At 46.4% G+C, this 121613-nt stretch overlaps 2 protein-coding genes across 5 annotated transcripts; one reads left to right on the forward strand and one right to left on the reverse strand.

The window, feature by feature from the left end:
• The first annotated feature begins 18252 nt into the window (after nt 1-18252).
• Nucleotides 18253-101425, forward strand: IL16 (interleukin 16). 3 transcript variants are annotated; one of them, XM_079914068.1, is made up of 18 exons: nt 18253-18579; nt 54748-54856; nt 60411-60553; nt 62889-62999; nt 66477-66591; nt 72180-72253; nt 73480-73696; nt 76612-76729; nt 78925-79057; nt 83078-83165; nt 83883-84343; nt 87800-87950; nt 90489-91587; nt 93137-93305; nt 95400-95501; nt 97792-98050; nt 98279-98404; nt 100789-101425. In XM_079914068.1, the coding sequence occupies exons 1-18, from the start codon at nt 18268-18270 to the stop codon at nt 100980-100982; spliced, it is 3981 nt and encodes a 1326-aa protein (XP_079770194.1). In that variant the 5' UTR covers nt 18253-18267; the 3' UTR covers nt 100983-101425. The 3 variants fall into 3 exon arrangements, with proteins under 3 accessions (XP_079770194.1, XP_079770192.1, XP_079770193.1); XM_079914066.1 differs by lacking the exon at nt 18253-18579 and adding an exon at nt 52586-53075; XM_079914067.1 differs by lacking the exon at nt 18253-18579 and adding an exon at nt 52586-53075 and having other exon boundaries at nt 83883-84205.
• Nucleotides 101426-104753: 3328 nt separating this feature from the next.
• On the reverse strand, nt 104754-116544 carry STARD5 (StAR related lipid transfer domain containing 5). 2 transcript variants are annotated; one of them, XM_079913509.1, is made up of 6 exons: nt 116100-116544; nt 115369-115418; nt 114883-115015; nt 111674-111791; nt 110728-110821; nt 104754-106119 (listed from the first exon to the last, which is right to left on the reverse strand). In XM_079913509.1, the coding sequence occupies exons 1-6, from the start codon at nt 116196-116198 to the stop codon at nt 105972-105974; spliced, it is 642 nt and encodes a 213-aa protein (XP_079769635.1). In that variant the 5' UTR covers nt 116199-116544; the 3' UTR covers nt 104754-105971. The 2 variants fall into 2 exon arrangements, with proteins under 2 accessions (XP_079769635.1, XP_079769636.1); XM_079913510.1 differs by having other exon boundaries at nt 114976-115015; nt 116100-116234.
• Between the last annotated feature and the right edge of the window lie 5069 nt (nt 116545-121613).

Genomic DNA, 121613 nt, shown 5'->3' on the forward strand with positions numbered 1-121613 from the left:
TACTAAGACACAAATCAGTGTGAATAGCAACATACTGTTATATGCAGGGAGAAAAATACCCCCCAAGGCAAAATAAACAAGCTAAGAGCTTGGACTTTGGCTAGGAGGACTTTGGCTAGGAAGGCAGCCTGAAATTAGGAATTTCCTTCAAGTTCTTCTCTTGGATCCCAATTTATATAAGGACAAATCTATGTCGGTCCTGTAAGCTAGGCAAGTTATGGCAGAAGGATTAAGGGGGTCTGCATGAAAGAATGCAGAGCAGGGTGCTGAGGAAGGCTTGTGGAGGAGCAGGTCCCTGGGTGGAAGGCAGAGCCCATTGAGAGCTGTTATGCTTTTGCACGCTTGGAGATGCTGCAAGAGAGTGTGTGCCTTTCGCGGGAGCAGCTCATGAGTCTGGCAGTGCCTCCGTGCAGTGCCCCAGATGCTGAGGACCACCCAGAGTGGGGATCTCCACTGGTCTTGCTTCTGGCTGAGACTTGGCTGCACATCTGGGCCAGAAATGTTTCTCAGGTAGACAGCTACAGCAGCTAGGACAGGGCTGCCCTACCTGGTCGACGGGAGGTGCACCCCCCCCCCACCTCCCACAAACGTGTTCTCCAAATGATCAGAAGCTCTCCTCCCTCCTGGGATGGCTGGCACTAGGGCTTCCTCCACAGCAGCTCTCATCTGGCAAGGGAAAGCTCCAGTCAACCTGAGCCCTTCCTCAGTCTTCCATCTGCATATGAAAGATTTGAGCAGAAAATTTCAGGGTCGATCCCACCTCTCAAATCTGGAGAAGCACAGGTCTCTGAGTAAGGATGAGCAAAGGCACCCAAATCACGTACACATGAAAAGATTCAGAGGCTCAGAAGGGACCTAAATGAGGAACCAAAGCAAATATCCTCAAATGAAAGTACTGTAGGAAATCAGAGAAAACTTTAGAGTAGTGGTTTTCAAACATGACCCATGAGTGGACTGAAAATCAATTTAGTGGGTTGAGAACAGCTTTTTTTTTTTTTTTTAAAGAAAAGGAATAGAGTTTATCAAAATGCATCAGGTTCTTGGAAAAATCATTTTAAAATAATGTTTATTGAAGATTAGTTGATTTATAATGTGTTAATTTCTGCTATACAGCAGTGTGACTCAGTTATTATTCTTTTTCATATTATTTTCCATTCTGGTTTATCACAGGATATAGTTCCCTGTGCTATATAGTAGGACCTTGCTGTTTATCCATCCTATATATAATAGTTTACATCTGCTAATCCCAACCTCCCAATCCATCCCTCCCCCACCCCCTCCTCCTTGGCAACCACAAGTCTGTTCTCTATGTCTGTGAGTCTGTTTCTTTTTCGTAGATATGTTCGTTTGTGTTGTATTTTAGATTCCACACATAAGTGGTATCATACTTGTCTTTTTCCTTCTGACCTACTTTGCTTAGTATGATAATCTCTAGGTCCATCCATGTTGCTGCAAATGGCACTATTTCATTCTTTTTTATGGCTGAGTAATATACCATTGCATATATGTACACACCTTCTTATCCATTCATCTGTCGATGGACATTTAGGTTGTTTCCATGACCTGGCTATAGTAAATAGTGCTGCTATGAACATTGGGGTGCATGTATCTTTTCGAATTATACTTTTGTCTGGGTATGTGTCCAGGAGTGGGATGGCTGGGTCATATGCCAACTCTATTTTTAGTTTTCTGAGGAACCTCCATACTGTTCTCCATAATGGCTGCACCAATTTAAGAAAAATCATTTTTATATCATCTTTGTCATGTTTTCACCTTATTATACCATAGTAAGTGTGTTGTTTCATAAACCTTTTGTTTTGACTCTTTGTATTTATTTATATATTTATAACTATTTATATACGTAGACATCTAATGTGTTTATGTGGTACATACTGTGATGTAAAATGTAAATTCTTACTGTAGGTGAATATTTACAAAGTTTCAAGAACAGTACTGTAGAAAGAACATTGGGTGGGATTTGGAAAGGCAGAGATGTGTTAGGAGAGCATTTTCAGCCCCAAGTATTCTTGATCTTCTCTTTCAACAAGATGGTCTTATCCCCGTCATCCAAGGCAGGGATTCCAGACCTAAGTCAGCTATGAGGTGATCTTTCACTTTTCCTATCCTCACCTGTCCTTAAATCGATTAGAGGGGTTTAAGCAAGGGAAAGAATTAGAAAAAGTGGGAGGCACTCTGGGCTCATGTGCCTTCCGTCTTCTCATCCTCCAAGGGTGTTCAGAGTCAATTCCAGCCACACTGCAGTGGTCTGAGCACCTGGGGCAGCTGCTGACGGAGGGAGGAGACCCATGGCCTTGACTAAGCAATGTCTGGGCACACACTTCCCCTGCACTGAGCTCTTTGTCAAAAGCAAACAGTAGGGCTTCCCTGGTGGTGCAGTGGTTGAGAGTCCGCCTGCCGATGCAGGGGACACAGGTTCGTGCCCCGGTCCGGGAAGATCCCACATGCCGCAGAGCGGCTGGGCCAGTGAGCCATGGCCGCTGAGCCTGTGCGTCCGGAGCCTGTGCTCCACAATGGGAGAGGCCACAACAGTGAGAGGCCCGCATCCCACCAAAAAAAAAAAAAAAAAAGCAAACATTATAAGTGTGTGTGTGTGTGCGTGCGTGTTGTGTGTTGAAAGAAATAGAAAATAATATTGAAAGAGATGATACATACCTCTTACCAAAACCGAAATCCCAAACAATCGTACACACACACACACACATACACACGTGTGTGTGCACACACACAATGGCAGCAGTTGGACCACAAAGTCCAACAGTTCTTTTAGGCCAAAGACTCTATGATGATTTGTAGCTGTTATTTTGTTTTTCTTTGAATCTCCTCTCAGTTCGCCTTAGAGATCATTGGGTATCAGTTTAATGCCCCTGCAGTTCCTTCCCCAGGAAGGGATTTTTTGTTGTTTATCCAGGAGTACGTCTTGAGCATCTTTCTCAAGGCAGGTCTTTTAGCAAGTAGGTCATATTTTCAGTTGGTCGGTTTTAAATTTTCTTTTTTTGTCTTGATCTTTTCTCTTTTCTAGATTGTAATTAAGTGATGTATACATATTTATTACCAATGGATGATATTGCCACTTTGCCCACAGAAGGGCACCTGGGACAGCCCTAGGTCTGGATAAGGGTGTGGTTTTAATTCAAAGAAGTGTTATCTAAAAATGGGATCTGAAGAGTGATGAAAATTTAGTGTCACCTAGGGTTATAGAGAGCAGGTGAGGCATCGGGAAGTGCCTGTGCCTCGGCCGGCAGGTTAGAGAAAGCCAGGGCTGCTCAGGAGGCTAAGAGCTTAGTTGTGCAGTGGACGGAGTTCAGGAAAGGAGCAGAGCGAGAGCTGAAGAGGGTGGTCGGGGCAGACCCTGCTGATGGAAGAGCAGATATTTGGGCCACAAAAGGAGGCTAACTCTAAGTTAAATCTCAATCATCGACGGTTCTCAACAGGATTTTGAAGTAAATGATAAAAATAATTTTGAAAGAGATAATATATAATGTCCTCCAAACAACCATTTGCTCTGAACTGAGAGGTTGGAATCAGGACGAAGTGAGAGGATTCCCAGCACCTGTAGGGAGAGGCATCAGGTACGGTGTCTTTCTTGGAATGGATGAAGAGAAAACAGCTACGCTCAAACATCACTTTCAAAAATTCTTTATGGAGCCATCCATAATATAAAAATAGAACGTGAAACCTCTAATTCATTAAGGACAAGAAGGAGTGAATGGCTTGCCTGGAAATCAAGAAAAGGAGGCAGTAAGAAGCTACATAGGGCTTCCCTGGTGGCGCAGTGGTTGAGAGTCCGCCTGCCGATGCAGGGGACACGGGCTCGTGCCCCGGTCCGGGAGGATCCCACATGCCGCGGAGCGGCTGGGCCCGTGAGCCATGGCCGCTGGGCCTGCGCGTCCGGAGCCTGTGCTCCGCAACGGGAGAGGCCACAACAGCGAGAGGCCCGCGTACCGCAAAAAAAAAAAAAAAAAAAGAAGCTACATAAAGGGAGCAAAACAAAGCATATCAGAAGGAAGACGTCTCAATTAAGATATGATATAAGGTTGTATATTAAATGTGTATAAGATATACAAAATATAGTATAAGATATAAGGTTGTATATTAAAATAAGAAGTCTCCCAGATACAGCTTAAAAAAGGGAAATTAAAAAACCCAAAGAAACAAACTCTCCCTCCCACTCCTATTATATCCCACTTGTAAGGGACACGTTTAAAACTAAATCACGTGAAGTTAAAAATAGTGATGGGCAAGAACCATGCAAATGCAGATTAAAAGAAAGTGGGGTAGCAATGTTAATTCTGTCAGACAAAATAAAAACTGAGGCAACTGTTAAATAGATCAAGAAGTACTTTTTACAAAATGATAAAAACACACAATGGAGGTATGAAAATCGGAGAACTTTATGCACCTAAGAAAGGCATTGAAATATGTAAAATAAAAATTTTTTGAAATATATTACAAATATGGCACCAGATTTCAATGCACATGACTCTAAGCTTTTTCAGATTAATTAGACAAAAATATAAATAGTTGATGACTTATAAGATTGAATATATACACATATTTTAATATCACATTTGAGTATATACATATTTGAAACTCCAAACAGAGGAAAATCATTCTTTTCAAATGTGCACTGAACATTTAAAACATTTAGTTACATCACATACTGGCTTACAAAATAAACCTCAATAAATTCCAACAAATAAAAAGTGTCCAGGGCACATCCTGTGGCCATGATGCAATTAAATTGGAATTTTCTAGTAAAAAAATTACAAGAACAACAAGGTTAAATCTTGGAAATTTAACCAAAAGAAATTAACAATAGCAATAGCAGTCTTCTAAAAAACTGAGTTTAAATTGGAAATCAAAGCTGCAATTACAGGCCATTTCTAAAATAACAACAATTAGAGCATCATGTTTCAAAATTCATGGGTTGTGGCCAAAGGGGTATTCAGAAGAAAATTTCTAGCTTTTTATAATAATGGTGATTATGACAATGGTGGCTATAATAACTAGCCAACAAACTGTGCTAAGGGATTTACATCCAGTATTTCAATTTATTATCTATCACAAAGTTGCTGTGAGGCGGCTCCTACAATCATCCCCATTTTGCAGATAACAAAACTTGAGTCACAGAAAAGTTAAGTAGATTTTCAAGTTCGGACACCTATTGGACTGGGATTTAAACTAAGACCTACTTGGGATCCATGCCAGACCAGGTAATCACTGCATGATATGCTGTTATTTCTAAAATAGAAAGAATGGATTTGGGGGAACTAAATATTAAACTCTAGAAGATGGAGAAAAGAATAAAACAAATATCAGAAAAACAGGAAGAAAAAAGGAATAAAACTTAAGCCGAAATAAATACGTTGGAAAGCAAACTGAAAAGAGTAGATGTTTTTACTAATTCTAAGAATGAGTCCTTTGAGAGGACCAATAGAATAGCTCTCTTCAATCAGGTAAATCAAAGCAGAGAGGAAGGAGGACCGGAGGACCAACTGAAATGTACAATACTGGCCATGAGAGACAAAGCATATGTATAGAATAGTTTCAGAGAAAAAAATTTAAATTGTGAATATGTAATGGACAGCTCTATACTAATAAATTTGAAAATCTTGATGAAAGGGTCATTTTGTGAACAAGGTAAGTGATCAAAATTGACAGAGGAAAAGATTTTTGAAAAATTGAATAGACCAATAACCAAGGAAACAATGGAAAGTTTCAAAAGTGGTGCCAGGACCAAAAGATTTTATGGAAAACTATTTCAAACTTTTACTGGATATATTTTAAATTAGTAAACTATTTCAGACCCGGGCCCTCGGCAGTGAAAACGCAGAGTCCTAACTGCTGGACCTCCAGGGAATTCCCCCAATTCCTTTTATAATAACCTAAGACAGCCCAAAGTGGGGTGATAGGCCATTTCTTTTTGTGAGCGTGGATACAGAGATCCTAAACTAGATGTTAGCAAACTAAACTCAGTTCTCTATGAAAAGAATTGCACACTAAGATCCGATAGGATCAAAATACTGGGGGCTCGGTCTTAATAATGCCAGTAATATGTTTCTTCACACTGAGAACTCAAAAGAACGATACACATCATGGCCAAGGAGCTGAAAAAGCATTTAATAAGCAACACCGTTCTTGGAGAAAATACTTCCCAAATTAAAACTCGTAGAATATTTCCTTAATATAATAAAAAATAATTTTATCTCAATATAGCCATCAATATTCTACTTAACTAGAGAATTTCCATTAATATCTAGAAAAAGACATGGAACTCCTCTATTGTAGCCATTATTTACTAAAATTCTGGAAACTTTAGTCAGTAGACTTAGAAAATAAAATGAAATAAGTGGTATAAATATTTTAAAATGAAGCGAGCTTATTAATATGCAGAGATCCCATGATTGGAAATGCAAGAGAAACTATTGAATAGTTTCTAGGTAAGAGAGATCTGTAAGGTTGCTGGTTATGAAATAAATATGCGAAAGCCATAACTTACATATAAGCAATAACCAATGAGAAAAAATACTTTACAAATGGTCCATTCAAAATAAAAACAAAAGTGCTGACAAATAAATGTTACTAGAGATATTTAAAGCGTATATGAAGAAGAATATAAAAGTGGATTGAAGGTCTGAAAAGAAAAGCTGAACAAATATAAAAACAAAACAACAGTTAAAAAAATGGTCCTGGATGGGAAGACTTTCTCCCCAAATTCATCTGTAAATATGAGGCAATCTCAATAAAAATTTCAACCAGATATTTTCAAATCTGAGAAAATTATTATAAAGTTAATCAGAACTACTAGTTAACAAAAATTAGCCATACATTTCAATTTTATTCTTTGGAACAGAAACCTTTATTTTTCTGGTTATAATTGTGATACATGATTGTTGTCCAAAGAAATCAGGAATAGGAAATTATTAAGTAGAAAGGAAAAGCTCCTTGTAAATTCCATCTCCCAACATCTTCCTTCACCTTCCAGAAAAAATTATTAACAGTTGGGTTTTTATTCATACGAGTACACTTTTATAACCCAAACTAGTCGGTACGTCTACTTTATGGTGTTTCTTACAATATACTGTGGACCTCTTTCCATTGCCGTATATTTTATTCTTGATATTGGTCACATAATGTTCCATTGTGTGAATGTTCCATGATATGTTTAATAAAATCTCTCATTGATGTACATTTAGATTGTTCCTACTATTTTACTTTTTTCTTTTTCTTTTTTAGTCCATCTGTGTGTCAGGCTCTCAGCTGAGTCCTTTTCAGAGCTACCTGCTTTCGTTCCCACAGTGGTTAGCATTGTCATTGCCAATTTATGGGCGATCAGCAAGTCATAAGAGAGTTCAACACTTGGCTTGAAGTTGCACAGGTAAGGGGCAGACCTGGCATACAAACTAAGGCCACCTCCAGAGTCTAAGCCCTTGGCCAGGACATTTGTGTACCTGCTTGTCACTCCTCCCAATTACAAGCATCCTTGGGGGAGCTCTGGGCAGCTGACTGCTTATTTCATGGTAACAACATTTGTTTTACCTTTTTTTGCAAACATTTTATTTATAGGTAGATAACATATGGTGGTTTTTTTAATTGAAGTAGAGTTGATTTCCAATGCTGTGCCAATCTGTGCTGTGCAGCAAAGTGACTCAGTTATACACATACAGACATTCTTTTTTATATTCTTTTCCATTATGGTTTATCCCAGGAGATTGAATATAGTTCCGTGTGCTGTAAATTAGGACCTTGCTGTTCATTCATTCTAAATGTAATAGCTTACATCTAGCAACCACAAACTCCCAGTCCATCCGTTTCCCTCACCCCCCACGTTGACAACCACAGGTCTGTTCTCTATGTCTGTGAGTCTGTTTCTGTTTTGTAGGTAGGTTCATTTGTGCCGTATTTTAGATTCCACATATAAGTGATATCATATGATATGTGTCTTTCTCTTTCTGACTTACTTCACTTAGTATGATAATCTCTAGTTGCATCCATGTTGCTGCAAATGGCATTATTTCATTCTTTTTATGGCTGAATAGTATTCCATTGTATATACGTACCACATCTTCTTTATCCATTCATCTGTTGATGGACATTTAGGTTGTTTCCATGTTTTGGCTATTGTGAACAGTGCTGCTATGAACATAGGGGTGCATGGACCTTTTTGAATTATAGTTTTGTCCTGGTATATTCCCAGGAGTGGGATTGCTGGATCATATGGTAATTCTATTTTTAGTTTTCTGAGGTACCGCCATAGTATTTTCCATAGTGGCTGCACCAACTTACATTCCCACCAACAGTGTAGGAGGGTAACATTTTCTCCACACCCTCTCCAGCATTTGTTATTTGTAGACTTTTTTAAAAACTTTTAATTAATTAATTTATTTTTGCTGTGTTGGGTCTTCGTTTCTGTACGAGGGCTTTCTCTAGTTGTGGCAAGCGGGGGCCACCCTTCATCGTGGTGCGCGGGCCTCTCACTATCGCGGCCTCTCTTGTTGCGGAGCACAGGCTCCAGACGCGCAGGCTCAGTAGTTGTGGCTCATGGGCCTAGTTGCTCCACGGCATGTGGGATCCTCCCAGACCAGGGCTCGAACCCCTGTCCCCTGCATTAGCAGGCAGATTCTCAACCACTGCGCCACCAGGGAGGCCCTATTTGTAGACTTTTTAATGATGGCCATTCTCACCAGTGTGAAGTGGTACCTCATTGTAGTTTTGATTTGCATTTCTCTAATAATTAGCGATGTTGAGCATCTTTTCATGTGCCTGTTGGCCATCTGTAGGCAACAACATTTATTGAGTGTCTCCTATATGTGAAGCCCTCTTCTGAGCACTGGGATTTAATGAAGAATCCATCTTAGCCAGTCCCTCCAGAACAGTGGTGGGTGGATGTGCCTTTCTTGAATTTGTCTAGGTTCTTTTTGAGGTTAATTCTATTTTCGGCCTTTTCCATCTTGGAGGGAATGCATGCTGAGGGGGCATAGTGCTGTCCATCTTCATCCTTTGTCTCAGAGGCCTGGGTGTTTGGGGGGCATCCTGGTGATCTGACTTGTGCCTGCACGCTGATGGATTTGATCACCTTTCAGGATGCTGAAAGTGCAGAGGCCCCTGTGAGGGCCTCCTCTTAGCATCTTACACATGCCTTTAGGATTTTCCCGAGGAGCAGATTCCAGAATGTCTTTCCAATGGCTCTGACTTGTCATCTACTCTCAGGTGCAACCCACTACAACTCCTTATCACTCTGATGTCAGTCGGTTACCTGGAATCCTTCCTTCTGTGGTACTAGAGGGGATGTTTTCCCTGGTGTTTCGTCATAGTTCTGCAGAGAAGTAGACCAATAGGAGGTAGATAGATACATGGATGGATAGATAGACCACAGATAGATGTAAGGAAGGAGATTTATTATGAGGGATTGGCTCATGTGCATACGTAGACTGAGAAGTCCTAAGATCTGCTCTCTGCAAGTTGGGGGCCCAGGAAAGTGGGTGGTGTGGTCCAGTCCAAACCCAAAGGCCTGAGAACAAAGGGAGCCAGTGGTGTAAGTCCTGGTCCGAGTCCGAAGGCCCAAGAACTTGGACCACTGATATCCAAGAGCAGGAAAAGATGGCTGTCCCAGTTCCAGCAGAGAGAGTGATTTTTCTCTTCCTGCATCTTCTTCTTCTTCTAGTCAGACCCTTAAAAGATTGGATGATGCCCACCCACTTGGATGTGGGCAGATCTTCTTTACTCAGTCTACCGGTTCAAATGTTAATCTCTCCTGGAGAACCCTGATAGACACAGCCAGTAATACTGAAAACCCTTAGCCCAGTGGAGTTGACATATAAACTTAACCATCACGCCTGGGATCATTTCACCTTATATTGGTGTGGGAAAGGTCAACTGAAGGCAAAGGAACTTTTGAGATGTTCATCCACCATTCCTCCCTTCCTCCTTTCCTTCCTTCCTTCCTTCCTTCCTTCACTGGACATGCAAATGCCCCTACTCTGTGCTAAGCCCTGTCAAAGGTCTGCAGACATAAAAATAGTGAGATATGGTCAATGCAGAGGAAGAAAGACCAAGGGTATAAGACTAACTTCAACACCACCTTCTCACTTTACCAGTTGGGAAAGAGGCTATGAGGTGCTGTGTCATTTGTCTTGTCCTGTGACCAATGTATACAGACATACACACCATCAGTCCCAGCGGCGTGTCCCACGGAATCCTATTAAAGATACTCTTTTAGAAAGAAAAGGAGCCATGAATTTCCTCCCTTCATTTCTTATCTCTGAGTCACTCTTTAGCTGAAGACAAAAATTATCCCCTGGGCAAGAGTGACCAAACTTTAAAAATTGCCTTTGATATAGAACACTGTTGGAGAATTCAGAAATTTGAAACATATTTTATCAACTAGTTCCCCTTTCTCCATATGGCTATTTACCGTCTCAGAGTTCTCCAGTCAAGTGAGTATATTCTAACCAGATGGAAGTACCTTTCCTCCAGTGGGTTAGCTTTGCTCAAAAGATAACAGGCACATAACAGTTTTTCTCAACAAGTGCTTTCCGAGGGAACAAAGGAAAACGAAGGAAGGAAAGAAGAAAAGAAAGAAGGAGAGAAGGAAGGACTTCACTGATCCTTCTCCTGCGCCCCCAGTCTGGAAGTTTCTCAAGCCCCTTGAAAGGAAGAACCATCCGTTTCTTTACACTTCGTCTTTATGCTTTTGGCTCTGCATTTTCTATACAGATGACAGCTAAGCCAAGGTGGGTCTTAACATACATTGGGAACTGTGATGGCGAATTGGTTCGTATCCCTTCTGGCCACACAATCTCATATGTGTGACGGGGAGACCCCTTCTGGCCTGAGCATTCTGTGGAAACTCTAACTAAAGAGAATGCTATCATGGTTTAGGGGGGAAAGCCCCTCCCAAGGAGCTGGTTCCTGGGTGAAGTGGATCCTTTGGATTTTTCTGCTGGGAAGGGGAAGCAGCTGGTCCTTTTAGCTTAGCCATGTTGGAAACCTCAGCTGTGTATCCCTGGGAAGTCTCTGGAAGAGACCCACAAGACAGTCTCATGGAGGACCCACGGGGGGCAGAACACATCTGACAAGAGTTTGGCAAATGTTCTTGAAGTCCAGGGTAAAATCAGAGAGAGCTCATTAGCTTTGACCTGTTGAAGATGGCTGGAATCAGGGAATGGCACGGGCTTGCCCCCCACTTGCTCTGCTGACATTTGGTTCCATTAGGGACCAAGAGCTGGTTCCAATGTCCTGAGAGCAATTACCAAAGCTAAGCTGAACACAGTGCTGTGTTTTCAATTATTGTCTCTCTCTCTCTCTCTCTCTCTCTCTCTCCTCTTTCTTTCTCCCTCTCTATGCCAGGCCTAGAGGCAACACAGTCTCCCACAGAAGTCCAATCCTGGCTTCTCCTCTACAATCCTTTTGCGATCATCCTCTTTCTTTTTTACATTTTCCATAATAACAAGGCTCATTTTGAAAACCCTCTTTGCTCTGGACCGAAGGGTTAACCCCTCATCGCCTGTGCCTTGCCCATCCCGCGGCTTCTGCCATCCCACACGACAGCCAAGGCCACAGAAGTTGCGGTTCTCTCTGGAACAGCTTATTTTAAGAAACTGACAGCTCTCATCAGACACTCGTGCAATGGTCCCCTGAGATTAGCCCAGTTTCCACCAAGGAATATTATCCCTCTGCTCTCCTAAATCCTACATGCAGCCAATTTTTCCACCACTGAGTGAAGCGCACAGCCTTGTACCTGGTCCAGAAAGCCCCCAAATGTCTGTGCCCTGGAAAATGGCCAGTGAGTGAGCTCGCCTTTGCTGGGACAGCTATTGTGGGTTAGGAGAGGACATGGGGGAGAAAGGGAATTGGGTTTGCAGTCTAAGAATCCATGCAGACGGTAGCAATGCTTGGTGAAAAAAGAAGGCAACAGGCCTTTATACCAGAGCCAGGAACTGAAGGGGAAAAGAAATGGGGCCTTCACTGGGGGTGACTGGCACCTCTCCTAGGCTTGGGATGGGATAAAAGACAGTTTCAAAAAGCCCCTTGGCCCTTGAATGTCACTGTTTTCTGTAACTTATGCCAGTGGCATCAGAGAGAAGAACAACTGTGCCAGCAGGAATTTTTTTTTTAACATCTTTATTGGAGTATAATGGCTTTACAATGGTGTGTTAGTTTCTGCTTTATAACAAAGTGAATCAGTTATACATATACATATATCCCCACATCTCCTCCCTCTTGCGTCTCCCTCCCTCCCACCCTCCCTATCCCACCCCTCTAGGTGGTCACAAAGCACCGAGCTGATCTCCCTGTGCCATGAGGCTGCTTCCTACTAGCTATCTATTTTACGTTTGCTAGTGTATATATGTCCATGCCACTCTCTCACTTTGTCACAGTTTACTCTTCCCCCTCCCCATATCCTCAAGTCCATTCTCTAGTAGGTCTGTGTCTTTATTCCCGTCTTACCCCTAGGTTCTTCATGACCTTTTTTTTTTCTTCCTTAGATTCCATATATATGTGTTAGCATGCGGTATTGTTTTTCTCTTTCTGACTTACTTCACTCTGTATGACAGACTCTAGGTCCAACCACCTCACTGCAAATAATTCAATTTCGTTTCTTTTTATGGCTGAGTAATATTCCATTGTATATATGTGCCACATCTTCTTTATCCATTCATCCGACGATGGACACTTAGGTTGCTTCCATGTCCTGGCTATTGTAAATAGAGCTGCAATGAACATTTTGATACACGACCCTTTTTGAATTATGGTTTTCTCAGGGTATATGCCCAGTAGTGGGATTGCTGGGTCATATGGTAGTTCTATTTGTAGTTTTTTAAGGAACCTCCATACTGTTTTCCATAGTGGCTGTATCAATTTACATTCCCACCAACAGTGCAAGAGGGCTCCCTTTTCTCCACACCCTCTCCAGCATTTATTGTTTCTAGATTTTATGATGATGGCCATTCTGACTGGTGTGAGATGATATCTCATTGTAGTTTTGATTTGCATTTCTCTAATGATTAATGAAGTTGAGCATTTTTTTCATGTGTTTGTTGGCAGTCTGTGTATCTTCTTTGGAGAAATATCTATTTAGGTCTTCTGCCCATTTTTGGATTGGGTTGTTTGTTTTTTTGTTATTAGCTGCATGAGCTGCTTGTATATTTTGGAGATTAATTCTTTGTCAGTTTCTTCATTTGCAAATATTTTCTCCCATTCTGAGGGTTGTCTTTTGGTCTTGTTTATGGTTTCCTTTGCTGTGCAAAAGCTTTTAAGTTTCATTAGGTCCCATTTGTTTATTTTTGTTTTTATTTCCATTTCTCTAGAAGGTGGGTCAAAAAGGATCTTGCTGTGATTTATGTCATAGAGTGTTCTGCCTACGTTTTCCTCTGAGAGTTTGATAGTTTCTGCCTTACATTTAGATCTTTAATCCATTTTGAGCTTATTTTTGTGTATGGTGTTAGGGAGTGTTCTAATCTCATACTTTTACATGTATCTGTCCAGTTTTCCCAGAACCACTTATTGAAGAGGCTGTCTTTTCTCCACTGTATATTCTTGCCTCCTTTATCAAAGATAAGGTGACCATATGTGTGTGGGTTTATCTCTGGGGTTTCGATCCTGTTCCATTGATCTATCTTTCTGTTTTTGTGCCAGTAGCATACTGTCTTGATTACTGTAGCTTTGTAGTATAGTCTGAAGTCAGGGAGCCTGATTCCTCCAGCTCCATTTTTCGTTCTCAAGATGGCTTTGGCTATTCGGGGTCTTTTGTGTTTCCATACAAATTGTGAAATTTTTTGTTCTAGTTCTGTGAAAAATGCCAGTGGTAGTTTGATACGGATTGCATTGAATCTGTAGATTGTTTTGGGTAGTAGAGTCATTTTCACAATGTTGATTTTTCCAATCCAAGAACATGGTATATCTCTCCATCAATTTGTATCATCTTTAATTTCTTTCATCAGTGTCTTATAATTTTCTGCATACAGGTCTTTTGTCTCCTTAGGCAGATTTATTCCTAGATATTTAATCTTTTTATTGCAATGGTAAATGGGAGTGTTTTCTTAATTTCATTTTCAGATTTTTCATCATTAGTGTATAGGAATGCCAGAGATTTCTGTGCATTAATTTTGTATCCTGCCGGTAGGATTTTTTAAGCAAAAAAGAAGTTTTATTCGTTTGTCTAAGTGAATAGTGTGGCTTCAGGCATGGCTGAATCTAGGTGTTCATATGGCATTTTCTAGGCTCGTCCTTCTCACTCTTTCTCTCTGTCCTCCTTCCTTTCTCTCTTTTTCTTCCCCTGTGGGTTCTGTACCTTCTGTGTTGGCTTCACTCGCAGGCAGCGCTGTCCATGTGGTGGCATCGGCAATTCTGGATTTATATCCCCTCTGTATAGCACCAGCAAAAGTCCAGAAGGATTTTAAACTTTGATTGTCTTTCAATATTTCAAATACCTAATGGACCAGTGCTGGCTGTGACCAACACACGCACACACACACACTTCCTTCTCCATGAGTCCTAGGTGAACTATGGGGAATCCTCATGAAGCTGAACGAAATGCAAAGAAGTTTGGATATATTAATCCCTATAGTGGTGCTGGTGTTGAGAGTTACAAATTCTGGGATGTTGCATTGGCAGCATGCAAAGGATCGCCGGTGCTGGGGAATGGTGGCAGGAAGGAGAAATTTACAATTTGGATTTGAAAGATGACATCCGGAAGTAAAGGCTAGTGATGAGAAGAAGGAAAAAAATTTTAAAAAGAACTACGGTAAAAGCTTGAATTCTCTGTATTCTTCAGCCAATAGATCTGAGCATTGATATTTAGGTGAATGAATCCTCTAGAAATGAAGCAGGTTTCGAGCAAGCAGACCATGCCCTCTGGACTTGGGTTCATGACTTCGGTAAAATGCAGAACTGATTTAAAAAAAAAAGAGTTTCAGTGGTTTTCGGGGAAGGAAGCAGACTCTGTGGGCTGTGGCTCAAAGAGGAGGTGAGCCTGAGAACAGAAAGTACAGAGTGTAAAACGTTTGTTCAAGAAGATAGGAAGGACAGAAGAATGGTCCATTGTCAACACTGTGCCTGTTGATAACAGCATTGGGCTGTACACTTAAAAATCTGTTAAGATGGTAGATCTCATGTTAAGTGTTCTTATCATAATAAAGAAAAAGGAAAAAAAATAGGAAGGGGATAAAAGAGAGGCAGGTAACAAGAGGAAGATAGGGATTCAACACATAGTTTTTAAAAGACAGACAATTTGAGTATGTTTACATGCTGATGATAAAACCCAGAACAGAGGGAGAGAATGAGGTGAAAGAAAGATGCTAATAAATGGCGGTGTGGAGCCATAGTAAAGATGCAGCCTCCAGAGTCAGACTGCTGTTTGAATTCCTGCTTTCACCGTGTTCTAGCTGTGTGATCTTGGGGAAGTGGCCTAACCTCTCTGTGCCTCAGTTATCTTTCTTTGTAAAATGAGGATATTGATGGAACCTACAGTAGATTTTGTGAGAACTAAATGGTAAAGCAATTAGAACAGTACATCATAAGCACTAAATAAGTGTTAGCAATTATCATTTTTATTGTTGTTATGTCTAAAGAACTGAGTGGTATCCCGAGAACGGATGGGTGGGTTGACCTCAATAGGAGGGCAAACGTTTCACTACGAAGGGTATGGACAGGTATGTATGGATGGCAAATGGATTTGTATATTCGATGGTGGAAATTTGGGAGGGATTGCTATCTGAAAACTTCTGTGTTTCTATGAAGCAGAAGGTGACATTACCTGTTTATGATGAGGAGAGAGGTAAATCTAGTTTTGAAGACAGTGAAGTCTTGAAATAGTCATTATTGAGAATGCATGATCAACCTAACCATGGAAACACAGTACAGTTGTTGGCCAGAATGTTTCATGAAACCAATCTGCTCAGGAGTGGGCATGTCCCCTGCAGGGCTCAGAAACCTGCAAGCAGCCATGGAACTTAGTGGAGGATTGCATTCATCTGTGCTTGGGGTTTTGCTATTACAGTAAGTCCCCTACAAACAAATGAGTTCCGTTCCGAGAATGCGGTCGTAAGTCCAATTTGTTCTTTAAGTCCAACAAAGTTAGCCTAGGTACCCAACTAACACAATCACCTATATAGTACTGTACTGGAATAGGTTTATCATACTTTTCCCACAAATAATACATAAAAAACAAACAAAAACAAAAATAAAGAAAACAGTTTTAATCTTACAGTACAGTACCCTGAAAAGTACAGTAGTACCAGCGACATCACCACTGCTTTTACACTTGCTTCCGGACATCCTGGGCTTGAGATAAAAATACTGTACTATATACAGTACTGTACAGTAAAGTACACAAAAGCACAACCACTTGTAGAGGATGCACGCACGTGACAGTGTATGCCAGACACGTGAACTCACTTATGTGATTGGACAGGCGAACACAGGTTCGCATCTTTGAAAGTTTGCAACTTGAAGGTTTGTATGTAGGGGACTTAGGGTGTTCGAGATGGAAGGACACAGAGTACAGGACTTTGGGATATTGGCCAGAGGGTGCTTGATGAAATGGACCAACATTGAGTTAATTTATACTAAAGCAACAAGAAGAGTGCCTGATGTATAGAGTAGGCTCTCAAATAGTTATCCATTCATTCATTTTAATTCATTGCTATTGGCTGCTATAGATGATTGGTGGATAAATTGATAAAATTCAAAGGCTAATACAGAAAGCAATAAAATGGTGCAACTGGGTATTGAGAAACACTGTCTTCTTTTAAAAGAAGTTCTCTTTGGGGGGATTATGTAATGTGAAAGGGCTCCTACTTGATGAAATGCTGGAAGGCCTCTGCTTTTTCTTATTCAATACTAGTTGTGCACGAACAGCAGTACCCGTGGGCCAAGAGCATCCCACATTTGTTATTCTGGCAACAGGCTTGTTTTGTGGCTTGGGCCTGAGTCAGAACTGCTTTGGATGCAGCATCAGGGCCCCTTTCACCACCTGCCTCACGGAGACTGAATCCGGGGCAGGCCCCTCAAGGTGAAGCGGAGCTGAGCTGGGCTGGGCTGAAAGTGATGCCGTTGACCTGATGGGTGAAGCCAGTCTTTGATCCATCAGCCTGTGAGAGTTTGATCCCATGGCAATAGGTGACAGAGCCGGAGACCCTCGGCCTGGCTGTGATACCGGCCAGGTGTGACCTTGGTCCCAGGAAAGGGCACACAGGTTTGCCAGACACCTGTTGTGTGCTAAGCCCTTTGGCACGAACTGTCCCTGATTCACCTTGTTTTACACTCAAAACAACACTGATGGGTCAGCGTTTGGTGAGACTCCCAACCCTTCTAGTTTGTAGGCTCTTCATCTGAGAATGCAGCGCATAGACGTCAGCGGTCTTCAGCCTGGGCTCTGTGAATTCTCAGGTTGCTGTGGAGAAGATACAGACGTTACCAGGGTTAGCAAGAAGGGACTGGCGGGGGCAGCTCAGTCTTCCCCTTTGCCCTGATCTGCTCCAGAGTCTGGAGTTCCCTATACGCTTTTTTTTTTTTTTTTTTTGCGGTATGCGGGCCTCTCACTGTTGTGGCCTCTCCCGTTGCGGAGCACAGGCTCCAGACGCGCAGGCTCAGCGGCCATGGCTCACGGGCCCAGCCGCTCTGCGGCATGTGGGATCTTCCCGGACCGGGGCACGAACCCGTGTCCCCTGCATCGGCAGGCGGACTCTCAACCACTGCGCCACCAGGGAAGCCCTCCCTGTACGCTTTTGACTGAAGAACGGCTTTTACATTTAAAAATCTCGCAGAGCACAGGTCTCTGTGATCTCTAAAATTCTTCCCGGGATCTGATCACTGCCTCTCCTGCAAATGCTCTTTGTGGCTTTGCATTTGAGCCTCCTTCTCTGTGCCTTGGTGTCCCTGCGTGCAGAAGGAGGGTTTGGATAAGAGAAGCTCTGGCCTCCGGGATCCTGGGAGTGGAGGGCGTGGTAAAAACACTTGGGCTCACTGAACCCCGTGTGGCCGGCACCCTGGAAGGGCCAGTGATACTGAAGGATGATCTCTCCATCTGTCCTGTCTCACGGGCACCGCACCCGGCACTCGCAGCTCAGTTCCAGGACTCAGGTCTCTCTCCACTTGTCCACATCAAGTCACATTGCCTCTTCCCATTTTCTCTTTCCTCCAGGGACCCATGAAGTGGTGGCTAAACCCGGTTTGGTCGCCACCCGTCCACCGAGGGCCAGAGATCAGGAAAGGAAGAAGGGCAGCTTTACTTCCTCCCTCAGGATGGAGCCACACAGCCATTCTGGAAAGAGCAGAAAATCCACAAAATTCTGGTCCATCTCCCGGTCCCTGATCCTGTGTAATGCCAAGACCAGTGACGATGGCTCAAGCCCCGATGAGAGATATCCTGATCCTTTTGAGATTTCCCTGGGCCACGGCAAGAAGGGACTTTTCCTCTCATCTGTGCAGCTGGCAGACACGTCAGAGGCCGGGCCCGACAGCGTTCCTGATCTCACGCTGTCCTCCGAGGCCGCTCCACTGCAGGCAGCTGGGAGTGATGGAGGCCAGAACTGTAGGAGGATGCTCTTCATGAAGGTACGCCCAGGATTTGTGGGGCTGGAGGAGCCTGCAGTTGCCTTCCGGTGCTGTGAATGAAAGTCTTCGCGTTTTTTTATTCCAAAGTCAGGAAGGCACAGAGTTCTCATTCTGAATGAGAGCAGGGAAGAAGTTGAGGCAGGGCCCACTGGAATGATGACAAGGAGCACGGCAGTGAATCAGGCTCAGTTGACCTTCCTGCTTGAGACATTCTTTGAGATACGGTGTCAGCCCCAGGTAAACTGAGCCTGGGTCCCTGCTGGAAAATGCCAGGTGCAATACACTGGGAAGGGCTCATCTCCAGACAGACAGTATCCAGCACATCACAGGCAGCTCAGATCGAATCCAGTAGAGAACCTGATAGAAGCTGACTTATAAGGCCCGGACTGAGCAGGAGCTGGAAGGTCGAGCAGGGCAAGGAGTATAGCCTGAGTGAGTTTGCACTTGAATGCTGACCGAGAACGTTCCCCAGGTGCCCCGTGCCAGTTCCAACACAGGTGTGAGTGAGGGCTGGCAGGCAGAGCCATCAAGGAAAGGGGAGAGGGAAAACTAAGTAGGGTTTGGAGACTTGCCAAGATACAGAATGTTTTCTCTTCTGTTAGACAGTATTTCAATTTTTGTTATTACAGCAAGGTGGAAATTGCAGGGTACTGTGAGATAGAGGCGATTAAAGGATTTCACTCTCGAATTAGTCTCTATAAGTCCTATGCCCTCAGCCTTCCATCAAAGGCAGGATTTCTCAAGGGTCCAAACAGCCCTGAACCTTGGAGCCAGTGCGGCTCGCTCAGGGATGGGCCAGCCCCGAGGGGCTTCTCCCACACCTTACTGCCAAGACCTGCGGGGCACAGTCACGTGACTGTCAACAGCAAATAGGGAAGGTGTTCCGGTACCTTTGGAGGAGACGCAGTGCTCTTGCATCTTTCCTTGAGGAAGAAAATCATTGCTTAACACATGAATAGTAAACACCATCATGTAACATTATATAACAGGTTAGCAGGTCCGGCCCAATAATCTCCACACACAAGCAGCTACCTCAAGAGACCCACCCAGCCTAGGGTGCTCCATCACCCACAAGGTGGCTTCTGTTGATGGGAGCTGAGCTCACCCGATAGGGTAGAAGGAGGGAACAGCAGCTCAGTGGGTTTGGGGGAGCCTGGCCAGGCTCCTGGTTTGCCACCAATGATATGACCAGTATACTATCCACCAACTGAGAGTCAAGTTTATTAATGACAATACCAATTTATCCAGGTCAGAGTTCACATAAATGAAATTTAAAAATCATTTGGAGATTCCAGCGGACTCCAGAACGAACTTTTCACTTGCTTCTATTTAACTGAACAAGCATTTCCTGAGCACCTGTTACGTGCCAGGCACAATAGGGATCCAGCCCCTGCCTTCAAGGAACTTGTCTCAAGTGGAGGAACAAAGAATACACTCCAACGGGGCTGTTGGAGGCTCAAAAGGAGGCGGCATATCTCTAGGGGTGGGTATCAGTACATTTAGTCCATGTTTACAGAGTACCGACCGGTGTCAGGCACTGTTCTAGGGAGTAAACCAGACTCAGTCCCTGCCCTTGGGCAGCTTTTCTTCTCGTGGGGGGATACAGGTGTTAACAACTCAGCATATGCTATAATATTAAAGAGTGAAGGGCTCTGAAGAAATATTAAGCAGGATAAAGGGATAGAGAGCAATGAGGAGGGGTCACTGCCCTTTTTGAAAAGGTGATCACGAAGGCTCCTCCAAAGAAGTGACATTTGAGCCATGACCTGAACGAATGAAGCAGAGAAGGGAGTCATATGAACAACAGGCGGGAAGAGCGTTCCGGGCGGAGGGAACAGCATGTGCGAAGACAGGAAGAGAAGAATGTGCTTGTGGAATGCTGGAGGAGAATAGGGTGCACGGGCGGTTCAGGGAAGGGGAGAGCAGGGGAGGATGGAGTCGGGGTGGTAGCCAGGCACCATACGTGGAGTTTTACTCTCAGAAGGATGGGGAAGCCTTGGAAGACGGAGCAGGGGAGTGACCCGATCCTTTTCAGGAGCACTCTGGCTGCTGAGCAGAGAATGGAGCGTAGGGAGGCCGGTTAGCGGAGCTACGACAATAACCGAGGCCGGAAGTGACGTGGCTGGATTGAAAGGGTCATGGGGAAGGCACTGAGGATGCTCAGGGTAGGCATTTATTTTCAAGACAAAGCCAACGGGATTTGTCGATGGAAGGATGGAGGGGGGCGAGAGGCAGCAAGTTCAACTGCAAGTTCTGACCTGACCTACCCCGGGGAAAGGAGGTGGCCTGTTCTAATATGGGAAATACTCAGGGCTGCAAAAATGATCGGGAAAAGGTGAGATGTTGCCAGAAGGACGCAGGATCTGACAAAGCAGGGGTGGGTGGAAGAGAATCCTAGGTGGAAGGAGCTGTGTGAGCAAAGATGAGGGCAGGAGGCACCGAGTGCTTATGCGTGGGCCACCGTGCACAGGAGAGTGTGTCTCGAGCTGCGTTTTGGGCGCCTGTCCAGTGACAGGAGGCTGGAGACCCGGGGAAGCTAGATGAACAGGCATAGGACAGGAAACTGGCAAGGGGTCAACGATAAACTCCACCTTTTCGTCTCTCTGTGATTCACATGTGCACCATAATTTGGTTTAAAAAATGTTTTCACAGCTCTATCTCATTGTCTCCTTCCTGGGAGGAAGGAAGTCACAGCGGCATTTGTATTTCCGAGGGCGAGGGTGGGCCGTATGGCACAGGGGCTGGCGGCGTGGGCTCATTAGTCTGACTGCTTGGCCTTGAGTCCAGCTTTCCCAGTTGTGTGATCCTGGACAATTCACTTTAACTTTTTATTTTATATTGGAGTATAGTCGATTAACAGTGCTGTGATATTGATAGTTTCAGGTGTACAGCAAAGTGATTCAGTTATACGTATACATGTGTCTATTCTTTTTCAAATTCTTTTCCCATTTAAGTTGTCATGTAATATTGAGCAGAGTTCCCTGTTCTATACAGTAGGTCCTTGTTGGTCACTTTACCTTTTTGTGTGCCCATTTTCTCATCTATGAAATGGAGAATGTTAATAATGATATATGAGTTTTCTTAGGATAAAGCTATAAGTATTTACATAAGAAAATCCACAGTGCAGTGCACATAGGAATTGCTTAATAAATACTATTATTATTATTTCTGTTTTAGGATGGGGATGCTGACTGTCACTGAGTAATTAAGTAATTAATGAATTCAATAGCATATATTAAATGTGCCAGGCCGTGGGCAAGACTTGTAGTTTTGCAATGCTCATAGGCTAATGAGGAAGACAGGGATGAAACAGATGATTCCTGTTTCGGGGTGCGGCTACAGATCTGTAAGGGAAATCGTGGGGGTGCTGAGGAGGAATGTGCTGTTCTATTTGGGGAAGGGCAACCCGGAGGGGGTGAAAGCAGGATCTCCAAGCAGACAAGTCCAGATCCTAGCAGTACGAACAGGCAGAGGGACAGGAAGAAGTCTCAGAGGCTGGAAAGTGGTTTGTTTGCTGAGATGGGGGGAGGAGTGGTGTGTATTTGCGTCAAGTTCGAGGCAGGGATGAACTGGGAAGGCAGACAGGGGTATTGGCCAGCTCTGAACCCAAGACTGTTTTTTTCTTTTTAAGGAGCACAGGTGATCTTTCACTATCCATGAATGAGTTCTGAGCAAGTAAATGTTTCAGTTGTCTGAGCAGGTCCTGTATCAACAGTGCCAGGGCAGAAAGGCAAAGGTGACAGCTTGTCCCAATTTCCTTTTCTGGAGGAGCCTCTGTGTACTCAGTAACACCCCCCTCCCTGTCCCTTCTCGCAGGGACACTCTAGCCCCCGCCTGGCTCCTGCCCTGCACCCAGGCATGACTCAGTTGGCCCAGATGGACTCCTCAGCTTCCAGCAATGCCATGGTTACACTGATTTCAAAACAACATCTGGAAAGAGGCCCTGTGACATCAGCCTCTTCTCTAGAAACGCCTAATACGAAAATTAAAAAAGAGGAAGTTAGATAAACAGCCAACTGAAAAAAAAAGCCTTATTGGATGTGTTGTCCTTGGCACAATTAGGACTAAGTAAATCATCACCCAGGGATGTGTCAAAGCTGGGCAGGGGTGTGCGGAATCTGGAGTAAGCATTGGGATCTGTGCTGTGCATTAAGGGACTGGCAGGGTCCTTTTTCAGGAGGAGCTTCCAGACCCCTGGGGAAGGATGTTCAAAGCCAGACTCCCCAACCTAATAAACAAAAACGCAATGTATCAGACCTAGACTTTTCAAAGGAGGGAATGCACAGACGCCAGACCCACTGTCTTTTTCCAAATGGCAAGAGTATTTTTTTTTTTTTTTACATCTTTATTGGAGTATAATTGCTTTACAATGGTGTGTTAGTTTCTGCTTTATAACGAAGTGAATCAGTTATACATATGCATATGTTCCCATATCTCTTCCCTCTTGCATCTCCCTCCCTCCCACCCTCCCTATCCCACCCCTCTAGGTGGTCACAAAGCACCGAGCTGATCTCCCTGTGCTATGCAGCTGCTTCCCACTAGCTATCTACCTTACGTTTGGTAGTGTATATATGTCCATGCCTCTCTCTCGCTTTGTCACAGCTTACCCTTCCCCTCCCCATATCCTCAAGTCCATTCTCTAGTAGGTCTGTGTCTTTATTCCCGTCTTACCCCTAGGTTCTTCATGACATTTTTTTCTCTTAAATTCCACATATATGTGTTAGCATATGGTATTTGTCTTTCTCTTTCTGACTTACTTCACTCTGTATGACGGACTCTAGGTCTATCCACCTCATTACAAATAGTTCAATTTCATTTCTTTTTATGGCTGAGTAATATTCCATTGTATATATGTGCCACATCTTCTTTATCCATTCATCTGATGATGGACACTTAGGTTGTTTCCATCTCCAGGCTATAGTAAATAGAGCTGCCATGAACATTTTGGTACATGACTCTTTCTGAATTATGGTTTTCTCAGGGTATATGCCCAGTAGTGGGATTGCTGGGTCATATGGTAGTTCTATTTGTAGTTTTTTAAGGAACCTCCATACTGTTCTCCGTAGTGGCTGTATCAATTTACATTCCCACCAACAGTGCAAGAGGGCTCCCTTTTCTCCACACCCTCTCCGGCATTTATTGTTTCTAGATTTTTTGATGATGGCCATTCTGACTGGTGTGAGATGATATCTCATTGTAGTTTTGATTTGCATTTCTCTAATGATTAATGAAGTTGAGCATTTTTTTCATGTGTTTGTTGGCAGTCTGTATATCTTCTTTGGAGAAATGTCTATTTAGGTCTTCTGCCCATTTTTGGATTGGGTTGTTTGTTTTTTTGTTATTGAGCTGCATGAGCTGCTTGTAAATTTTGGAGATTAATTCTTTGTCAGTTGCTTTATTTACAAATATTTCCTCCCATTCTGAGGGCTGTCTTTTGGTCTTGTTTATTGTTTCCTTTGCTGTGCAAAAGCTTTTAAGTTTCATTAGGTCCCATTTGTTTATTTTTGTTTTTATTTCCATTTCTCTAGAAGGTGGGTCAAAAAGGATCTTGCTGTGATTTCTGTCATGGACTATCCTGTCTATGTTTTCCTCTAAGAGTTTGATAGTTTCTGGCTTTACATTTAGGTCTTTAATCCATTTTGAGCTTATTTTTGTGTATAGTGTTAGGGAATGATCTTATCTCATACTTTTACATGTACCTGTCCAGTCTTCCCAGCACAACTTATTGAAGAGGCTGTCCTTTCTCCACTGTACATTCCTGCCTCCTTTATCAAAGATAAGGTGACCATATGTGCGTGGGTTTATCTCTGGAGTTTCTATCCTGTTCCATTGATCTATCTTTCTGTTTTTGTGCCAGTACCATACTGTCTTGATTACTGTAGCTTTGTAGTACAGTCTGAAGTCAGGGAGCCTGATTCCTCCAGCTCCGTTTTTTGTTCTCAAGATTGCTTTGGCTATTCAGGGTCTTTTGTGTTTCCATACAAATTGTGAAATTTCTTGTTCTAGTTCTGTGAAAAATGCCAGTGGTAGTTTGATAGGGATTGCAGTGAATATGTAGATTGCTTTGGGTAGTAGAGTCATTTTCACAATGTTGATTTTTCCAATCCAAGAACATGATATATCTCTCCATCTATTTGTATCATCTTTAATTTCCTTCCTCAGTGTCTTATTATTTTCTACATACAGGTCTTTTGTCTCCTTAGGTAGGTTTATTCCTAGATATTTTATTCTTTTTGTTGCAATGGTAAATGGGAGTGTTTTCTTGATTTCACTTTCAGATTTTTCATCATTAGTGTACAGGAATGCCAGAGATTTCTGTGCATTAATTTTGTACCCTGCTACTTTACCAAATTCATTGATTAGCTCTAATAGCTTTCTGGTAGCATCTTTAGGATTCTCTATGTATAGTATCATGACATCTGCAAACAGTGACAGTTTTACTTCTTCTTTTCCAATTTGGATTCCTTTTATTTCCTTTTCTTCTTTGATTGCTGTGGCTAAAACTTCCAAAACTATGTTGAATAAGAGTGGTGAGAGTGGGCAACCATGTCTTGTTCCTGATCTTAGTGGAAATGGTTTCAGTTTTTCACCATTGAGGACGATGTTGGCTGTGGGTTTGTCATATATGGCCTTTGTTATGTTGAGGAAAGTTCCCTCTATGCCTACTTTCTGCAGAGAATTTATCATAAATGGGTGTTGAATTTTGTCGAAAGCTTTCTCTGCATCTATTGAGATGATCATATGGTTTTTCTCCTTCAATTTGTTAATATGGTTTATCACATTGACTGACTTGCGTATATTGATGAATCCTTGCATTCCTGGAATAAACCCCACTTGATCATGGTGTATGATCCTTTTAATGTGCTGTTGGATTCTGTTTGCTAGTATTTTGTTGAGGATTTTTGCATCTATGTTTATCAGTGATATTGGCCGGTAGTTTTCTTTCTTTGTGACATCCTTGTCTGGTTTTGGTATCAAGGTGACGGTGGCCTCGTAGAATGAGTTTGGGAGTGTTCCCCCCTCTGCTATATTTTGGAAGAGTTTGAGAAGGACAGGTGTTAGCTCCTCTCTAAATATTTGATAGAATTCGCCTGTGAAGCCATCTGGTCCTGGGCTTTTGTTTGTTGGAAGATTTTTAATCACAGTTTCAATTTCAGTGCTTGTGATTGGTCTGTTCATATTTTCTATTTCTTCCTGATTCAGTCTTGGCAGGTTATGCATTTCTAAGAATTTGTCCATTTCTTCCAGGTTGTCCATTTTATTGGCATAGAGTTGCTTGTAGTAATCTCTCATGATCTTTTGTATTTCTGCAGTGTCAGTTGTTACTTCTCCTTTTTCATTTCTAATTCTATTGATTTGAGTCTTCTCCCTTTTTTTCTTGAGGAGTCTGGCTAATGGTTTATCAATTTTGTTTATCTTCTCAAAGAACCAGCTTTTAGTTTTATTGATCTTTGCTATCATTTCCTTCATTTCTTTTCCATTTATTTCTGATCTGATTTTTATTATTTCTTTTCTTCTGCTAACTTTGGGGGTTTTTTGTTCTTCTTTCTCTAATTGCTTTAGGTGCAAGGTTAGGTTGTTTATTCGAGATGTTTCCTGTTTCTTAAGGTAGGATTGTATTGCTATAAACTTCCCTCTTAGAATGGCTTTTGCTGCATCCCATAGATTTTGGGTTGTCGCGTCTCCATTGTCATTTGTTTCTACGTATTTTTTATTTCCTCTTTGATTTCTTCAGTGATCACTTCGTTATTAAGTAGTTTATTGTTTGGCCTCCATGTGTTTGTATTTTTTACAAATCTTTTCCTGTAATTGATATCTAGTCTCATAGTGTTGTGGTCAGAAAAGATACTTGAAACAATTTCAATTTTCTTAAATTTACCATGGCTTGACTTGTGACCCAAGATATGATCTATCCTGGAGAATGTTCCATGAGCACTTGAGAAAAATGTGTATTCTGTTGTTTTTGGATGGAATGTCCTATAAATATCAATTAAGTCCATCTTGTTTAACATATCATTTAAAGCTTGTGTTTCCTTATTTATTTTCATTTTGGATGATTTGTCCATTGGTGAAAGTGGGGTGTTAAAGTCCCCTACTATGAATGTGTTACTGTCGATTTCCCCTTTTATGGCTGTTAGTATTTGCCTTATGTATTGAGGTGCTCCTATGTTGGGTGCATAAATATTTACAATTGTTATATCTTCTTCTTGGATCGATCCCTTGATCATTGTGTAGTGTCCTTCTTTGTCTCTTCTAATAGTCTTTATTTTAAAGTCTATTTTGTCTGATATGAGAATTGCTACTCCAGCTTTCTTTTGGTTTCCATTTGCATGAAATATCTTTTTCCATCCCCTCACTTTCAGTCTGTATGTGTCTCTAGGTCTGAAGTGGGTCTCTTGTAGACAGCAAATATATGGGTCTTGTTTTTGTATCCATTCAGCCAATCTGTGTCTTTTGGTGGGAGCATTTAGTCCATTTACATTTAAGGTAATTATCGATATGTATGTTCCTATTCCCATTTTCTTAATTGTTTTGGGTTCGTTATTGTAGCTCTTTTCCTTCTCTTGTGCTTCTTGCCTAGAGAAGTTCCTTTAGCAGTTGTTGTAAAGCTGGTTTGGTGGTGCTGAACTCTCTCAGCTTTTGCTTCTTTGTAAAGGTTTTAATTTCTCCATCAAATCTGAATGAGATCCTTGCTGGGTAGAGTAATCTTGGTTGCAGTTTTTTCTCCTTCATCACTTTAAATATGTCCTGCCAGTGCCTTCTGGCTTGCAGAGATTCTGCTGAAAGATCAGCGGTTCACCTTATGGAGATTCCCTTGTGTGTTATTTGTTGTTTTTCCCTTGCTGCTTTTAGTATGTTTTCTTTGTATTTAATTTTTGACAGTTTGAGTAATATGTGTCTTGATGTATTTCTCCTTGGATTTATCCTGTATGGGACTCTCTGTGCTTCCTGGACTTGATTAACTATTTCCTTTCCCATATTAGGGAAGTTTTCAACTATAATCTCTTCAAATATCTTCTCAGTCCCTTTCTTTTTCTCTTCTTCTGGAACCCCTATAATTCGAATGTTGGTGCATTTAATGTTGTCCCAGAGGTCTCTGAGACTGTCCTCAGTTCTTTTCATTTCTTTTTCTTTATTCTGCTCTGCAGTAGTTATTTCCACTCTTTTATCTTCCAGGTCACTTATCCGTTCTTCTGCCTCAGTTATTCTGCTACTGATCCCATCTAGAGTATTTTTAATTTTATTTATTGTGTTGTTCATCCTTGTTTGTTTCATCTTTAGTTCTTCTAGGTCCTTGTTAAATGTTTCTTGCATTTTGTCCATTCTATTTCCAAGATTTGGGATCATTTTTACTATCATTATTCTGAAATCTTTTTCAGGTAGACTGCCTAATTCCTCTTCATTTGTTAGGTCTGGTGGGTTTTTATCTTGCTCCTTCATCTGCTGTGTGTTTTTTCTGTCTTCTCATTTTGCTTATCTTACTGTGTTTGGGGTCTCCTTTTTGCAGGCTGCAGGCTTGTAGTTCCCATTGTTTTTGGTGTCTGTTCCCAGTGGCTAAGGTTAGTTCAGAGGGTGGTGTAGGCTTCCTGGTGGAGGGGACTAGTGTGTTCTGGTGGATGAGGCTGGATCTTGTCTTTCTGGTGGGCAGGTCCACATCTGGTGGTGTGTTTTGGGGTGTCTGTGGACTTATTATGATTTTAGGCAGCCTCTCTGCTAATGGGTGGGGTTGTGTTCCTGTTTTGCTAGTTGTTTGGCATAGGATGTCCAGCACTGTAGCTTGCTGGTCGTTGAGTGAAGCTGGGTGCTGGTGTCGAGATGGAGATCTCTGGGAGATTTTCGCTGTTTGATATTATGTGGAGCTGAGAGGTCTCTTGTGGACCAGTGTCCTGAAGTTGGCTCTCCCACCTCAGAAGCACAGCACTGACTCCTGGCTGCAGCACCAAGAGCCTTTCATCCACACGGCTCAGAATAAAAGGGAGAAAAAGTAGAAAGAAAGAATTAGTAGAAGAAGAAAGAAAGAAAAAGAAAGAAAGAAAGGAGGGAGGGAGGGAGGGACGAGGAAGGAAGGAAGGAAGGAGGGAAGGAAGGAGAAAAAGAAAGAAAGAAAGAAGATAAAGTAAAATAAAATAAGATAAAATATAATAAAGTTATTAAAATAAAAAGAATTATTAAGAAAAAAATTAAAAAACAACAACAACAACAAAAAACGGATGGATAGAACCCTAGGACAAATGGTGGAAGCACAGCTATACAGCATAAATCTTGCTCTCAAAGTCCACCTCCTCAATTTGGGATGATCCGCTGTCTATTCATGTATTCCACAGACATCAAGTTGATTGTGGAGCTTTAATCCGCTGCTCCTGAGGCTGCTGGGAGAGATTTCCCTTTCTCTTCTTTGTTCTCACAGCCCCCAGGGGCTCAGCTTTGGATTTGGCCCCGCCTCTGCGTGTAGGTCGCCGGAGGGCGTCTGTTCTTCGCTCATACAGGAGGGGGTTAAAGGAGCCACTGATTCGGGAGCTCTGGCTCACTCAGGCCCGGGGGAGGGAGGGGCATGGAGTGCAGGGCGGGCCTGCGGCGGCAGAGGCCGGCGTGACGTTGCACCGGCCTGAGGCGCGCCGTGTGTTCTTCCGGGGTAGTTGTCCCTGGATCCCGGGACCCTGGCAGTGGCGGGCTGGACAGGCTCCCCGGAAGGGGGGTGTGGATAGTAACCTGTGCTCGCACACAGGCTTCTTGGTGGTGGCAGCAGCAGCCTTAGCATCTCCTGCCCGTCTCTGGGGTCTGCGCTGTTAGCCGCGGCTCGCGCCCGTCTCTGGAGCTCCTTTAAGCACCACTCTTAATCCCCTCTCCTCGCGCACTAGGAAACAAAGAGGGAAGAAAAAGCCTCTTGCCTCTTCGGCAGGTCCAGACTTTTCCCCGGACTCCCTCCCGGCTAGCCGTGGCGCACTAACGCCCTGCAGGCTGTGTTCATGCCGCCAACCCCATTCCTCTCCCGGCGCTCCGACCGAAGCCCAAGCCTCAACTCCCAGCCCCGCCCGCCCCGGCGGGTGAGCAGACAAGCTTCTCCGGCTGGTGAGTGCCGGTCGGCCCTGATCCTCTGTGTGGGAATCTCTCCGCTTTGCCCTCCGCACCCCTGTTGCTGTGCTCTCTTCCGCGGCACCGAAGCTTTCCCCTGCGCCACCCGCAGTCGCCGCCCGCAAAGGGGCTTCCTAGTGTGTGGAAAGCTTTCCTCCTTCACAGCTCCCTCCCACTGGTGCAGGTCCCGTCCCTATCCTTTTGTCTCTGTTTATTCTGTTTTCTTTTGCCCTACCCAGGTACGTGGGGGGGTTTCTTGCCTTTTGGGAGGTCTGAGGTCTTCTGCCAGCGTTCAGTAGGTGTTCTGTAGGAGTTGTTCCACGTGTAGATGTATTTCTGGTGTGTCTGTGGGCAGCAAGGTGATCTCCGCGTCTTACTCTTCCGCCATCTTCCCGGAAGCCCCTGGCAAGAGCATTTTTAAATGCCCTTTAAGTAGGATGTTGAGGCAAAGGGAAGGGAGCGCACTCAGGTGGGACTGAAGCTTACCTAAACCACCTTCTCTTTCCTCTTTCTTCTCCTTTCTCCTTCATCCCTTTCCTTCTGTTTCTCAAACATTGGCAAAGCACGTGCTACGAGCTCTCCTCTGGGGATTGAGAAACACATTTGATACTATTCCTTCCCTCAGATTGCTTGCAGGTGTGAACGTAATCAATCCTGTTCCTTGTCCCCTCCCCTAAGCTATGGCTCTGCTGGTTCCGTTTTCTTATGGAAAGGGTCCCAGGTAGGGGATGAGTAGTTGGGGAATTACATCCTCAAAGGAGCCTTCAAGGTTACCTTTCATTTTCCCAGAGCGTTCTACAGTCATAGGATTTATGTCCTTCATTATGGAACCTCCCTAGAGGCGAATGGGCCCAGGTCAATCACTATGACATCTAAGCAATCTCAAAACAAGAGAATGGCTTAGGTCAAGCTGACCTAAGGGACCTGCTTGTCCCTCCAGGAGGCTCAGCATGTGTGGACGAATGCTGTAGGTAGTGCTTCCTTGGAGGGAGCCAGAGTGGTGGGGTGTGCAGGTAGGATTGGGGTAAAAAATGCAGAGGGGGACAGTGGAGGGAGGGGAGAGAGAGGAGGTGGTGGGAATGGGAGAGAGATACCACTTCTGCATCCCACAAGTCAAGCTTGACTCCAGATTTACTAGGGGTCCTTTTAAAGAAATTTTTTGTCTATTGCAAGGTCATAAAGATATTCCCCCGTGATGCTTCTAGAGGCTTTGTTGTTTTATCTTTCACATTTAGATCTTTAATTCATATGAAGCCGATTTTTGTATACCTTGTGTACACATTAAATATTTTTTTTCCTATATGGATATCCAATTGATCTAGCACTATTTTTTTAAAAGCCCGTCCCTGCCCCACTGTACAACAATGTCATCTTTTTTATAAGTCAAGAACTATATCTATCTCTCTATTTCTGACCTCTCCATTCTAAGTATTTTTTCTTTTTCCTTTCACTGATATCACACAATTTTAATGATGATACTTTTAGAACAAGTTTTTTGATATCTGGTAGTACAAGTCCTCTAGCTTTGTTCTACAAACTAGAGTTGATAATTCTGGTGGGCTTTCTACTGGAATTGCAAACTAGAGTTGATGCTTCTGGTGGACTTTTTACCCTAATCCTCCTATAGATTTATTTGAAAAGAACTGACATTTTTACAATATTGAATTTTCCAATCTGCTGACATGATGTATTTCTTCAAAGTTTGGCTGCTTTTTTTTTTTTGGTTTTCAGCATACGCAATTCTTTTTTTTTTTTTTTTTTGCCATTTTTGAATAATCATAGCTCTATTTCTTCCTTCTAATTTTTTTTTTTTTTTTTTTTTTTTTGCGGTCCGTGGGCCTCTCACTGTTGTGGCCTCTCCCGTTGCAGAGCACAGGCTCTGGACGCGCAGGCTCAGTGGCCATGGCTCACGGGCCCAGCCGCTCCGCGGCATGTGGGATCTTCCCGGACCGGGGCACGAACCCGTGTACCCTGCATCGGCAGGCAGACTCTCAACCACTGCGCCACCAGGGAAGCCCTGCTTTATATATTTTGAAGTTATATTTTTACTGTGCATACACATTTAGCATTTAAAAGTATTTTCCTGGTGGATTAACACCTTTATAATTTTGGAATAGTCCTCTTTAGTCTATCAATTACTTTTGCAGAAAAATGATCTGATATTAGTATAGCTTAGCCTACTGTCTTTTGGTTAGTGTTTGCATTGCATATCTTTTTCCTCTTTTTATCTACAACCTGTGTTCACCTATATAAGGAATATTTCATGTAAGCAGCATGTAATTAGGTTATTTTTCTTCCATCTTACAATCTTTATCTTATAATAGGGAGTATTCATACCACTTACATTTAATGTCATTGCAGATGAGTTTGGGTCTATATCTACTCTCTTAATTTTTGGTTTCTAGCTGTCCTCAAAGTTTTACATTTGTTTTTTTTATTCATCTCTTCTTGCCCTCTTTTAGATTAATACATTTTTTTTTACTACTCCATTTGCCCTTCTTTTAGCTTCTTAGTTATACATTTTTTACTATTTTTTAACCATTAAAATATACAACCTATGTTCTTAATGATTTAGAGTCTCCTATAAATTTGTACTCTTACCAGTTCTCAGACAACACTTAGACCTTAGACACACAGCTCCATTTATATGTCCCACTTTTCTTTGGATATTATCGTCATGCATCTCAAGTCTACAAATATTTAAAACTCAAGACCTGATAATTGTTATTGTTCTGTAGAGTCAGTATTCATTTCCATTAATTCACATGTTTACCGCTTCCATCATTCTTCATTCATTCCTGCATGTCTTTGCCTCTCATTGCGATCACTTTCCTTCTGCTTGAAGCAGGCCTGCCTCTAACACGGGCAGGATCTGGGACAAGAGAACCAATGGAGATCTATATGCCAAATATCTCCATGTTTAAAAGTTATAAATCAAGGTAAAAATATGTTTAAAAATATATGTTCTGTCCTCCTCCCTTGACAAACATACCTTCATAAGTACTTGGACAGCCAAGTTCAAGTAAGTTCTTGGATTTCTCAGCATTTTGCACTGGAATGTGGTGGCACAGGGAGAGCCTTTTCTTGGCTCTCGGCCACCGTCCATGCTTCCCTTCTTCTACTACCCACAGCACAGTCCAGTACCACAAGAGGTCTTACCTGCAAGAATGTGGACACCTGCAATTCTCTAATCATCACCCCCCCCCCCAACTCCAGCAAACAGCCACCCTGGCACCCCTCCAGCCTAGGGCTGTACACGTGAGTGGTGTGATTTGCTCTTGATCAGATAGACCCAGGGGAGAGAGACAGGTTGCGGGCGCAAGGTCCTTTGATGCAATCTGACGCCTCCCACCTCATTTGTTTCTCCGTTTCTCTCTAGCTAAATATTAGCAGATCACCAAAAAGGCCTGAAGCCAGTATTTATCTGCCCTGGAGCTGGCCCTCTTTTTATGGCACCAGATGAGATTGGGTACTGACACATAGTAGTGGCTCTATAAATATTTGTGGGAAGAATGGTTGTTGCATAAATGAGTATAATGAGGCCACCCTTAAGGCCTAGAGTCTATTGACATAGCCTGAGCTGGCATTGGTGTTTTTGAGCCCACACATGGGTTTACATTGGACATTGCTTTGGGCATTCCCATTGGAGTCACTGGACACTCGATCTGGGGGTCTGGAGTCACTGGACACTCGATCTGGGAATAGGAGAGCAACAGATGAGGCCAGACGTGTGGGAGGGCCTCCCTCTGGGGCTGCCTTCCTAAAAGGATACAGAATGCTTTGATCCACATGGGAATGGCCTCTGTAGTGTGGAAAACCCTGCTTTTCTTTACAAATTCAAATTATCGGTTAGGCAAAGTCACCACTCACGCAGAGTGACTCAGGATATGATGAGGTCAGATCAACCGTCTGAATCTCTGGCATGTGCTGTTGTGGGGAGAGAGGGTGGTCGAGGCCCTCTGTGAGCAGACAAGTTTCTTCGTCTTGCTGCCTGCGAGCAGCTCAGCCTGTGGCTTTGAGGCCCAGCCTTCCTTGGCAAGTGGGAAACCCAATCCTTTGGCCGCTTGCCTCTTCCTGCCACAGAAGAGCAGCTTGTGGAGGCTGAGAGCAGCCCCTGGGAGGGAAGCTTGGGACTCCAGGACTCCCACGGAGTAGCCACATCCCCTGTGTGTGTGGGGAGGGAGCCTAGGGTGGTCCACGTGCAGGAAACTGGAGGGCCGGCCCACAGGTACGATTAAGGAGCACTTGCTGTCTTCCAGACATCACTTCACGTGATTTCTTTGCTCTTTCCATAGTCAAAGGCATTTGGAGCTATTTGCTTGGAAGCTGGTCTTCTGAACCTCATTGGTTCTGACAGGACACCATTTGGTTAGGGAAAGGGGGTCTGGTGGAGAGAAGCAGGAGGAGAAGGGAAATTGGGAAGAAGTAGTAAACCATCTACCTTTCCTACTCTTGTTTCTCAGTGTGGCCCTTCATATGTACATTACAGGCCACCTAAGGCTTCTCCCTATTCTTTGCATCCATCCCACTAGTTACTATCTCCAGGCTTCTGCCCTTGATGCCCCGGCTGCTTGGAATACCTCTGCTTGGAATACCTTCTTGACTCTTGTCTTCATGAATCCATGTCTTAGTCATCCATTAAGGCTCAGCATCAATAGAATATCGGTCACGAATCTTTTCCCGATCCTTCCTTTATTCTTTAGTTTCCACTCTCCCTACTTGAAACAACCTTCTCCCTCTGGATTTCTAGGCCATGCTGTGCCTCCTTATTTTACTACAGTAACTTATGACAGAAACACAAATGTATGTGTTCCCATTGAAGAATGAATTCTGGGTAGTAGTCACAGGAGAATGTCTGAAAAAATGTTAAAACCTGTGTGAGTTTCCATCACATGGATGTGTCATAATTTATTATTTTAGGATCTTAAAAATAGTTTGTCAAATACTGAGAATATAAAAATGAATTTATAAAATGTATATGCGCTCTAAAAAATAAAGTTGCCCTAAATACCTCTCTATCAATCATCATGTTGAAGGAACAAAACTTACCATGAACTTTGTGGTCCCTTGAGTGCCCCTACCTGTTGCCATCCCATTCCCACTCTTAAAGAGGTAACCACTATCCTTAATTGTGGGGCTCTCATTCCCCGGCTTTTCTTTAGAGTGTACCCTATCTGTTTATATTCCTGAATGATGTATTCTCTAGTTCTAGCTACTTTTTTTTTTTGTGTGTGTGTGTGTGTGCGGTATGCGGGCCTCTCACTGTTGTGGCCTCTCCCGTTGCGGAGCACAGGCTCCGGACGCACAGGCTCAGCGGCCATGGCTCACGGGCCCAGCCGCTCCGCGGCATGTGGGATCTTCCCGGACCGGGGCACGAACCCGCGTCCCCTGCATCGGCAGGCGGACTCTCAACCACAGCGCCACCAGGGAAGCCCATAGTTCTAGCTACTTTTGATTAATCTTTTCATATCTTTTTAAAATCCTTTTACTTTTGACCTTCCTATGTCATTATTTTCAAGTGGACAGCATATAGTTGGGTCATTTTAAACTTTTATCTACTCTGTCAATCTCTCTATTTTGGATGTATTTAGATTGTTTCCATTTAAAGAAAAATCAATGTGTTTAAATCATTTACATTTCAAGTAATGATTAATATGTTAAGGCTTAAGTCTGCCACCTTATTATTTGTTTTCTGTTTGTTTCCTCTATTTCTTGTTCCTTCGTTGCTTTTCTCTTGCCTTCCTGTGGATTACTGGAACATTTTTCAGAGTTCTGTTTGGATTTATTTACAATATTCTTGAGTATATCACTATTTATAATTTTCATAGAGGTTGCTATGTTATCGTATTGCTATGCATTGCCATATTGGTACAAGCGTTTTGCTATTTTGAGTGAAAACTGACTTCATTTAGGCCCCTTTACTCTCTTCATGTCTTAAATATTTCCTCTATATCCATTGAGTACCATATCGGATGACGTTACAACTTTTCCTTCAACCACAAATATGATTAAAGAAACTTATGAAGGGAAAAATAATCTATTATGTTTACTCCTGTTTTTACCAATTCTGCTGTTCTTTCCTTCCTGAAGTTTCCAGCTGTTTTATCATTTCCTTTTCATTTGGAGAGCTCCTTTGAGACGTTCTTTAAGGGTTGATCTAGCAACACATTCTTTTAGTTTTTCCTATATCTGAGAATATCTTTATTTCCTCTTCATTTCTGAAGGGTATTTTCGATGAATATGGGATTTATAGTTGGCATGAATTTTTCTTCACTTGAAAAATATTGTCTTCCTTCCTCCTGCCTTCCATGTTTTCAGTGAAATCTGTCTTTTGACTTGGTGTTTTTGGGGGGAGGTAATGTATCATTTCTCTCTGGTTGATTTTAAGAATTTTTTTCTCTGTCTGTAGGTTTCCAGAAGTTTAATTATGAGGTATCTTGGTGTTAATTTCTTCGGGTTTCTTGAATTCAGTTCTCTAATCTCCATTTGCTTCTTTTAAAAAACCTATTTCTTGGTGGACGTCTCTTAATTTTTCATTTGTATCAAGAGAATTTGTCAATGATTGTTGAAGCATTTCAGTGATGACTGCTTTCTAATCCTTGTCAGATAATTCTGACATCTGATTCATCTTCGTAGTGGCATCAGTGGTTGTCTTTTCTTATTCAAATCATGTATTCCTGGCTCTTGATGTTAGAAGTGACTTTTCATTGTATCTTGGACATTTGCATTATTATGTTGGAGTCTCTTGATCTGGTTTAAATCTGCCATTTTAGCAGGCAGCCACCTGCTTACGTTTAACATAGTTCTGGACTACTTTTGCGGGCTCTTGTAATGACATTTTTAAGAGCCCTTGCTATGCTATTCTAGTCTGCTTCATTTTTCTGGCATGGCTAGAGCTCTCGCTTAATCCCTGCAGTTCTGCCTGCTGGGATGGAGAGAGCTTCTCTGGCCTGCCGGTATCACTGGTGACCATCTGCCGCTCAGGGTGAGGATGGGCGGAAGCTTCTGGCGCTGGGTCTCCTTTGCCACTAGCTGGAGGGCAGGAATACTGATCCTGCCCACACAGGTGGATCGACCTCCTGCTTGTGCCCCTGTTATAGACTGGGGGCTGGGTCAGCCTGGGGCTTTGCTGCTGCTGCTGCTGCAGGTAGATTGGACCACCTGCCGGTGCTCTAGTTGTAGAACAGGGGCTGGGACGCCCGCCAGGGTTTGCTGCTGCCAAGACAGACATGTCACACCTCCTGTTGGTACCCTGGTTGTGGGGCAGGGGCTGGGGATCCCACTAGGTCTTTGTTGGTGTTTCCCATTTCCTGGTCTTGTGGCCAGGCCAGAGAGAGCATTGTTGTTTGTTTGCTTGTTTCTTGTCATTGCCTATTGGCAGTTCTGGGTCGCAGGCCTTTCCAGGGCTTGATTTGGGTGTATAGTTCTTTATAAGAAACACAAAGAATTCACCAGGCTGTCATTCATCAAATTCTGTGGTCGCTCGCCAATTAGCCTTCTCCTTGCTGGCATTCAGAATCTTTTTATTGTTATCTGTTGAATAATTTCCAGGGTATTTAGTTGTATTTAGCAGAGAGGAGGAAAGTGAGTCGACACCATCTTGTCCTAGAACCGGAAGTCTCAGTTCTACTTATTTTTGAAGATGATATGATCGCAATTGCATAGACTTACTTCTGTTACTCCGTGTTATGTTCCAGAAATTTATTCATGTTATTCCATTTTGCTGTGGTTCATTGATCTTCACTGCTTTATGGTATTCTATTTTGTGAACACACAATTAATTTATCCATCCTACTACAGACGGGCTTTGGGGATATTTCCCTTTACTTCTCTTCAGAGACTGTACTGCAACGGTCACTCTTGTACATTTCTCCATGTGCATGTCTGCAAGTTTCACTAGGGCATAAAAATAGATGAGGAAGCAGTGAGCCTTAGGGCACGAATATCTCCATTTGTACCAGATATGCCAAATTATTTTCTAAAGTGATTGTGGCATCTACCCTTCCATCAACAGGTGTAAGTTTCTGATTGCTCTGCACCTTCATCAGTTTTCTTTTTAAAGATTTATTTGATGGGGATCGTTTTTTAAAGCCTTTGTTGAATTTGTTTCAATATTGCTTCTGTTTTATGTTTTGGTTTTTTGGCCGTGAGCCTTGTGGGATCTTAGCTCCCTGACCAGGGATCAAACCCGCACTCCCTGCATTGGGAGGCGCAATCTTAACCACTGGACCACCAGGGAAGTCCCCATCAATTCTTGACATCATCAGGCTTTGAAACTTTCCAGTCTGGGGCCTGTTAAATTGTCTTTCATATTGATTGTAATTTGCATTTCCCTAATTACTAGTAAGGTTGCACATACTTCCACGTGTTTATGGAACTTTTGAATTTCCTCTTATGTGATAGGTCCTTCCAAGCTTTTTCTGTTTTTCTTTTGAGTTGTTGGTCTTTTTCTTTTCCTAATTTTTAGCGTGTCCTTTTACTCCTTTAGGTGATGAGCAGAAGTTCTTCATTTTAACGTGGGAGTTGTCAATCATGTCCTTTGTACTTTGTGCTTTTTGTATCTTATTGGAAAATTTCATCCTTTTCTAAAGTAAACACATTCTCCTACAATGTCTGTTCTCTTCTACTGTCTTCTGAGCATCATATAATTTTGTCGTTATGTTTTTAATCCACCTGGAATTGATATTTGTGAAGTGTAGGGGTACATTATCATTTTTTCCACATGGTTAATCTGTTTTCCCAGCAGGCCTATTGAAGTGCCCCTCTTTCCCCACAGATATGAGTATAGTATTAGTTCTCTCACAGATCAAGTTTCCTCATATGGACGTGAAGCTGTTTCTAGGCTCTCTGTCCTGTTCTATTGGTCAGTTTGCTACTGTTATGCCAAAACTCTACTGTCTTGATTATTATGTTTTTAATATAAGTATTGTTCTCTTGTATTGAAATTTCTCTCTCTTCGTGCTTTTTAAGGTCTGTGTCTTTCTTTGAGGCCCTTGGCTTCTTGATAAAAATTTAAAGATCAGTTTGTGATGTTCTAAAAAACACTTGAAATTTTGGTTAGTACTGCATTAAATTTGTAAATGAATTTGGGGGAGAACTTATATTTATAGAATAGTAAGCCTCCCATTTTCATGAACATAATGTACCTCTCCGTTATTCAGGCCTTAGTTAATGATTTTCAGTAAGCTTTGTAATTTTTCTCAGAAAGGGCTTACATATCTTTCATTGGATTAGTTCCTAGCATTCTTTATTTTCTGGTGCAATTGTAAATGTCAGCTTTTTAATAATCCTATTTTCTAACTGCTACTTCCTGGAATATAGAAATGCATCTTAAAATAGTTTTTGAAATTAAATTGTTTCCAGATTATTGTAGATTCATATGAAGATACGAGAAAATAATACAAAGAGTAAAATAATACAAATACAAAATAATACAAAGAGAAAATACAAATACAAAATAATACAAAGAGAAAATAATACAAATAATACAAATACAAATAATACATAGTTTCCCCCAATGGTAACATCTTGTAAAATTATAGTATACTGTCACAGTCAGACTCTTGGTATTGAAGTAGTCAGTATACAGAACAATTTCTGTTACTACAAGGATTCCTTATGTTGCTTTCTTATAGCCACATTCAGTTGTCTCCCACCTGTACCTCTGCCTTCACCTATGGCAACCATTTCTATATTTTTGTCGTTTGAAAGCTTTGTGTAAATGGTACCACACAGTATGTAACCTTTGGGGTCTGGCTTTTTTTCACTCGGCATAATTCTCTGGAGGTTCATCCAGGGTTTTGCATGCATCAGTAGTTAGTTCCTTTTTACTACTGAGTAGTAAGCATTGCATGGCAGGGGTGTGCAGTCATCCCTCGGCATCTGCAGGTTCTGCCTCCACGATCCCCAGCTGGTTGCACCAGCGAGTGTGGAGCCTGCAGATGGGGAGGGCAGACTGGACATAAGCGACTTGAGCATCTGCAGATTTGGTATCCTTGGGAGTCCTTGAACCAGTCCTTCCCTAGAACAAATGTAACACAGTTTGTTTAACCATTCACCATCGAAGGACATCTTTGGTGTTTTCACTTTGGGGCAATTATGAATAGCGGTAATGTTAACATTCCTGTATAGGTTTGGTGTGAACATAAATTTTCTGTTCGCTGGGATAAATGCCCAGGAGTGCGATTTTTGGGTTGTGCCATGGTTTTGTGTTTTAGTTTTAAAGAAACCGCTGAACAGTTTTCCAGCGTGGCTGTACCATTCTACATTCATGTAAACAAAGTATAAGTGATCCAGTTTCTCTGTATCCTCCTTAGTATTTGATGTCACTATTTTAAATTTTAGCCATTCTGATAGGTGTGTAGTGATATCTCATTGTGGTTTTAATTTGTGTTTCACTAATGGCTGATAATGTTAAATGTATTTTCATGTGCTTACTTACCATCTGTATATCCTCTTCAGTGAAATGCCTGCTCCTATCTTTTCCTCATTTTCATTTTTTGAATTTTATTTTTTTTTATACAGCAGGTTCTTATTAGTTATCTATTTTACACATATTAGTGTATATGTGTCAATCCCAATCTCCCAATTCATACCACCACCACCACCCCTTCCCCCTGCTTTCCCCCCTTGGTGTCCATTCTTCTGTTCTCTACATCTGTCTCTATTCCTGCCTTGCAAACCGGTTCTTCTGTACCATTTTTCTAGATTCCACATATATGCGTTAATATACGATATTTGTTTTACTCTTTCTGACTTAACTTCACTCTGTATGACAGTCTCTAGTTCCATCCGTGTCTCCACAAATGACCCAGTTTCATTCCTTTTTATGGCTGAGTAATATTCCATTGTATATATGTACCACATCTTCTTTATCCATTCATCTGTTGATGAACATTTAGGTTGCTTCCATGACCTGGCTATTGTATATAGTGCTGCAAGTGCATGTGTCTTTTTGAATTATGGTTTTCTCTGGGTATGCCCAGTAGTGGGATTGCTGGGTGGTATGGTAGTTCTATTTTTAGTTTTTTAAGGAACCTCCATACTGTTCTCCATAGTGGCTGCATCAATTTACATTCCCACCAGAGGTGGAGGAGTGTTCCCTTTTCTCTACACCCTCTCCAGCATTTTTTGTTTGTAGATTTTCTGATGATGCCCATTCTAACTGGTGCGAGGTGATGTCTCATTGTACTTTTGATTTGCATTTCTCTAATAATTAGTGATGTTGAGCAGCTTTTCATGTGCCTCTTGGCCATCTGTATGTCCTCCTTGAGAGAAATGTCTATTTAGATCTTCCACCCATTTTTTGATAGGGTAGTTTTTTTTTTTTAATATTGAGCTGCAGGAGCTGTTTATATATTTTGGAGATTGATCCTTTGTCCGTTGATTCATTTGCAAATATTTTCTCCCATTCTGAGGGTTGCCTTTTCATCTTGTTTATAGTTTCCTTTGCTGTGCAAAAGCTTTGAAGTTTCATTAGGTCCCATTTGTTTATTTTTGTTTTTATTTCCATTACTCTAGGAGGTGGGTCAAAAAAGATCTTGCTGTGATTTATGTCAAAGAGGGTTCTTCCTATGTTTTCCTCTAAGAGTTTTATAGTGTCCGGTCTTACATTTAGGTCTTTAATCCATTTTGAGTTTATTTTTGTATATGGTATGAGGGAGTGTTCTAATTTCATTCTTTCACATGTAGCTGTCCAGTTTTCCCAGCACCACTTATTGAAGAGACTGTCTTTTCTCCATTGTATATCCTTGCCTCCTTTGTCATAGATTAGTTGACCGTAGGTGCGTGGGTTAATCTCTGGGCCTTCTATCTTGCTGCATTTATCTATATTTCTGTTTTTGTGGCAGTACCATATTTTCTTGATTACTGTAGATTTGTAGTATAGTCTGAAGTCAGGGAGTCTGATTCCTCCAGCTCCTTTTTTCCCCCCTCAAGATTGCTTTGGCTCTTCAGTGTCTTTTGTGTCTCCATACAAATTTTAAGATTTTTTGTTTTAGTTCGATAAAAAATGCCATTGGTAATTTGATAGGGATTGCATTGAATCTGTAGATTGCTTTGGGTAGTATAGTCATTTTCACAATATTGATTCTTCCAATCCAAGAACATGGTATATCTCTCCATCTGTTTGTGTCATCTTTGATTTCTTTCATCACTATCTTATAGTTTTCTGAATACAGGTCTTTTACCTCCTTAGGTAGGTTTATTCCTATGTATTTTATTCTTTTTATTGCACTGGTGAATGGGATTATTTCCTTAATTTCTCTTTCTGATCTTTCATTGTTAGTGTATAGGAATGCAAGAGATTTCTGTGCATTAATTTTGTATCCTGCAACTTTACCAAATTCATTGATTAGCTCTAGTAGTTTTCTGGTGGCATCTTTAGGATTCTCTATGTATAGTATCATGTCACCTGCAAACAGTGACAGTTTTACTTCTTCTTTTCCAATTTGTGTTCCTTTTATTTCTTTTTCTTCTCTGATTTCCATGGCTAGGACTTCCAAAACTATGTTGAATAATAGTGGTGAGAGTGGACATCCTTGTCTCATTCCTGATCTTAGAGGAAATACTTTCAGCTTTTCACCATTGAGAATGATGTTTGCTGTGGGTTTGTCATATATGGTCTTTATTATGTTGAGGTAGGTTCCCTCTATGTCCACTTTCTAGAGAGTTTTTATCATCATGGGTGTTGAATTTTGTCAAAAGCTTTTTCTGCATCTAGTGAGATGATCATATGGTTTTGATTCTTCAGTTTATTAATAAGGTGTATCACATTGATTGTTTTGTGTGTATTGAAGAATCCTTGCATCCCTGGGATAAACCCCACTTGATCATGGTATATGATCCGTTTAATGTGTTGTTGGATTCTGTTTGCTAGTATTTTGTTGAAGAGTTTGCATCTATGTTAATCAGTGATATTGCTTTGTAATTTTCTTTTTTTGTAGTCTCTCTGTCTTATTTTGGTATTAGGGTGATGATGGCCATGTGGAATGAGTTTGGGAGTGTTCCTTCCTCTGCAATTTTTTGGAAGAGTTGGAGAAGGATGGGTGTTAGCTCTTCTCTGAATGTTTGATAGAATTCACCTGTGAAGCCATCTGGTCCTTGACTTCTGTTTGTTGGAAGAATTTTAATCACAGTTTTAATTTCATTACATGTGATTGGTCTGTTCATATTTTTTGTTTCTTCCTGGTTCAGCCTTGGAAGGTTATACTTTTCCAAGAATTTGTCCATTTCTTCCAGGTTGCCCATTTTATTGGCATAGAGTTGCTTGTAGCAGTCTCTTACAATGCTTTGCATTTCTGTGGTGTCCGTTGTAACTTCTCCTTTTTCATTTGTAATTTTATTGATTTGAGTCCTCTGCCTCTTTTTCTTGATGAGTCTGGCTAAAGGTTTATCAATTTTGTTTATCTTCTCAAAGAACCAGCTTTTAGTTTTATTGATCTTTGCTATTGTTTTCTTTCTTTCTGTTTCATTTATTTCTGCTCTGATCTTTATAATTTCTTTCCTTCTACTAACTTTGGGTTTTGTTTGTTCTTTTTTCTCTAGTTCCTTTAGGTGTAAGGTTAGATTGTTTATTTGAGATTGTTCTTGTTTCTTGAGGTAGGATTGTATTGCTATGAACTTCCCTCTTAGAACTGCTTTTGCTGCATCCCATAGGTTTTGGATGGTCGTGTTTTTGTTGTCATTTGTCTCAAGGTAGTTTTAAATTTCCTCTTTGATGATTTCTTCATTGATCTCTTGGTTATTTAGTAACATGTGGTTTAGCCTCCATGTGATTGTGTTTTTTGCATTTTTTTCCCCTGTGATTTATTTCTAATTGCATAGCATTGTGGTCAGAAAGGATGCTTGATATGATTTCAATTTCCTTAAATTTACCAAGGCTTGATTTGTGACCCAGGATGTGATCTATCTTGGAGAATATTCAGTGTGCGCTTGAGAAGAAAGTGTAATCTGCTGCTTTCGAATGGAATGTCCTATAAATATCAATTAAATCTATCTGGTCTATTGTGTCATTTAAAGCTTGTGTTTCCTTATTAATTTTCTGTCTGGATGATCTGTCAGTTGGTATAAGTGATGTGTTAAAGTCCCACACTCTAATTGCGTTGTTGTTAATTTCCTCTTTTATAGCTGTTAGCATTTGCCTTATGTATTGAGGTGCTCCTATGTTGGGTGCATATATATTTGTAATTGTTATATCTTCTTCTTGGATTGATCCCTTGATCATTATGTAGTTTCCTTCCTTGTCTCTTTGTAACAGGATTTATTTTAAAGCTTATTTTATCTGACATGAGTATTGCTACTCCAGCTTTCTTTTGATTTCCATTTGCATGGAATATCTTTTTCCATCCCCTCACTTTCAGTCTGTATGTCCCTAGGTCTGAAGTGGGTCTCTTGTAGATAGCATGTATATGGGTCTTGTTTTTGTATCTATTCAGTGAACCTGTGTCTTTTGGTTGGAGCATTTAATCCATTCACATTTAAGGTAATTATTGATTTGTATGTTCCTATTACCATTTTCTTAATAGTTTTGGATTTGTTTTTGTAGGTCCTTTTCTTCTCTTGTGTTTCCCACTTAGAGAAGTTCCTTTAGCATTTGTTGTAGAGCTGGTTTGGTGGTGCTGAATTTGCTTAGCTTTTGCTTGTCTGTAAAGCTTTTGAATTCTCTGTCGAATCTGAATGAGATCCTTGCTGGGCAGAGTAATCGTCGTTGTAGGTTCTTCCCTTTCATCGCTTTAAATATATTGTGCCACTTCCTTCTGGCTTGTAGAGTTTCTGCTGAGAAATCAGCTGTTAACCTTATGGGAGTTCCCTTGTATGTTATTTGTCGTTTTTCCCTTGTTGCTTTTAATAATTTTCTTTGTCTTTAATTTTTGTCAATTTGATTACTATGTGTCTCGGTGTGTTTCTCCTTGGATTTATCCTGCCTGGGACTCTCTGTGCTTCCTGGACTTGGGTGGCAATTTCCTTTCCCATGTTAGGGAAGTTTTCGAGTATAATCTCTTCAAATATTTTCTTGGGTACTTTCTCTTTCTCTTCTCCTTCTGGGACCCCTATAATGCGAATGTTGGTGCATTTAATGTTGTCCCAGAGGTCTCTTAGGCTGTCTTCATTTCTTTTCATTCTTTTTTCTTTATTCTGTTCCATGGCAGTGAATTCCACCATTCTGTCTTCCAGGTCACTTATCCATTCTTCTGCCTCAGTTATTCTGCTATTGATTCCTTTTAGTGTATTTTTCATTTCAGTTATTGTATTGTTCATCCCTGTTTGTTTGTTTTTTAATTTTTCTAGGTGTTTGTTCTTTAATTCTTCTAGGTCTTTGTTAAACATTTCTTGCATCTTCTCAATCTCTGCCTCCATTCTTTTTCCGAGGTCCTGGATCATCTTCACTATCATTATTCTGAATTCTTTTTCTGGAAGGTGGCCTATCTCCACTTCATTTCGTTGTTTTTCTGGGCTTTTATCTTGTTCCTTCATCTGGTATATAGTCCTCGGCCTTTTCATTTTGTCTATCTTTCTGTGAATGTGGTTTTCCTTCCACAGGCTGCAGAATTGTAGTTCTTGCTTCTGCTGTCTGCCTTCTGGTGGATGAGGCTATCTAAGAAACGTGTAAGCTTCCTGATGGGAGGGACTAGTGGTGGGTAGAGCTGGGTGTTGCTCTGGTGGGCAGAGCTCAGTAAAACTTTAATCTGCTTGTCTGCTGATGGGTGGGGCTGGGTTCCCCCCCTGTTGGTTGTTTGGCCTGAGGCGATCCAGCACTGGGGGCCACAGGCTCTTTGGTGGGGCTAGTAGCAGACTCCAGGAGGGCTTATGCCACGGAGCACTTCCCAGAACCTCTGCTACCAGTGTCCCTGTCCCTGTGGTGAGTCACAGCCACCCCCTGCCTCCGCAGGAGACCCTCCAACACCAGCAGATAAGTCCGGTTTAGTCTTCTATGGGGTCACTTCCCCTTCCCCCTGGGTCCTTATGTACACACTACTTCGTGTGTGCCCTCCCAGATTGGAGTCTCTGTTTCCCCCAGTCCTGTCGAAGTCCTGCAATCAAATCCCGTTAGCCTTCAAAGTCTGATTCTCTAGGAATTCCTCCTCCCCTTGCTGGACCACCAAGTTGGGAAGCCTGAGGTGGGACTCAGAACCTTCACTCCAGTGGGTGGACTTCTGTCGTGTAAGTGTTCTCCAGTTTGTGAGTCACCCACCCAGCAGTTACGGGATTTGATTTTATTGTGATTGTGCCCCTCCTACCGTCTCACTGAGGCATCTCCTTTGTCTTTGGATGTGGGGTATCTCTTTTGGTGAGTTCCAGTGTCTTCTGTCAATGATTGTTCAGCAGTTAGTTGTGATTCAGGTGCTTTTGCATGAGGGAGTCCATCCTTGGCTGTTATTGGCAAAGAGAGCCCATGATTTTTTGAGGGGGCCGCTATTTTGCATGGAAACATCACTACAAAGGTAGTGACATCTAAATTGATTCTTGAAGAATGAAGGGGAGCCAGCGTGTGTAACTATACAGATAGGACAGGACACATAGGGTCTACCGATAGGGCGTGTAACTAACTGGGCGCAATGGAGACTTGAGTCAGTTTGAGTATTTTTTTTTTCTTAATTTTTAATGGAGTATAGTTGCTTTACAATGTTGTGTTAGTTTCAGGTATACAGCAAAGTGAATCTGCTATACATATACATAAATCTGCTCTCTTTTTTTTTTCTTTTAGATTCTTTTCCCATGTAGGCCATTACAGAGTATTGAGTAGAGTTCCCTGTGCTATACAGCAGGTTATTATTAGTTATCTATTTTATATATAGTAGTGTGTATATGTCAGTTCCAATCTCCCAATTTATCCCTCCCCCTTCCCTTATCCCCTGATAACCATAAGTTTGTTTTCTACATCTGTGACTCTACTTCTGTTTTGTAAATAAGTTCATTTGTACCCTTTTTATTAGATTCCACATATAAGCAATATCATATGATATTTGTCTTTCTGTGTCTGACTTAGTTCACTCAGTATGACAATCTCTAGGTCCATCCATGTTGCTGCAAATGGCATTATTTTGCTCTTTTTTATGGCTGAGTAATATTCCATTGTATATATGTACCACATCTTCTTTATCCATTCCTCTGCTGATGTATATTTAGGTTGCTTCCATGTCCTAGCTATTGTAAATAGTGCTGCAATGAATATTGGGGTGCACGTATCTTCTTGAATTATGGTTTTCTCTGGGTACATGCCCAGGAGTGGGATTGCTGGTTCATATGGTCGTTCTATTTTTAGTTTTTTAAGGAACCTCCATAGTGTTCTCCATAGTGGCTGTACCAATTTAACATTGCTACCAACAGTGTAGGAGGGTTCCCTTTTCTCCACACCCCATCTCCAGCACTTATTGTTTGTAGATTTTTGTTTTTGTTTTTGTTTTTTGTTTTTTTGTTTTTTGCAGTACGCGGGCCTCTCACTGTTGTGTCTTCTCCCGTTGCGGAGCACAGGCTCCGGACGCGCAGGCTCAGCGGCCATGGCTCACAGGCCTAGTTGCTCCGCGGCATGTGGGATCTTCCCGGACCGGGGCACAAACCCGTGTCCCCTGCATCGGCAGGCAGACTCTCAACCACTGCGCCACCAGGGAAGCCCTGTTTGTAGATTTTTTGATGATAGCCATTCTGACTGGCGTGAGGTGATACCTCATTGTGGTTTTGATTTGCATTTCTCTAATAATTAGTGATGTTGAGCATCTTTTCATGTACGTTTTGGCCATCTGTATGTCTTCTTTGGAGAAATGTCTATTTAGATCTTCTTCCCGTTTTTTGATTGGGTTATTTTATTTATTTATTTTTTTGGTAGTGTTAGAGAAGGAAGGACCTTCAATGACATGCCAGGGAGTTTGGATTTGATCTTGAGTACGTCATAGATTTAATTAGGAAGTCTCCTGCATACCATCTGCGTTTTTGTGAAATCATGCTGTCAGCAGAGTGTAGAGGGGTTGAAGTGAGAAAAGACTGGGGGCAGGGAAATTCTTAATCAATGAATGAACGGATGAATATTCCATTTTAAGTGGTTTTATTAAGATATAACTCACACACCATACAATTCACTTATTTAAAGTATACTGTTGAGTGATTTTTAGTGTATTTACAGAGTGGTACAACCTTTACCACTATCTGATTTTAGAATGTTTTCATTACCCACAAAAGCCATGTAATACCCATTAGCAGTCATTCCTCATTACCCCCTCCCCACCACACTATTGCTCCATCCTTAATCGTCTACTAATCTACTTTCTGTGTCTATAGGTTTGCCTATTCTGGACATCTACTACAAATGGAATCATACAGTGTATGGTCTTTTGTCACTGGCTTTTTTCGCTTGAGTAATGTTTTCAGGGGTCATTATGTTATATCGTATATTAGTACTTCATTCCTTTTTATTGCCAAATCATATTCCGTTGTATAGATATACAATATTTTATTCACCTGTCCATCAGCAGATGGACACTTGGGTTGTTTCTGCTTTGGGGCTATAATGTATAATGCTGCTTTGAACATTTGTGGACAAGTTTTTGTGTGGATGTATATTTTCATTTCTCTTGAGTATATACCTAAGAAAGGGATTGCTGGATCATCTGGTAACTGTATATTTAACTTTTAGAAGAACTGCCAAGCTGTTTCCAAAGCATCTGCATCATTTTTTATTTCTACCAGCAATGTATGAGGGTTCTATTTTTTCCAAATCCTCCATATATTAGTGGATGTTCAGTGGGTGTGATGACAGCCATCCTAGTTGGTGTAAAGTGGTATCTCATTGTGGTTTTGATTTGCATGTCCTTGACGGCTAATGATGTTGAAGCTGTTTTCATGTGTCTCTTGACTTCTTGTGTATCTTCTTTGGGAAGATATCTAATCAGATCCTTTGTTCATTTTAAAAATTGGATCATTTGTCTTTCTATAATTGAATTGTAAAAGTTCTTTATATATTCTTTTTTAAAAAATATTTTATTTATTTATTTGGTTACATTTTATTTATTTATTTGGTTGCACCGGCTCCTTAGTTGTGGCATGTGAACTCTTAGTTGCGGCATGCATGTGGGAACTAGTTCCCTGACCAGGGATCGAACCCGTGTCCCCTGAATTGGGAGCATGGAGTCTTAACCACTGAGCCACCAGGGAAGTCCCTCTTTCTGTATTCTTGATGCAAGTCCCTTATCAGATATATGAGTTGAAAATATTTTCTTCAATTCTGTGGGTTGTCTTTTCACTGTCTTGATGGCGTCCTTTAGAACACAAAAGGTTTTAATTTTGAAGAAGTCCATTTATCTGTATTTTCTTTTGTCACTAGTGCTTTTGATGTCATATCTACCAAGTCTTTCTCTAACCCAAGTTCATGAATATTTAGTCCTATTTTTTTTTCTAAGAGTTTTATAGTTGTAGCTCTTACTTGTAGGGCTATGATTTATTTTGAATTAATTTTAGTGTATGGTGTGAGGAAGGGGTCCAACTTCATTCTTTGACATGTGGATATCCAGTTGTCCCAGACCATTTGTTAAAAATATTCTTAAAAATACTTTTCTTAGATGCCATAGGCCATTGTAATAGCCTAATCTAAAAGGTATACTATGAACTAGAACATAGCCAGCAAGAATGGATGTGTTGGGGCATTCTGAGAAGGTAGAATTACAAGGACTTTGTGGCTGTGGTCATGTAGGGACCACGGGAGGAGAAGCAGGACTTTTGGAGGACTCCTAGGTTTCTGGTTTCCACACTTCCTCTCCATATCAGGAGGTATGTGGCCTCAGCATCCCACGTGACCATGTGACCATCCCAGAACCCATCTGCTGGGGCCAGTTATTTAACCTTCTGACTTAAAGGTCAAGTCTGCTGCTGCATGATCAACCCAACCACAGGAAACAAGCCTTGATCAGGAGGGCAGTTGGATTCCATTTTATGGCTCCCTTAGCAGCTATAGCATCTCAGTTCAAAGAGAAAATGGAAAGGCTTGTATGTAAGAGGAATGCAGTCACCAAGCTCCAGAAGGATCGAGCTCTGTCAGCCATGTTAAGGGTCTGGATACAAAATGAACGCTTCTAAGAGAGTAATAGAGCCTTGGAACCTTTGGGGAACAGTTTAGACTCCAGAATAATGTTGCTTGTAGAAAGCAATGCCCCAGAATTCTGCATCTTCATTCCAGGTTTATTCCTTGGTTACATGCGGATCATGGGTTTTTTCCATTGCTTGGGGTTGGTTGTTAAGTCCTAGCAGTTACGGGACTGTTCCTTACTTTGGGAGGGCTCTCCGGACAGTCTACCTCATTCCCCACTCAGGCACCAGTGGGACCGATACATGTAGAGACCGCCACCCAGGTAATGGTGGGGCACACCACCCACAGAACTGCTGCTCTGGGTTGCAGTCTCTGAGGAGAACAAGGGGAGATGTGTCTGGAAATGACTTTGCCAGCCTCTGACCTCAGGGACCAATCCTTGGCCTCAAGAGCAGCCCCACCTTGGGAGCAAGAATAGAAGAGTTCTGTTCTGTGGGCTGGTGGGGGAGCTGTTCTGTGCAAATGTTCGTAGGGGCTCCTACAGAGACTCCTTTGTTGAGAAACCACTCCACCCAGGACATCCTTGCCAGACGGAGAGGGGCCAGGGAACCAAGGGAGGATGTTATGTCCTTGTGAATGATCTTCTGACATGTGATCATTTCAGAGAGGACAGTAACCCTTTTGCTCTTTAAACATAATCATCAGTTACATTCAAAAGTATAGAGCCGAAAGTGGTTATAGAAGTTGTTTCGTCCACCCCTTCACCTTACAAAAGAGGATACCAAGACCAAACAATCAACTGACCAGTCCAGGGTCATAAGAGGCTTAATGCTGCTGGCCTCATGACCCTTTATCTGCTCATCCCACTGTGCATATCTCGTGGAGAAGAATTATGCTCAGGGTTTTATGATTAAAAAGAATGAATAGGGCTTCCCTGGTGGCGCAGTGGTTGAGAGTCCGCCTGCCAATGCAGGGGACACAGGTTCGTGCCCCGGTCCGGGAAGATCCCACATGCCGTGGTGCGGCTGGGCCCGTGAGCCATGGCCACTGAGCCTGCACGTCTGGAGCCTGTGCTCCGCAACGGGAGAGGCCACAGCAGTGAGAGGCCTGCGTACCACACACACAAAAAAAGAATGAATAATACCTTGAGATGATCTCAGAGTCTGGAAGAGCACTGGATCCTTGTTGATGTCCAGGAAATAGAAGGTCCATAGAACTTGTGCATTGCCTCTATTTTTGGAGCTTTTAGGGGCCATATAGTTTTTTACATATATGTCTGATAGAAAATTGCTACTTAGATCTCATCTTCTGTTTATGGTAGTACATTTCCATTCTTCCCTGTAGTAGCTGTCCAGTGAACAGATTCATACCACAGCCGTGTCAAAGTGAAGCACCTCCACTTTTCACAGCTCTCCAAGAGCTTGACGGTAGCCTGCTTAGATGCAACTCATTGAAACCATCAGCCAGTTCAGAGACTGGCTACATGGCAGAGGTTACATGTCTCATGTCTGAGACAGCTTTGGCTGGAGGACATAGAGTTGTGAAGTTGTGAAGGACTCGTCCATAAACTTTGTGCAGGCAGCAGAGGATCTATGGTCGGCATGTTCACAGTGAGATTACTGTTCCTGGAGCCATGGCCAGAAAAGGCTGAGCCGCTGAAATGTAGAGAACAGGGTGGCCGAGTGGTTGATCTGGCTGGTTCAATTTCTTTTGGATAAGGTCTAACGTCTTTTTTTTTTTGTGGTACGCGGGCCTCTCACTGTTGTGGCCTCTCGCGTTGTGGAGCACAGGCTCCGGACGTGCAGGCTCAGCAGCCATGGCTCACGGGCCCAGCCGCTCCACGGCATGTGCGATCCTCCCGGACCGGGGCACGAACCCATGTCCCCTGCATCGGCAGGCGGACTCTCAACCACTGCGCCACCAGGGAAGCCCTCTAAAGTCTTTTAAGATTCCCTGTTCTGAATGTGGCGTTAACCATTTCCAGGTAATCTGGACAAAAAAAAAAAAAAAAAAAGACTCCACTTCGATGATTCTTCTGCCATCAATTGGCTTTATATGTCAAGCAATTTCGAAATCATCTTTTGGACAGGGAGCTTTATAAAGAGGATTAAAAGAAAGAAATTTAACAATAAATATACTTTGTCGTAAGTCTTCTAATGTGACAATTGAAATAAATGTAAAATTAATCACTTGTTTCTGGTCTGAAGTAATCCATGCTCATTATAGAATATATGAAAAATACAGAAAGTTGTAAAAGAGAAAATAAGTAGCTATAATCCCATCACCCAAACACAATCCTGCTAATTCATGAGAGCAGGACCTTGTCTTTCTCGAGTACCGCCATTTCCTCATCCTTGGAATAGTGCCTCATACGTAGTAAATGCTTAGTAAAATATGGTGAATGAAAGAGTGTTACTATTTTGGTGTATTTATTTACAGTCCTTTTTCTAGGCCTGTTTTACATGATTGTAGTCAGACTCTATTCAGATCATAATATCTTTTTTTTCTAACTTACCATGAGAATACAAGTATATCTATATCCCAAAAGCTCTTTACAAACATTATTTTAGAAGATACTTAGTATTCTATGTTTTGTGTTTACCTCATTTACTTATTTATTTTCATCTTACTAGATATTTGGGGGGAAATACATTTCAATTGTACTTTGCAAATAAGGCTTCACTTCAAACAAGTAGACATCCTGGCTGTTTTATCAGTGAATCCAAAAGAGATACTGAAATAACATGTTATTATTTACTTTCATAGTCTCACTGGAGAACATGAAGAGGTGGGAATAATGCCAGAGGGCAGTCTTGATGTTAGAATTAGGACATGACCTCGAGAAACTATCGGAGCTAAGAAATATCTTTTGACTACCATGTCGTATGAAACAGCTAATTCAAAGAACCAGCCATTTTGCTAAGTCCTAGAAATATGGAGTCTCAAGAATTCAACTGAACTAAACCACCTTCCATATAATCCCTGTTCTCTCCTTTAAAACATTTCCTGGGCTCCCCTGGTTAGAGAAGATAATTTTGTTCAGGTTAATATAGCGCCATCTGCTGGTGAAAAGGAAAATGAATGTCTAGGAAGATGAGTTCTCTGATTTTAACATTGATGTGTACAAGAAATAAAAGGGAATTGATATGTGGTTTCTTGCAGGATCCCCTTGTGTCAGAACTGGATACAGTTTTAAAAAGAAAAAAAGGCTGTGAGTGGACTTCTGGCTCCAGACGGTTACAGAGTACACTTTATTAACTCCCCCACCTCTTAGAAATTTCTATCAAAAAAAAAAAAAACAAAAAAAAAACCTACCAATAGGGAGAAAAGCATGTCAGAACAGGAAGCCACGGAAAGGGGCCAACCACATTCTGGAACCCATGAGAACTTTCTGCATGACATAGTGCAGGTGAGACTGGATTGAGGGAAGGGCTTGTTAGCCTGCCGTTGACCACACGGGAGGGAATGGCCTGGGGAATGAGTGGGACAGGGGCCAGCAGACCCCTCAACCCCAATACCTACCAGCTCACAATGCCGGGGGCTGGAGGGGAGGATGGGTTACTTGGTGCACTAGTGAGAGGCAGCGGTAGATCCTCCCTCCTTCCACTCTGGGAAATGTACCAGGTGCTGGAAGTCGGCAGGCACTTGGCACACGAAATTAACCGGCACTGCCAAGGCTGGCTTTGAACAAGACGGACCTGTCAGAAGAGGGTGGCAGGTACCCCTAGCAAACCTCTACGCTAAAACACTAAATCCCGGGTAGCATTTGAGCCAATTAGAGTTTCTAGATAGGATAACCAATACCCCTAAACTCTATACTCAGCAAATCATTCAAGTGTGACGACCACAGGAAGACATTCTCAGACATGCAAATATTCAGAGAGCTTTCCATCTGCACAACTTTCCTGAGAACACACACACACATACACACACTCTCTCTTTCTCTCCTAAGGATTATGGTCGTGAGGAATAAAACCAACGTAACTCAAGAATTAAGTCAAGATTATTGTGGCTAATAAAGTTATGCAATAAAAAAAGATACAAAAAGTAGTTCTGGGAAGAGAAGTAAAATAATTAATACCATTATCCTGTTAACCTCTAGCCTTCTGTCCGTCTGTCCTCTGTTTCTAAAATACCAGGGTGAGGAGAGGGAAGTGCGTGAAAGTTGTTTCAGATTCTCACCTTACCTGAGGAAGGGTCATATGTTTTCTATTTCATCACTGACCCTGATAGAGAGATGAGTTCAAGTATGTGATTTAATACATACTGCTTATAGACTCAGTACAATGAGTTCCCAAATTATTAGTATAAAAAAGAAGCAGGGAAAATTGGATCAATATGGCAAGGTAGAAAAAGAATAACAGAATGATAACCAAATTTAACTTAAGAATATTGATTTTTCAAGTCCTGAATGAAATTTTCACGGAGAGAAATCAGCAGTATAAGAAAATTGTAATACACTCAAGAATGCATGGATGGTTCAATGTTAAGAAATCTCTTTATATAATATTCTTTGAATGACGGTTTCTAAGTGCCTATTATGTGCCAGAACGATGGAATTTACTTGATCATCTTCTCTAACACATTCCTCCCAGCCTCCCATTCACGTCAGTCTCTAGTTCTTTTCTTGGTAGCACTTATTATTCTCTGTCATTATCTTTCACCTTTATCTGTTTGCTTGTTTGCTCTCGGCCTTCCGTCACGAAAATGCCTTTTCTCAGTGCCCTTCTCTGTCTTGCTCACAGCTAAATCCCTAATGCCTAACAAAGAACCTGACATGTAACAGCTGACATAATCATTCAACATTTATTGCATTAGTTCAACATTTATGCAATCTCTATTCATTCTTTATTATAATTTGTATTCTTTGTCACATAAAGATACTATATTTTCATATTCTTTATTAACTGAATTAATATATCTATGAGTTAATGGATGACAGTAATTCCAAATCCCTGCTCTCATAGAGCCTGTAATTTAGGGAGGAGACAATCTGACAAGTACTTCCATGGTCAGTGTCGAAATCTCAGTTTTTCTGTTCTAACTAAGTTGCTGAATAAAAGATGGAAATTGTTTTGCAGGAAGCTTCTACACCTTCCTCTCGAGAAAAGTCTGGAAAACTGGATGCACAAAGTAGTAACTTCCTGTTTCCCAAAGCCTGTCACCAAAGGACACGCAGCAACTCAACCAGTAAGTGTGTCATTGAACCATCTTTAGGAGCAGGGCTTAGATGTTGTTGAATATCGAGAACATCAGTGATGTTGGAGATTTGGAGGAGGGTGGGTCTCTGCTTGTCTAGATGGACTAGCCCAAGATAGTGGTCTGCTTGCCCCTCTGAGAGCACCCTTCACTGCGTGTGCATGTCCTGGCCAGCTAGAGCACCTCTGCCCTTGCTGACAGAGCTCTCTGTGGTTTAGTCAACTTCTCTTCTAGATGGACTTCAAGTGCCAAGTTGCGAAGACGTGACACAGAAGATAAAAGACGAGGGCTTTACACCTGCTCTGTCTTCTAAGATGCTCCTTGGTCTTAGGAAGGTCACTGTCTCTCTCAGGGCCTCTGTCACCTCATCTGGTATAGGATGGGAGCTGGGGCTGGAAGATGTCGTGATTCTCGGTTGTCGCAAAGAGAACGGTACTAATGCAAAGTCAGGAAAATGTGAAGAATGCAGAAAAGCACAAAGAAATTAAAACAATGCCAAATCCTAATTAGAGGCAATCTATGTTAACATTGTCAATTATTTCCCTCCTATGCCTATATATGCCTATAGAAAACGCACACACACACACACACACACACACACACACACACACACACACCCTTGACCTCACGTCATTGGGAATTCTTTGGTAAACACTATTTTTAGTGGATATATAGTGTTTCATTATGTACATAATCTGGTTAGCTTGCTCCCTATTATTAGATAGGTAAGTTATTCTCAGCTTTTTGCTAACATAATCAACGTTGCTGAGGTTGTCCATGAAATTTTGTTCGAGTTTACAGTGATTTTCTCAGGTGAAATATACAAGGCAGTGGACTGATGTGTGGTTAGGAGCTCACACTTGGCAGCCAAGGCACTTGGATTTAGATCCTGCTTCCAGAAATAATTATCTCTGTGACCTTGGGCACATCCCTTAAACGCTCTAAGCCTCGTGTGATTCTGTTGTAGGATGGACCATCATTATAGTAATCATTTCCTATTTTTGGACTACTAGTTGCCCTTTTTCATCACTTTTTTTCCTTTAACATAATATCCTAGAAATGGAGTTTCAAAAGGTAAATATACCTTAGATTTTTACCTGGGCTTCCAAATTTCCAGAGCTAATACTCTAATACATGTATACAAATACCAATTTCTTCAATCATAGCCCACACTGGATGATAATTTTAAAAATATTTGCCGTGCAGGTTTCTCTCTAGTTCCCTCTTCTCCTTACCCATTGTCTGCTTTTTTGGTGGGGTGAGGGGGGGCTTGTTTTGCACCCAGGAGCAGCTTCACAATTTGTGGGGATCATTGTAAGATGAAAATGTGGGACTCCTGTTCAAATATTATGAAGAATTTCAAAATGGCGACAGCAGAGCATTAAACCAAGCTGAATACCTTCTAGGTCTGGGGCTCTGTGTGAATTCACAGGTCGCGTGCCCGTGAAGCAGCCCTGCTTGCAGCCCAGCCACTGACGCTTCCAGATGGCGTCATCCGGGTGCCCCGGCCCTCTGGTTTCTCGTTGAGTTCAGTCGATCAACGGGAGACTGGAGGGTGGGAGGGAGAACCGCTGGGGTGTTTCTCTGCTCCCTCTGCCTTGGTGGCTCTGACAGTGCCCTGGTCCCAGCACTCCCTGGCCTGGTGATGCTGTTTCCTCTCTGTGCCCCTTCAGGTCTGGGATGGTAACAGCTTCCAGCTCTTGACAATTCCTAGGTACCTCAAGAGGCCTTGTGGTTTTCTTAAGCCCCATCTACGCTTTGTCAATGGCCCCTTTATTCACTTTCTCAAAGTCCTACCTGAGTGTGCCTTTTGCTTTTGTCAAACCCTGACCGGTTCATGCGCCTATGAAATCAGTGGAAAGAACACCTCTCTACACGGGTGCAGTTCAACGTTCCTTCATTTGTTTATTTCCCTTCTTTTGAGTGCGCCTATTTTTCTACGGGGAGGATCATTATTTTATCTCTAATTTATGAAAAGTCTCTTGATAAAATTAATATTGGGCTGCTGTATTTGCTGAACATACTTTCCTCAGTTGGTTATTTTTCTTTTAACGTAATTTTTTAGCATTAAGATGTTCTCATCTTTATCTAATCAAATTCATCAAATTTTCCTGTCTAACGTTAAAAGTGTCTTCCACATCCAGAGAACTATTAAATGTTTGGCTGTGTTTTCTTCTAGTTTTTTCTCATGTATACTTATTTAATTATTACACTCTGACACCTTTAAGTTGCTTCCAGCTTATCGACATTTACAAAATAATTATAGATACATGCTGTACACATTTCTTTTATCATATTTGGTTACATATTTAGGAGCGAATCATTGAGGTTCTATAATATGAAGATTATTAAGTATAATCTTATTAAGTATAATATGAAGATTATTAAGTATACAACCACCTAAATTATTTCTACGTAGTGTTGTTTTTTCTAGTTTTTTAAATGATTTGCCTTTTTTTTCCCAACTTACTCTATCTGTAATTTATTTTTGGTGTTTGCTATGAAGCAAGAATCTAGATAGATTTTTTTTCTAAGTGGCTGATTGCAGCATTACTCATTGGTAGTTTCTGCCCATCCTTTTATTTTACACTTTTTGTTTATTTTGTTTATCTTTTGCAAATGATATGCACTTAGATCTCGAAAGCAAATCTGGCAATCTTTTTAAAGAGAGAAGCTTAAGCCATTGACATTAGTATTATAATTAATATTTGCTTTTACTCATGTTCTTTTTCATATTTATTTACTTATTTATTTGGTTGCACTGGGTCTTAAGTGGCAGCATGTGAACTCTTAGTTGCGGCACGCATGTGGGATCTAGTTCCCTGACCAGGGATCGAACCTGGGCTCCCTGCATTGGGAGCATGGAGTCCTATCCACTGCGCCATCAGGGAAGTCCCTCATGTTCTTTTTATACTTTCTGTTTTTATGATTACTTGTCATTTGTTTTCTGCCTCTTGCTCTGTGTGTGTGTGTGTGTGTGTGTGTGTGTGTGTGTGCGCGCGTGTGTTTAGTTTTTGCAGTGATCTGTAAGGTTTATTTAATTTTTCTCACCACTTCCAGTTTCCTTTAAGTTTAATCAATTAGGTTTAATTAATTAATAATACTTGAGACTATATTTTCCAAATTGTCCCCCTAATGGAAGATGGTGTTATTTACCTCTAGTCCCATTCCCATTTATTTTTCCATTTCATAATTCAATGTAAACTTAAATTAGAAACTCACGTTATTATTATATAATCTTCAAAATATATAGTCAAAATTTATTTTGGTTTTTGCATTAGATTTTATAACCACATTTTCAGTGAACTCACTCAGTGCTACATGTTAACTGATTTCAACTTCCCCCACTCAAGGTGAGAATTTTGATGTATTTCCTTGCTGTTGGAGCACATCCAGTCATTTTTTGAAAGAGTAGGCGAGGGCTCAGACCAGTTAGTGCTTTCGCGAGACTGCTCGTCCTGACTCTGGGCCTATGTCCTTGCTGATTGGAACTCATAGTGGGAGCAGGAACCACAGAAAGCCCGAGTTTTTTTTTTTTTTTTTGTCTGGATCAGTGAGGGTAGAAGCGGAGTTAGCCTGGCCTGTTCCCCCTGTGCTTGTCCATGGCTCTAGATGCTTCTGTCCTGTGGACCGATCCCAGTTGGCCACGTGTTTGCTTGTCCTTATTCCCTCTGAACCCAAACGGTACACCACTGCCCTTCTTCAGACGGCAGTCACCTTGCACTGCTGTGGGCAGAGAGAATGGGAGACTCGTTTTGGTTTCCTAACGATGAAGTAAGGAGCTCAACTCCCTCAAGGTTCCTCAAAAGCTGGACGCATCGCCTGGGGAGCCTGATAAACACACAGAACCCCCGCCCCCACCCCCACCTCCGCCCCAGACCCCATCCATGCAGACATGGATTCAATAGGTCTGGGTGGGGCGTTGAAATTTGCCCCACTTACGATACACACCCAGGTAAACATGATGCACAGACAGATTTAGGACCATCTGTAGCCCCTCCTCCCAACCCCGCTCCAGGATTCCTGGTCCCCTCTTTCTGGGGCGTGGTTTTCTGAACCTCCTGGCTTCCTCTCTCTCCTGGCCGCTCTGGGGTCAGAGGGTCTCTGTGAGTTAGGGAGAACTAGCTCCTTGTGTGGAGACGGCTGCTGGGAGCAGCTGTCCTGGCAGGGAAACATTGCCCCAGCCACCTGGAGTGCCAGTGGACCAGGACATCTGCTTTCTCCCCCAGGCCTTTGTCCCTTCTTCCTCTTCCCTTAGGGATCTCACATCTCCAGGAATGCCCATTCTGTCCCGTGTTCTCAGCCCACCCTGGGCAGTGGCTTCCTTTCTTCAGCCTAAGTCTTTACCATCCTAAGCATGAAAGCAAACCAAAAGCTCTGCTCCCATGTCCCTTCTTCGCTCTGAACCACCACCCATCTCGTGTCTTTCTCTTGGGAGATTTCCCACCAAAGCCTTGTCCACTCACTTGAGTGGAGGGACACTGGGAAAATCGGCCCCTCTCTGCGTGCTTGCTGCCCAGTGCCGTGGCCACTGTTCACATCTCGAGCACTTGGAGTGTGGCTCGTCCAAATGCTCAGAGTGCAAAAGATGCGCCCAACTCAAAGACTAAGCACAAAACCAAAACAAGGATGCAAAATACCTCATTAATAGCTTTATGTATTATATGTTAAAATGGCAGGGTTTAGGTCTATGGGACTAAATACAATACACGATTAATATTAACCTCACTTTTTCTTTTGACTTGTTTTTAATGTGGCTCCTAGAAAATTTCAGATTACATATGTGACTTGTATTATATTTCAATTGAGAAGCACTGATCTAGACAGTGAGGGGCCATAGCAGAGAATCTCTGCAGCTTTTTCCAGCTGGAAGAGGTAGAGTTCCCGGCTGGGTGAAAGGAAGTCTGGGGTTCCCCCAAAAGAAAAAGAAGATGATGGCTTTGCATTTTCTTAGATCCCCAAAGAATCAAGAGTTGACCCTGCCTGCCTGTGTTAGGGGTGTGTATGTGCCTGTGTGTGAATGTGCGTGTGTGTGTGTGTAAGAAGCAGTCAGGTGCTGTCGGGACGTTGGATGTTGCCATGGCAGATCCCACAGGCTCCTGCCCGGTCTGTCCTCTGGCTCTACATGTCTGGGGGCATTCCTCCTCTCCCTCCTCTCCCTCCTCTCCCTCCTCTCCCTCCTGGGTCGAGACTGAAAACCCCCTGGCAGCAGGCACTGGAGTTGACAGAGCATGGCGGTTTCCTGAGAGCCCAGCATGCTGCTTGACACGTAGGAGGTGTCTTGCCAACTGTCTCGAGTTGAGCTGAGGCGAGATGGAAGTGACAGTCCCACCTGCACCCTGCGGTGCAGACAGCATGAATGGAGCTAATGCTGCCTACGTCTTCATTGGCCCCCACTCTGCATCCTGCACCCAGCACTGGGTGCTCCTCATGGCCGCTGGCTCATGAGGGCTGGCCGTTGGCCGGGGCTGACGTTGTTCTCCCTTGAGCTTTGCTTTCTGACAGCACAAATGATCTCTTCCATTTTTTTCCTCTCCTGGGTTAGGTGTTAATCCCTACTGCACAGGAGAGATTGATTTTCCAATGACCAAGAAATCGGCGGCTTCCACAGACAGGCAGCCTTATTCCCTCTGTAGCAACAGGAAGTCTCTCTCTCAACAACTGGACTGTGCAGCGGGAAAGGCTGTGGTAAGAACGAAGGCAGGGGACCCTGGAGAGCAGGGAGAGAGGGGAGGGGTCCAGACTCAGCGGCGGCTGAAGAGACCTTCCTAGTGGTTTGACGTCCACAGAATTACAGAGGGGAGGGGCTGGCTTCGTGAGTGTGGGCACCTCCAGGCAAAGAACCACATTAGGAATGGTCACCTGTGAGCGCCAGGCACTTGTGACCGCGGCTGCTTTGATGCTATGAGGAGCTAATGTGCAGAGAACATTCCACTCATGCAGACCCTGAACGGGCACTTTATGTGGGTCCCTTTATTTCATCTGCACAGCAACCCTAGGAGGTGGGCGAGGGAAGTGAGGACAAGTTAAGGGAGGCATGTGAATTCACATTGCTAATAAGAGTCTGCGCTGGGACTCGAAGTCAGAGCTTCAGGGTTCCAGAACCTGTGCTTTTAGCCCCTGTGATATAGTGACTTGCTTTACACATTTTGCCTCTACAGTAAGTCCCCTACACACGAACGAGTTCTGTTCCAAGAGCGTGTTCGTAAATCCAATTTGTTCGTAAGTCCAAGAGTTAGCCTAGGTCCCCAACTAACACAATCGGCTCTCTAGTACTGCACTGGAATAGGTTTATAATACTTTTCACACAAACGATACATAAAAAAACAAACACAAAAAACAAAGGAAACATTTTTAATCTTACTGTACTGTACCTTGAAAAGTACAGTAGTACAGTACAACAGCTGGCATCCAGGGGCTGGCATCGAGTGAACAGGCAAGAAGAGTTACTGACTGGAGGAGGGAGGGGAGGTGGGAGATGCTAGAGCTGAGGGATCGTCAGCAACAGGAGACGGAGGGCAAGCTGCGATGTCACTCACGCCTGACGTGGATGGCCCACACATTTGCATCTTGGAAAGTTTGCAACTTGAAAGTTCGTATGTAGGGGACTTACCGTAATTCCTGAGCTTAGAAAGGAGGGTAACGTCAGCCCCATTGTACAGCGAGGAAGCAGAGGCTTGGCAAGGGGAGTAGCGGTCTGAATTCACACATCTTGAAAACCTAAGCGTCCAGCATTGGAACCAAGCCCTCACCAGTCCGTGCCCTTCCCACTATGGGGCACGAGGTTGCAGTCTGGGAGCCAAGCAGGTGTGAAGCACAGGGTCCCCTCACTTGTCACCCCAGCCAGCCTGTTGTGTCCCTGAGCCCCAGCCGAGGCACAAGGCACCCGCAGTGCCTCCTGCTGCCACCTGTGAGCATACAGCGCCCTCCGTCTGCAGCACCCTGTCCCCTTCCCTCACCTCTAGCCTGCAAACCCTACCCCATCCTTCAAAACCCTTCCTAGCACTACTTCCGCTGCGAGCTCTCCTGAGTCCTCCAAGTGCTTGACCCTTATATGTTTCCTGACGCCCATCGTAACGTGTCTGGGCTTCTCTTACAGACTCACCCAACGTGCCTTGTTGGTGTCATTACTTATGTTAGGGTCTTAGCCCCCCTGTAGGGTCCGTAGTCAAGCGATGTTTGATGTTTGATTCTCCCCACACGGTACACATCAGATGCTTGAGGATTTCATTTCTCTCTTCCATTCCCTTCCCTGAGCTATTATGCTTTTCGCTTACCAGCAGGAATCATCGGTGTTCCAGTGTTAGAAAAAGACAGCTTCCGAAGTGACAGGCGACTTTACAGATAAGGAACCCGAGGCACAGAGGGGTCAAGTCAGTTCCCCAAGGTCACCAGCTGATAGTTGGAGAGCCAGGCAGCCGGGCTCCCAAGTCTGAGACCTAACCACCATGCTCCTTTGCCCCTCCCCGCGGCACTTCCTGTGGGGCGCAGGGCGTGTGTCTGTTTGGCACCCCTGCTCCTATGCAAGTGGGTAATCCCCTGTCTGCCTCCCCCTGGAATTTACATTCTGAGTTTTCATATCTTTGGGTTCCTGACCCTTTGCCCACCACCCTGTGCCTGGCACTAAATGGGGTCTCCGTAAATGTGGCTTGGATCCTGTCGAGGGTGTCCTTGGACGTTGGCTTCCCAACCTGGGCTGGGGACTCCGGTTATGGGACTCGTTGTCCTGGGGCAGCGTGGTCTGTGTCGTGACCCAGGACCCACTCCCGTGACAAGCCTTAGTGAGTCTCTGGCTGCAGGTCTACAGGGAGATCAGGCTCCTGGGGCCACCCAAACAGCCCCCCTCCACCAGACGCCCACCCACACCCCATTCACCGTGCTCTGGCTGCTATGCTGTGGACCCTCAGGAGAGAGGGGAGCGGGGTCCTCTCCTCGGCTGGGCCTTCCCTGTCCCCGTTCCCAGCAAGGTGTGTGCTGCCGTCCTGTTGACTCATCCTCTCCCCACCCTGGTCCCTCGTTCCAGGGTCCGTCAAGGCCAATACGGTCGCTCAGCACAGCTCAGCTCATGCAGCCCTTGGGGGGCCTCCAGGCATCCGTCATCTCCAACATCGTGCTGATGAAGGGCCAGGCCAAGGTGAGCAAGGACTGTGGCCAGCAGAAGTTACTGGGTCGACACGAGTTCCTGAGGAGCTGTCGTGTCACGGGAAGGGTGGAGAGATGGACTGGTGGTTCTGGCTCAGAACATGAGTGTTCGGATGCTCTCATGCCGGCACAGGGAGGGGCAGTCAGGGCTGCTCTGCACTGTGCGGGTCACAGGAAGACAAATGTTGCCCAGTTTTTCCCTGGCGTAGTACTTTCCAGAAGTTAGTTTTACCTGATGATTGAATTCAAAACATCATCATAGTCAGTTCAGGCTGCTATAGCAAAAATACCATAGACTGGGCGGCTTAAACAGCAGGTATTTATCTCTCACGGTTCTGGAGGCTGGGAGTCCAAGTTGAAGGTGCCGGCAGATGCCACATATGTTGAGGACTCCTCTCCTGATTCACGGATGGCTCGTTCTCTCTGTGTCCACACATGGTGGAAGGAGCAAGGGAGTTCTCTGGGGTCTCTTTTATGAGAGCACTAATCCCATTCATGAGGGATCCACCATTTTTCCTTTGTTTTTTTGGACCAAGGCAGTATTTTTCTTTAGAATAAATATATTTTGTAAACAAAGCAAGTACATATATAAACAAATTAGCCTTTATTTTCTTTTGTTTTTGCCTTTATTTTATTTTACTTATTTTTTATTGAAGTATAGTTGATGTACAATATTATATAAGTTTCAGGTGTACAACATAGTGATTCACAATTTTGAAAGGTTATATTCCATTTATAGTTATTGTAAAATATTGGCTATATTCCCTGTGCTGTACAATATTTCCTTGTAGCTTATTTATTTTATACATAGTAGTTTGTACCTCTTCATCTTCTATCCCTACCTGCCCCTGCCCACTTCAGGAGTACTCCCCCTTTATGGCCTAGTTAGTTCCCAAAGGCTCCCCCTAACATATTAATTTGGGATAGAGGCATAAACATTCAGTCCGTGTGTCTTCCCCAAATTCAGATATTCAGACAGATTTTTGCCCCACAATTGAGAAATATCTAAAGGGGGGCACAAAAGCAGTGGTAATTGTGGGACATCCCAAATGCTCCTTGGCATTGCTTCCAGAACATGCCATCCCATACATGGAGTTGACGTGGGCACTGAAGAACTTCTGAAATAGACATGGCAGCTGCTGCAAAGTTCTCAAGCCAGCCCAGGGAACCAAGATGCTTAAATGATGGAAGGGTAGGTTTCTACCCACCTCATATGATTTTGGTGTGTGGTGTGAGGGAAGATCTGTTCACCGATATGGTCTTCCTGCAGGAGGGCCCCATATGTCTGGAGTCCTTCCCTCCACCCCCATCCATCCTGTCTCCTGGGAGCTCAGCAGAGATAAATGAGGAGAAACAAGTGGGAAGTACTGAGATGATTGTTCCTCTAATCACAAGGGGGTCACTCTCGCCAGTGCTGATTTTCTCCAGACAGCCCCTCTTTCTGATTTCTAAATCACAATGCTTGTCCCCCCTTGAATTTAGGTCGAAGCATTTTTAACATGGTTGACTTTTAGACGGTTTGCAATGCTCAAAAGGAGGCAGAATGGAAAAAAGCACCAACACCCGTGCAAAGATGATCAACAGGGGTGTCAGTCATCTCGGTGTGCATAGACTGTACAGTCAGTAAATAGATGTCGTGGGCAGATGTGTCCCTGGGTGGATTGAACTGCCCTCGTTGGAGAGCCCTAAGGTGTTTGGTGTCGGAAGCCTGGAGTACAGAGCAGGGGCGATGGGTTAGAAATACGGTGGGTCTCCCACTGTCCTCCTGATACACCTCCACACCGAAGACCTCATCATTAACGGATAAGTAGAAGGAGGAAGAAGCAGAGCTAGAAGGTTCCACCAGTGCCTGAGGTAGCCAAAAACGATAAAACCAGTGACCAAAACCCAGGCATTGTGCTAAGGGCTTTGCAAGGGTCATTCCTTTAATTCTCACAAAACCCTATTATTATCTCCTGTTAATAGGTGAGGAGACTGGGGATCTGGGACTTACAGGACTGGCCCAAGGTCACTTGGTTAGTGAGCAGTTGACTCAAGACTTTCTGAGCCCTGGATCTTGTTCTTAACCACTACAGCATCCGGCCTCCCCAGGGTGGGTGAAAGTTTGGGTCTAGAGCAATTATTTCAGCCAGGAAGAAGTTGGGAGCGCATACAGGGAGCCCGGAAGCTGCCCTACCTCTCATTTTCCTAGCCCCATGCTACTCCTGGACACCGTTGCTCTTTCCCGTCCTGGAACACCCACACCTTCACCAGAAGCTCACACCAGCGCTTTGTCCACACAGCTTTCCTGTCTGGCCCCTGCTCGCCAGGCTCCCTTAGGGTCTTGAAGGTGGCTGCCTGGCCTGCCACCTCTGTGGTGCTGGGGCGATGCACACACTCGGCTCCGAGCAGCTGCTGGCCTCGGAGAAATTGCCCAGGAGCAGTGATGCTGTTACTTGGCAGCCATTGCTTGGAGGGGTCTTCCTGGGAGCCAAGTTGCTTGCTGCTTCCTGGCACGCTTGCAAGCTGAATCCAAAGGCCGGGCCTCCAGCTGGCTTTCGTGCCTTCTGTCTATAACATATGTTTCCCAAGCACCTGCGTCCAGAGAGCAGACACTGACAAATAAGGTGCGTTTCCCACCTCCGGGGAGCTCACAGTCTCCAGAGGAATCCATTGCGACCCAAGCTAAGCCTTCTTGAGAAGAAGGTGCTCTCAGTCATCAACCGAATAAAGCAGGCTGTGCGTGCCCCTCCTTCGCTGCTCTCTGGGCCTGCCTAGGTGGTTGTCCTGACTCACTGCAGGTCTACAGGCCAAGCTGGACCCGCCCGCCTTTCTCTTCCCGCCGTCTGTCGACCTCACGTCTTTCTCTTGCTTCCCCGGCCTCTGGCCTCCTCTCTGCTGCCACCTGGCAGCTCCTGACCTCGTGGCACTGCAGGGGCAGGAGGGAGAGCACAGGACTGTAGTAAATTCCCTGAGAAGGGGAGGGGTGGGAGATAGAACAGAAGGGGAGTGAACAGCTTTTGGTAGGAGAAGAGATGCTTCCTCCACTGTCAGCTGCTGCTTTTACGATTACTGGTGTTGGTGTGTTAGTTGCAGCTGCTGGATGTCTTAGTTAATATTCAAACACAGCGCTTTGAGTTGGGCGATGTCAGCATCATTTCCCAAGGGGGTAAACTGAAGCTCAGAGACAGGAAGTGATCCGCCCAGAATTGCTAGTCAGAGGGGCAGAGCCAGGGTACTTGCTAGTCTCCATTCAGACGCCCCCTGTGTGGGGAACATCAGACTCGTGAGAAAGCCCCAGACACGACACAGCCCAGCGTGGCCTTGAACTTACCACTTTTCCCATTCCTCTGTTAGGTCCTCTAAGACCAAGGGCACCCCGCTCCTCCCTGAGTCCTCTGTTCAGGGCTGGGGCGGGGCCTCAGGACAAGGCAGCCCAGTGAATGGCATGGAACATTCCGAAATCTGACCTTCTCCTCTTCTTTCCCAGGGCCTGGGCTTCAGCATCGTTGGAGGAAAGGACAGCATTTATGGCCCCATTGGAATTTACGTTAAAACCATCTTTGCGGGGGGAGCCGCGGCCGCCGATGGAAGGCTACAGGAAGGTAGATTTCCCGGCCTTCACTAGGTGACGTTGGTGGAATCAAAAGCAGAATCACTAGGCTACCAGTAGAAGCTACTGGGAAAGTGAAATGTGTCTTGAGCCTTCAGAATCCAGCTTGCGTGGATTCGGGGGTCTGCGGGCCCCGATGGCTCCGTCAGGCCTGGCACATTGGCTGGGTGTGTTTGCACACTCAGTCTCGGTCCTGTTACTGGCCTGGGGCAGAAGAGCCCTTCCATCCCTCTTGCGCGTTTGCTTGTCAAGGCCCCGCTGCGTTGCTGGCAGCCATGGACATCCCCTTTCTTTCGTTTTCTCTGCCCTCCTCTGCCCACAGGCACGGGGAACCAGGCCCAGGGCTTCCAGTGAGTCCTCTGTGAGCCTGCCCCATGCTGGCCTCTAGGAATACAGAGGATTATCAGACAGGTTTCCTCTACTGAGGAGCTCAGAATCCGCCCAGCTGCCGCCCCTCCCCTTCTGCCCACCCTACTCCCATCCACTACCTCCCTCCAGCTTTTTCATCTCTTCCAGGGAGGGAAGCCCCTGGCCATCCTGAGAGGAAGGGGCCCAGGGCGCTGAGGTGTCCTCTGAGTGCCCCTCCCTATCCCCTTGTCCTGGAGGGGAGGGTTTTCTCCCCACCCCCAATCCTACCCCCCAGTCACGTGTAGGCTTGGCCCCAGGAGATCTCCAGGTTCTAACTGGGAGGCAAAATTCCGGGGCAGGTAGTCAGGGAGCAGAGGGAAGATGCTGCAGGCCTGACACTGGGCTACACGTGGATCTTTAAAGAGAAGCGATTTCACAACCTTCTTACCTTCTCTGTCAGACCAGTTTCTGTAAACTCTGCTGTGAGCCAAACCACCTTTAATAACCTAACTTGTTCAGGGCAGGGTTGACCAGCCACAGCCCGCAGGCCACAGCTGGCCCACTGCCTATTTCTATAAGGCTCACGAACGAAGAAGAGTTTTCATGTCTCTTAAATGGCTGAAAAAAAGTCAAAAGAAGTTTGGATTCTTTTGTGAAAATTAAATTCAAATTTCAGCCTCCTTAGAAAAGCCTTATTGGTGCACCGCCATGCTCGCTCACTGACCTCTCGTCTGTGGTTGCTTTTGTGCAGTGTTGAGTAGTTTCGACAGAGAGCATGTGGCCTGCGAAGCTTAAAATATTTACTATCTGGCTCTTTATAGAGAAAGTTTGCCAACTCTAACATTATGCGTATGGATTTTATTGTAGGGGCAGTGGGGAGCATTTGAAGCTTTTTATAATTTGGGAGGGACCAGCTAGGACCAGGGTTTTTAAGTTGATTCAGGAAGCCGAGTGTAAGATGAAGTGGGCTGGCTAGACACCAGAAGCAGTAAAACCAGTTCAGAGGCTATTGTAAGAGCCAGGCTCCAGCTCTTAAGGGTCTGCCCTGAGGCTGTAACCCTGGGAGGAGAAAGATGCTGATGGGGGAAACAAGGGCTTCTGTGGAGGTGGCAAATGAGATCAGAGAACACGTGAAGGCGTCTGATCTTAGTAAACTAGAGAACGACGATGAATTATATGTAACAGGAGGTGGAGGAAGGGTAGCAAAAGAAGGCAAACGAGGGTATTGAGGTTTGAGCCGCAGAGCGGAGTGAGGTCTCCAGGTGAGCACTAGGTGGCGCTGTCCAGCAGGCGAAGGAAAATTTGGGTTCCAGTTCAGGAAGGGAATAAGGGTTGAATGTAGATTTTTAGGGTCATTTGGAAAGTAGCTGAAGTTATAGAGTGGATGCAGGAAGCAGGGAAGAGAGGAGAGAGAAGAGGGCCGAGGCAAGGCTTGAGGGGGATAGCTAAATCAAGAGGCATGCAGAGGAGTCATTGAGAGAAAGGAAGGAAAGTGGGATCAGAATCTTGAGATGGGCCGGTCTGCTTCCTTATCTTCTGTACTTTTCTGTGTTTGACTAAAAGGTGGAGGAGGAATTGAAGTGGCCAGAAGAGAGAAGCCTGCCCAAGCCAAGCTTCATTCTTTTTCTTTCTGGGTATTTGTCTCGCTTAGTTAATAGTGATCGTAAGAATTCGGTGAAAAGGACGCTCAGCTAGTCGGCAGTCCTTGATTCTAGCCTCAAATAATTGACCAAATTGCCTTTTGTAACTTCTTTCAAAAGTGAAGTTTTAGAATACGCCCTTGAATTCCCCAGGAGATATGTCAGTTGCAACAAAAGTTTGGTGTCAAGATCAAGGCTAAGAATGTTTTATTTGTATTCCCTTTGCAAACAAATGATTGTGTAAGATTTATAAGGCAAAACCGAGGCTATTCACCTTCCACCAGATATGGCCAAATAAGGCTAAGGACTCTCTGGAGGGCCCAGAGTATGTGGCCCCCTTGGGATGGACATTCTAATAATCTGAAGACAAGTTCAGCCTCTTGTGTCATAAAGAAGGGACGTTTCTGAAGTGTGTTCTTTGTAGATCCTGCCTTCAGCAAGTACTTAGTGATATTTTGATTATTTTTAATTTGTCAGTTGTCACACCTCAACTTGGAATCTCATAAGGACAAGGGCCGAGCCTTTTATTTTTCTTGTCTAGTTTTAGCAACGTAACAGATGAAGCTGGTCTGAATATGCTTCCCACCCCTTTATTGTCATAGACACAAGTTGGCTAAAACAGCACATCGGAACTCTAAAGAAAGAAATGCAAACACCCAGCTTCTAAGAAACAAAGAAACCGCTTTAAATCTAAGCGTGACATTCCCAGGAGTCGATGACGTGATAGCACAGGGAGCTGCTTACTGCGTCTAAGGCCCAGGGGCTGGGATTCGATGCCCACACAGGGGCAGGAGAGGTGGTCTTGGGCCCTGGGAACCTCTGAGAACCTGTAGAAAGCCTTCATACTAAAGAGCTGCCCTCATGAAAGGCCAGCAAGCCCAGGGAAGCAACAAGGAAACGTAATTTTGTCCTTGGCCCTTGGGTGGGGAAAAGACATCTCACTCGAGAAAATGAAGAGGCAAACCCGTGTCAGGGTGAGTGTGCAACCCCAGCCGTCAGCCCTCGCAGCTCAGGACCCCCAAGCTGAGGAGCTAACGTTACTACTGGGCCTGAACCAGTCCTGAGACCTCGGGGTGCCTGCTGGAAATCAAGGAAAAAAATAAAAGTAGCCACGTGAGGGGTGTGGGAATTCCACAGAAAAACAAGCTCCCCTTAAAAATGAGTTGAGGGCTTCCCTGGTGGTGCAGTGGTTGAGAGTCCGCCTGCCGATGCAGGGGACGCAGGTTCGTGCCCCGGTCCGGGAGGATCCCACATGCTGCGGAGCGGCTGGGCCTGTGAGCCATGGCCGCTGAGCCTGCGCGTCCGGAGCCTGTGCTCCGCAACGGGAGAGGCCACAGCAGTGAGAGGCCTGCGTACCACAAAAAAAAAAGAGTTGAAAATAAAGATTACAATTGTTCAGCCAGAAAAAGGAATGAAATCCTGCCATTTGGGACAACATGGATGGACCTTGAAGGCATTATACTGAGTGAAATAAGTCAGAAGAGAAAGACAAACACCATACAATCACACTTATATATGGAATCTAACAAAACAAAAGACCTAACTCATAGCTATAGAGAACAGATGGGTGGTTGCCAGAATTGGGGGGGGGGGAGGGTGAATTGGGCGAAGGCGGTCAAAAGGTATAAATGTCCAGTTATAAAATAAATAAATCTTGGGTGACTCTAGTTAGTAATACTGTATTGTATGTTTGAAAGTTGCTAAGAGAGTAGAGCTTTTCTTTTTTTTAAATTTTGTTGAAGTGTAGTTGATTTACAGTGTTGTGCTAATTTCTGCTGTACAGAAAAGTGACTCAGTTCTACACATATATATTCTTTTTCATATTCTTTTCCATTCTCGTTTATCACAGGATATTGAATATAGTTCCCTGTGCTATACAGGAGGACCTTGCTGTTTATCCATCCTATATATACTAGTTTGCATCGGCTAATCCAAAGTTCCCAATCCACTTGGGCAACCACAAGTCTGTTAAAAGAGTAGCTCTTGAAAGTTCTCATCACAAGGAAAAAAAACTTGTAACCAGGTGTGGTGACTAATATTAACTAGACTTATTGTGGTGATCATTTCTCAACATATAAGATCTTTAAAAAGATAAGAGAAGGAATAGAAAAACAATAAGGAAACAACAGAACACAATGAAAAAATAGATGGATGTGAAAAAAATAACTTTTAGAAATTAAAAAAAAGCAAAGTCATTGAAAGAAAAAAGAAAAACCTCAACGGATGGGTTAAACAGTAGATAAATGCAGCTGTAAGGAGAATTTGTGATCTGGAAATTATCCAGTAGGCCACATAGAACAATAGAGAAGCAAAAGAGGAGCCCTAGAGAAACATGCAGAATAGGTTGAGATGGTCCAAAATAATCTAATGGGAATTCTAGAAAGAAAGAATAGAGTGAAAGAGGGAAAGCGATAGGCGATGAGATCGTGGTTAAGAATTTTCCAGAATTATCCGGAATTTTCCAGAATTATGCAAACTTCAGTATGAGGTAGCACCCTAATACATCCTAGTGAAGCTTCAGACTATCAAAGACAAAAAATATATATATATTAAAAACAACCAGAGAAAAATGATGGATTCTCTACCGTGGGACCATAATTAAGTGACAGCAGATTCACCCAATAGCACGTAGGCCAGAAACCCGTGTAAAAAATAATGTTTGCATCTGAATTTCCCAGCACAGTGTTGAATACAGAGACAGTGCTCTTTGTTTATGTATTGAATAGATGGAATGAATGGGAGAAAGTGGTTTTCCATCCCCATAAAAATGGATCTCTGGATATAGAAAAAATTCTTCTCTTAGGTATAGGAGGAAAAAGCTCTAAGTCCTAACTTTTTACCATATGAACTTTGGACTTCTCTGAGCTCACTTTGCTCTTCTGTAACTTGGGACCTACACTGCATTCTGGAAACATCACATCCAACCCACATTTACTGGGCACTGTGGAGGCCTCACCCAGAATTGGCCCTGGGGATGACAGCATCTGATGTAACAAAGCCCCTTCCCCAGGGAGAGACTTTCACAGTTCATCGATGACCACCGGGGTGGCAAGGGCTGTGAGAGTGGTAGGTTCTGGGTGCCACGAGAGTGCAAAGTCAGCAGAGACCAAGAGGTTAAGAGGTGGTAGGTTAAGAAGGTAGGAGATGTACATTTTAGTTCAGACGATGGCACGGAAGCAAGCATGGAACTGCACAGACCACTGTGGGAAAGGCAGGTGTGCGGCATCAGGAAATGGTCCAGGGGAGCGAATGGCATGAGGGGCTGAGAGGCAGGAGAGAAAGAGGTGAAACCCAGAGGTGGGCAGGGAGCCGATTGGGCCAGGCCTTGTGTGCCTGGCTAAGGACCCTGGATCTCACCCTGGAAAGTAAGCAGTACCAGAGAAGGCCCGGCACTGCTGCCTTGCCCACCTCCCAGGGGGAGAGGTGCTGCCCACCTCCCAGGGGGAGAGCCCTGAATGAGGAGGTGTTCTCTGTGATGCTTTGTACATCTCACAGAAACCTGGACGGGGGGTGGGGGCACTAGAGTTTAAGGGATAACGCCTCCTGATTGGGCAAAACTCTTCTCAGCTACAGTTTCTCCCTCTCCCAACAGGTGATGAAATTCTGGAACTCAACGGGGAATCGATGGCTGGACTCACACATCAGGATGCTTTGCAGAAGTTCAAGGTGACTGTTTATTATCAATATATGGCCAAACTCTGGGGCTTTCAGACAAAGGAATCAAGCTCCCGGCATCACCCTCCTTCCTTCAAACCTACAAATTCCAAATGTGGGCTCCTTTACATGGGGCACCTTGCTGACACTGATCTAGGCACATTGTTCAAAAAAGGCCTTACTCTGAAAATAATAGTGTAATCAGGACTGTTGTCGGGGGCTGCATCAACTATTTGAGGTTTATAGAACGGTTTTATTTTATTTTATTTTATTTTATTGGAGTATAATTGCTTCACCATGTTGTGTTAGTTTCTGCTGTACAATGAAGTGAATCAGCTATACGTATACATATATCCCCTCCCTCTTGGACCTCCCTCCCACCTCCCCCCCATCCCACCCATCTAGGTCATCACAGAGCACCGAGCTGAGCTCCCCGTGCTATACAGCAGGTTCCCACTAGCTATCTGTTTTACACATGGTAGTGTACATATGTCAATCCTAATCTCCTAATTCATCTCCCCCTCCCCTTCCCCGCTCGTGTCCGCATGTCTGTTCTCTATGTCTGCATCTCTATTCCTGCCCTACAGATAGGTTCGTCGGTATCATTTTTCTAGCTTCCACATATATGTGTTAATGTACGAAATTTGTTTTTCTCTTTCTGACTTACTTCACTCTGTACGACAGACTCTAGGTCCATCCACATCTCTACAAATGACCCAGTTTTGTTCCTTTTCATGGCTGAGTAATATTCCACTGTATATATGTACCACATCATTATCCATTCCTCTGTCGTTGGACATTTAGGTTGTTTCCATGTCCTGGCTATTCTAAATAGTGCTGCACTGAACACTGGGGTACACATGTCCTTTTGAATTATGGTTTTCTCAGGGTGTAACGTTCTATGTATTTATATTACAATCTTTAAAGTTTCGAAGACAGTCACTGAAAGATATTTTTTGAGTCTCCATCTAGTTAGTTCACTTCCAGACTCCATCTCTTTGGCATATATATGTATATACTTCGTATATAAGATGTCATATCTGTATCCAGACATACTAATATATGTCATGTATATGTATACACACATTGCTGTATCTCACACACACACACACACACCCCCCCGCATGTGGCCACATTTCTTTAAAAAACATTCTACTATTGTTCCCCACAAAGACCCGGGCTCTTGCCCTTGGCCCGAGCTGCTGCTGGAAGCCGTGGCCCTCTCTCTTTCCTTCCAGCAAGCCAAAAAGGGGCTCCTCGCCCTCACGGTGAGGACCCGCCTGACGGCCCCCCACTCCCTGAGCAGCCGCCTGTCCCCCCCACTGTGCCGCTCCCTGAGCTCCAGCACCTGTGTCACCAAGGACTGCAACTCCTTCATCCTGGAAAGCCCTGAAGCGCCCACCAGCAGCGCCAAGCCCAACTACAGGATCCTGGTGGAGGTGTCCCTGAAGAAAGGTAGGCTGGCCTCCTGGGGGCCCCGCTGTCCTCCTCTGCCCTCTGCCTGGGCCTCCCTCCACTGAGCTACCTCCCAGACTTTCTTTGGCTGGAAACAGGCCCCGGCACTGTCCGTTAGCAGATTTTATAGCTGTTGTTTCGCCCCAAGGTCTAGGGCTCTGTTTGTTAACAGAAGCCCGGGACACACCATCCGAATTCAGTCAACATGTCCCAGTGCAGTGGATAAAATAAAACAGAAGGAAGCAAACACAAATCACACACACACACACACACACACACACACACACACACACACACACGACCAGGAGTTGTAGCTCCCCAGCTAATCTGCTAAGAGACCTTGGGCAGGTCACTTGCCCTCTCTGGGACTCTTATTTTCTCACTTGTGCCAGAAAATTGAGATCCTCTCAAGCTCAGACATTTGGGGATCAGCATCTAGTCCCTTCACACACACACCCCCGCCAAGGGTGGATGCTAACTGCAGGGCCCCCCCTGCCAGATTACAGCTAGGCTGAGACCTGGAGAATGAAGAGGAGGCAGCTCCCGCAAAGGGACCAGCTCAGCTTGTAGGGACAGAGGGAAAGCCAGTGTGGCTGCAGTGAGGTGGGTAGCCTGAGAAGTGGTGTTGGAGCACCTGGCGGAGGCAAAGAGAGAGACCCTGTGGGGCTTTGCTGCTAGATTCTCTTCTAATTGCAATTGGGAGTCCTTGAGGGATTTCTAAGCACAGACATAATCAGCTTATGCTTTAAAAGAAACATCTCCTAGGCATCTCTGTAGAGAATGGCCTATAATGTGACAAAAATGGAGGCTTGGGAACCAGTTGTAGCCGTTGGATCAGAGAGGATGAGAACGGTAGGTGAAGACGGGTGGGTGGCTTTGAGATCTGTTGTAGAAGAAGAATGAGGAATGAAGAGGGTAGACGGCAGGCAGCCTGAGGACTCAGACATCCCTGAGCCCCCAAGCCTGGCATGAATACTAGGCACAGGTCAGTACGTGCTGGCACACGCCAGCAGCTGTGTCCAGGACTCGCGGCGTGAGTTCACTGAGCAGGCGCAGGACATGGGGAAGACACGGCTCTCTTCCTTCCCCTGGTGGGCTCCGTGGTCCCTGGCCTTGGGGTGGTGTTTCCTCTGATCACTGGCATCAGAAATACCATAGGCAGGGTTTTTGTTGGATTGCCGTGTGTATATGACACAACTTCTTAATCTCCACCCCCAGAGATTTCTCTTCCACAGTATTAGAAGAGAGGCCCAGGGATCTATAACTTTTATATAAGTACCCCAGGCAATTCTGATGCCTGCAGGGCTTAAGAACTCTCACTCTGGTCAGGAAACCTGATCTCGGCAGAGGGCTCTGACCTTTGTTTGTGGGCCATATCACAGCCAAAATTCTTCATCCATCAAACAGGGTTGCTAACAGTTGCCCATGGCAACCCTCCTGGGACATTGGGAGGACCAGCATCCGAGGTGAAAATACCCACAACCGTGCTTTGTAAACCACAGGTGCCAGGAGCAAACCACAAGAAGGTCTTTCTCCTACTCCCTGGCCACTCCATCTGGTCCTTCTTACCGGCTACCCCTCATTCTCCAGTCCTTTTGATGCTGGCCAGCCCCCGGCCCTCCTCTCCCACACACCCTGGGGGACCCATCCAGCCCCATGGTGCTAACACCACCACCTCCACGTTGATACTTTCAAACTTCCACCCAGCCTTCTCTGCTGGGCTCCAGGTTCATCTACCCAACTATCTGCTCCCCATGTCTCCTTGGCTACTTCATAGGCATCCCAGGAGTGACTGGGGCAAAACTGCACACTTGGTCGCCATCCTCATGATTCCGGTCCTCCGTAGGCGTCCTGTTTTGGTAAACCGAATCATCACCCACCCAGTTATTCAAGCCAAAAAGTCTCAGAGTTCTTCAAGCTAAAAAAATCTCTACGAGTTATCTTCATTTTAATTTATGAAGTCCCCATACTGAATCCATCAGCAAGTCTGTCTTCAAGATGCGTTCTGTGTATAACCATCTCTCTCCCATTTCACTAGCGGTAAAGTCCAAGTCACCACTGCTGGGTGAAGAGTAGCCTCCTAACTGATCTCCTTGTTCCCATGCTTGCTTGACCCTTCATAGCTCTTTCTTTTCCCAGCAGCCGGTCATATTGGGGAAAATAGAACTTAGCCCATGTCACTTCCTGCTTGTAAGTTTCCTATGGCATTCCTTCTCAGTGGAGAATAGCGTCCTTTCACTGACACATCCTGTTGACAAGGTTCCATTTAAGCTGGCCCTTGCCTCCCTGTCCTGAATCCTCTCATACCACTCTCCCCGTGATGGGCTACGTTCTGGCCACACTGGCCTCCTTTTTGGTCCTGCAGCATGGCCTGCTTCCTTTCACCTTGGGCCTTTGCATTAGCTGTTACCTCTTTTGGGAATGATCTGCCCCCATCCCTGGTTCCTTCCTGTCATTCGTATTTTAGCCTAAATGTTGCCCTCTCTGAGCCCTGAAGAGGTCATCCTCTTGTGTTCTAGTGCATTCCCTATTAATTCTCTGCCTAACACTTATCACCCCCCTGACAACTTCCTCCCTCCTTCCTTCTTTCCCTCCCTCCCTCCTTCCTTCCCTTTCTCCCTCCCTTTTCCTTTTGTTCCTTCCTTCCTTCCTCCCTCCCTCCTGCTCTCTCTCCCTTCCTTCTTTCCTTCCCTTTCCTTACGTGACCTTAGCATCCTCATCTGCCTTGGTCACTAGTTGCTGACCCTAGAGCAGTGCCTACTCACAGTGATGTTCCATAAGCATGGGTGGAATGAATGCATTAATGGACAGGAGACACCAACTAACCCAGGACAGGTTTGGCACCTAATAGACGAGTGCAGCCCTGGGAAAGCTCAGTCACCAGTCCCCCACCCCCATCCCGTTCTGCCTTCCAGAGGCCGGCGTGGGGCTGGGAATCGGCCTGTGCAGCGTCCCCTATTTCCAGTGCATCTCTGGCATCTTCATTCACACGCTCTCTCCGGGATCCGTGGCGCATCTGGACGGACGACTCCGGTATGTCCTGATTTCTGTTTTTGAAAAGACCCCTGATTTACAAAGGAGGGAAGGAATTCCTTAGCGCATCAGGAGACTGACTGGGAGATGAGATATTTAGAATGATCCAGGGATAGCTCAGAGCCTTTGTCCTCAAAGTGTGGTCCCTGGACCAGCGGCATTGAAATCACTTGGGAGTTCCTTAGAAATGCAGAATCCCAGGGCCCTTCCCAACCCACTGAATCAGAACCTGCGTCTTAACTAGATCCCCGGGAATTTGTATGCACGTTGCAGTGTAAGAGGCATTGTCTCAGAGAATATCAGTCCGAAACAGAAAACATGAAGTTAAACATACTTTAATTCAGATGTAAATAATACAGACTGTAGAGTGACATAAACAGGAGCTTCAAGGAGGTTTACCTGTGGAGTCAGTCTGTATGGAAAAAGCAGCTTACTCAGCAAATCAGTAGTATTAACTCCACTTTTTGGTAGCATAAACAGAATATTTTCGGGCATTCCACGTGTATCTTTTTCCGAATAACTTCTAAGAGAAGTAAAAATCGAAATTTTATTTTCAACAAGGGATCTGAGTTTGGTAATTACATTTTATTCCAGTTTACCTTGTTACAGTATTTTATACTCAGTCCAACCCTCATGTGCGGTATAGCTTCTCTCCTATAGCGTAAGAAGATACATGCTATATATTTATGTGTATCCCAGATCGTATATCTTCATGTAGATCTTCTCTACTGGGCTTAGGTTTTGCTGAATCAGGGGAGTTTTGCCGTATGTTAAGATGTTTTCCTATCATTGTAGTATCGGGGCTGGCTAAAAAGTTCGTTGGGGTTTTTCCATAAGATGTTATGGAAAAACCCCAACGAACTTTTGGGCCAAGCCCATATACGCGAGCCCTGCTTAGGGTGGTATCTTGATGGAGCTTCTGAATTAGAGGTGGGCCTGCTGCTGTCATGGGCACGAGGGTGACAGCTGATTTGCTGAGCTGCTGTGCTGTTACCTGGGACCGAGTGGCTCAGTCAGAGTGATGGCCTTAGTCCTAATATCTTTAGACAGAGTCTTCCCTCCTGGACCTGCAGCTGGGTAGGGACTGTTTTGGAAGCTTCCACTTTCCTTGGCATCAGGTGCTGTGTGGTCTTCAGTTACCTCAGTGAAAATGTGTACTTTCTTAGCAAGAAGGAGAAAGGGAACTAACTCAGAGACAGAAATGTAGAAGGAAGGGGCAGCCAACCGCAGCAGGAGGAAGTGTGAAATCAGCCACAGGGGACCTGAGTTCCAATCCTGGCCCTGCTGATAACCAGCTAGGGCAGAGGAGGGCAAATGGGGGCCCACCAGCTGTTGTTTTTGTTAAATAAAGTTTTATTGAAACAAAGCCATGCTCCTTCTAAGGCTGTGTCTAAGGCTGTCCTGTCTAAGGCTTCAGTCTAAGGCTGCTATTTTTAGGCTGTGACATCAGAGTTGCACCGTTGCCACAGAGACGGCACGGCCTGCAAAGCCTAAAATATTTACTATCTGGCACTTTCCAGAAAAAGTCTTTTAATCCCTAAGTGACGTCTTCTTGAGGAGATAATGTCACCCTCTCTGCCTCATTTTCCCCACGTATGAAGCAAGAGGATTGGATTGTACAAAATCCTCTGTGTATCGATGCAACCTTATTTTTTCTACCTCATTTTTTCCCCCATTTCCCGCCTTACAAGAATGAACTCCACTGCCTTCCCTCTTTATTTCTTTTTGCAAGAACCTTGGCTGCCCCCCATCCAGTTATTTCTTCTTTACCTTTTAGCACGTCCCATCTGCTCTTCCTGTTAACCATTCTGCATATGGGAACACTGAAGCCCCAAGAGAGATGTGAGCAGTTCAATTGTGGTTAATTGATTAATCCATTACATTGGTTAAACGACGCCCTCCATCTTGATCGAGCTTAAGTTAAATGGAAAGGGCAGAAAAAAGTCACAAACTTCCGTGAATGTTGCCCCACACTCGGTATGCATTGTCTCCCACTTTGTGGTCATGCATGAAGGGCGTGTGCGATATGTCGCTTTGGTCGGCCCTGTACTGAGTTTCAGTCGGGAGGCGAAGGAGGTCTCCTTATTGCTGTGAATTTGAGGTCTCATCACACAGCCCAGGCAGGACTGTGACCTCGGGGAAGCACACGTCCTGCTGATGAGTTTGCTGATGGCTTCCTGTTGATGCTTCTGCAGGTGTGGCGATGAACTTGTGGAAATCAACGACTCCCCCGTGCACTGCATGACGCTCAACGAAGTCTACGCCATCCTGAGTCACTGTAACCCGGGTCCAGTCCCCATCATGGTTAGCCGACATCCGGACCCACAGGTGACACCCTGCTGGGCATCCTCTTCTTCCCAGACCCACTCTCTCAGGACTCAAATGAACCAAGTGTCTGTCGTAACAAGCGTCTGCAGAGAGGTCCTCTGACAAACTCCTAGACGCAGAGGCGATTGGCGTTAGCTCAGGGAAGCTCTTGCAGCTGGGTTACAAGCTCTAGGGCAGGAAAATATAGACCCAGGGTTCCTGCCAGTAGATAGAAGAGATTCACTCATGCATGCATTCAGTGGGTCCTCACTATGTGATTGTCTGGACCCGGGCGCTGAGCACACAGGAAGAAGTGGGCTTGTAACACACATGCCTGCCCTCCAGAAGCTTACGTTCTGGCTAGAGAGACTGAGAGAGAAATCATTGGGATACAGAGTGGTAAGTACTATGAGAATACAGGGATACAGAAGGGAAGGTAAGAGAAAGCAAGAAATATCAGAAGTTAGTTTTCTCCAGGCAAAGAATTTGTGGAAGGTCGTTCCAGGCAGTGGGAACACAAAGTTAGGCTGCAGAGTCGTGAAGGGACCTGTCGTGGAAGGAGAGGGGGGTAGGTTCTCGGGCCTGGGATGTAGGGACTGGAGGAGAGCATCGAGAATGGAGTTTGGCGAGGCACTGGGGTTACGTGGCAAAGGGCTTTCCACAGGACGCTAAGGTGTTTGCATTTTATTCCGTGAGTAGTGAGGAGCTAGGGGAGGTCTCTAGCTCTATACGTAACGTGTTCAGGGTTTTTTTTTTACCCTTTGATTGCACGGCAGAGGACAGGATGGAGTAGGTGGAACTCGGAGTTTTTCAGAGGAAGGAAACGGATGGTGAGGGCCTGAACTAAACAGCAGATGTGGGAAGAGAACAGAGAAGAAGGGGCAACAAGAGGCAACCTGGGAAGAATCAACAAGATCTGTTGGCGGATTAGCTCTGGGGCAAGAGACGGGGGAGCCTAGGAGGACTGGAATATTTTTAGATTAGAAGACCGAGCGATGGCAACACCACCACCGGAGTAGAGAATCAGAGAAGGGAGGTGGGCTTGGAAGGGAAGAGAAAGATCTCAGTGTGGGATACAGAGAGATGGAGGTGCCTGGGGGAGGTTTAGTTAGAGATGCCCATAGGCAATTAGATTTAGGACTGACAGTGACTGGTAAGTGAGATCCAGGTGGAAGGAAGACTTGAGAAGTGCAGCCATGGGCATGGGTGAGATGACTTTGGGGACCCTGGTGATAATCTCCATCACTACTGATTTCATCCTTAGTGTGTACCAGCTGGGTTTGCCAAAGACTTGACGTATACAATTGCATTTAGTGGCTATACATCCCTCTGAAGTCGGTATGATTTTCCCCTCCAATTCCTAGATGAGGAAACTGAGTCTTAGAAAGGCAAAGGAACTTGCCCAGTGGTGGAGCTACGAAGTGGAGAAATGACGATTTATATCCACCATAGCCTGTGTTCGTAACTAGTGGGCTCCCAAACTCCCAGCAGAGACAGGACAGAGAACGGAATGATGGGGAAGAGCCACACGTGCCTGTGGGGTGGGATTCAAACCCAGCCCTGCTCAGTTATTAAGCACGGACAGTAAGCACACTGGAGGAAAGCGAACCTCTCACTTACGGTAAACAAGTAACTCGTCTAAACCTCTGGGCAGTAGAAGAGAAGAGAAAGGAAAGGGGTCTCGATTCAGTGATCCGTGCCTCTTGCTGCCCTGGAGGACCATGGCGAGAGAGCAGCGGAGGAGGACGCAGGGTAGGGGGGCGAGGCTGTGGCCCCTGCACTTGAGGGGCTTGCATTCTGGCTGGAGGGGTGAGGCATCCACACAGAGAGTCCACAGGAGGTGAGGACCCTGGGCGTGAGGGGGTCAGGGGCCCAGCTGCTTAACCAAGGGAGCCAGGTCGTGAAGGGCAGGCAGAGCTTGGAGCAGCAGCAGGGCTAAGGCACTGCAGGCAGGGGACTCACACAGGCAGCAGGATGTCTCGCTTATGCCCAGCTTCGCTATTTACTTTGAGTGACCTTGGACATCCATCTAACCTCTTAGAGGCTCTGGTTCCTCAACTCTGAAATGGGGGTGTGGTCTTCACCTTACAGGACGGCTGTTGAGGGTAAATCTCTTCTACTGACAGTCTACCATTCGGCAGGAATTGTGCCCAGCACTTTTAATGATTTATTTAGTATTATTTTTTTGCGGGGGGGGGGGGTAAAATTATCTAACATGAAGTTTACCATCTTAGCCATTTTTTTTTTTTTTTTTGGCCGCAGCGCGCGGCCTGTGGGGTCTCCATTCCCCAACCAGAGATTGAACCCGCGCCCCCTGCAGGTGAAGCGCGGAGTTTTAACCACTGGACTGCCAGGGAAGTCCCCCATCTTAGCCATTTTGAAGCGTGGAGTTCAAAATGAAGCGGGGCACAAAGGACGTTCACATTATTTTGCAGCCATGACCACCAGCCATCTCCAAGGACTCTCCGTCTTGCCAAACCGACACTCTCTACCCCTTAAACAACTCTCATGCCCCCACCTCCCCGCCCCTGGAGATGACCATGTTACTTTCTGTCTCCATGATCTTACTACTCTGCGTACTTCATACAAGTGACGTCACACGGTTTCGTCCTTTTGTGACTGGCATATTTCACGTAGCATAATGTCCTTTAGGCTCATGCATGTTGTGGCATGTGTCACCATTCCCTTCCTTTTTAAGGCTGAATAAGATTCCCTTGTATGTAGAGACCATATTTTGCATATCCATTCATTTGTTGATGGACACTTGGGTTGCTTCCACCTTTTGGCTATTGTGAATAATGCTGCTATGAACATAGGTGTACAAATATCTGAGTCCCTGCTTTCCATCCTTTCTGGGTATATACCCAGAAGTAGAATTGCTGGATCATACAGTAATTCTATTTTTAATTTTTTTGAGGAACTGCCATCCTGTTTTCCATCGTGGCTGCACCACTTTACACTCTCACCAGCCGTGTACAAGTGTTTCAATTTCTCCGTATCCTAGTCAACACTTTTCATTTTCTATTTTTCTGATAGTAGCCATCCTCATGGGTGTGAAGGGACATCTCATGGTGGTTTGGATTTGCATTACCTTAATGATTAGTGATGTTTGGCCATCTCATGGTGGTTTGGATTTGCATTACCTTAATGATTAGTGATGTTGAGCATCTTTTCACGTGCTTGTTGGCCATTTGTATATCTCCTTTGGAAAATGGCTGCTCAAATCCTTTGCCCGTGTTTTACTTGGATTGTTTGTTTTTGTTTTTGAGTTGCAGGAGTATGATTTGCAAATGTCTTCTCCCATTTCCTGAGTTGCCTTTTCACTCTATTGATTGTGCCCTTTGTTGACTGATCCACAGAATATTTTCATTTTGACATTGTCCAATTTATCTATTTTTTTCTTTTGTTGCCTGTGCTTTTGGTGTCAAACAACGTATTTCTTAAAACCCTCTGTTCTTACTGTGAAGTAGGTTCTATTGTTGTCATCATTTTACAGAAAAAAAAATTGAGGTTTAGAAGGTTAAGTACCCTGTGCAAGTGTGTGCAGTTAGAAAATGGGGGCGCTGGGACTTGAACACAAGTCTGTTTGGCTCCAGGACTCAGACTTTTAACTATTACTCTAAGTGATTAATTACCTGTGACAATAAGATGATTAGGGTGATGGTTATGACGTCTTCGTTGTTGGTAATGACGACGATGATGATGTCCTGACAGCCTTAAGAATGGAATAGCTCCCAGAGGTAAACTCTGAAATGGTAACTTTGCCTAGTTTTGCAGCAAGTAGTGGGGAGAAGGTTGGAGAGTTGAGAGGGGTCGTCTTGGCAACCCTATTACTGACAGAGTTCGGACTTTACCTAGAAGATACTAGGGAACCATTGATGCCCAGGTGTTTTTGGAAATGGAATTTGTCGGCTCTTTGTAGAGTGGGTGTGAAGGAAAGAAACTAGACTCCAGGGACTCAGCTTGGGAGCCGGTACAGGACTCAGATCCTGATGCAACAGTTTCCACTGTTTGCTTGAGGAGGTGATGGATATTTTCTAGGTCTCTGAACAGCAACTCAAAGAAGCTGTGGCCCAGGCTGTGGAGAATGTCAAGTTTGGAAAGGAGAGGCACCAGTGGAGTCTGGAAGGTAAGGAAACAGTGAACTTGCATTTGCAGTATCTTTGTCTTCTTAGAAAACTTTGAGTTTAGCCATTAACTCACCCTCTCCAATGGATCTCCATCTTACAGATGAGGACATGGAGTGTGGGGGCCTGGGTTCCCCCGGAAACTGACTCTGACATGGGGTTTGGCCTGCAGGATGTTTATTCAGAAGCATCCTGGGCTCCACACCTGTGGAAGGGAGGGGAGTCACGGGGCTGGGCAGAGGGACGAGCTGAGCTGAACTGACGCCAGACAGCTTCCGCCCACCCCTGGAGCTCAAATGGCCCGTCAGAGTTGCCCTGTTGGCGGAAATGACTGGGCCTTTCTAGCCCCATCTCCATCAGGCTGTGGAGACGGGCTGCCCCTCGGGCGAGGTAGCTCTCTGTAGCCAAGGCAGTCCCTGGAGGGGCTGACAGCCACAGGCCATCTGCTCTCGGCACTCGGCACAGCTAGGACATCAAGCCCTTCCTTGAAGGGCCATCGAGGGGGTGCATCTCAGTCTCCATCACGTGGAGACTCAGAGCGTTTGAATGATTTTCCCAACCTAAAGTCACTGGTGCTGGGCACCGGACCCAAGACTGCCGAGCTCCAAACCGAAGTGACCTCGGAGGAGAATCGGACAGCCTGGGCAGGCGGCGTGCCCCCCGTGGCTCACCTTGGGAGCAAGGCCAGGGGTGGAGGTTCCCTTGTGCTTCCAATGCAGGTGTCAAAAGGCTGGAGAGCAGCTGGCACGGGCGGCCGACCTTGGAGAAGGACCGGGAGAAGAACTCGGCTCCCCCGCATCGCAGGGCTCCGAAGGTCATGATCCGCTCCAGCAGTGACAGCAGCTACATGTCGGGGTCCCCCGGGGGCAGCCCCAGCAGTGGCGGAGAGCAGCCGCCCTCCGACTTGGAAGTCAGCACGCGCAGCCCCAGCCTGCCCCTGGGGCCGGAGCCAGGGGTGCCTCCTGGGGCATCATCCGGGCCGCCCCAGGAGAGCCCGGGCGGCCACCCGCCACTGAGACTGAAGAAATCCTTCGAGATCTTGGTGAGAAAGCCTACGTCCTCCAAGCCCAAGCCTCCACCCAGAAAATACTTTAAAAGTGACAGTGACCCTCAGAAGAGTCTAGAAGAGAGAGGGGGCTCCCTGTGCCCTCCTGGACACACCTTGCCCACCTGTGGCCAGGTAAGAGTATGTCCGATGGGTTGAGCGTTCGCAGAGCGTTAGCCACGGGCAGAGGAGGATTCTCCTCCATCAGAGAGAAGAGGCTGGGCTCCAGCTTAGGGCCGACTGCGGAAAGAGAGGCTTTAAGCCCGGCAGATCTCAACTGAAGCCCCAGTCTTGTTGATTGGCTTCTGTGTTCCCATCCATTACACCCTGGAATTCAGGGTTGTTTTCACAGCTCTCTAAGCCTCAGTTTCCTTATCTGTTAATTGGGGCCAAGTTTAGAGGCTCCCTCCACGGGCTAGCATGAGGATTAAATGGAACCGACCAAGCGGTTGCCTAACAGACTGTCAGGCATAATGGTGTTCATTGCTACATTGGCTCTTCCATCGCACCCCTAAAGACCTCAAGTCCTCCCATCCCAACTCCCCTCCGGGAAAGCAGGCTGACGGCCAGGCAGCTTCTGCATCTTGGGCCGTTTTTATGCCCAGGCGCTGTGCTTTGTCTCAGTTAACGCCTGACAACCACCTGGGGATGAGGGTGCCCTTCATGCAAAGAGGAAGCCGAGGGACTTGCTCAAGGTCACATTGCCAGTGGGTCACTTTATCACTAGGCTATGCTGTCTTTCACGTCTTCCCCGACAGCTGCCTTCTCTGGGCAGGTGGAACTGGGAATCCCCTCTAACAATCGGTAAAGGAGGGTTGGTAAACTTCAGCAGGAATAAGAAACCCCAGAGAGGAAGCTATCGAGTAGGAGGGGTGAGAGTGAAGAGGGGAGGAAACCAGGTTACTGAAGAGGAAGCGCGGTTTTGCAGGCCGGCAGGATGTGGCTGGTTAGCAATTCATGATGGAGTTGCCGACGTGGATCTGTTCGCCTGCTCCTCCTTTCTAAGCAAACATTTCATTTTCCTTCGAGCCTGAGACCTATAAGTCCAGGAGGGCAAATTAGGAACAGAGAGGCTGAGAAGCCAGGCTTTTTACTTCGTCCCAGGAGACCCAGAAAAGGAGCGGATTTGCCAGAGCAGGTCTGCCCCAGCGATGCCCTTGGGCCACCTGGCCGGGTTGGACCAGATATGGGGCAGGGGAGTCTCCCCAAGTGAGGCTGCTGGAGGAGGAATCAGGGTTTCTGCTTCAAACCTCCTCCTTCTTCTTCTGCAGAAGAGGGAGATCTGCTGCAAGCAGAAGTCCCTTGTCTTTGCCACGCTGTGATGCCTCTTCCGCATCTGTCGCTCCTGCCTGCACCCTCCCACCTTCTGCTGTGTCCCACGTGGCCCACAGACCCTTCTACGGCCTTTTACAAAAGCACAACCGACACCACATTATTTTCCTGGGCGTTGGGGGTACAGAGAAAGGATTATAGCACAGCAAAAACAGGGGGCTGTTTGCTGCACGTCATTCTTAAAAATCTCCACCGCCATGCCTGGGGATTTCTCACTGGGTGTTTCTCTCCTTGGCCCCAGTGTATAACATCTCTCCATCCTTCTCTCCCTCCCTCCACCTCCTCCTTGTCCGTTTTCTGTCTCTGTCTCTCTCTCTCTGTCCCCCCACCTTCCCCTCCCCTAGTCTTTTCTCTCCAGGGTCCCAAGACCCTTCTCAAGTTTTTATTACAACCCCCAAATCTTTTTCATCTACTGTAACTCAAGGGGACTTAACTTTCACTACCAAAATCACCTTCAGTGTATTCCCTTCCCTCCCTTCTAGAAAATCAGCTGGAACTATCACTTGTGGTTAAAAATCACTTTCTCCCCTAAGTCCACATCTCTGTCTTCTTTCCTTCTTTCCCTTCTCTCTCCCTCTTTCACCAAGCACTGTGCCAGGAAACACTATTTAGAGCAAAATTCAAGTAAAATCAAATTTATTTCAGGAGCTAATTAAAAAAAAACAACTTCCATATAGAGGGTGCAACATCAGGTGTGCTGATGAAAAGACAACACACATCTGTGTCCGTTCCAAGATGCAAAGTTGCTTTGACGACTGTGGTTGGTACCCAGAGCATCGGCCTATGAAAGTGTCAACCAATCATGGATATAGACAAGTGTCACCTCATCTTTCAGAGTTCCAACTGGGTGAAGTTAAATTTCAGCCACATATCATTTTTTCCTGCTGATGAGTGTCTTAGATACCATCAGTCTAATGTTTTAAGCTTCTAAGGCCATGGCCAAGCCTTGCTTTTACGAAGGACTAGTTCAAGAAACGCAACGATTCCTTTGAGTTCGTTAGTCTCTCAGTGTTTCCAAGATGCCCCCCTAGACTCAGTTCTACACTAGGGACCTTGGGCTGGGACAATGCTTTGGGAACATATTTCTAACTTCTGTAGAATTTTCTTTCCTAAAGAATGTTTATTGACAAAGTAGGTATTAAATCTCAGGCCACAGACATTTTCGATGTCTTTTTTAGTCCCAAATGGTGCATTTGTTCCTCCTTCCTTCCTTCTTTTTGGGAGGAAGCCTGCAGCCCTGTCAGATAGCCAGCCCGTCCTTCCACCTGACCCTGGAATGAGCAGAACACAGATGCCATCCACGGCAGCATGGCAGAGTATTTCCCTTGCAGAAAAATTTCGGCAGCATCGTTTTGATGATGTCTGCCTTTTTTTTTTCTTTCTGAGTTGGTACTTTACTTATTCCTTCTACTGTGTGTGTCTATGTCTCTGGAATACTCTCCCTCAGCTTCTCTGCCCAGAAAATTCTTACCCTTTGCTCAAGAACCAGACAAAAAGCACTTCCCTTGGGAGGCCCTCAGCACCTCTCTGGGACAGAACTGCTGCTGGCTGCTTCCTCTGGGTCCTGACAGCATCTCTTTCATGCTGTATGAAAACCCGAACTCTAGTCAAGCATTGGATGGTTACTTGGTGCTTTCATCCCTAGGCGGCTTTGTGAAGGCTCAGTGGGGGAAACGATGCTGCCCTAGAATGGTAATGTCACTCTGGGGGCTGCAAAGGGAAGTGACGGCACGGGTCCTGAGCATCTGTCATCCCTTGCAGCACGCTTTCTAAATAACTCAATAATGAATCACAGTGTAGAAAGCGACAGCCACGGTTTCCTCCAAGTGTTCTAACCTTAACTTGGTGAAGACTAGAGGGTAGTTCTTTGCCTGGTTCTCTTCCCTCCTGGGACGGGGGGTAGTTTTGCAGAAGGCAGTGGTAAGTGAAGCAGTGACAGTCCCCCGTCCCCACTCCCAAGCCTCTTTTCCCTGTCACAGAGAGCCCAGGATCTCCACATATGTCAATAGGATGAGCCCTTGTTCTGGACACCGGCTCGTGGGAAGCAGAGGGATGCTCTGGGCCTCCAGGAGGTGCTGGCTCCCTGCGTCAGCCAGGCAGGTACCACAGTGGAGGAAAGGCCCTTGACTGACAGGGCCGCTGCACTTCTCATGAAAGCATCTGAACGTCACCTCTCCAGTCCCAATCAAAGTGCGCCTTGCCTTCTCACAGCTGGAGGCTACCGTTTTGACACGGTCTTGCTTCCTGTTTACACCACAGGAAGCCAGCGAAGTACTGCCGCCGCTGCCTGTGCAGGAAGGCGCAGCAGGGAGAAGCCCTCACGCCACTGCCTGCAGCCCAGGACCTGCAGTCGGCCCGCAGACGACGTCCTCCTCAGAGGGCCAGCCGGGGAGGAGAGGAGGCAGCCCAGGTAGGTTTTCAATTAGATCTGCAGGAGGAAGGAACTTCCGGATCAAGGTCCGGTGCTCAGGGAAGGACGTGAGTCTGCCCAGAGCGTTGGAGGGTTCTGCACAACTCGACAGCTGGACTTGGGCCGATGAACGGTCAGGAGTCCCCCGAGGCGGTGGGACTGCAGGACCGTGGGGTTGCTGTCCAGGGTGGGAACCTCCTGGCTGGATCTGTGATGCTGTGATGGGGCCGGGGGATGCAGGGGGAAGTCGGGCCAATCCAGACAGCCAGCTGGAGAAAGGGGCCCTCGGGAAAAGGGCCAGGACACGCCCACCCAACCACAGTGAGCAGCTGCTCCCTCTAGGGTGACAGCGTTCTAGTAAGCTGCATTCAGCATTTCCAAGTCTGGGAACGCGGGGTCAGAGAGGGAGGAATCAACAGCATGTTGCTGGCGGTCACCGCCTCCTGCGGGGGGAGGGGGGCGTGGATGGAAGGGGTGTGCCCACATGGCGCCCCTGGCAGTGCTGGGACATGAGCTGAATATGCAGAGCTTTGTTAGAAAGAGCATCGGACCTGGGGTCAGGGGGACCAGGGTAGGAAGCCCGGCTCTGTCCTTCACGAATGTGACCCTGGGCAGCTTTCTTTACTTTTCTGAGCCTCAGTTCACTCATCAGCAAGTGGGAAATCACACAGCAGCCCAACATGTGATTCAGTTCAGCCAGCGTGTACTGAGCGCCGGCTTCTTAGGAAGGAGGGAGGGGAAGAGATAGAGATAGAGGTAGAGACAGAGACCGAGACGGGGGGAGAGAGAGAGAGAGAGAAGATATGAGAATGAATGAGAAAGAGAATGAGAGAAAGAAGAAAGACCAGTTCCTGCCATCAAGGAGCTCCCAGCAGTGGCAAGGTAATAACTGTGTCGGTTACAAACCTACATATTTATTACTGGACCTGTTTGAGAAACACTACGTGAAAAGCACACGGAAGGCTCTCAGAGGTTAAGGGACGTTATGAATGGAAATAGCTGGCACGTCTCACCCAGAGCAGCGGCCCTACCACTGGAGGCTCCTCTCCCCGTCCCTCCCCTGAGTCCCCCCAACTGAGGAACTTGCCAGGGAATACCTTGGTGTTCTACTGGCAAGAGCTCCTCGCCCCAGTTTGCAGAGGGCTCTCCTGTAGAACGTCTGACTACTGAGTCTTACGACGGGCCCTGCAGCAGAGCGATATGTAAATGCAGAAGCAGGCTGAGGGGGCTGGGCTCACGTGGTACAGCCCCCGGCGTCAGTACTGACCACCCTGGCCTGTGGGATGTTGCAGAAGGTCTCCTGGGCATCTTCAAGGCTTAGTGCTCTCCGTGGTTTGCATACCTTGAGGGCTGGCGTTGAGACCAGGGGCAGGAGGAGTCAGCCCTCCTTAAACTGGGTTGCATTCTGATACCAGCATCCCCCAGAGCATGGGACCAGAGCAGCATACTCCTGACCAGGGCGAGATCAGACCTGGGGTGACCCGAGGGCCACGCATCTACTTGGCTTCTTGGCTGTGCAGGACTTGGGGGCCGGCCTCCCTCTGTTCCTGGGAAAGAGTCTAGGCAGACTCCCCTCTTCTGGCTTGTTCAAGACTGGCTTCCAAGAAAGACCACCAGTGGTGAGGGGCTGAACTTGACTCGGCGTGCCTGAGAGAGCAGGTTGGAATGACCTGTGGGGCTGCTCCAACACCAGTGCCCAGGCTGCATCCCCGGTGTATTACATCAGCACCCAGGGCTGGACGTCAGCATTCTTAGGTCCCCCAGACTCCAATGTGCCAGCCAAGTTTGGGAATCGTTGTCACAGAGCTTCTTTCTACCCGGAATCCTCTCATCAGCTCTTTAGGTAGGGGGAATGCTCCCTTGCCGAGCAAGCTGGGTAATTCTTTGAGTAGGGAGAGCGGCAAACTCACATGACTTCAGGCACCAGATGGATGCTTTAACGGGGGAAATGCCGACCTGGTGAGGGTGAGGGCTGTGACTGCGCAGAGCTGGGGTGTGCCCCGTCGGAAGGCGTGCACGCCCACTTTTGCTTTTTAATGACATGGCGGTCCAAACCAAATACGGCTGCCCATGTGTGACCCTTGGCTTAAAAGTTTAAAAGGTAAGAGGACCGCTTTGACCTTTCAAGTTCTAATGAGTTATCTAAGAGGCTATTTAGTGGAAAGAATACGAAAGTGGGGAATCAGGAGACAGGGGTTCTCACCCTGGCTCTGCCAGTAGATGACCCCTTGCCCTCATGACTGTTGGGTTCCTCAATCATACAATGTCAGAGGTCAGACTAGGTATTCTGTGCGAACCCTTGTAGCTCTAAAATGCTGGGATGCTGTGGAGTGACTCACAGCTCTGGTCCTCTGGTTCTGTGACCCTGCCTGTTCACACTTAGCCAGGTAATGGCACGTTGGGTAGCAGCTCACCCAACAAGGGATCCACCACTTATCGTCTCCTCTAGCATCCTTGCTATTCGTCGTTGAAACTAGAACTTAGGAAGAAAACCCACGATCAGGTGTAACGCACAGCTTTGGCCTTTCTGCTCCCCAGTGACGCCAACGTCTCCGATAAAACATCCACTGCTTAAGCGGCAGGCTCGGATGGACTATACCCTCGATATCACCGCCGAAGACCCTTGGGTTAGAATTTCTGACTGCATCAAAAATCTCTTTAGCCCCGTCATGAGTGAGAATCATAGCCACACGCCACTGCAGCCCGTCGTCACGCTGGGTGAGGAAGATGGGATTCAGGGCCACCCAGATGGGACTGTGCCCAAACTGGACACCACCAGTGGCGGTCCCACAGTTTACAAGTCGGCAGACGGCAGCACGGTGAAGAAGGGTCCTCCAGTGGCCCCCAAGCCCACCTGGTTTCGCCAAAGCTTGAAGGATTTGAGGAATCGTGCCCCAAGGCAGCCCCCAGAGGCAGCCTCCGCCAGCCAGCCGACACCCACCTCCAGGGAGCGCCCAGGGCCACCCCTACGGGCCTCCTCTTCCATCAAGCAAAGGATCAGCTCCTTTGAAACCTTTGGCTCTTCTCACCGGCCTGACAAAGGAGCCCAGAGACTAAGCCTCCAGCCCTCCAGCTCCTCCGGGGCGGAAGCAAAACCTCCTGGGGAGCAAGAGGGAGGACGGGCTTCTCGGGCTCCTGGTGTCTCAGGGCGAGGGGCTCCCCCCGCCGTGGAGCAGCAGTGGCCGGAGCCAGAGCAGCTGCCCCGGGCCTCCCTCGCGGCCCTGGAGGCCAGCGACCCCGGTGTGCCGGAGTCCCCTCCCCCCGGACAGCAGCCCGGTCAGAAAACCCTCTCCTCGGACCCCGACCCTCTCTCGAGGCTGCTGGCGACGCAGATGGAGGGATCTCGAGGCCCAGGGGTCAAGATACCAAGCCAGCGGTCACGGAGCTTCCCCCTGAGCAGGACCCAGTCCTGTGAGATGAAGCCACTGGATGAAAAGACCAGTAAACTCTACTCCATCAGCAGCCAGGTGTCATCGGCTGTCATGAAGTCCCTGCTGTGCCTTCCGTCTTCCGTCGCCTGTGGCCAGACCTCCTGCAGCCCCAAGGAAGGGGCGTCGTCCCCCATGGCGTCCAGTGAAGATCCTGCTGCAATTAGCTCTGCTGAATCTCCTGCCTCAGACACGGGCTTCTCGCTCAAGTGAGTGTCTCTGCCCAGTGTTGAACTTTCTTGCCTTTCTTCCTCTTATAATCCTCTATGTCTTGTAAAACATCACCCAGGTTTGCTAAAGGATTGTTCCACCTGTTCTTTGAAACACGCGCGCGTGCGTGCGTGCGTGTGTGTGTGTCACACCTCTGCCTTCTGTATTAAGGAGTTTTCACAACACCCGGCCTTGGGAGGGGTGGGAGGTGGGGGACAGAACTGGCCCCCTGCTGAATTACACGTGCATATTGGAACTAATGCACCTTGGACATATCCGGCCATTGCTCAGGAAGACCCGAACGAGGCCAGGAGATGATCCCTTGGGGGTTCTTGCCACCTCCCTCTCTCCAAAGAAATCCACCTGTACTCTGCACAGGGTTCAGCCTCCTGGCCTGGGAGTTTGGACACCTGAGCCCCAGTCCCATCTCCCACACTGACGCCCTGACCGTGAGCTGGTTCCTTCCACACTCCCCCTCGGTTTCCTCTTCAGTTGAAATCAGGAGCTGGGCAAGACCTGCTCCACAGAACCGGGGGCGCGGGGGGCTCCCAGCGGTGCCCCAGAGCTCCTGCTGCAGGGCTGGGGTTTAGTCTTCCCTCTTGAATCAGAACAACCGTGCATTGATCAGTATTACGTATTGTTCTTATATTGCTGAGAAATGTTTGAGACTCACTGACGCAGATGTTCTATCAGGTGCCACCTACTGTGAGGGAACAGGAGAGATCCTCCAAAACAGCGTCCCCAACCATTTTGGCACCAGGGACCAGTTCTGTGCAGAAAATTTTTCCACGGACCTGGGGGGAGGGGGAGGTTCAGGCTGTAATGGGAGCAATAGGGAGCGAGGGGGGCGGCAGATGGAGCTTCGCTCGCTCGCCCGCCGCTCACCTCCTGCTGTGCGGCCCGGGGGTTGGGGACCCCTGCACCAAGACACCCCCGGATCAGGGGCTGAAGAGCCAGACCAGCTCAAGCACTAGAGTTGGTCAGTGGTAGAATCGTAGCCTTTACTATTTAGGCTTCCCAGGAGCTTGCTCTTTCTGGCTGAGAGCCTGTTCTTCTGGAACTGCAAGGCTCACCATGAGCAGTTACTGCTGTGAGACGCCCTCCACCTTGTGTAGTGATTAGGTGCTAAGGTGGGATAGGCAGGTGCTGACAACAGCTGTGAAGGAGGCCAAGGTGAGTGTGTGTGTGAAAGGACATCCGTCTTGGTGGCCATCTAGGTGCAGATTTGTCCAAAGCATAGTTATACTCTGGGGTGAGGTGCTGAGGTTCTGAACACAGACTTTGGAGTCAGACACACCATGATCTGTGATTTCGAATATCAGATCTCGGCCTTTCGTAACCACGTGACCATAGACAAGTTATTCCCCCTCCCTAAGCCCCAATTTCCTCATCTCTATAGTGGAGGGATGCTGGTATCTATTTGTGAATTTGCTGCACCAAATAATAGAACGAACATTAGCACCGTCTTGGAAGAGAGTAATTATGCTGAGGATGTTAGCTCTTATTAATATCATGATTCATGCTGTGTGCGGGTCCTCCCTACGAAAGCCTTTCAGAGCTGAGAGAATACACAGAGGGTCTCGGTGAGCCCACGGAAGCTGACGGCTCCGACCACGGCACTTCTCAGTCTGGTCAATCAGTGATCTCCCTGCTGAGCTCCGAGGAATTAAAGAAGCTCATAGAGGAAGTGAAGGTTCTGGATGAAGCAACGTTAAAGGTAGGTTTCTTTTATAAGCACTTGCAGAGATGAAGGCCTTGCTGTGAGCAGTGTGGTCACCTCAGGTGGGCCGGAGGGGAAGCAGCGCGCGCTGCCTGGGCTCCTTGAGGTCGAGAAGGGAGTTCCCAGGGGCTGACACCAGACTCGGGTTGTATCCTGCCCGGGGCAGAGGGGCGGTGTATCACTGGACCACAGTAAGACCTTCCGGTGTAGGGAGCTTTGTAGCTCATGAAGTGCTTTCAGTCATAGACTTATTGTATCTTTTTGACCCTTTAAAAAATGAGGAAGGCGAGGTTCAAGGTCACAGAGCCTAGGTTTTCTATCTCCACGTTCCGTGCTCTTTCCACGTCCCACGGGCTGCCTGCCCAGTGTGCGTCTCCAGGGAGATGCTGCGTGGGAGTGAGCCATCCATTGCAAGTTCTGATCTCTTGCCTGAAGACTTGCCCTGCACACCGAGAGGTGACTGATCCCAGGGCTCGTAAGGGTTCCCACACTTCAGTCAAGTCATTCTGAAAGTCCCACTTCCCCTAGGCCTTCTGAGCACGACCCAAAGGTGCATGGAGAGGAAGTGGTCAGGCAGAGCTGAGGCCCATTCAGCTCAGATGAGCATGGGCTCATGGGCCTTGCATCCGCCTGGGCTGCCCTAGTCCATGCAGGCTTTTTGTGCTGGAATCATCCAGACTGGGATGAGAGGATAAGGAGGGACCATAGCTGGTGCTCCCTAGATCCAGGGTAGGGGTGAGTCTGACAAGATGCCCTGGGCCGGGATTCATCCTCTGGGGCTCTCACTCATCACCTGGGCACTGGGACCATCATCCCCAGGGCCTAATTCAAATGAAATAACAGAGGCAAAATTGTTGCGTAAAATACAAAGAGCGGTCCTGCCTGGGGTGTTCCTGGGACAGTATTTGCTTTCCAATTTGACAAAGGGCTCTTATAGGCCAAGTAAGCTGACACTTGGGTCAAAGTTGGGAGATGTGGGCCAGTGCTGTCGTAGAGGCGAGACAGTGAGGTCCATTCATCCCTTCATCCTTCCTGGGTCTTGGGGACTCCAGATCAAATGATCATAGAGCCAGCCGCGCAGCAGATGCTCTGTTGGTGCCAGAGCAGGTGAATTCTTTGACATAAGGTTATTCCCTCGCGCTAAGGCACAAATTGGTGGCCCGAGAGCCTGCAGGTATACTTTATGTGGTCTGCATGGTGCTTTTTAAAAAAGTATTGTATTCTAAATATTATCAAACCTGAATCAAAACCTGGATTTCTGGTGCTCTCTTTTTATAAAAGGAACGAACGATCTTGTAGCACTGGGTCTGCATTCCTATGTAGCCGTGGGTCCTCTTAAGCAGATGTGCTCTCAGGTCTCTGCAGTTCCTGTCGCTCGCATCTGCCCATTTTGCTCTTTGAAGTCATCTGCCTGGGTCCTGTATGCATTTGTGTTTGAGACCCCTCCACCATCGAGACCGGAATGAGGGTCTCTGACTTCAGACACTGCAGAGCGATTGTTCTGGCTCCAGCTGAGCCCAGGCGCAGGCCGGGAAGTACTGTGTGTGCCTGGGTGGGCGTGTGTGTGTGTGTGTGCACGCGTGCATGCGTGCATGTGTGTTCTAGGGCAAGGAGTCAGCTGGGCTCCTAAATGCAGCTGCTGTGCTCCATGGAGCAGCAGGTGTAAAGACAGAGCAGCCAACTTCTGCAAAACAGCCCTGCTCCCAGCTGTGCTGACCCAGAGTCCTACAGGCTGACCTCATCTTGTCCCACGCCAAGGTGCCAGAGCTCTGTTATCTCACACGCTGGGATTTCCAGCTGACTTAGTAGCACCCAGCCCTGTCTCCGTACAAATGTGGATGTGGATTGTGTGAATAGGAGAGGAAAAGAACTCTATTGGTTGCCTTATGCACATTTTTTTTTTTCTTCTGAGCTTCCCATGACTCCAGGAATTATAGTCTTCTCTTTACAAATGATGAAATGGGTCTGACGTACCTGGGAGCGTGGCCAAGCTGGGGTTTGAGAACGAATCAGCCTGATGTTGGAACACTTGTTAAACTGTTCACGCTGTTGCAATAAAAAGTTTTTTAATATATATGTTTCCTTCTGCAGCAATTAGACAACATCCATGTTACCATCTTGCACAAGGAGGAAGGGGCTGGCCTTGGGTTCACCTTGGCAGGAGGTGCGGATCTAGAAAACAAGGTGATCACGGTGAGTGGCCCAGCCATGGGGGCGCGTCAGAGCCAGAGGTGACGGCCCTGGGAGGGGGGAGCACTTACTAGGAGAGATCAGAGGAATGCATGACCCCAGGCCACTGGGTGTGAGGTTAGGGCAGGAGCTTAAGATCCTTTTCAAGAAGGTTTACAGCCAGGATTGAAGACCTGGCTGTGATATGTAGCACAGCACACCTAGATGGAAAGAGGCGTCACCTGGACAGAAAGAGCCCTTGGGAAGGCAGGTCCTGTACAGGAGGCTGTTTTCCTGAGTTTGCCCACTGGGAGATTGGGGATGTTAACATGCACGATTGCGAAGCAGATCTGATGGTTGGTTGAGGGCAATGGGGCCCAGCTGGAAAGATCAGGAACTGCACAGCGCAACCCAGGGTGCGCATGAGGCTTCAGATCTCACAGTCGAGCCCCCTGTTCTCTCAGGACCAACTAGAGCCCGGGGTAAGACTGGGGAAGGCATCGATCCTGGAGCATCTGCGTCTTCCCCTGTGGACCCTGTCTTCTTGGTCCACACAGTCTGATCAGCATTGGCTGCTGCCCTCTGCCCACTATGTAGGCTACCTGCACCTGACCCAGGTGGTTTCTGGTCATCCCATCTTCATGGACCCAGCTGTGACATGGCTGCTTCATCTCCCCAAAGCTGAGTGCACTGGCGTCACCCCCATGGCTGTGTTGTCTCAGCATATCCTTCATGTGGACTCATCTGAACTCCCTTGCTCAGCTGAAAACAAACCCTCCAGCTCACAGGGGCAGCCAGCGTTAAACACACCACACCCCCTGGCAGTGGTAACTTGGTCCATTCCTATTGGTCACTTCGGAGTCAGTTGTGGGCGAGCAGCAGCCTTCTCCTTTGTAAGCAAGCTCTCTACCGCATAAAAGCACGTAAAACCAATGAGGACCTGTTTCTGACACTAAGCACGTAGCAGAGCATCATAAAGACGTTCCTGATGGTGCAGTTTGCTTTCTATTTGAAGAGAAGAAAAGAGGGCTTGCCTGTGGGACGAGTACTTTGGATCTGTGGGTCTTTCCTTGAGCCGGGACTTCTCTGCATCCCATTTGCTCGCCATCCCTGAGACACTGCCTGAAAAACCAGGAGCGATACACACCAGCTGATCATACGCACCAGACTTCCCCTTTCTCCTTCCGTGTTTGAGCGCTTCCCTTCCTTTCCAGATTCATTAAAAGAGAACTCACATTGAGCACCGTCCATGACCAAGAGCGAGCTGGGCTCTCACTGGCATGTTCAAGTCATCTTCCCCGTACCTCAGGATGGGGGATTGGGGGCATGTATGCTTCATTTATAGAGGACAGACTGAGACGCAGAGCAGAGATTCTGCTTCCTACTTGGGTCTTACAACCAAGGGATTTTGACCACATCTGACCCCATAACAGACTTTTTCTAACACTGAAACAGGTTAGAGAAACAAAGAAACTTGTTCAGATGATAACAGCAAAACAACACGTAGCAGAGTTTAGTGATTGCCCGTCCATGCTGTCATTCAATCCTCTTCATTAAGCACGTTAGAATTTACATCATTAGAAAGGCTGAGGCAGAGACATGAGATTTTTTAATCCCACATATTTTTCAGAAAGGGAACGGGGTTGGGCGATGGTCCCTTTTAACTGGAGTTAAAGGATCAGAATTTCTAGGGTAGGAGTTTTTAAAATGTCTAGACTTCCTAGGATAGGAATTCTGCATTCTGCAGAAGATGGGGTCTGAGAATTTCTCTATGGAAAAAAGGATGCTTTGCTGAAACTTTGGGGGATCGCTGTGTTATACGGCCTGTTCTTAGAGAATTATCATGCCAAATGGCACTGTAGAGTCTCTAGGATTTTTTTTTTAACTGTAGGCATTTTCAGAGCTTATGTTTTATCCAATGTTCTTAATTTTCTTAGACTTCAGAAACTTTTCTTACACAATACCTATTAATATGGCACAGAATCAGTGCTTGAATTAAAGTACTCTGGGAAATGCTGATGTAGAGCACATAAGGCAAAAGATTTTAACTGAATGTTAACGAATTGTAGTGATATAGTCTCGGACATTGTGTTGGGAAGGATTTTGAGGGCCAGTCTGGCCATTTTTGCTAATGACCTCTGGTCTGGGTGGAGGAGGGAATGCTGGCTAGCAGTCCTAATCTAGGACACATTTCGTCTTATTTTTTTGGCCCAGGGATCTGCTGGGTTTGACTAACTGGTTCAGATCCTCCTGCAGCAAGAATCTAGATCCGATACGGTGATTCCCGGCTCCTGACTTCCTTTGGTTTGCTCAGGTTCACAGGGTGTTCCCCAACGGGTTGGCTTCCCAGGAAGGAACTATTCAGAAGGGCAACGAGGTTCTCTCCATCAACGGCAAGTCTCTCAAAGGGACCACACACAATGATGCTCTGGCCATCCTTCGCCAAGCTCGGGACCCCAGGCAAGCCGTGATTGTCACAAGGAAGCCAACTGTGGAGACCACGCCAGACCTCAACTCTTCCACAGATTCTGCAGCCTCAGCCTCGGTGGCCGGTGACGTTTCCATAGATTCCTGTAAGTTCTCCCCACATGGTGGAAGCCCCATGGGCCACATCACCTTTGGACAGGTGAGGCCCATGCCGGCAGGGCTGCGCAGTCATTTGTGGCCCCCAGAACACGTGGCCTGGCTTGTATGCCGCCCGGCACACATGCCTGGGTTTATCCGTACACATGCACAGATTTGCCGGGAGCATTAGCCGGGCACACTTGAGAGCATCCCTAACAGTCCCCCTGTTTTCTCAGCAGCAGAGGCCACCGTCTGCACAGTGACCCTGGAGAAGACCTCTGCAGGCCTGGGCTTCAGTCTGGAAGGAGGGAAGGGCTCCCTGCAAGGGGACAAGCCTCTGACTGTTAACAGGATCTTCAAAGGTGCGTGTGCGTATGCCTCGCAGCCTTCGCTCCAGTTGCGTGTGTCCGGCCGGGCCCCCCAGAGGCTTCTGAGCACCTTCTAGGCCATGTCGGTTTCCCACAACCCCAGGCCCTTTTGGGAGGCAGGCAAGCCTGTTGAGGACTCCGCTTTGCTTTTTCTCCCCGTTCTCCTTGGCTCAGATCCCTTTAATCTCCCTGTTTTACTGGGTCCTTGTACGTGACCCAGCCCTGGGCCTGGTTCAGCTTGGCAGGGCCGGGGCTAGGGTGAGGCAAGTGAGGCACTGCCCCGGGTGCAGAATTGAAGGCGGCACCGTAATATTCAGTAATCAAGATACATACTGTTTCAGTGCAATATTTTTAAAACTCGAAATTAATTCAGAAAGTCCACAATGAACAAAATATCAAGTTGTGAAACAAAGACAGAGTCTGACTTTCCAGGGGCACAACTCAGCCTTACTCACCTCACCCTAACCCTGGACCTGTCTGCTCCTACCTTTATTCAGAATTTTGAGATTTTGTTCATCATGGACTGGGGAGCAAGCCAGCCTCTAGTGGGGGGTCACTTGGGTTTTCCTGTGAAAATCATGAATGGCCTGCAGCTGTCACAGGCGATCACCTTGATTCTTCACTGCCTCTCAGGCTGGACCCCCTGAGTCACAGAGCAGGGAACTGTGGACAGGGGGTCACGTGGCCTGCGCTCTGGTCTAGCTCTGCTTCTAACTTCCTGAGCGACTGCTGCCTTCTGCACCTGAGGCTCCTTACCTATAAGAAGAGGTGTGGGTGTGTGTCTGAGGGCTCTTAGTACTGGGACCAGAGGCCCTCCCAGCTCTGCTCCCCGGACCCCAGGCGCCCCCACTGCAGACTGGTTTTGTTAGCGGGAAATCCGTTACAGCTGCTGAAACCCAGGGGGCGGACCAAGGCTCACGTGGAGCTTCCCCAGAAACCCACGTTGACTCCAGTTCTGCGAAAGATTTTTTTTTTTTTTTTTGCAGTACGCGGGCCTCTCACTGTTGTGGCCTCTCCCGTTGCGGAGCACAGGCTCCGACATGCAGGCTCAGCGGCCATGGCCCACGGGCCCAGCCGCTCCGCGGCATGTGGGATCTTCCCGGACCGGGGCACGAACCCGTGTCCCCTGCATCGGCAGGCGGACTCCCAACCACTGCGCCACCAGGGAAGCCCTGGGAAAGATTTTTTTAACTTTGAAGGTCAACTTGTAATGAGCGTAGGGCTCAAAGTCGAGAGACCTGGATTCCAGTGTTAGTTCTGCCCCTAATGGCAGCATGACCCTGGGCAAGTCCCTTCACCATCTTGGCCCCATTTGCTTACATGGGGATGTAAGGGACCAAGGGAGCTGGAGTCCACAGCTGCACCACTCAGCAGCTTTGGAGCTTGTGGGAGCTGCCTGAGTCCTTGGTTTCCTCCCACATGGAAAGGGATACTAACAGAGCTTACATACCTCACAGGACTATCGCCATGAATGCCAAGTGTTAACACAGTGCCTGTTAGATATAATTGCCCAATATATTTTAGCTAATTTTATTTTTTTTTGAGAAATGTCTGCTTAGATACTTGGCCCATTTTATTTAGTTACTTATTTACTTCTTGGGCGCACCGCACAGCATGCGGGATGTTAGTTCCCCGACCAGGGATCAAACCCACGCCCCGCCCCCCGCCATGGAAGCGTGGAGTCCTAACCACTGGACTGCCAGGGAAGTCCCTAGCTATTTTTTTTATTAGGATCATCATTACTATTATCTTTTACTCTTATTAAATATTTGCAGATATCATTGTGTCAAACAGATGGGAAATTTTCTTTCAACACCAGCAGTAAAAGGGCACTCTTTCCCTACGTGACTCTGAAGGAGTGGGAGCCGTATGTGATTATGTCGTCTTTACGTGGACCCAGGGGTCTTCTCCAGGCCATTCGGAGCCAAAAGCACTGTGAAGATTGTTTCGTGAACATCCCACCAGCTCCATTCCCACACCACCCAATGCCCGGCCACCTCATTAGGAGTAGAGAGAACACATGTGCGGGGGAGGGGTGTTGGGTATTGGGATGGTATCCAAGGAGGCTTAGAGGAGGACCGGGTTCCCCGGGGAGGTCTCCCCAGCCAGGCTCTGGCTTGCAGCTGCTCGAAATCTCCCTTCTCTGGGGACAGCGTGGGCCTCACCTCTCCCAAGGGCCACGGAGAGCTGGAGCCTGGTGTGCCAGCCTTGAAGTCACCGTTTTATGAGATGTCTCATTTCAGAACGACCACCGAGTTCCGGAGGGATGGGCGCCAGTTGCCTTCTGAGCTGTCCCGGCTCCTCAGAGACCAAGGGTAGGAAGTAACTGCTTGTTCCACGGTCACCTGTGGGACTCATTCTCTTCTCTCTCATCCCAGGGGCAGCCTCAGAACAAAGTGAGACGGTCCAGCCAGGAGATGAAGTCTTACAGTTGGCCGGCACTGCCATGCAGGGCCTCACACGGTTTGAAGCCTGGAACATCATCAAGGCGCTGCCTGATGGACCTGTCACTATCGTCCTCAGGAGGAAGAGCCTCCAGTCCAAGGGGACCACAGCTGCTGGAGACCCCTAGGCCCAGCGCCAGAGCTGACACCAGAGCCAACTGCGTGCAGCTCTCCACAACCGCTAATTCTCAGGGTCACTGCTAACCCCACCCCGCTGGGGGAAAGCACAGGCGTGCTTCCTGGTGGCTGCTTGCCCACGTCCGGACGGACCTTCTGGAACGTCACCCAACAAGTGGGCTGTCCCAGAAAGTTAGGGCAGAGTCACACTGGGGTGGCTGATACAAACTACAGACTATGTCTAGAAAGAGCTTACTGATAATATTGTGGTGCTGTAAATAAAATGGATATATGACAACTGGACATGAAATCCATGTTTTGCTTTGCAGATCTTCTAAGGACCATCACTGTGTCTTGATCCACCCCAAACAGCACCCTTTGTTGTTCCCATGACTCTGCAACGGTGGCAGATTTGGAGGGGGACAGCACGTCCTGGTCCACTTGACATCAGCTGGCCCAAGTCAAAGGCCGGAGGCTGAAACCACCCGGAGGGTCACTCACTCACTCACACATCGGGCCGCTGATGTTGGCTGCTGGCTGGGAACTCAGCTGGAGCTGTAGGCCTGTACACTGCAGGAGGCCTCTCCCTGTGGCCTGGGCGTCCTCACAGCGTGGTGGCCGGGTGTCCCCCAGGGAGTGTGAGAGCCACGTACGAGCTGCATCCTTTTTAAGACCTTGCCTCTGACATCAAAGAGCATCACTTCTCCTACGCTCTATCAGTCAGAGCTGGCACAAACCTGCCCCGGTTTAAGGGAAGGGAAAGATTGCTGGGGCTGTTTTTGGAAAAGACAATCTAGCACACAAAACATTTGCAAAACTGGATTTGGTTGGGTTGGAGAAGTGCTCCTAGCCAGGGTGGTACCCGGTGGCAGAGCGAGTAAACAAACAATGGAAACTCCACGTGTGCTCAGCTGCGCCAAGAGAACGGACTAGCGTGAGTCTGAGAGAGGACAACACGATGGCTGCCGCTTAACTCCCACGAGCCAAGCACGGTGCTGGCTTAAGTGGACACTGTCCTTAGTAATCACAGCAGTGTCTACAGAGCGTGCTGTTGTCCCACTGTATAGATGAGGGTACTGAGACCCAGATGTAAGAGGCAACTTGTCCAGCTGGTAAATGATATGCAGAGTGAGTCCTTTCTTCTGTGGTCTGGGAGAGACTAACAGGCCAAGGTGCTTTTAAGTTTGGTCATCGCTTAAAGCCTGATCGTCAAGCTCGGGACAAGGAAATGCATGAGCAACACCCAGCACCCCGTGACGAGGTCTGGACAGTGTGTCAGCCCTGCTCCTGGCCCTGCTCCCGTGAATCAGGGTGTGAGGGAGGACCTGGCAAGGACCACAGACACGACACAAAAGTCCTTACTCCTAGGCCAGTATCAGAGGGGCCATTTTGTTTTGTTTTGTTTTGTTTTTGGCGGTACGCGGGCTTCTCACTGTTGTGGCCTCTCCCGTTGCGGAGCACAGGCTCCGGACGCGCAGGCTCGGCGGCCATGGCTCACGGGCCCGGCCGCTCCGCGGCATGTGGGATCCTCCCGGACCGGGGCACGAACCCACGTCCCCTGCATCGGCAGGCGGACTCTCAACCACTGCGCCACCAGGGAAGCCCCTAGAGGGGTCATCTTAATGTCATCCAATAGCTTCTCCAGGGTCCACAGGAAGCTAAGAATCTGCTTCCTGGCAGTGAACTCTTAGAAAACTCTCCCGGGGAATCATAATCTTCATGCGAGCCCCTTCAGTGACTTCTCCACAGTGGGTGCCAGCCCAGTGCCCTATTCTGCCTGAGAAATTATGTGCTCAGAGTCATCTGTGTCGAGCTCTAGAGGAGACAAGAACTTGGAGATGACCATTTGCGTCAGCTCCTTAGATTTAAGAGAAATGCTGACTTTGAACATGGTCTGACAATGAAAGGTATGACCCCATTCAACACCCACCCTACCGGATCTTACTGTGTGCCTGTCCAAGGCTGGACACCCAGGCCATGGGATTCAGTGGGCACACCCCTCACCCCCGCAATCTCACGTCTGCACACAGTCATGTTTCCTATAATCGGGTTATTGTTTTGAGTCTTATCAAGCAGCCAGGTGATGAAGGTGGACCAGCCTGGGGAAGGAGAGTCTTTCCATCAGGACTGGGAGGTGGTGACAAGGATGAGCGCAGTGCCAGCCATGGGCCTGGGGCACGGAGAGTGCCTCCTTGGGAGCTCAGATGAATCACGTGAGTGAGTGGGGCTGTATGAGGACTCACATGCAGCCAGGATGCGCCCAGGCCCTCCCAGGAACCCCTCTGTCTCTGAAGACCCCCTTCTCCCCCAGCTCAAATAGAACCACTGAGGACGCTGCCACTGCCAGCTTTCCAGTTTCAAATCAAGAATCAGCAAGAAAGGGACTTCCCTGCTGGTGCAGTGGTTTAAGAATCCGCCTGCCAATGCAGGGGACATGGGTTTGAGCCCTGGTCCGGGAAGATCCCACATGCCGCGGAGCAACTAAGCCCGTGCGCCACAACTACTGAAGCCCGCACGCTGCAACTACTGAAGCCTGTGTGCCTAGAGCCCGTGCTCTGCAACAAGAGAAGCCACCGCAACGAGAAGCCCCCGCACCGCAACGCTCGCCGCAATTACAGAAAGCCTGGGTGCAGCAACGAAGACCCGACACAGCCAAGAAATAAATAAATAAATTTATTAAAAAAAAAAAAAAGAATCAGCAAGAAGGTCTTAAAACGAAAACTCATCCATTTGAGCGTCACGATGCTGCAGTTTACAGGTGAGGTTTAGTGCGCCTTGGCCACCTTCTTCAGAGCTGACAGCAGGCAGAGAAAACAGTGCCTTTGCAAACAATGATTCCAGTCATCCCCAACACCGCAAACACACAAACAACAATCCCGGATCTACTTTAACTCTCCAGGGAAATGAGTCCATCCAAGAGTCTCTCCCAGGCAGCCCTCGTTCCTGGCTTTGTACAGCATCTCACTGATTCACCATCATCATCTCATCTGCAGGGACTCTTAAGCAGGCTACCCCAGGACTGGTATTCATGTCCCCAGATTTTCTTTAAAGACAGGAAGCCAAAGCACAGGAGTGTTAAGTGACTGTCCGAGGGCATCATTTCTAACTGGCAGGGATGGGACCACTTGCACGTTTTCTGACTCGGTCCAGTGCTCAAACCGGTTTGACCCACTGCCAGCAGATGCACGCAGGAGCAGTGCAGGTGCAGTCCATGCAGTGGGCCCAGTGAGACGTGCTCTTGGGAGACTGACCTCCCCTCCTGGCCAGACGGGGCAGCACAGGTGGCTCTATCTTGGTATGACCACCACCTTCCTGGGTCTCCTGGGCTGGCGTGCCCAGAATTGGCTGGGTTTGGGAGATCAAATTGTGATGAGTTGATACCGAACGACGTCTGGCACAAGGTAAGGACCCATTAAGTTCTTGGCGAATGAATGAATGAAATCTAAGTACCTATAAGAGTCCTGGAGGGCTTCCCCGGTGGCGCAGTGGTTGGGAGTCCGCCTGCCGATGCAGGGGACACGGGTTCGTGCCCCGGTCCGGGAAGATCCCACATGCCGTGGAGCGGCTGGGCCCGTGAGTCATGGCCGCTGAGCCTGCGCGTCCAGAGCCTGTGCTCCGCAGCGGGAGAGTCCTGTGAAGATTTCTTGATGAGAAGAGGGAGTTGGGGGATGATCTTCATGGCATGATTGTGGGATCTGCAGCTGCATTAGAGCCCAGAAAGAAGGCTTTCTAACCCCCTGACACTGAACTTCCACGTTTTAAACCTTGCTCAGACCTCGGCACATTCAGAAGACAGGCACCCCAGGACTCAAAGGGGGGAAGCAAGATACTCTGATACGAGGAGAACGTTTTCCATCTGGAGGCGCAAAGGCTGAGGACTCTGGAAATTTTCTGCACAGGGTGCTGGTAACCTGAGAAACTGCAATACGAGGGCACTCTGGTCAAACACACGTGGGCCTCCCTCACCAGCAAGTTGGTGGGCCCATGGAGGAGCTCGTGAGGGAATGTTGGAGAATTCCACACAGGACTGTGTGGCCCTGACCGGAGAGAAGGACAGGGAGTCGTGTGGCTGCTGAAGCCCCTTCCAGGTCGTGCTCCCTGGTTCCGACGATGCACCGGGCTGGGCATAGCCCGTTCGGGGTCGTTTCATCTTGCAGCAGGGCCTGGGGGGGATTTTAGCCAGCACTGCTGAGGGTGGGGCATCTGCTCTTCTGTCCTTCCCGCTGACAGCAGTACGGGCTCACCAGGTCCTGGAGGCCAGAGGACTCCTGTCCCATCTTCTATAACAGAACACAAGAACCGGCAAATGCCCAGGGGAGAGGAGGCTCTCCTCCAAGTTCCCCTTGTAGTTGCCCTGAGCCCAGAATCAATTCCAGAGCGCTGCCTGGGCAGGTTCAAACGGCCTGGTTTCCCTGGGGCGCCTGAAGGCTAACTCATGCAGGGGAAAAATAGAGAAAAATGATTTGAACAGAAGAGACAACAAAAGGAGTATTGAAAGTGCTTCTTCCTGAATGCTTAACTCATTTTTTAAGCATCATTTTGCCAAGCTGACGTCTTTTAAGGGGGAAAGTCTGGCACATCCGGGGATCTGTGGTGCAGGACTGAGAGCTCGAATGCTACCAAGGGGCTGGGCCAGGTTCTCGGGATTGATGGTGATTCTTCTCAACAAATGGGGAGACGTGGTCTCTGAGAGTGATCGGCACAGAAAGGCTTTGGACCCGCGAGCATCGCACGGTGCCCGGGCAGAGTCCCTGTCCGGTGGCCGGGCGGCTTGGGGGGCCACCCTGCTGGAGGAGGGGTGCTTGGGAAATGGCAGCCCCACCCAAGTGGAAGGAGGCGCAGGAGGGGCCAGGGCTGCCTCTGGCTGATGTCTGGTCATTGGTGGGTTCCAAAGGTAGAGCGGTTCCACTGGAGCCCGTGTTCTCCCAGGCTCTCCAGCTGCGTCCCAACAATGGCAGCTCCGCTGAGTCATGGCAGTTCTCAGCCCACCAGCCAGGATGTCAGCCGTAGAATTTCTTCACTGCTTTCTGGAGGTTGGCGTAAAACCCGGCCATGCTGCGGGGAAAGAAGGAGTCCACCACGCCCTGCGGAAGGTAACCACTGAGGTCGGTCTGGAAGAACGTGACCAGGCTGGTCTTGTTGGGCTCCCTGTGAAAGCAAGGCCAGGGCTGTTATGCGTCTGGAGCAGAGAGCCCGCCCAGGGGAACGGTCCAGACCCAGGGGTTTCGCTGGGTTCACTGCCCAGGGCATCCCTCAGGACCTGCTTCTTTTCAGGATGGAAGCGGGTCCTCTCGTGGATGCTTCCATGGCCCCGCCAGGCCGTTGCGCGAGGACGACCCCCCACTTCCAGCCCAGGAAGGTCATTCGTTCCCTGTGCCCGACTCACTCGGCAAAGGCTTTCAGAGAAGTCACTCCTGTACCGGGTCCTGGGAGGAACAGACACAATGCTGCACTCTGTCCATTGAGGGCAGCGGTTCTCCAAATGGTCTGGCAGCTCCTGGGGGCTCCTGACACCCTTTCAAGGGGTCTGCAAGGTCAGAGCTATTTTCGTCACAACACTAAGATGTGATTTGCCTTTTTCACTCCCATTCTCTCAGCGTGTACTTCACTCTCACGAATTTTCTCTTGGCCAGGACCATGAGGGCATGGGCTTCGTGGAGACCACTGAGCATTTTATTTGAATGGAGCTGTCAACAGCTTCCGGGGGAGGTTTCCAGAGGCTACGTGAGATGTGATATCACAACAGACTGAATGCAGAAGCAGATATGAGCTTCTGTTAAACCTGACATTAAAGAGATTTCCCAAAATGTCAAATAGGGCCACTCTTCACTGTTTTTCTCCTCTTTTGAAAAATATGGTTACTTTTCACAAAAATATTTATGGGAACATATAATACACGTATTCTCATTATTTTAAAGTAAATGTTTTTTAAATAGCCCCGTTTTAATTTCAAGTATAGTAAATACTGATGGATATAATCCACATGAACAGAAGCCCTTTGATGCCCTGAATAATATTTAAGAGTGGAATGGAGCCTCAGACCAAAAGTGTGAGAAGGGCTGACGTAGAGACCTGACGCGTAACTCGCGCCCACGTGAAGGGGCTTCGGCTGGGGGTGGCAGAAGCCCCGAGGGAGGCCACAACACGGAACATGGCACAGACCTGTGCCGAAGTCGAGAGGCGGCGTCCGCTCACCAACCTAGCAACTCAGCGGACCTCCCTGGGCTGCACACGTAGTGGCCTCACGCTCAGGGGCACAAGGCAGTGAAGCCCACCAGCGAGAGTCAGATTCAGTGAGGGGCGCGCACGGGAGGAAATGGGACCCAACTTGGTAGGGACAAGGGGTCTTCAGTGTCACAAACTTCCCAATTGCCAGGACAACAAAGGCACGGGCTTTGCGGAGACCATTTGGCGTTTCATTTGAATGGAGCTGTCAGCAGCCTCAGAGTCTCAACAGGAACCCCACGGAGCATTGCACCTGCCCATCAAATGTTTCCTGACATCCTGGAGGTCAAGGGCTGAGAAGTGGAGAGCCTTTAGAACCTTGCCCTCCCTCCCAGATGCACAGACAGGGCCGGGGACCAGCAGATGAATGACAGTGCAGGACGGTGCTGGCTGGGCAGGCTTCTCTCCTCTGCTCATGCCTTCTCTGCACAGAGCCTGAACTCGGGGCGGGGCTGGGGGGGCACAGACTGCCTTCCATCCCAAAGCCTCAGCATCATCGGACTCTATTCCTTGCTCACCAGCCCCCAGCCCCTCCACCTTTGCTGGGACCTTCTCTCTTCTCTCTGTTCCTCCTCTCCGGGCTCACTCAAGCCCCCGTACTTCTCAGTGCTGTCCTCTTTGGCCTGAACAGGTGAGGGAGAAAGTCTGCCCAGTGACCATGCTCTCCTCCGGGTGAAGACGGGGCTTGGGAGGAGGTAAACACGCAACAGGCCGGGTGGAAGAGGCAAACTCGGTACCTTACAGAGTGGTCACGGTGAAGAGTGTTTCTCGCTTGGACATCATTAACAGAGCTGGCAAAGGGGGGCTCAGAGAGATGTTGGAATCACCTGGTCTCCCCATGGAGAAGGCTGGGCTAGGTAACGGCGTCCACCACTGGTCCTTGTTGTAAGGATTCGTGAGCTAACACGTGCAGAGCACTCAGCAGACTCGCTGGGCACAGAGCAGGGCTGCATTCACGATGTGACTACGCTACCCCTGCTACAAACACCAGCCCCCCCGCCTGCAGAACAACCAGAACCCGACAGCTCTGCCCTGTCCGCTGCAGCCACTCGACTCAGGCGCCACCATCCCTCACCTCTAATTAGTCCCCTTGCTCTGGCTCACAACCTCGCCCACTCCAGAGGCATCACAGCACTGGACACCCAGCTCAGGGCACATACTGTTCCAGACTCCCTGCCAGCTCCCCATTCGATTCCGAGGACAGCGCCCACGACTCCAAGATGTGGGCCCTGCTCCCTCGGTGACGGGATCTCCTTGCCTTTCCCCCTGCTCACTGCCATCTGGCACAATGGCCTCCATGCCATTCCCTCAATGGCCCTTGCCTGCCCCCACCTCAGGGACTTTGGACCTGCTTATCCCTCTGCCAGGAACGCACTCCCCCCAGCCCCCTTCCATCCCCAAGGCTCCCTGTGCTGTGCTTTGGTCAAACGTCCTATCAGGGGGGCCTTTGGTCTAGCTCCCCCATCCCTCCCCGGCACCTTTATCTGGTTTCAGTTTTCTCCAAATCATTTAAAATCTGATCATTACAAGCGTGTACATCTGATATAATTATGGTGCTTGTGTTTTGTCTGTCTACCCTGCTCCCACTAGAATCTAAGTTCCAAGAAGGCTTATCTGTTTTGAAGGGTCAATATCTAGATTAAGAGCATAGATTTTGGAGTCAGATGCTATAGCTTGACCAGCTCCTGGCTGTGTGATCTTGAGTAAGTTACATAACCTCTCTGTGCCCAGAGTCCTCATATAAAAAATGAAGGTAATAACAGTACCTTAGAATTGTTATAAGAATAAAAATGAGTTAAATTATAAAATATAAAGAAGAGTGCCTGACACACAGGAGTGATGTATAAACATTTGCTGCTGTTCCTGTCACGATTAGTATCGCTTCTTGAATCCATAGCGCCTAGAACAGGCCTATATTCATAGAGTGATGGGAACCATCACAGTCACAGGCTTCAGATCCACATAAAATGCTTTCAGATCCACATAAAATGCTTTCAAGCGAGCTGAGTCAAAACCTCCACACTAGGGACTCCCCTGGTGGTCCAGGGGTTAAGACCCCACGCTTCCACTGCAGCGGAGGCAGGTTCCATCCCTGGTCGGGGAACTAAGATCTCGCATGCTATGCGGTGTGGCCAAAAGATAAAACAACAAGAAATATATATATATAACATATTGGGAAGAAATATTTGTAACATATATAATAAGAAATGTTTTTAAAATGTCTTAAGAAAAACACCTCCACACTAGCTGGGTTTTGGCTCTAAGTGACCCCGCTACAAAGTCTGTGCAATCAACTCTTGCCATCTGGAATGAGGCATAATGATACTCATCAAATTGTATGTTCTCCCCAAGGAAGATATCCATAGAATTCAGCCCCTAAGGGGAAGGTGCGCTGACTCTTATTCTGAAAATTCCTCTGTGCGCGCGCGCGTGTGTGTGTGTGCGCGCGCGTGTGCGCATGGCGAGGGGAGCTGTGTTGGACTGCAGCTATGCTATTATTTTCAAACTCATAAAGTTTTGCTACGTTTAACAGAAGTCTGCCACAAGATGTCTGAAAAGCCAGCTTAGTCAGAAGTGTTAGGTGGACGTGTGGGATGTGGGTTTTCGGTACAATGCTATAGCACCAAAACCCTTCTCCTGGGATTGTGCAGTGACAGCATCGATGTTTCCCCTGCTGGTGTCTGTTTGTGGGTTGCAGGGTGACAGGGACAGACCCTCAGGTACAGTTTCTTTCTTTGTCAACTTGAGTGGTTCCCAGGATAAACCAGTGACCTTTGGGTTATTATTACACGGAAAGCTCCTGGTAAAAACCTGGCCCTGGTGGCCCAGCGGTTAAGACTCCACGCTTCCACTGCAAGGGGCGTGGGTTCGATCCCTGGTCAGGGAACTAAGATCCCGCACGCTGCTCGGTGAGGCCAAAACCAAAAACCCAAAAACCCCAAAAGAACCTGGCCATGACCTGCGAGAAAATAGGGACAGAACCGTTTCTGAGCTCAGTTCTGGGGCTGACTCACGGTGTGCTCTGAGAATCGCCCTTTAGCCCCGAGCATCTCCACCCCATTCCTCGGTGAGGGGTGAGGAGCACCGTGTGGGATTCGGGGCGAGGACAGCTAAGCTCTTGCCTGCTCCAGGCTGCTGGAGAGCACTCAGAACATGGAGGAGAAGACTGGGTGCCCAGGGCCCCCATGGCCAGCCTGTGAGCCTGCACAGACCACCTAACTTCCCCGAGCCTCAGTTTCCTCATTTGCTAAACAGCACCGTGACATTTGCTCAGCTTGCCTGGGGCCGGAGGGAGGGTTCCCCACATCAGAAACAATGACACTTGCCCACAATTCTTTCCCACGTGCCTAGAACTTTGGCATGTTACGTCACCAAGGTGTGTGTATAGGGTTCCGTAACATCAAGGCCTACAGAGTGGCGAGGCATTTTTATTACTACGAATCATCATTAATGTTGCCATTGAGTAGAATGTCCTCAGTGAAGCCACAGTTAGGTCTGGGCACATCATTCAATCCAAGAGGTTATCCTTACCCTGGCAGAGGTCCACAGAAGCAACCACAAGGATGGTTAAATCCTCTCACATAACCTGGCTTTGGGGGACATAACAGATGCTCCACACTGGTAGCTGGAAGACAGAGAAAGACGCTCAGTGAGCTACAACTTCGGGCAGTTGGGCCACTGCCGCTGAAGGGCCTTACCGGGCACCCACGGTGGGTACAGACCAGTCATCTGGAGCCCAGGCGTCAGAGGACGACCCTGCCACTTGGCCCTGAGCTCTTCCTACTGCCGCCCCCCATCCCTCACACTCACACACACGTTCACACATACTCGTGCGCACACACACACGCACACACTCATGTCCACAGCTTCCCCAAGCCTGCTGGAATATTAGAGAAAACAACATTTCAGACTATGAGGCCTGGGGGCAGGAGAACGAAGGGACCCCTCTCAAATCGCAGCCACGAGAGGTGTGGATGGACACACAATCGACCCCCATGTGGAAGATTCAGAGGAGTGGCAGGCGCTGTGGCTTTCAGCGGGATGCACCATCGAAAGTGCAGAGGCAGGAACTCTGCTCCTCGTGGGAAGGAGGGGAGCGGACAGCCCCACAGCCCTCTCGGGACGGTGCTCCGTGGGTGCAGGGAATCACCGCACCCTGGGGTTCCCTGAAGCCAAACCGTACCCCGCATGTCTAGGGTACAAACTATGCACCTCAGCAGGGATGAAAACGGGGTGCTGATGAAATCTGCGATTTATAACTAAAATTACTAGTGTGTGGACTCTCCCACCTCAGACCTCCCCGGCACAGAATCTCCCCAAACCTGACAAGGGGAGGCTGGCACAGAAAAAAGGACCCAGGCTGTGAGTGCTCCAGGGATTTCCAGCTGGTCGGCTTTCCTTGAAGAGCTGGGCGGGTGTGGAGGAGACAGAGCCCAGCATCCCACGAAGGCTTTGCAGCAGCCCTGCCGTCACTCACCATTGGAACTGATGGTCCCATCCTCATACGTCTTGACCAGCACCAGGTCCACAAAGTCTCTGGGAGAGATGAGCTTCATGACGGCCGAGGGGGTGGTGGTTCTGCTGACGCACTGTGTCTGTCAGAGCAAAGGGGGATCCAGCTGCGTCTGATGGCTGCGCATCTGCTCCCCGCCCCAACTCGACTCGGAGCTCATCCACCCTGTCCCCATACCCCAGGGTCTGGAAAATGGGAATAGCACTGACAGCAGTGTGGTGCTGTGACCTGGAGGGTCTAGAATGAACTTTCCTGGACGTGCCAAGGGTCATGGCAACACACCCAGCTCGTAGAATCCAGGGTTGTGACACGGGCTGCCCATGGCCAATCAGGACCACTCTGAGCTTATGTTTCAAAAGATCATGAGAGTTGCCATTAATTGAGCACGTAGTAAGAGCCCGGCTGGACAAAGCTCTCAGTCGTCCTTTGCAACTGAGAAATAGGTTTCACGAACCCATTTCACAGGTAGGAAACTGAGGCTTGGAGAGATGAAGGAATTCACCACAAAGCTCAGGGTGGAGATGAGGCCTGAATAGGGCCAGGAGTAGGGTGAGGCAAGAGAGACCATTCCTTCCTAAGGCCGACCGGGTACTTGCCTAACCCTGAGAGCAGTGCCTCCTTAAATGTGTGTCCTGGGTAGCTTTCTGGTTTCTCCCAGCCCCAGCCCTGGGAGGTAGCACCCCTTGAACTGCACTCCATCTCAGAATATCCCACCAAGTCCATTCTCCCACTTTACAAGCCAAGGGCCCTTCAAACCCACCCCATGCTTTATCCCATGATTCCCCTCCTCCAGCAGGACCCCAGTCCTTTCAAGGTCACAAGGTACAGGTCAGGCCCGAGGATGGGACAGTCCTGGGGAGACCTCTGGGGAGCAGGCGAGAAGGTCTCTTGCCTCTTTGGCTATTAAGACTAGGGGCACCGTGTGTTGCTGAGAAAACTCTGACCCTGGATATGAGTCTTCCAGGTGGGCATGCAATTCCTGGGGGCACTTAAGAACTTTCCAGTGGGCTCTGGGAGCACTGGGAATCAGTTTCCAGAGGGCTCATCCTCCATGTGTCCTTCCTAGAATGACCTGCCTGAGAACAGCCTGCACCTTCATGCAGGTTTCCCTTTCCCACATGAGAAAGGTGCCACATACCCCACCCATCTGGAATCTTCCAATCATACACTGTCCTAGGGTGTAAAATCCTCCAGGGGGCCAAAGGGACACTGAGGGACGCTGATTTCAATATTTAACCGAGGCACTGCACACTGGAGTTAGAATTTCCATGTTTTCCCCTCTCTTAAAGCATATATTCTTTTTAAAGGCCAAAGCTTGTTGCTAGAAACAAGGTAATTTTGCCTTTTCTGAATTCTAGTAGTTTGTAGTTAGGAATGGCAGAAGTGATGAGATTTTTAAAAAAGTAACTATACAGCTTCCACTCCTGATTATTGCTACAAAACGCATCAATCCTGAAAGAGAGTGTCTGGAGAACAAGATGAAGAGGACATATTGGTAAGAAATGCTGAAAGCGGCAGCACGTCACAGACTTGTGGCAGGGCTCTGTATCTCACCCATCCACCCATCCATCTACTATCTATCAATCCTAGAATTAGGATATTTGAGATTTGTCAAAATCATGCTGTCATTCTGTTATTACATTTCCATTATGTTTCAAAGGGCATTAACCCATGTTTCCTCAACTTCAAGCATTTGTGTATAATTATTTGTATATTATCTTCACAATTTTTTCCTATCTCTGGTAGCACCTATCCTGTTATTCACTTAATATTTTTATCTAAATGTGCTCACTTTTTAAAAGTTAAACTTATTTTAAAAAGGAGGCTATTTAACTACTGGAAATGAAAAAAAGGTACCACTTGGCATAAATAAAAGACAACTGCAAAAAAAATATATATATATATATGTATACATATACACACACACAAGGGATTTTTGGGTTCTAATTCTGAGCCTGAGGCCAGCTGTCTGTTTGTTGTAATGGAGATTTGCAAGTGTTAAACAGGTGTCAAAGGCACATTAGCACCTATCCCAGACTTTTCCCTTCAAGTTATCAGAGAGATTGAAGATTTGAAATGGGGTGACCTCCCTATGTGTGATTCAGTTTCAGCTTTGACTGTTAAAGACCTAATACACTGAATCACCTAGTGCCCCAACATTAGGTGCCCCACCCTTCAGGAAACACTGACATCATTTGTGATAATGAACTGAAATGTGAATTCTTGGTCAAGGTTAAGAACACTTGGGTCCTACGGACTGACCAGTAAAGAACTATGGCTTGAGGTTTCACAGCACCATCTACAGAAACACCCAAGAGGGTACCATGTCCGCAGATGTCAAAATCAAGGCACCATTCAAATTTAAAAAAGCCGGCAACATTTCCCCAGGGCAACTTTTTAATTCGTTTTGGCTATGTTTTGTGTTGTTTTTTCTCCTTAACTTCTATAATCAAAAGGAGGTGGATACTTAATACTACAGCGGATCCCAGGGCAGGACAAACTAGATCTTTGTTGTCCAATACGGTAGCCACTAGTTCCATGTGGCTATTTAAATTTACATCGAGTCATGAAAATTAAGTAAAATGAACAATTTATTTCTTCAAACTAGACACCTTTCAAATGCTCTGTGGCCACGTGGGGCTAGTGGCTACCGTATTGAACAGTGCTGTTGGAGAATATTTCCATCATAGCGGAAAGTTCTCCTGGGCAGCGCTAGAGTAGATACCACACATTTTACCAATGGAGCAACTGTCATCCAGCATCTGCCGCCTGGCACAGCGTTACAGCTGGCAGAGAATCCTGACTCTTTGGCCAGGACTCAATTCATTACCATGGTCCCAGGAACGGGCAATATTTCAAACTAGAGCGGATGTTTCCAATCCAGGCACTGCTTCAGCATACTCAGAGCTAATGTCCACTCTGCACTCCTGCTTTCATCATCCACTGCTATGTTCTCTCAGCTCTGTTTAGGGCAGCTCTACCTCTCTGGGTCTCATCGTTACCTACCTGTACCTGGGCCGAGGCTGGGTTTGAGTGTCAAGCAGTGGGCAACCTGTTTGCTGGGCTTCAGGGGCTCACAGTGTACTCCTCTTGCCTAAAGGTGTCACTGACCCCCCGCAGAGGGAACAGAGTCAGGTTACTGTCTAGGGATAACAGTGCTTAGAAAGACTTACATCAGTGATGCTTTCGATAATTTCAAAACTGTTCACATTCTCATCCCACTTATCTCGTAGGGTCCCAGCAAGTGGCTTCACACAGTCCCACACCTGCTCTGGTGTCCCATTCACAATGCCTTCTCCTCGGTACCTGGAGCACAAAGAGGAATGTGACCCCAAGGCGTCAAACTTGTTTATCCTGGGATGACATATAAGGACTAGAAGTCACGTCTGTCGCTGTTCTTTAAGACAGCCTTGCAGAGAAGGGGCTGACATTTACCAGCCCACCTCCCCTCAGGCCTGCAGGAATGGACGGAAGGCAAGCTTTCATAAGAATATAGTTTGAGGAAATGATGTAGTTAAACACGGAAACTTTTCTGGAAGGTAACTGGCAAGTTGATTCCAGGTGCTAGGGTTGACTAGAGTCTCTTAGGAAGCAAACCCACAGAAACAGCAGGAAAGGTGTGGCACCTTTGACAAGCTTTGAACAAGGGGTGCACTTACAGGTTCCCTGGAAACTCCGCAGACGGCCTCCAGGAAACTGAAACTCCGTTCTGTCAAAAGGCACAGAATCGCAAAATTTTAGAGCTAGAAGGGCCCTTGGGAGATCACCAGGCCCAATCCCCTGTTTTACCGAAGAAAAGTCGAGAGACCCAAGAGATGCAAATCTCCAAGGTACCCAACTGACATGTAGCAGAGTGGGGACTGGTCCAGGACAAAGCTGCCCCCAGGAGGATGTGATGGACAAAGGGATCTTATGTGGCTGACTGGAAGAGCACTGGGGAGTTTTCAAACCACCTTAAAAATCACCATGCATCTTGTTTCCTCGGGCAATTTATGTCTGTTTGTTAAAAATCCTAAGTGTCCAGTGACCAACACCATCCCTCTGCCACCTTCCCGGGAAGGCAGAGAGGGGCTCCTGCTCTGAGGAAAGGAGTAAAGGCTTTGGAGCCTGGTGCTTCCGGTTCCATCCTAACCATTTACCAGCCAGGTGACCTTGGCCAAGTCTTTCAAAGAAAGGGACAGATACTTATCTCCCGGGGGGGTCATTGTGTGCAAAAACAGACTCGATAATTTTTTAAGGAAACAACCCCCAGTGCGATCTCCTCCTCAGTCTAGCTCCGGAGGATGGAACGCAGAAAACCTCCAGGAGAGAGCAGCCTGGGGGCTTCTGGAACCCCGGCCCCAGGGAGCAAAGGCCCCCTCGACCCCTTCCTGCCCAGCTCCTCACTCACGCCTTCCCGGCAAATCTTCCATCCTGACTCGTCTCGCCGGTACTGGAGCATCTTCTCCGCCACCACCTCGCTTATCTGCGCGGCCAACGCCGGGTCCATTGCGCCGAGAGCTGCGCGAGGTTGCTGGCTCGCAGGTGCGGTGTGCGGTGGCGGCCGGGCACTTAGGTATGGGAGGCCGGAAAGCCCGGGCCAGCAGAGGAGCCCGGAGTCCCGCCCCCAGCCCCGCCCCCGCTCTAGGATTGGCCTAGACCATCAGACAGACCCTGCCCCTCTCTGAGATTGGCAGGGTCGGAGATCACCGGCCAGTCACTGCAGGACGCTCTCCGCCCCGACGGGTCCGAGGCGCGCCCCGCACGGTCCTGCAGAACCTGCTTTTCGCCCGTCCCAGCTCAGGGAGGGGCTCTGGGACTCCGGAACTTGAGAAGGCCGGTGGTGGAGAGCCAAGTGGGCCGGGCCAGGTCGTGCGCAGCGTCGTAGACTTGTGTAAGGAGCGTGGACTTCTGTGTTGAATGCACAGAGGCTTTCAGCCAGGCGGGAAGATGGAGAAATTTCCATCCGAAATACCTTTCTAGGGCGGCTGTTGCCGGGGTGCAAGAGGGAATGAGCGTAGAGACTGGGAGGCCCGTTAGGAAGCTGCAGCGATAGTGAGAGAGATGGGGGTGGCCTGGAGCAGGGGCTGGGTGATGGGGGTGGAGAGAAGAGGACCCCTCGTAAAGTGCTTAGAAGGTAGAACGTAGAGATCTCTGTGACAGATGGTGGAGGCCGGAGGAGCAGGAAGCATCGTGACTCCCACCTTATGGCTTGAGCCACGGGTGGCTTAGCTGAGCTGGGGACAAGACAGACTGGAGGGGGAACATGGTGCGTTCAGTTCTGGGCATGTTCAGTTGGAGGTGCCTGAAAGACCTCTATGTGATGTCCGGGAGACAGTGGGATACGCTGGCATCTGGGAGAGAGCTGGGCTCCAGATAAGAGGTCGCAGGGTTCTGTGCCTCTGGGTGGCATCTACCTTGGAGGGTGAGTGGGGGGGGTCACACCACTCCAGCCTCCTATCCTATCCTCCTCTTCAGCGCTATAACCAACTAAATATTTGAAAAGGTCAACACTGAGATCAGTTTGTATTTTCTGTTGTGTGTGCTTATTATTTCATTTAAAGGTTTGAAAAAAAATGGTGTAAAGAAAATGACTACTTGAAACCCCCTTTTGGAAGATGTGATGGGCTGCCAGGTGTTAAGAAGCCGGATGGGGAATTAGGGAGTCCAAGTTCTAGACCTGGTTTCACCCACACTTTGCCATGTGCTTTTGAGCAAGTCACTTAGCCTGTTTGCTTGTAGGTGAAATGGGACCATAATGAATGTCTCCCCATGCCACTGTGATAGGCAAGTGAAGAAATGCATGTGAATGTACCTTGGAGCCATTAAAAAAAAAAAAAAGGACCAATAAGTTAACCATGGTTAAAAAATTAAGCACATCAAAATCTCATAAAAAGTCAGATCATAGTCTGAGGGAAAAATTAGAGCGTATTTTAACTAGAAGGAAGTTTTCTTCATGTACCAAGTGCTCTTACAAATCACTAAGTCATTTTCAAATAACCCAACAGACCAAAAGAACGCATCAGATATGAACAGACACTTTGCAGAAAAATAAATTAGCACGGCTAACATGGATATGAGAAGATGCAGAACCACCCCCATAGTTAAGGAATTAAAACTTAAAACAAGGGGACACTTTTTACACCTATCTGAGGGACAGATCTGAAGAGGTTTGTCCCTCAGGGGACAAACAAAGGACAAACAAGAGGCTGACAAATCTGACAGCGGTTAATTCCGTGTTGATGAGTATATGGAGAAACAGTTGTTTTTATACAACTTTATACAGTTGTTTTTACGCTCTGTGGGTGAGAGTGTAAATTTATGTAACCTTCTGGGAGCAAAATAACATGTATTAAAATTTTAATTTACTTTTTTTTTGACCCAGCAACTCCTGCACACAGATGTGTAAGATTGATCTTGCAACTGGAAACAACCTAGTGTTTGTCAATTGATTAAACAAAGTTACAGGAAGTAACAATAGATTAAACAAAGTTACATTTATTAGATTATTATGTAGCCATTAATATAGTGTGGCCCAGATGAAAAAAGGTGGGGCTGGAACAGACAGGAAATACTCAACAGAGCCTAGGGAACTAGAAGTATGAGCGGATATGAGTGGACTATTTTAATCAAGAGCAATTCACTCTCTATGAAGGAAACAAATGGTATTTTCAAGCTTAACTTTAAAATAACTTAAAATTATTTAAATTCTTACCCGCACCAAATAAAATGTTTATGTGTGTACTAACAGGGAAAATATCCACTATATATATTAAAAAAATGTAAATTGAAGGACAGCGGTACTGTAGATAAGAATAAGAGTCAGGGCTCAAGTCCGAGTGCCCTGGTTCAAATCCCAGTGTCACCATTTACTAGCCGTGACCTTGGTGAATAACTGACCATTCCAGACCTTTGCATCCTCATTTGGAAAATGAGAAAATGAGTAGTACTAACTCATAGGGTTGACATGTGGGTTAAAGGATTTAATAAATGAATAGCAATGAGAATGGTGCTTGGCATACAATAAGTATATATTTATATATAGTATCATAGTATGATATATATCATATATCATGTATATATATCTTGAGTGAGAAAGAGAAATAACTAGAGATGTGCTTATATATGATATTTTTATGTTTACATATATGTTATGTATGTTTATATATGTACTATAGGTGTGGAATATTCACTTCTAGAAAGGTATAGAATAAACTGTTAACAGGAGGGGGTAATGCCACAGGACACTTCTTTTTCATTTTATATCATCATATACTGCTTAATATATTAATTACTAGCATGTAGGTTTGCTTAAATTTAAAAAGCGTTATTGGGACTTCCCTGGTGGCACGGTGGTTAAGAATCTGTCTGCCAATGCAGGGGACACGGGTTCGAGCCCTGGTCCAGGAAGATCTCACATGCCACGCAGCAACAAAGCCCGTGCGCCGCAACTACTGAGCCTGCGCTCTAGAGCCCGTGAACCACAACTGCTGAGCCCATGTGCCACAACCACTGAAGCCCACGCACCTAGGGCCGGTGCTCTGCAACAAGAGAAGCCACCACAATGAGAAGCCCGCGCACCTCAAAGAAGAGTGGCCCCTGCTTGCTGCAACTAGAGATAGCCCACATGCAGCAATGAAGACCCAACGTGGCCCAAAATTAAAAATATAAATAAATAAATTAATTAAAAAAATAATTTAAAAAATTAAAATAAAAAACGCCATTAAAAAATTCAATGTAGGGCTTCCCTGGTGGCGCAGTGGTTGAGGGTCCGCCTGCCGATGCAGGGGACACGGGTTCATGCCCCGGTCCGGGAAGATCCCACATGCCGTGGAGCGGCTGGGCCCGTGACCCATGGCCGCTGAGCCTGCGCATCCGGAGCCTGTGCTCCGCAACGGGAGAGGCCACAACAGTGAGAGGCCCACGTACCGCAAAAAAAAAAAAAAAAATTCAATGTAGAATATTTCTAGAAAGCTGCAGCTCTGGACCCTCTCAGTCTGGAGCCTATTAGAATTTTGTTTGGGGATAAAACACTATGAAAAGAAAGCTGCGGGAAAGTAAGTCTTGCTGTAGAAAGCGACTTTTGTTAGACATCGAATGCTTAAGAGATTTTTATACTTACAAAATGGAGCATGGGTTTTAAAATCTTTCTAGCATTATAAGAGACTTTAATCTTTGCTGCCAGAAAATGCCAGTCCTGGGTATACATGAAATATTTGGAGAAGCAAACTGTTTAACCCTGAGGCCTGTACACACTGGCAGCAGGAGACGGGTGACGTTGGGACAGCTGTAGGCAGGCCTCTGGTCTGTTTTGCCTCTGGAGGCCAGGACAGGGCAGGGTGAGCATCTGGCTAGAGCCGGGGAGGGTGTGAGCTGCCCACAGAGCTGCTCAGCCCAGCCTGCGTTGGGCTTTTTATTTAGCAATCTCCTTGAGGCTGCAGTTCAGAGCTGACAGGGTAGAAGGAATAACTGACGTCTGTAGATTCCATTGATCAGATCCCACCCATGAGGTCCTCGGGCCTCCAAGTCAGCCAGTTGTCCAAAGCAGACCTCACTGAAGTCCTAGATGAACTTTAAATAGGTGTATATGTGGCAGGGGGCCCAGAGACTTCTAACCCAAACCACCGCCAGACCATCAAGGGGATGGGCCCAAGTGTCCAAGTGCTCCAATCCTAAAATCTCCTGAATGGAGTATTTGCTTTCTACCTAGTCACTGATGAAGAACTGTATGTGTGTTTACTTAGTTAGCTCAGGCAGCTGCTAGGAGAATCGAGTCTGTAAGCACACGTATATTTATGTATTCACCGGTAAGCCACTGTCCGAAGCACTTTACCTGTATTGTGTCATTTAACCCTCACAAGTAGAAACATCTATTCCCACTTTACAGGTTAAGAAACTGAGGATCACATGGGGTGTCCAAGGCCACACAGCTAGTAAGTGGCAGAACTATGGCAAACATCACGCCCAGTTTCTATTTCTGAAGGTCACATTTATACTCATGCTTTACCGATTCCTACTTCCTAGAAGGATATGCAGTGGTTACCGTGAAATGGGTAAAGATTAAAACACATACACAATAACCTACGAACTCTAAAAAGGAGGAAAACACAAAAACACACACATACAGAGTGGCAAAAAAACAGGACTACTACCTCAGACTTGGGAGTTAGTCTTCTAGAAGCGTGTAGAAAGCTTTTTTCTGAGTTTCCTGCATTCACGAATTCAGAAACAGGAGTGACAGAGAGAATCATCCTCAAGTTGCTAAGATATTTACCAGACTGCTTTTTTCTGAGAAGTTTTGGGGTATTTTTGATTGTAGTATAGTTAATTTACAATGTTGTGTTAGTTTCAGGTGTACAGCACAGTGATTCAGAATATTTTCCATTATAGGTTATTACAAGCTATTGAGTAGAGTTCCCTGTGCTATACAGTAGGTCCTTGTTGTTTATCTATTTTATGTATAGTAGTGTGTATCTGTTAATCCCAAATTCCTAATTTATCCCTCCCTCCTTACCCCCTGGTAACCATAAGTTTATTTTCTACATTTGTAACTCTATTTCTGTCTTGTAGATAAGTTCACTTGTAGACAGAGGCAGACAGAGAAAGAAAAACATCATATGATATCACTTATATGTGGAATCTAAAAAAATCGTACAAACGAACTTATTTACAAAACGGAAATAGACTCACAGACGTAGAAAAGAAACTTATGGTTACCATAAAGGGAAGTGGGTAGAGGGCTAAATTAGGAGTTTGGGATTAAAATATACACACTACTACATATAAAATAGATAATCAAAAAGGACCTACTGTATAGCACAGGGAACTATACTCAATAGCTTGTAATAACCTATAATGGAAAAGAATCTAAAAAAGAATATATATGTATGTGTATGTGTGTATAACTGAATCACATAGCTGTACA

Source organism: Stenella coeruleoalba (genome assembly GCF_951394435.1).
Source record: "Stenella coeruleoalba genome assembly, chromosome: 2".
NCBI classification, from domain to species: Eukaryota; Metazoa; Chordata; class Mammalia; order Artiodactyla; family Delphinidae; genus Stenella; species Stenella coeruleoalba.

What these genes read in the sequence shown, in the direction of transcription:
- IL16 (XM_079914068.1), top strand. Translation starts at nt 18,268, where the DNA reads ATGGAGCCACACAGCCATTCTGGAAAGAGCAGAAAATCCACAAAATTC. An exon ending in GGAGGATGCTCTTCATGAAG is followed by an intron (nt 18,580 to 54,747) that starts GTACGCCCAGGA and finishes ATTGTTTTGCAG; the next exon opens with GAAGCTTCTACACCTTCCTC. An exon ending in GGAGGTGTCCCTGAAGAAAG is followed by an intron (nt 73,697 to 76,611) that starts GTAGGCTGGCCT and finishes TCTGCCTTCCAG; the next exon opens with AGGCCGGCGTGGGGCTGGGA.
- STARD5 (XM_079913509.1), bottom strand. Translation starts at nt 116,198, where the DNA reads ATGGACCCGGCGTTGGCCGCGCAGATAAGCGAGGTGGTGGCGGAGAAG. An exon ending in TTATCGAAAGCATCACTGAT is followed by an intron (nt 111,792 to 114,882) that starts GTAAGTCTTTCT and finishes TTGCTCTGACAG; the next exon opens with ACACAGTGCGTCAGCAGAAC. An exon ending in TGGGACCATCAGTTCCAATG is followed by an intron (nt 110,822 to 111,673) that starts GTGAGTGACGGC and finishes TCTGTCTTCCAG; the next exon opens with CTACCAGTGTGGAGCATCTG.